General features: G+C 41.5%; 8 protein-coding genes across 13 annotated transcripts; 5 read left to right on the forward strand and 3 right to left on the reverse strand.

The window, feature by feature from the left end:
• Window positions 1–4,521: 4,521 nt before the first annotated feature.
• Window positions 4,522–12,572, reverse strand: LOC119735932 (SPRY domain-containing SOCS box protein 3-like). Of its 3 annotated transcripts, none has more exons than XM_038209886.1 (5): window positions 12,124–12,572; window positions 11,591–11,732; window positions 9,591–9,770; window positions 8,367–8,546; window positions 4,522–5,321 (listed from the first exon to the last, which is right to left on the reverse strand). In XM_038209886.1, the coding sequence occupies exons 2-5, from the start codon at window positions 11,724–11,726 to the stop codon at window positions 5,095–5,097; spliced, it is 723 nt and encodes a 240-aa protein (XP_038065814.1). In that variant the 5' UTR covers window positions 11,727–11,732; window positions 12,124–12,572; the 3' UTR covers window positions 4,522–5,094. The 3 variants fall into 3 exon arrangements, with proteins under 3 accessions (XP_038065814.1, XP_038065816.1, XP_038065815.1); XM_038209888.1 differs by lacking the exon at window positions 12,124–12,572 and adding an exon at window positions 10,089–10,691 and having other exon boundaries at window positions 11,591–11,720; XM_038209887.1 differs by lacking the exons at window positions 11,591–11,732; window positions 12,124–12,572 and adding an exon at window positions 10,089–11,138.
• Window positions 12,573–16,207: 3,635 nt separating this feature from the next.
• On the reverse strand, window positions 16,208–31,883 carry LOC119735567 (centrosomal protein of 72 kDa-like). 4 transcript variants are annotated; one of them, XM_038209324.1, is made up of 13 exons: window positions 31,702–31,883; window positions 30,698–30,863; window positions 29,119–29,273; window positions 27,755–27,816; window positions 27,407–27,512; window positions 26,936–27,061; window positions 25,951–26,175; window positions 23,956–24,108; window positions 21,539–21,748; window positions 20,270–20,409; window positions 19,419–19,584; window positions 18,221–18,338; window positions 16,208–16,884 (listed from the first exon to the last, which is right to left on the reverse strand). In XM_038209324.1, the coding sequence occupies exons 1-13, from the start codon at window positions 31,763–31,765 to the stop codon at window positions 16,695–16,697; spliced, it is 1,881 nt and encodes a 626-aa protein (XP_038065252.1). In that variant the 5' UTR covers window positions 31,766–31,883; the 3' UTR covers window positions 16,208–16,694. The 4 variants fall into 4 exon arrangements, with proteins under 4 accessions (XP_038065252.1, XP_038065250.1, XP_038065253.1 ...); XM_038209322.1 differs by having other exon boundaries at window positions 23,956–24,129; window positions 31,702–31,882; XM_038209325.1 differs by having other exon boundaries at window positions 18,221–18,335; window positions 31,702–31,881.
• A 65-nt stretch (window positions 31,884–31,948) lies between these two features.
• LOC119735569 (ribosomal RNA-processing protein 7 homolog A-like) lies at window positions 31,949–39,422 on the forward strand. Its single transcript, XM_038209327.1, has 7 exons — window positions 31,949–32,104; window positions 34,016–34,155; window positions 35,280–35,405; window positions 35,554–35,683; window positions 37,671–37,768; window positions 38,469–38,667; window positions 38,945–39,422. Exons 1-7 carry the CDS (start codon window positions 32,071–32,073, stop codon window positions 39,028–39,030), a joined length of 813 nt encoding a protein of 270 aa, XP_038065255.1. The 5' UTR covers window positions 31,949–32,070; the 3' UTR covers window positions 39,031–39,422.
• LOC119735568 (uncharacterized protein C7orf26-like) lies at window positions 39,196–51,111 on the reverse strand. The gene is made up of 7 exons (XM_038209326.1): window positions 51,028–51,111; window positions 48,568–48,797; window positions 46,570–46,809; window positions 45,629–45,791; window positions 44,164–44,718; window positions 42,559–42,598; window positions 39,196–39,654 (listed from the first exon to the last, which is right to left on the reverse strand). Exons 1-7 carry the CDS (start codon window positions 51,050–51,052, stop codon window positions 39,609–39,611), a joined length of 1,299 nt encoding a protein of 432 aa, XP_038065254.1. The 5' UTR covers window positions 51,053–51,111; the 3' UTR covers window positions 39,196–39,608.
• Window positions 51,112–51,647: 536 nt separating this feature from the next.
• On the forward strand, window positions 51,648–61,125 carry LOC119736260 (matrix metalloproteinase-14-like). The gene is made up of 10 exons (XM_038210303.1): window positions 51,648–52,070; window positions 53,461–53,789; window positions 55,507–55,621; window positions 56,197–56,398; window positions 57,313–57,471; window positions 58,207–58,334; window positions 58,749–58,893; window positions 59,230–59,375; window positions 59,584–59,704; window positions 60,075–61,125. The coding sequence occupies exons 1-10, from the start codon at window positions 51,921–51,923 to the stop codon at window positions 60,200–60,202; spliced, it is 1,623 nt and encodes a 540-aa protein (XP_038066231.1). The 5' UTR covers window positions 51,648–51,920; the 3' UTR covers window positions 60,203–61,125.
• Window positions 61,126–62,284: 1,159 nt separating this feature from the next.
• Window positions 62,285–71,274, forward strand: LOC119735826 (matrix metalloproteinase-24-like). The gene is made up of 11 exons (XM_038209763.1): window positions 62,285–62,634; window positions 63,336–63,539; window positions 63,816–63,925; window positions 64,655–64,769; window positions 65,440–65,641; window positions 66,150–66,308; window positions 66,995–67,122; window positions 68,176–68,320; window positions 69,071–69,216; window positions 69,925–70,045; window positions 70,301–71,274. Exons 1-11 carry the CDS (start codon window positions 62,497–62,499, stop codon window positions 70,417–70,419), a joined length of 1,587 nt encoding a protein of 528 aa, XP_038065691.1. The 5' UTR covers window positions 62,285–62,496; the 3' UTR covers window positions 70,420–71,274.
• A 1,728-nt stretch (window positions 71,275–73,002) lies between these two features.
• LOC119735827 lies at window positions 73,003–96,839 on the forward strand. Its single transcript, XM_038209764.1, has 12 exons — window positions 73,003–73,347; window positions 80,148–80,431; window positions 80,825–81,064; window positions 82,230–82,333; window positions 83,242–83,333; window positions 83,993–84,022; window positions 84,195–84,287; window positions 84,434–84,526; window positions 85,920–86,026; window positions 86,616–86,775; window positions 87,565–87,831; window positions 96,375–96,839. Exons 1-12 carry the CDS (start codon window positions 73,305–73,307, stop codon window positions 96,479–96,481), a joined length of 1,620 nt encoding a protein of 539 aa, XP_038065692.1. The 5' UTR covers window positions 73,003–73,304; the 3' UTR covers window positions 96,482–96,839.
• Window positions 92,069–95,853, forward strand: LOC119735934. Its single transcript, XM_038209890.1, has 2 exons — window positions 92,069–95,303; window positions 95,768–95,853. Exon 1 carries the CDS (start codon window positions 92,082–92,084, stop codon window positions 94,221–94,223), a length of 2,142 nt encoding a protein of 713 aa, XP_038065818.1. The 5' UTR covers window positions 92,069–92,081; the 3' UTR covers window positions 94,224–95,303; window positions 95,768–95,853.
• Window positions 96,840–103,045: the final 6,206 nt, after the last annotated feature.

Below are 103,045 nucleotides of genomic sequence, written 5' to 3' on the forward strand. Positions count from 1 at the left end.
TAATCATATGTTTGATTCAGTGATTATATCGGAATTAAAACTGATTCATTGTTAAGAATTTGATTGGGAAAGGAGAGGGTGTAAACTGTACTAAAATCGTGTCATACGAGAACTCGAAACCGATGTAATCCTTGGTTTCAGAACTAAGCACACGTGTTCAACGGATGCAGGGAAGCCCATTTCTTTTGTTAATTTCCTTTGTTCGATCCTGCGTTAACAATAAAATGTTTCCATTGAGGGAATCGGATTAGAGACCTCGATCTTTTTTCACGCTGGAGTGCCTCTGAATGGGGAATATTCAAGCGGAAAATCACGAAATACAGCACTTAGGCAGCGTTTTAACCCACAGAACGATACTTTTTGCAGAGGAAATTGCATACTGAATACGACTGTAGTTTCAAAATGCGAAAATTCGCCGTATTTAAGAAGTCGAGGTAAACATTTTGGGAGATGCAATGCAGAAACTTTCCACTTCCCAACGTAGGTGGCGCTATTCCGTTCACAGTGCACGCACGTACATACAGCATTATCAAAAATACTTCTAGCCTGCTATATTTGTGTGTGGCGGTGGATGGCTTATATTTTGTGCATAATAAGTTATGTGTATCGCAATATTTATTGAATATCCGCCCCTTACCCGATTAAAAAACATTCATTCTTAATTGTCAAACGAACACCCCGCCCACCCCGGCGGCCCCCACCCCCATCCCTAGGTTCTTATGTACAAGACCTTGGTATTAGAGATTTCACTCATTTTATTACTATCTAAGAACTTATACACATAAGATGTTACATTAAACTATTTTATGTAATAATTTATTTCAGAAGTTTATAATTAAGCCCCCCCCCCGAAAAACAGTTCCGCCTCCCCTTGCCTTGGGAAGGGGAGATCAGAGGTCCCGCAACATAACACCGATGTACTGTGCGTGCACGTCACATGAAATATAAATAGCGCCACCTACGTTAGAAAGTGGAAAGTTTTTGCACTGCATCGCCCAAAATTTTTACATCGACTTCTTAAATACGGCGATTTTTCGCATTTTGAAACTATAGTCGTATTCAGTATGCAATTTCCTCTGCAAAAAGTATAATTTTGTGGGTTAAAACGCTGCCTAAGTGCTGTATTTCGTGATTTTCCGCTTCAATATTCCCCATTCAGAGGCACTCCAGCGTGAAAAAAGATCGAGGTCTCTAATCCGATTCCCTCAATGGAAAACATTTTATTGTTAACGCAGGATCGAATAAAGGAAATTAACAAAAGAAATGGGCTTCCCTGCATCCGTTGAACACGTGTGCTTCGTGTTGAAACGAAGTATTGCATCGGTTTTGAGTTATCGAATTATGCGACTTGTTCACCTTACACCCTCTATCCTTTCCGAATCATATTCTTATCACCTGAAATCAATTTCATTTACTATAAAATTACAAAATCAAACGCATTATTTTGTTATGATACTGTGTTGCGTCTAAGCGTACATGTGCCTCTACGTGTTTATGCACCAGAAAACGCAATACTTCAGTCAAAATCTAGCAGAACACGCGTAGCATTTAAAAGCTGGTTTTGCCTTTGTGGTACGGCACAGAACTCCAAATCAAGCGACCAAGGTTCGAGTCTCGGCCCCGTCTAATTCCTTAAGCTTTTTTAAAAAATTTTTTTACTTTTCCCAACAGATACTTAAAATCGCGGCTAACGATATTTGAAAATTTGCATTTTTTAAATTTCAATATCAAATATATTGGAAAAAAACCACTAATAATATACATATGCTTTCAAGTTTCACCTCTCAATTCCTACATTTATGACCTATCGTCTGAAATTAGACCCAAGATTTGCAGTTTTTAATCACACTCTATTCTGTTGGTTACATCAAATGAATTGTTCAACAATTCTTTTTGAATTTTAATGATTTTGTTTAAGACCTTATGAACAATTAACAGGAAAACTTTCAATTTAAGACGACTATGGAGTTATACTCAAACTCCGCCTGATACTGCCACGAATTTGTCCCCCAAATCGCGAACAACTCTAGAAATAGGCCTTCACGTGTTCGTGAACTCAACGCCGCCAGATAGTGCATGTCATTAAGATCCATTATTTAGAATGCTCATTGTGTGGTGACTGGTGACACATCAAATCAGCTGCCAGCAGTAGTAAATGGCAAAAACAGAAGAAACTAACACAAAAATAGCAAATCTTGAGGTAATTTGCACATCACTTGTGCGATACGTTTAATTGCAATTTGGAAATAACATTGTAAGCCCGATGTTGGAAAATATATTTCTATGTACATACTTCACATACTCACACATATTTTTGTCATAAATTTCAGCTTCTAAAATTAAGTTAACAATGTCATTTCCAAACTATTGTAGAAAATAATGAACTGAACTTAATTTTTTTGGGAGTAAACTGCCTATAATGAAAGACAAGGTTACTCGACTCCATTATTTCTAATTAAATATTAACTATTTCAAGTTAATATTTGAAAAGGGCACCACACAACTGTTGCACAAAATCGATCTCAGCTGTACACATTTTTACAAAATATAAGTTAAAATCTGCATGTGTGTGTTGCCCTTTTGTCAAAGTTGCATTGCCCATGCTATTTTCGAGTTTCATCCCAAAATAAACATTCTTTTTCTATAACTTGCTATTTTTCTAGCAATACAAATGTTATTCATTTGAGACATCTACTGATGAAATCGGCCCACGTTGGTTATTGAATTAATACTTTACAACTTGTGAATTACTTGTGGCCTGAGAATAAGTCCAGTCTTGCGGGATTGGCTGGATCGACACTGATTGTATGGACCTGGAACCAGTCTGCCAACAAAATGCAGATCTGGTTGTGCCAAAAATAAAACCTCTTTTTTTTCAGAGGGTTGCAGACAGCCCAAAAGTGTTAAAAAAAGAACTGGGAGGGAGGGGTGGGGTTGGAATAAAATATACAAGTTGAACATTTATTAAGAGAAAAAAAATATCGCATTTGTTGTTAAGCGAGGGGAATGCCACTTTTGTTAATATAATACTCTTGTTGGAGTCACAGTGCAAACAACATGCTTATAACAGCATGAATTTTTAAGCATAACTTTAAGGTGCACCAAACCTTACAATGAATAAACTTTTGTCTATTGCCTGAGTACTCACTGGTGTATGTAAAAGTGAGAAATCATGAATCGAATCAGAATTTGTCAGATTAAAATTATCCCATTTTACGTGATTTACAAGTATAATATCTTCAACCCAGCGCAAGACTGCTAATTTGTTTTCTGCACGAAGTATATTTTTTTGTGCGTAATTTGTTTTCAGATTATTTTTAGACTTTTATAAATGAACACACTTCAATTTGAGGTTTTGTTGTGAAATCGTTTTATAATTCAATACCGCAACATTTTGTACACAGATGACCCTTGCAGTACCGAAAAGGACCAGATTAGTTAATTATTCTACAAAGAAGGATCATATAATTAATCATTCCAAACAAATGAATATGCATCAACATATATAAAAAAATTAGGAAAACTTTGGTGATGATTACTGTCCTTTCCAAAAGCCTGTTAAAATAAAATGGGAAAAAAAATAAAAAATAAAAAATAAAGCATACAGAAAACACATAACAATTTTCATCGGGTCTTGGAACTGGATTCCATTAGGCCAAAAAACCCCCCAAAAAACAACAACATAGTTCTGCTTCCGATTACATGGCATTTGAAATTAGGGTAGGTAGGTAGGACATTTTTTTTTTTTTGGCCAATTTTTTGTGTGTACAATCACATGGAGGCGTCCGCGTGTAGTCAAGGGTAAAAGGTAGAAATTGATGGTTTGGGGTAGGGAAACCGGAAGCAGAACTATTATTTATTTTTTTTGGCCTTACTGATGCACGTGAAAAAAAAAAAAAAAATGCGCCAGCAGTCACACTTTTCATCTTATGAAAATTCCATCTTATGAATAGCCACACTTTTCTTTAAAAAAAAAAAAAAAACCTTCAATGATTTTCTTCTTAACAATACAATTTCAGATGGAATAATTGTTACATGGTACTTGGTACCAGTCCTATCTTCAATTTGACTCGGGTGTTTGTCATTACATCGGTAAGTCCGTTTCTGGGTAATTACCAATGTTCCTGCATTCCTGTCTTTAACCCTAACTCCCTAGGTCTTTTTGCTAGGATGTAGCCTCAATCCTGCAAAATCTTCCAATTGGCCTCGTGGAAAAATAGCATATAGCCTCAATCCTGCAAATTCCTCCATTGTTTCTTGAATATGGTCCGTGGAGGGGTGACCACTGCCTGAATCCTGCAAAATCCTCCGGCTATGTCTGTCAATAGGCTGAGGCAGAGGCAGTGACATCCTGGAGCAGTGCGGAGGATGTCAAGGATAATCAAGGACTAAATTTATGCACGGCTGAGCATAAACAACACAAGGTCTGGCCCAAGGCCTTGACACAAAAAGATTTTGGAGGATTTGGGATGGTTAGGGTTAAAATAAGCTTTAAAATTGATCCTACATTCAGTGCAGATGTTGAAGACCTGAACATTTATTAATTAAAACTTCCAAACTTCTGTTCTTGCCTTTCAATAAAAAACCAGTCAGCACAACAAATGGTGCTCTGTTTTAGTGAAAAAAAAGTAACAAGACTATACATTTATTTTCAAGGAATAAAGAAACTAAACCTAAAATACTGAACTCATTTTCTTATTTTTTTGTCTTTTAAATATTTTCACAAGGTTTTTCTTCTCAAAAATACTAAATAAAAAAGAGAACATTCCAAAGCATTTAAATGCCGTTATATTGCGTATATTTCTTATAATTCTTTGTACACTTATTGAGATTCTACATATATTTCAAACATCTTTGGATATATAGCAACGGTTGGAGAGAATGTTGCATCCTGACGCCATTTTTTTCATCATATATTATCTTTGTAACAGTCAGTCATTGCAAAAATGTTGAAAAGACTTGAACCCGGGATTGAGAAACATTCCTAATTTTGTTACAAAATACTTTGAAAATGCACTCGACTCTCCATAGACTTTGTACACAACCAAAGAAGTGGCGTCTGGATACAACATTCTTTCCCACTGGTTATTATTATTAAGGACAAGCATTATGTCTATCTTCTTTGAGTGCATGCTTCATTGTAAGCGGGAGGGGTAGTATATCTATGTCGTTATCGTTGCGGCCGATGTGCTGGAGGATGGTGGAGAAGCATTTGTCCTGCAGGCGTAGTTTGCGTGAGCTGCGTACTCCGAGTTCTAGCTCGGTCTCGGCGGCTGTGGAACAGGCTAGCGGGTACAGCTCCTCGCCGACTCGGTGCAGATCTGTCAATGGAAAAATGCATTCAATTTGAAAATGAAAACGTGGTCTCGTGGTTACGGTGTTCAACTCATGCGCCGTGGCATGTTGGTTCGAACCCCTTGCCTCTATAGAGAGACCAGATTGCGCTGATCTCGAGCTGCTGCAGAAGAAATGGTCTCATGGCCTGATGAACAGGGGTAATAGTTGAGAAGCACTTTGAGACCTTTGATATTAAGTGCTATATAAGCACCACATCATTAAAATAAATAAATGTACACACATACATTAGTTTAAAAACATTCAAATGCACAGTGTAGATGGACGGGCCATCACCGCGTTTTAGGTAAGTTTTTTATTGTAGCAAATTAGGACCGAGTTATGGGGACTTTCTGCTGTCCCCACAGTGTCTTTCGTCGCCATAGTACCATGGGACAACTCGTGTGTGGTCCCCACGATTACGAAACAAGTATGTGTGGGCGTGTTCAATTCCAGAGAACAAAAGAGAACATTATCGTCCACGATTCCCAGCATACGTCCGCGATTGGGGTCGTGTACAAAACCTACAGGAGTCTTCCTAAAAAGAGTACAAACAAAAGAGGGACAATAAGACGTCCAAGACCGACGGTATGAACACGACTGCGTGTACGTGTAACTTTGTCCGTACCCCTCACCATGGGTTTTGTGCGCGTTCCTTCACAAACCTGTACGAATGCACAATCAGCTGTGACTGGGTGTGAAGAATGAATATAGGTAATGCTCAAAGCGTATTTCGAATGAAAATGCTGAATCTCTCAAATACTGTGTTGTGATTGGCCACTAAGGCCCCAATTCCGTAGATGAGCTCATTGGACGTGTACAAACACCTGTCAAATTGATGAAGTCAGGGTTTCTGACTAACATGAAAATAACATGTACATGTACCTGTACATTATTAACATGTTGGTTTGGATTTGATACACGAGGGCATTTATTGGGCAAGATACATGTACCGCACCGACCAAATCAAACACCCTAGAATTCCAATAACAACTGGGCATCATAGACCTTATTCACTAAGAAGCCATTTTTGATCGAGTTCCCTGAATTTTATTTACACATACGCAATTTTGTCGCGCAATTATGTCGCGCGTTTTTATATACCCGTACAAATCAATGAGTGCGTTTACATTTACGCGACAAAGTCGTCCGACTTATCACTCTCATTTCAAAAATCACAGTGACACACACACAATGTGTACGGTACATTGAATCGACACTGCTTGAATTTATTGAAACATGCCACAAAATGTCCGCCTTGTCCGATGTAAACAACTAGGTGTTTTCGCATTTCCTTGGGAACGGTAAGACATTAGGTTAGTTTCTTTCAGCCAGACCTTTGAAATACGAAAAGTAAACAATCCAAAACATGATTTTTTTTTCGGGAATTTGAGGCCGTAATGCCCCGTTTAACCCACTAGCAAGCACTGAGTTTACACTGGCCTTGCTTGTACCATGTCAACATCACCAATCGCATGCCCTCACATTTGACCTTTAACCCTTACTCTCTGAGGGTAGTTTACTGCATGTCAGTTGGTTATGCCAATGCCCTCCAGCTGCAGTTTATTGGAGGATACTTTGATGTAGCAGTGAAGGCTCCAATTGGCAGGAGTTGGAGGCCCTGGAGGGTGCCTGATACTGACCAGCTGGGGGCACTCACTTTGTTATCAGAGGACTCTCATTGTTCTCTGTGGCATGTATTGGAGTGCCTGTCCAGTTACCCTTGAAATGACATGGCAGATATTGGAGGGCCATGCAAAAAACATAGGAGATTTTCTTGAGGCACAATTGGCATGCGTTGGAGGGTCAAGTAGGGTAAGGGTTAAACTACAATATAATCACACCATGTAGTCTTTTAACTGCAACGTCAATTCCTTTCTTTACTTAACCTTGTTGACATGTGGAAAAGTCAATATATCTGCAAACACAGATGATGAAATCTTTTTGTACTTGAAAATGCCAATCCTACCTTTTGTCCTCCAAAATTTATAGTACCATAAAAAAAATAAAGTTGTGTCCACGAAGTGACTCCTGTGGACTACTGCCTGTTTTTTTTTTTTAAACATTCACAATTTGCATATATTCATGATTGGATCATGACTTTGATGTGTGTAATGATATTGAATCAATTATAGATTGATTCATTAAGCTCCGCCCACACTGCATGTTCCAGTCATGCACCTCATGAATATGTACATGTATGGGCGTGTCAGACTTAAGTCGATAATCACAGCTGTGATTGGTCAAAACACCCTGGGGCGGGGCTTAATGTATCTGTTCTTTGGCTCTTTCAACATGTTGGGAATGCAGCCAACAAACTGTGCAGCTCAGATTGTACACATGGTGCATGTAGATAGTACTTTGTATTGTGGTAAGATCCTAGTTCAGGACTTTGTTTTTTAAAGCCAACCAAATGATTGCAAATCTTACATGCTTCCATTGTATGCAAATATTACATGCTTCCATTGTATGCATATTCACTGAAAATATAATTACAAATTTGTATTCTGCGTGTCCAGTGGGGCTGTGCAGTTTTTTTATTTTTTTTTATTTAGTACTTGATTCTTTCAACTTGGACTTGATCAAATATTCACATATTACATTTTGAAATGTATTCAGCAAGTTAAACATGCAACCGCATTGTAGAAATTTGACGAAGAACTTGTTTCAATACAAATTAAATGGCTGATATTTGACTAATTTCAAGAAGAAATTGAGCCAGTATTCCTCACATGGAAGCTTTAAAATCAGGCACAAAAGAGTGGCTTCGACCAGCAATAAAACCACGCAAATTTTACTCATTTTTCGTTTATCTCCTGGAATATGCGAATCAAAAAAATAAAATTATATTTGGATATTTCGGTCGATGACTGAATATTCCAACATTTGGTCCATGATATTCGGCACGGCCCTAGTGTGCAGTACAACGTCCACAACATCACATTTTCATTTTGCAGTTGTAAACTATTTGAACATTAGGTTTGGAAGAAAATCAAACATATTGTAGAAAACATCATTGAAATAACACTCACCTTTAAATGCCACACCCAAGTTGACTCCGTTCTTGAAGTACGTCAGCGTACCGGCGTACAGGTTCAGCAGTACTCCTATCCTGGTGTTGTTCTCGTAGAAGGGCTTGCAGTACTGTCGGCACGTCCCTTTGTGCCACAGGGTGCCCTTGTAGGACAGCCCCCAGCTCTGGTCATCCATGCCTAAACAAAGAGAGAAAATAAGACTTGCTGTACTTTTTGCATTGGTCATTGTTAGGTCAGGTTGGCAGTGGCTGGGTTGTATCCGAGTCCATCACAAGTCCAGTCACACGAAAATCCAAGTCAATTCACAAGTCACAAGTAGCAGGAGACATTAACCCTAACCCTCCTCAATCCTCCAAAATCCTCCTGGCGGTTTTGGAGGATTTTGGAGGATTTTGGAGGAATGGTGTTAAAGCACATGAGGGTTTTGGAGGATTGAGGATGAATGGTGTTTGAAGAAGAGGATTTTGGAGAATTGAGGATGAATGCATTTTGAGAGGCAGGACTGTCTGACGATTGTGAAGGATTGAGGCGCTGGGTATCCTTCATTTGGACATGTGCAATATTTTGGAGGATTGAGGATGGTTCCTAGCAAAAGGGCACCTAGGCCTTTTCGGCTAGGATCCATCCTCAATCTTTCAAAATCCCCCAATTGCCACCATGTAAAAAGCAGCCGTGTTTGTACAGCCCCAATCCTCCAAAATCATCCGTTATTTCATGCATTTGTTCAGTGGAGGGGTGACCACTGCCTCAAAATCCTCCAATAAGCAAAATCCTCCAACAGTCATTGCAATGCAATGAGGAATTGCCAATGATATCCAGAAGCAGTGCGGATGACATCTACTTTAATCCATGCATAATTTATGCATGACCATAAAGCACAGGCAACACAAGGTGCAGCTTAAGACCATGACACAATGCATCCTCCAAAATCAACTGGCACAAAAATGGCATACAGTCTCAATCCTCCAATATCTCCCAAAACCGCCTGGTTGATTTTGGAGGAATGAGGAGGCCTTTGTCACAGTTCATTCGAATAGCTTGTGACTCGACTCGGGGAATTAGATGACTTGGGATCAACTTGTGAGGACTTATGAAGGACTCGAACTGCAACACGTCTTTCTTGGCCCAGGCTTGGATGGACTGGGTTTTCATTTGCTCAAAACTGGAGAACTAAACAACGGAACAATTTGTGGGAAAAAAACCAATTTGGTTGTTGCTTACCTAGCATGTTGATGTACTGGTAGTTGGTGGTATGCAGCAGTGCTTTCTGGGTTCCTACCCCGACCATGACTGCCGTGCCGAACGCTGGCTCCGTGAAGATCACTTCCCAGTAAAACTCTCCCTCGTGGAATCCCTGTGTTCCCCGCACACCCGCAGTGCCTGTACTATCCTCCACGGGATCTAGAGTTCAAAAACAAGAGGGGAAAAAGTTGTAGCCGTTATGGTCTAATGTCAAAAAAGTTGATTTTTGAGGCGGGTCGCCTCGCAGTGCCCCAGAAGACAATTGGTGTGGAACAAGGGCGGATTAGAAATTTTTACAGGGCTGTATGCTAATTGTGACAGCCAGAGGTTGGTTACAAAAATCAGCATGCTTTATTTGGTCTAATTTGGGGATTTATTTTGGAATTTACACTTTGCAGTTGAACTAATCCGCCCTTTTTCAAAAAAGAAGCTGAATATACACAAAATCGGCCAATGTTAGTTTTTTCTTCTACATACCACGCACCATACTGTACCAATGACAGAATGGTTTCAACTTCATCGATTACATTTTGGTGAAACAGCTCAAGGCAGAGCCCACCATGGAAACAGAGGTTACGGCATTGTCGGTTGGTCGTAATGCTTGTGTACCATGATTGCAGCAGTGTGCTGGACAGAGGACTCAAGTTTCTCTGGATGTGCAGTATGGTTGAGTCTCCTGTGTATGAAGGAGATGACATCCGGGAAATTGGTCTTTGGAACTGTTGTTCTTTTGAAGAAGTTTGATGATCAGCATGATCAGGCTAAGTGCTTCAACTAGTTGGCTTCATGAAGGGTTTCTTGCTGTTGGGATGTGAAGGCCCCGCGATACCCTTTCACCACGTTCACCTTTGACCTCAAGCTACTCGATGAAGAATCTAACTTGACCCGGCGATTCAGAAGTGGTTGATCCTCTGCCTGCCTTGCAATCGCATCTAGCCCTCAGTGGTTTGGGAGTAGTGGCTACTTCTTTCAATCAGGATAACCACATTGTGAATCTCCACGATTTTCTTTGTCGACGAAAGGAAAAAGATCAGATCAGAGCGATTCCACTTCACCTGTGTTAGACGCTAGAGGAAGCCCCTGGTAAACATGCAGTAGAGTCACAAGAAATAGACCAATTGAAAGATTTTTATATTTCTGGGATAGGTGAATGTTTATTAAATCTAATGAAGGTGGAAGGATCGATGGTTAAGCAACCACTGCGCCCAGAGCAAAGGTTGATGTAGTGAAATATTGGAGATGGTAGAAAAACTTTCATAAGAAGTTCAAGAGTTAGAGGAGTACCCAAAATCTGTTAACAAATCTTCAGCCACACAAGCATTATTTCACATTGATGAAAAAAAAACACCTTTTTTTTTCTAAATGATCTACGTACATTTAAAGTTGCATACCCTGTGCTCTTGAAAACTTGATTTTTTTCTCCCAAGGGATTTTATATTTTGTTATGTTTCGTCGAAAAACTCCTTTATTCTGATTTTGGACATCTGCAACCCTCTGAAAAATGGCTTTCACTTTGCGCACAAATGATCCCCCCCCTCCCCCCACAAGAGCCAAATTATAGTCTGGCAGCCAATAATTCTAATTTTGTTAAGAAATAATTCAATAAATGTCGGTTGATTTTTTTAGTTCGATGTCTCATTTAAAAGTGAATAAATTTACATAATTGATCAATAAGAAAATAGTAATTGACAAAAAACATCAATTTCTTGAGGGGAGTCTCGAATAGCACGGGAAATGCATCTTTAAAGTATACATATTAATATTAATGTACACTTTTATGAGTCAGCAGAAATATAGGGTTATTTTTTACTACTAATGTGAAATCTAGTCCAGAAATAACAATTTGGGTAAAATTAATAATATCCTCCTAAAATGTGTACTACTGTCTTTCAACGTCAACTCCTGTGTGTACAGAGAGTCTCATTTGGTTAAATATTTTGACATTAAAGTAATCCCAGTATTTGCTGCGTAAACATTACCTATATGGAAATATGCAGCTAGCTGATTGGTGGAGAGATGTACATCGGATGATTTGTTCTGCCGGTCCCAGCACCAGTTGTCTGGTCGATATTCCCTGAACGTCGACATCTGGCCTGACTCCACTACGGACGTCATTGTGTTCTGAGCAAACAAAATCGCAACACTGCAAATTTCAGTTGTGGTTGGATTTTAGGTAAAAACAATCAGATCCAAGTTATAATTTAAATATTTTAACTTTGAAACTTGTTCGTATACCATGCAGTCATGAAACGAAATAAAAAACCCAAAACAAAGAGAATATTAGTGATTATTACCAAAAGATAAAAACATTCATTTCAGAAATTGTCTTAAATCATCAAAGGGAATGTTGTTTTTTTTTTTAAATACCTAGTGGCTATATCATCATGTATTTTTATGGAAGCCATTTCAGTGGCTATTGCAATATAGGGATAGGCCTACTATCACAAAAAAAGTAAACTCGTGCAATCGTCCTGTTTTTTTTAAATTACCTATCACTGGCAGTTAGGCCTACCTGATGATATGGTGGTTCTCACTCAATTAAATAAAGTGTAGACTTCAACCACAGTACTGTGTCAGCTGCTGTACTCCTGAAGCACTGTGTAAAATGCGCAGTCGAACATCACCAACCGAATTTAAAGTCCGACCAAATTTAATACATGAAACGCTGGTCAACAAAATGGCGAGTCTCTGAAACGTAACTGCAGCTGTGTGCGAACGCGAGACGACTGCCGTTAAATGCAAGCTGATCCTAGAGCCAAAACGAAACTAAATCTCCAAGCACTCGAACTAGTCGAAGCGTGGAATGCAGGGTGAATCAGTAACCGTTGCTAGTGACATTGTCTCATGACCTAGTCAAAGGTAAAACTCGGATAACGACGTCAGAAAAGTGTCCTTTCTGAACCAGCCCACGTAGTTATTTGTTGTGACCGTTGTGTGTTTACGTGCTGATATGCATGCGTGGCCCTTTTCATCATGCACCACTACTTGCTAATTGTGATCTTCCCATCAGCAGCACTACTCCCTCTGCACTAAAAAAATGTAAACTATATTTCTGGCAAAATAAATGCTCTGTTAAGCATAAAATACACTTGATTTGTACAGAACATCATACATACTTTTACAAATTTTGAAAAAAGTTTATATTTCAGACTAAACTATTTTTTGGCTTATTTTTGAAGCTGTTCTAAATATTTTCGTAGAGGAGTGGCTTGGCATAAACTACCCGCTCATAACAATGCCACGTGACCCGCAGACCGCAAGTAAACCAGTTCCAGCCGGTAGAATTTATGAATGACGCAACGACTTAGCCTTGGTAATTTAAAGGGAATGTTAGCCTTGGTCAAGGCGCTAGTTGTTATTCATCCGGTTGTACAACATTTGCTTTTGCTTCAGTTTTCAGAAATAAATGGATTTGGAGGATTAGTATAAATTATGTTATACCAAATATTGTTTAACTGACTTGCTTCACGTTTTGGGTTCGGAGATGCTGGGAAATACAAGAAAACCAACCATGAACATGTTCCCTGGCTCCACTTAAGATGAAACAGAGCAATTTATAGACGCTGGTCGGCCGACCAGCGTTGGAAAAATACAATTTTTCTTTAAAATGTTAGCACACCAGGAGCCACGATTTTACAGGATACTCTTTAGACTGTCATTAACAATCGAGTAAGATATTTCGTGATAATTTAATCATTTTGTTTTTAGATGTTTGCAAATGTTGAATCCTCCCTTTAATTTCAGAGCGCCGCCCTAGTTTTTGCACATGGTTGAAGTTTAACATGGTTCAAAACCAGCATTGGCGTCGCCAGGTTTTTTTCTAAGGGAGGGGGTGGGGGGGGGGGGGGCGGAGAGCAAAAAACACCTCTTTTTCTTTCCTTTCCCCCATTTTTCCACTCCCTTTCCCCCATTTTTGTGTGTGGCTTTTCCGGGGGGGGGGGGGGGGGGAGGGCAAGCGCCCCCTTGCCCCCCGGAAAAGCTGACGACGCCCATGCAAACCACTGATGCACATAATTGTTTCTAAACGTTCATTCATGTTCCGATTTTTAAAAAAAAAAGGCACATATCTCAATACAAAAAAAATTGATCTGCTTGTATTTTAGCTTGTGCCAATAACTCCTTTGGCTATGCTTCAACTATCCTTGAAGGGACATCAGAAAGGGCAAACTAAATTGTATTTCTGAACTACGGGGTTATCCCTGATTCAATATATTGCACCCTGAAAGAGTTCCTAAAAAAGGCATTACAATACTTTTCTCAAATAGTACTTAATCAAGACAAAGAAACAATGAAACCAGGAGAATGTCATGAAAATCTTGGTGCAAATTAAATTTATTACAAAACTGTGTTAAAACAGCTCCACCTTCAACTTGGACGAAAAGTACATTACGGGTGCACCCCTGCATTAAAATAACCATAGACGCTAGTGCTAAATGCCCATACAATGCACTTCAAAATTCTTTTAAAAATACATGTACTCAGAACTCTCACAGGTATTTAAGCTGTACAGAAAAATGACCATCAACATGTCATCTTTTATTTTCTGTTCATTTTTTGTTGGGTTGACCATTGACTTTTCGAAGAATTCTCACCCAAAGAAGACGACCCCTATTTTGCGGAAAAGTGGCCATCTTGAAAAACGATCCCTTCACAACATGGCAAAATAGCGCCACTTTCGAGCCCAACTGCATCCAAAATGCTCAGAATTGGGAGCCCCAAGTCCGGGCCAGAGGTACATTACCATATCTCTTCAATTCCCCAATTTTATGGCTCTCAAAACTCTCTAATATAGAATATTTTGAGGGTATCAATTTTATTCATGAGCTCGGCGGATGGGTTTAGGCCTATTTACAGGTGTGCACCCTTACATACTCTCTTGCCAGTTTATGGCCATTCACAAACAAGTGAGTGGCACAAGAGAAGCACAAGAGGGCTCACTTCTTAAAAACAATGGAATTCTTCATAATACTGCCCTTATTTAAGCACACAATTGTTGATTAGTCACACTTTAATGATTTCACACATTTAAACAGGGATTCAATAGTATATTTATGCATTTCAGTTAATATTTTACACAGCATTTTGTCAAACCAATTGGATATATAAAAAAAAATCACACAATAGCAAAAATAGAATTGTTTAAAATTGTACACTTTTCTCAAAGCTGACATTCATAACTTATGAAAAAATTTGGGTAGTGCAAAATGCACGTCCAATTTGATCGAGGCTTTAATACTTGATCATCCGGCTCAATGCATTTTTTAATTACGTTAGAAACAGATAAACTGAAATGTAAGGTGCAACACTAATACAACAAAAACAGTGTCTCACTCAATCTAAACCCTGGTTAAATCCAATTTCATTTTAATACAATGTACATGTGCTTTTTGACATTTTAAAGGGCCCATGTAATGGACTATTTTTTTTTTCGATGTAATCCTTGAAATATGTGATGTGAACAAGCTAAACGAGTCGTTTGTCGACCCTGGACAATTTCTTTTTTACAGATTTGAAAAGAGCACAATCTCAGCATTACTGCTGTGCAAACGGCATGCTGATACCATCTTTAGTTCAAAAATTATGGAATTTGGAACATCAAGAGATGTGATGAAGTGATGTGATGAAGTGGCCCTATTTTGTCCTGAATCTCCAAACGAAAGTTCCCAACAAACGACTCATTTAGCTTGATCACATCACATATACATGTACCTTTGTGTCCTATTTAACTTTATCAGTAATCTTTATATTGCCATTTGAAGGGTGTTTTGCTGCCTTTTGGGGTTTTTATGCTAGCAAAAATGTCCATATTCGTGAGCAAACCTATGTCATTCAAGGCAGAAACTTCACTCACATCTGCTTCAGCATAAGAAGTCACCAGAATTTTAGGGGTTTGCTGTACATGTGAGTTCTGCTTTCAGTGCTTCATTGTTGTTTCAGCAAATGACAGTTGACAATGAGAAAACCTTATGCAAAAACGTTTTCAATAAAAAGATTTTCAGGTTTACAATTTGAAGAGAAAAAACTCTTAACTGAAGTAAAGTGACATCACAGCAATATCGCCCTCAGTTGTCAGGAAAAACATGAATTTTTATTTTATTTAAAACTGCATGTTCCAAATTTTACCCAAAAGGGATGTCTCATAGTTTTCAAACAATTCAGAGGAAAGTATATTTGCTACAAATTTGCCCCCCTGTAAAATTCATTTCATGGACCCTTTAACAGAAGAACTAAGTAGTTTTGTGATTGGTCAATGAGCATTGAGTCATACTCCAATAAAAAAAGTACACATACAATCTACAGCTCTATTTACAATTACCAAAAAAAATACTTACAATTTCAAAGCGGCAGTGCAAGTGGCAATAATGTGCATGTCAAATTTTTGTTTTGTTTTTAAGCTCTTTAATATATTAGAACAAATAACGGACAGAACTTCTATTTACATTTACCATTCTTAAGTTAGTACAAGAACAAAACCTGGACTTTCTGTGTAAAAGAGAAAGCTTTCGCGATTTCCCTATCTGGACTACCATGGCTATGTGACAGAAACCTACAAAAGTAATATCCTTGCGGGTACGAGTATGAGTACAAGTATGAGTACAAGTATGAGTACAAGTATGAGTACGAATATGAGTACGAGTACATTTTCATGAGTATGAGTACCAAAAAAATGTACTCCCAGTGCGCGCAACAGGGGTGTCTCCTCTATGGAGTAGTCACTAAGTGCAATCTCCTGTTTTGGGATGGCGTCCATAACCAGTGTCCATAACCAGCATCAATACCGAGTACATTAAGTGGAAAATACTCTAGTAAAGATCAATTCATATTCACACAAAGGCAAATGCTGTATGACTTTACTGCAAATTTGCACCTGAACCTTTGCCATGATGTCACAAATTCACATTTGCGACGCGCATTTGCGATGCGCATTTGCGACGCGCATTTGCGATGCGCATTTGCGATGCTCATTTGCGATGCGCATTTGCGATGCGCATTTGCGACGCGCATTTGCGATGCGCATTTGCGATGTGCAGCCAATACTTTCGTAGGGAAAAACAATTGTAGTTTTGAAAACAACAAAATTGGTTACAGTACACCATTGGCAGTGGCGTAGCCCAGACCCGCGTGCCTGCCAGCACTCTGCATGTTGGGTGCCAGCTCTACGGTGCGCTTCAGCTCACTGTACGACCAATGCAGCTGCTTGACTTCCTCTAGGTGGCGCTGTTTGGTTTCGTCTAACTCCTGCAGGAGATGATCGTTGGTAGTGACCAGAGACCTGTCAACGGGGATGAAGGAATCACATTTTAGCAGGATTTTTAAACGGTTGTTTTTGTTTCCACAGCCATTGAGTAACATTGCAAACTGCATACTGTTTGAGCGACATGAAACATATCGATAGTTAAAGGCATATAGGATCATTTGCTGTTTATGCATTTTGTTCGTTTCCAATAATAACATCACCCAAAATCAAAAGACGAATGTTCAAAACCTAACCTCTTGAAGTTTCAACTCAGTGGATGGATATTACACTTTTCAAGAAAATAGTGAAAAATCACGCACAACTTGTTAATCATGAAACAAGATTTCGTCAACAGCACTCTTTATTTCCAAAAATCAGTCAATTGACAGATCGTGGGAAATCACCTACATTCCTCCATTTCTTGTAAAGACAGAAAGCCAGACAGAATAAATTTCACAGGGTATTTAGTACCTGTACAATCTTAAATCCAAGTAAGTTTTTTTTTCACAATAATATGATAGGTTACTTTTGGAATATATGCAAATGATCCTATATGCCTTTAACTGTTCTCCAATCCTCATATCATTTGTAACTTGTAAAATAGAGCTCTATTAGATCTATTATGTCAAACTTCTTTCGCAATGACGGAACTTCAGTTCAAAATGTTTCAGATTCCCTTTAGAGTCTTAACGTCAAGTCCATCTAACTTTCGTATGTGACTATCAACCACCTATAGTAGAAATTCTCAGTCGTTGAGATTAGTGCACATTTTTTATTCATGTAACAGAACACTGTATTAGGGCATTGGTAGTATACAAATACAGCATGGTTTGAGGGGAAGAAGTGGGAATTACTGGTCCCGAGGTGTAGGTCAGCTTGACTACCTCCCGACGCGAATCCAGAAATAAACCATGCTGTATTTGATTTTACTACACCTCATAAATATTTAGTAGGCTCCCTGCCTTTTTGTAGCCTCACTGCCTTGTCGATAACGGCCTTCGTAGATTTTGCATCTTTATTCAGCACAAGATATTCAGGTTCTTTGTCAGTCATTGAAATAGTCTGGTGCCAACACTCTTTAATGTGTCTTTACTGCAGTAGTTACAAGGACTACAACAACAGACTGGTTCCGTAAAAATTAAATGCCACTGACTACATGTCTACGAGGCGGGTTCCAGAGGGAATTTTTGGTGCTACCAGAAAAAACACCACACGGCAGTGAGCTGGATACTCACTGGGATGACGTCACCTGGGCGCATATCATTTTTACTTCCTGGATGCGCAGTGGAATCGGCCAATGACGTGTTCCAATTTGATCATGAATATTTATGGGATGTAGTAATACAAACTACTACACAGCAAGTTGACTTACTTGTGGCTTTCCTGCAGCATAGTGGCAAGTTCCTGTAGCTGGTTGAAGTGTTTGACGTGAAGCCTCAAACTCTCATTCTCCATGCGCAGCTTCTCAATTTCCCTTTCCAAAACACCTGCCAATCAATTAAAAAACAAAGCAAAAAGAAAAAAAACCCCAGATTACTCAAATGGGAAAATTATTTTCCTTGCATTCTACTAATGAGAAGTGACTTAAGTTCGGAGGCAATTCAGATTTCATTGATAGTTGATAAAGTGATGTGAGCGAATAAATATAGTTTGAAAACTAGTGGAGGGAATATCAAACAAGTTACACTTGTCAAACAACACTCAACATTTTCTAGCTCGATTAAGAATATATGTGAGACGTTTTGACACAATGAGACGGAGCTGGGCATAGGTCGAAATGAGGGTTTGCATGTATTAGGAAAGAGGATAAAATAGTCCTTACAATATTGTTTGTTGCACTTCAATCGGACATTCCCTTGACAAGTTACGGCTGTTTAAAGTTTGTATTTTTCGACATGTCAAAAAGTAAAATACAGAGAAAAAGGCCTTTAAACTTTCAAATTTGTATAGAAAATGTAAGATGCCAATTGCTTTTCCTTAAAACTACTTTTATTCCACGATTTTTAAACTATTTCTTTAAAATATGTGTAGTAGAGAAATCAAAGAATACAAATATCCATACATCTGAACATCAGAAAAAAAATCATCCCATTCATTCTTTTTTGTGTGTGCATTTTTCTCCACTACGGCCTGTGCCCAGTTCTGTCTTATTTTGCCTGAACACCTCACATATAATGTTGGACAATCTATTAAAAAAAGACTTCTAAGGCCAAAAAAATAAGTCTCCGGTTTCTGGTATGGAGCTTGCCCCAAAAGTGGTGCGGCGACGCGGCCTTTTTTTTTTTTTTTGGCTTCAAATGTCGGCTGATGACTGCAAATGGTGCCCGACTACACTTAGTGCAAATATATGGGAGTCCAGAGAGGCCACATAAAGCTTATTCTCCATCATAACCCCATCTAAAAACACGTTAAAATTGTGCAGCAGCAGGATTCCAGTCAAACCAGTGAGTTTGGCAGTTTTGAGACATCATCTTGTATTGAAAAAAATTAAAAAAAATTTTTTGGCCTAAATGTATCTTTTGCCGCCTTAATTCAACAAACTTTTGTTTCAGAAGAGGTAGCCTAATTACCTGAGCGAACGCTTCTGTCCGTTTGTTGACTGCTGTCACCTGACCTAACACCTGACCTATCAGTTGACCTGTCACCTGATGGTGTTTCACGCTGCGCTGCTTCCAGGTTTGCCTGGAGGTTCCTCTTGTCAGCAAGTGCTGCGTCTAGTTCATCTTTCAGATTCCCCTACAAAATAAGAAAAATAGTCAACTTTTAATGGGAAAAAATAAAGAAAAACCCTTCTTCCTGATCTACATGTATCTTATTGACAAAAACGATGTGGTCTCTGACATTTTTGCAGGAACTTTGAGGTACAGATCGTTTGCATTGCATTTAAGGTAGCTGTTGGTAGACTGGTTCCCGGTTCCTACATTATGGATTCTGATAGGCAGGCCTGGACCAGTCTATCCTGCAAGCACTGAATCACTGTCAAATGATTTGATCTTTGTAAAGTAATTATTCCATTACTACATAGATAAGGGCAGATTTTTCGATGTTCAATGTCTCATATGAAAGTAAATAACATTTGTATTGCTAGAAATAGAGCAATTAAAAATAAGATATATATAAAAGTAACATGGCGAGAGGAGTTTTAAGCGTGGATTTCCATCTTTAATAAAATCTGACAGAGCCAGTTTGGGGGATAGGGTTGGGGGATGGGTGGGGAGGGGGGGGGGTCGGGGTAGGGGTGGAGGGGCGGAGGGGTTGAGGTTGGGGGTTGGGGATTGGGGGTGGTGGTTGGGGTTGGGGTAGTGGATGGGGGTAGTGGATGGGGATGGGGTGGGATAGAGGGTGGGGGAGGGGTTGGAGGAGTAGAGGATAGGTTAGGTGGGTGGAGTACGGGCACAAATGGGATGATCAATCCACCTACCACTCGATCCTGGCTAGCTCGTAGGGCCTGTCTCAGCTTGCTGGTCTCTGTGGAGGATTCTTTGGGGATTTCTGGTCTCGGCTGCGATACGCTGGCTATGATCCTGTTCATTAGTGTGGAGAGAAGGGTATGTGCTTGGCCTGTACAGCGTAAGCAAGGAGAAATCGGGTTGGGAGGGGAAGGGAATTAATAAAATATGCATATCAAACTGGTACATCACAAAAGTTTGAATGAATTCACAGTCCTCATAAAGTAATCTTAAGCCCATCACAGGCCTATCACAAGTAAGTCTTGAGTCAATCACAAGTCAATCACTTTTCTCAAATTTGAACAAACATTTGAACAAACTTACTATCCCACACTGTCATTGTTCATCTCCTAATAATTGAGGCCTGACTTGTAATTTCACTTGTGATTGACTCACAACACTGTCCACAAGGTGGAGGTGATTGGTAGTTAAAATATATATATTTTTTTCAGAACTTTTGTTTGTATGTTAATGCAGTTTTTAAACCATGATATGAATTCTGAACAACACTGAACCAAGGCAAGATGTTTATCAAACCATTTACCAGAGTGTTTTTATAAATACGTTGGGTGACATTTTTGCAAGCTTTTGTTGTATATTGTATGTATTTTGAAGCTTTTAAAAGTTTAGCAGATGCTGAATTAAACCACATAATTTTAGGAAAGTAAGAGAGAGAATACTCTGGGATCCCTCACGAGAGTAAAATTTGCATATTTTTTAGCTGCGGGATAGCAGCTCAACAAATCATCATGTCTCTCCTTTAATCTGTTAGTTATTAACAAACGTTGACATTGTCTATATTGCTCCTACATATTTTGACCGACTTTAACCAAACTTTGTCAAAAGTATCAGTAGTCCACCCCGAACACGTCACATGACCAAACTGGGGTCAAAGGTCATCATGGGGTCACTTGGGTGAAAAAGCTGATTTTATTCTACTCAAAACACTACTCCTTCCAGAAATTACATGGCACAATCACGTGACTCATGTATGAACACGAATTCGTTGGCCCGCAGCTTCTGAAATCCGATCAAGCTTGTTTTAATAACATGCATTTCGAAGTTCCCTTGGGTTTGAATTCTTGTCAAATTATTTTTCAGGAAGGATTTGGAGGATTGAGGCAGGTAGATCCAAGCCACTAGCCACTGAATGGTGGAGGATTTTAGAGGATTAAAGAAGTTCCTAGCAAAAAACCAAAGACAGTTAAGGTTAAAGACTGAATCAAGACCAGAAAGCTTACTTTGGAATTTGCCATGCCTGTGGAGTGACTTGGTGCCATTCCAGTATCTGTCTACCAGCGAGAGGAAGTTATCTAAGAACAGATTGAGGTCTATGTGGCTGTCTTCTGTAGGCGTTGGCTGCGTGTCTATGGCGCCCTCTAGAGGATGCGTGTTGACATGGTCGCGCTGGCTGCTTGTTCCTTCTGGTTCCCGCAGTTGGTCACTGTGATCTGCAAACACAGAAGGAAGTTTGTCAGAAAATAAACACGACTGAATTTGTGCCAATGTAAAAGGCAACGTAAATTGTGCCAGTGACGGGGACAGTGTTGTAGTCGAGTCTATCACAAGTCCTGTCACAAGTCCAGTAAATCACAAGTTCAGTCACAAGTAACAGAGGAACAACAAAAGGAATGCCTTAGTTGCGGTTGACTTAAATAGCTTGTGACTTGACTTGGAGGACTTGTGACTGACGTGTGAGAACTTAGTGAGGACTTGAGATCCGGTTTATTGGTAAAAACGTCATACACGCGCGCGCACCACTGATTACCAGCGCCCAATGGATAAACACTCAAGTTGTGTTAGCTTCCGGTTTCAATGGTTCCAAGGCTACTTAATAGCCAGTGGGCGTGGTTTAAACTGAACTGACGTCACACTAACAAAAACGGATGGACTCGACTATTGAGTACCAAAGTGTGACGTCATTCAGAACCGGTAAGTGTAGTGCAAACGAATTGAGTACGTGCGCGTGTTGGTTCTCGGGCTGAATCACGCACTAATGTCTTTTACACACATAATTGTGCGCGTGATGTATTCACTTCGGTACTCTATAGCACTGTATTTAATTGTACTATAATCCAAAAATAATGGAACTTTAAAACTCTCCTTTTGTATAATTGGTCACAGACAGTCAAAAATTCAATCCTCTTCCCCTGCCATGCCTTTCACACAGGCTAGTCACCAACAGTCAGATCATATTTCTTGTAGGCACTGTGACAGTCAAATTCCATCAACAAACAAAAGCAGGTGGCTGGTAGACACAGCTGGCTTATCAATCTCCTACAGTCAAAGCATAGCTGTATCGGGTTTCATAACAATCACAGCCAGTCAATCCTGCTTTATAAAGGCAATGAGCACTCAACTGTTAAGGCCCCCCCCCAAAAAAGTCTCCGGTTTCTGGTATGCACGTAGCCATGCGCGTCGGCAAAATGAAAAAGTTTTTTTTTCAATGAAAGATGATGTCTCAAAACCGCCAAACTCACTGGTTGGACTGGAATCCTACTGCTGCACAATTTTAACGTGTTTTTAGATTGGGTTATGATCGAGAATAAGCTTTACGTGGCCTCTCTGGTCTCCCATAATATTTGCACTAAGTTTAGTTGGGCACCATTTGCAGTCATCAGCCGACATTTGAAGCAAAAAAAACAGCACCACTTTTTGGGCAAGCACCATACCAGAAACCGGAGACTTTTTTTTTGTGGCCTAACATCAGTCACTGTATTTATTTTGACTGCTGAGCTGGCCTAACCCTTGTTGAACTTGCTAGCCAGAGAGGGATGGTTAAATTAATAAAAACATCAATTCTTTGGCACGTCTCGAATTTGATGACCACTTTCAAATTGAAGTTTTTTTGTTTTGTTCAAAACAAAAAGATTTTAAGATTTTTTTTTACGATTCACAACGTTTACAGCAGCCAAGTATAATTTACTGGTCATGTTTAAAGATATAGTCCATCATTTGTAATTTGTGCATTTTGTTCGTTTGAAGCAATAAAAGTGTTCAAAATCTAATGAAGGATACTGAATAACTAACCTGATGAAGTTTCAGCTCAGCTTCAGCTGTATATTCCGAGAAAAACAGCATTCTAGGATCTCAATTTCAAATCAAAAGTTGCTGAATCATGTTTTGAATTGTTTTAAATTGCAGCTATACGCGATGTCGCGCACTGATCCGACGAATTATAGCAACCGCGCGCGCCTGTGGGTCGTGCCAATGCTTGCGCGCGCTGCGCCGAATAACAAAACGAACTACTAATTTAAATTTTCCTACGGTGCGTCTTAAGACACACCGTTGGAAAGGCCTTCTTTTGTTGATTCAAAATGACAGCTTGCCAGAAAGAATAATTTCACAGGGAGTTTAGTCCCCTTACTATCTTTCAACCAAGTATGTTTTTCAACAATAATTACGCCAGTTACTTTTCGGATGGCTGCAAATGATGGACTATAGCTTTAAGTCTGCAAATCTAAGGCCATGTCGGAATCTCTTGGCTATGGCTGGTAGTAACACACATGTCTATGGGTAATGGCTGCAGCCGCTTCCATAGGCGCATGCATAATTGCAAGCCGCAGCCAAGTAGTTTGGATGCAGCCAAACAGAGCTGTATGCAAAGCTTATGCAACTTTGAAATTGGAAGGAAAACAAAATGATGAGCCTGAATTACCCGGATGTGGCGTGAAGTGTCCTCTTGACGTGTAAGCCGTGTAGGCCTGGCTCTCCTCAGCGTACCTCGCGTTGGAGTCCCTGTTAGAATCTTGCCCGTTCTCGCTATCGCTGAACTGTACCCTGACTCGTTCCTTGCTTTGCGGGTGGCTTCCTGCAGGGTGGGTCGGGGAACCTTTGGGTTCATCAGGTGGTGAGTTCATTATAGCACACAGATGTTGGGGTTGATGATTATTAGAGTTGAAAACTTGATTTTTTTGAGACTGTTTTAGTGCCGACTTGGGCACTGATAATGGAGTCTGGGGCTTGGCAATATTTTGCAAATCGTGAGATTGGTGAGCAGTTGGTGAAATGAGGAAGGATACAGATTTAGCATTAGCCCTACTTGGGGTGCCGTCAGTAGGCGTTTTGGAAATCTTGTGGGAAAGATGTGAGTTAGCTTTCGTGATATTTGGCTGAGTTTTTAGTGGGGCAATTTCAGCTGAGGATGCGGCATGTTGGAATATCTCATCTTTTTGGAATGCTTGACAATGGGAGCTAAAGTCTTTGTGATCAACTTTTGTTCTGGAGACATTTTGAGTTTTATTTTTAGGTATTTTTATAGGAGACGCAGCTAGAGGCCTACCATATTCCCACATGTGTGACACATTACTTGAAGCACTGGCATCATTCGAAGCATCAAATCTTCTGTTTCCAATGGTTTCAATTAAAACACGACCGTTCAGTTTTATATTTTGATCCTCCCTAGTTTTTGGTGAGGTGAACTTATTGAAAGTTTCGACATCAGGACTTGAAACTGCAGCGTGTTGCGGACTCAAAAATTTCGCCCGAGTGTCAGGTGAAATATTTTGTTTGAAACTATCGTGAAGTTTGGTTCGTGCTGAATTGGATGAGGAAATCAACTTTTCTGGACTGCAGTTTCTTGAACTAGACTTCGGCTCTGCGTGGAATGATTTCAGCCGTGATTCGACAGTGCAATGGTCGTCGAGATAGGACTGAATGACGGTGTTTTTCAGAGCAGAGATGTTATGGTACATAGTAATGACAGGCCTCATTCCAATGTCGGGGCTGGCGTTAGGAGTTAGCAAACTAGGGGTTTGTTTTGGGGGGTAAGGGGTAGGAGAAGGGATTTTGTCTTTAGGAGAAGGTTTAGGTGAGTAAAGAGCGGATAAAGAGGCTTTGTTATCTGTTTGAAAACAAGCATCATTTGTATAGAAAACAATGATGTTATTTGAAGCAAAGAAAAGAAAGAAACAATCACTTTCAGTCACATATACATCTCGCCAAAGCAAAACCTGTTATTTGTTAAAAAAAATATCGTCCATATCTTTCACATTCTCTGGTGCACTGAAAAGAGGGATACATGTATGTGTGTGGAAACCTACATGTATGTGCTTGTTTAACCAGTTCACGCCAGAATTATTTTGACAAGAACGGAACGAGGCGCGGGATCAATAATCGACCTCAAGCCAGGCGGGTTGAAGCCATCACCCTCGGGCAGCACACTCATATTTCTGGCCTCGCTCGCTGCAAGCAGGTCGCTGACAGATATTTCCGGCCTCACTCCCTGCGTGTTTATCCGTCATCCGTTCCAAATACCGCAAAACCTTTGCGCGTATACACATCATCCGGCACGAACTGGTTAAAGGTAGAGTATATTATTTGCAGCTATCCAAAAAGTAACTGACAAAATTATTGTTGAAAAGCATAATTGCGTTAATTAAAAATAGTAATGGCACTTAACTCCCTATGAAATGATTCTTTCTGGCATGCTGTCATTTTGAAGAAAACAATAAAAGAAGGTAATTTCCAAAGACGAATTTTGGGAATGCAAGGACTTGTGATGGACTTGTGATAACGAGGACTTGTGATGGACGACACTGTTTTAACATGCTTTGTGCCTTGAAACACATGGTGTATTCACATTGACGACAGACCATGTTCCAAACACAAGTGTTTTCTACACATTTATACAAATTTTGCATGGAATAATTACCTGTGATGTCAGTACCTCCAGACACCTCCAATCCCAGCATCCTCTCCTCCAGGTTGCGATTCCTGATCGCCGCTTCGTCCTCGTCCCAGGCATTGGGTCTACGAGGCCCGTCAATCTGGGCTGCTGGTGGGGCCGGGGCTTGGGAGGGGGAGGGAGGGTACTTGGTGCTGGGCAGGTCCACGACACTGGAAGGCCTCGGGTCGGCTGATTCTCTGTTGAGACGTTCTGGACAAATAACAGCAAAGAAAAATTTATTATAAAATTGAACAAAGAAATTGACCGCCGTTGTGATTGATCCTGTGAACTTCCGAATACCGCACCAGTGCTGAACCGGTACGGAATGATCCTGGGCTACATGGCATATATGGGCTATGGCTTCTGACTAGTGCCCTTGAACAAAGCCATTGACAAACTGGGGAATCCGCAACATTGGGCTGGGTAGCTCAGTTGGTGGAGCAGCGGAACGGCAATCCGCAGGTCACAGGTTCAAACCCAGCTCTGTTTTGGCTGAACACTAATCAATGTTCTCATGCATTTCTCTCCTGCAAGGATAGTTTCTTGAGCATTGTGTACATGTAGTTTAAAATTTGGCACTGTGAACCACAAGTGATTACACATACACAAACTGTTGCAGTTGAGTCCTCTTCAGAGTCTAAAAAGGAAAACAAAATATGTTCTGATATAGTAGGAATCAAACGAAAAGGTACTCAGTCAGCACAGTCTAGGTGCTGAGGCTGTTGAAATGCCTCGACTACAGCTGGTAAGTACGCCTATGGAAGCATCCGAATCCAATTTCCAGTGAAGCCTATTTCAATGCTGATTGTAGCTAAGTACGTTGGACGGTAGCTTTGCACTTGATTCCCGCTAAACTACCTTAAATGCAGTACTTTTGGGAACACAGAAAATGACTCAACGTGTCATTAAACCATTGCCTATTATGAGGACAGTCCAAACGCCCTCTAGAGGTTCTTCGCTGAGTCCATACCTGCGTGGGAGTGCGTGGCAGCCTGGGAGGCCCTGGCCTTAGAGCCTGTGATGTCCCTGGGTCGGCCCAGATCACCGCCCGATCGGGCAATCAGGTCCAAGACGTCACAGTCATCATCGTCAAGAACTGAGTGATAAAAAACAACAGTAGACACTTGTCAAACGTACACAAAGAAGCTAGGGGAGTCAGTTTGGCGAAGTGTTTTTTTTTCCTCGCCTTCCACTTCATGGCCTGGGTTCGATTCTTGCCCTGGTCCACATGTGGATTAGGTTTTCAGTCCCTACCTGATTCCGTGAGTTTTCCCTGGAACATTCATCTGGGGCTTTCCTCACATCTCCAAAATTGTAATTTTGTTCTCAATGTCTTCTCTATACAGGTTTCTTCATGGTTGCGAGCTACGGTGTCTGGGGAGTTTTTTAAGGAATCCTTGATTTCATTACCAGAAATAAATAATAACAGAGCAAAGCACACCTGTTGTTTTCCTAGGCATATTTGCCACCATCTCTACCCTGGGGTTTATCACCCTGTCTGTCTCTGTTTGTCGCTTCACTGGCAGATGCTCAGTCAGTTCATTGGCCTAAGGGATAACAGAAACCAAATTGTCAACTTCATACATGTATGGAGTAGTTTAGGTATAATTGAAGTTTTGAGCACTAGATCAGAAGAAAAGACCATGAGCGATGGCTAAGACTACTTATAGCTTTTTACTGCGTACGTGTAATGAACGAAGACCTAGACAATAGCTGTAGACAAGATATTTGGATGTGACCTAAGGCTTGCTGTCAATATAAGACATCACAATTAAGACCTTCACCATACCTGGTCAGAGTTGAAGTGCATCAGGGCAGCTTTTCTCTCGCTTTCACGCACCGAGCGATCATCTGCAAAAAATAAAAACAAAAGGTTATGTACTGATTATGAGACATTTCATGGAAGCTTTGAATTCTTGCAATTCTTCATTAAAGCCAGAGTCCATCATTTGCAGCTATCCCAAAAGTAACTGGCGTAATTATTGTTGAAAAACATACTTGGTTGAAAGATAGTAAGTGGACTAAACTCCCTGTGAAATTATTCTCTCTGGCAAGCTGTCATTTTGAAGTAATCAACAAAAGAAGGTCTTTCCAACGGTGCTTCTTAAGACGCACCGTAGGAAATTTGAATTAGTAGTTCGTTTTGTTTTGCAGCGAAGCGCGCAAGCATTGGCACGACGCACATGCGCTCGCGATTGCTATAATTCGTCGGATCAGTGCGCGACATCGCGTAACTGCAATCGGCTCATTGAGCAAGTGTCTCGGACGCTGAATTCAGGCCCAATTCAAAACATGATTCAGCAACTTTTGATTTGAAATCGAGATCCTAGAATGCTGTTTTTCTCGGAATATGCAGCTGAAGCTGAGCTGAAACTTCATCAGGTTAGTTGTTCAATACCCTTTTTTAGATTTTGAGCACGTTTGTTGCTTCAAACAAACAAAATGCACAAATTACAAATGATGGACTGTATCTTTAAAGGCATGTAGGAATGTTTATTAGAAAGTACCTATCGATTTAACAAGAAAATGTTTGCTCAAAGCGAAGATAGGACTGGTACCAAATACCCTGTGAAATTATTCTGCCTGCTATGGTATCGTTTGGAAGACAACAATCATTGAAGGTGGTTTAAGAAAGTGTGCCCGCTGGCAGAGTTTTTCATGTGCATTGGCAATGGAACTGTTAGGATACCACAAAAATTGTACAGAGAACCCTCACCGTGACCATATTTTATTTCCAATTCAGTGACACGTGGAGTGTCATGGCCTAGCGGTTAAGAACACCGGACTCACGTTCTGGTGTTTCAGAGGCAACAGTGACGTGGGTTCGAGCCCGCCGACGGACACTTGTGCTCTTAAGCAAGGCACTTAACCATTATTGCTTCGTCCTTCGGATGGGACGTTAAGCCGTAGGTCCCGTGTGTTGTATAAATGCACGTCAAAGAACCCAGTAAACACTTATCGCTAAGAGAAGGGGTTTGCCCCGGTGTTTCTGGCCTCCTGTATAAACTCCCACGTGGAGTATTTAGGAGAAGAACCAACCAAGAACCAAGAACCAGTGACAAATGAAAGTATAAAGTGTCTGCTCATACATATCACAGGGGGACAAAGTCCTGTCCACAGCGAGGGCGCTCTGCGCAACCTGTCTATCCTTACCCAGCTTGCGTAGGTTGGGCAGCATGTGGACCATGAACAGTCGATAGTCCGGCTCGTTCTTGGTGACTGGGTTCAGGCGTAGATCAACCTCCTGCAGGCAGGTGTTATGACCCAGCTGGTACAGGTCCTTCAGAGTGGAGATGTTGTTGTAGTAGCTGGGTCAAAGGTTAAGGAGGTCACTAGGTCAAGTTATTGAATTCACATCTTCAAGATGCAAGATTTCATTGTACAAATACTAATAGTGATCGGTTGCGGTACTGGCTGCTATATCAGACTCAAACCAGCCAACTGACCCCGGCAAGCTCGGAGGTCGTGGGTTTCAGACCCAACAAGTAAGCTTAACCCTAAGTAAAGGTAAAGGTAAAGGGGACGAACCTGTGTTCACAGGAACGGAGTGCCCATCTCTCTTTCATTAGCGATTGGGCCAGACTCCTATGCTGCTGTGGGGGGATCGCCACACCTCCTCCACAGCGAGTCTGTTACCTTCCCAGCACTGAATAATGCCGGTACCCATTTAACACCCGGGTTGAGAGGAGTAATTGAGGTAAAGCGCCTTACTCAAGGGCACAACACGCATTGCCACGGCGGGGCTCGAACCCACAACCTCACGATCATGAATCCTGTGTTCTACCGCTAGACCACACGTGCCCACAAAGCTTAATCCTAAGCTTAACCCTATTGTCTTTAACTAAGTACCGGACCAAGTCCGCCAAAATCAATCAGTCACACTGCTTTCAATGCACGCTTTGCTTTAGGCCTCCAGGCCCAGGTCCATCATGTTCCATCAATATTTAGTCAAACCACCTGTAGACCAAGTCCCCCAAATTCACCAAAATAGTGGATGGATTTTGATGGAGTTTGGGAGGTTAGGGTTAATGAATTTTTCTTGCATGCTTTCGTAAGAACACTGAGCATACCGGTACTGTGCTTATGAAATTACGGTGGTGAATATTCAATGCTGGGTAAACCCAAAACCCTTTATCTTCTGGAGAACAATCACATTTTTTTAAAGATTTGATTTGGAAAAATGCTATACGGACATTTGGCGGATGTTGAAATGTTTGAATATGGGGTATATTTAGAACAGTCTTACTGCAAATGCATATTTATACTCTACATGACGCTTGAATGCCTTGAATATATTTACAGAGAGTACATGTATGTCATATGATTCCTGCACACTGGGGAATTTGGAGAATCCAGGAAGGTCCCTTGCAAAAAATTAAAGTAAAGCAAAGTAAAGTCTGGCACATGCCATTATGGCCCATCAGGCCGGTGTTTATCTCCGGTTTCAGTAGCATGAAAAAACTTTTTAAATTTCCCTTGGATGGGATGCTAGTCCATCGCAGGTTACTCCTTACTCCTTAGCTAATGCCGGTACCCATTTATACTCCTGGGTGGAGAGAGGCAAGTGGGGATGAAGTGGCTAGTCCGGGGCCACAACAGACATGTATGGCCAGCAGCTGGGTTCGAACCCCTGACCCTCTGATCATGTGTCACAAACCCTAACCACTACTGGCGAACTCCCCCCCCCCAAAAAAAAAATTCAAAGCTTGGGTTTAATTATTCTTTAGGATACATGTTGAGTTTCTCCAGCATTGTCAGGTGTTGTAAGCCATCCAGACTCTGCAGTGCATTCCTGGACAGGTCCAGATGCTTGAGACGACAGAAGTTCTGCAGTGAAGTGCCGAGGTGAGTGACCTTCTCATGGTAGGTTCCCGGTAGCGCCAATGATCGTACATCATCTGAGATCAAAAATTGAAACAAAATGTTTAAAGATGCATGTTTTCAATAGGCCATTTCTTGACATACCAAAAAAAATTGTAACCAATATAAACAGTAACATGAATGATTGATAACACATTTTTTTCTGCGACATCGCATTCGCAGAAATCTTGATGTCTGATGTCCCTTCAGGGCCACCATATGATTGTGTCGTGCGCAAAATTAACCAAACATCATGGACGACAGCAGTGATACGGGACATATTTAATGGTCAAGCCAACAAAATCATCAATATTTTTCATATTTCATTTTTTTTGGGTCTGTTTCAAGTTGATCATTAGCCTCGTGAATGACTGCTGAATTATTGTAGGCCTATGTATCCTCGACCCTCCATTATCTGCGCAAGTAACGCTTGCATACGCACGCATTGTCACACTCACACACAAATTGAACTAGGTAAATGCGTAGAAAAAGGACCGCGTAGCTTTAGGGGGTTTGATGATAAATGGAATCTTGCGATTCTGCCTGGGGTGGGATTAAATAGAGGTAAAAAAGGACAAATTTGAGGAGGCCATTCTGGAAGGGTCTCTTAAGACTCTCACGCCCTGGTTATGTCTCCAGCGCTACATGTGAATGAATATGAGCAACTAGCATGTCAGCTGGAAGAAAAAGGAAAAAACAAAACAAAACAAACCAAAAATACAAAAACAAAATTGTCAAAAACTAAACAATGAAAGTTGAAACATCATGTTTACACCGCAGTTAAAACTAATAAAATAACGATCACATCAAAATATGTGGCTGACTTATTTTTCATGTTATCATCTTTCACAGCTGTATTTTTCTCCAATAACTAACCGAGATTTTCAGGGTCTAAATGAACACGTTCCCGGATCCACTTTTCACTGATGGTGAGCGCCATTTTTCAAAATGACAAATGATTGATCGAAAACCGAATACCATGACTTTTTGGGAATTTAGCCGGGATCCGAATTTAACGGGAAATGTTCCCTTGTTAAACGAACGATAGGCGTTCAGGATCCCGTCCTAAATATTTAACGAATATTACCGATTAGTGAGTATCGATACCAACAAAGGCCTGGCTGTGAAACTAAACTATAGAGGGCGCCACAACACTTTAATAGCAACACGTGAACTGAGTGAAAGCCACACATACGGCTCTTGAACTTGTGTTTTTAAACAAGTATACACCACTTTTCTTCTGTAATGACGCATCCTAGTTCCGTTGCAGGATTCACGGGTATGGTGATAAAATTTAATGTATAAGTTTGTATGTTTATTAGGGCAGTTTTCACCAGAGTAAAACAAGATACAATACGAAGCATGTTTGTGCACGTTTGCGTATTGACTAGTTACGGTATTACACGTACTATCAATGGCGGTCGTGTAGTGTAGGGCCCCTGTTTAGTTTCGATAAAATTAGTGTTTTTTATTACTGAAAAGTGACCTTTTCAAACTAGAGCAGACTTTTCTCAATATAATTTAATTATTAATATTTTATATTAATTATTTTTTTGTAATTTTTTGAACAGTTTCTTGCAATCTTGGGGAAGAAATTACGATTTTGCTGCGCGGTTTACAGTTGGTGCCATGCGATTCAGTGCGCCTTGCACGTTCATTGCACATCATGCAGTGATCGCCATCTTTGTTTTTGTGTTGCGTTTTGTGGTTGTCAACGTCATTTTACCCCCAAATTTCCCTCGAAAATTCAAAACCCTGCCCTTTATCCATATGATGCATCATTTGAGACGATGTTCACAGACCGTGCATCCTGTAGCCTACACTACACGCTACACAATACTGAGCATGCGCAGACATCAATGATATATGGACCTAGTTTCCGCCTCACACACGTACACCTAAGTTTAATGAAGAAAGTGTCCCCGAACCATTCTAGTTAAGTACCAGCGACCCAGTTCACGCTAATGAATGTTTGAATGCTATGGTACCAGTGATTTCTGCATGCCACGTTGCAAGTTCACATGTGTTCCATTCTTTATACAGCTCTGTGGTTGATGGTTCCGTTCCAAATTTTCCTGTTAATTTTCTGAAGTATTTCATTGTAATTATAAGTATTAGTTTTCCATCTTGATTAAGTTAAACGTGTGGGTCTTTCTTTAGTACGATGATGTCATGTCAAGAAAAAAGAAATTAGATTTTTTTGCTTTTGTGGAAGATTTGGACCAAGGAGAATTGGCCATCTCTACATATTTGTCGTCGAAGTGCGACGCTTTAGCGACGAACTTCATTCATTCCAAATTATCAGTGGACGATAAACTCTCCCTGCTTGTTTCAAAGTTTTCCTTTGATGAAGTTCTACGTGTGCGTAATTGTATAGCAACCAGTGGGATTGAAGACGCAGATCTGCTTGCTGAATGTTTGACAGCAGATGCTGAACTGTGTGCAGCATTACTTGCTTTAAGTTCTCAACAAGAAGAGCAGGATAAGGAAGGAGTTGAAGCTGCTGCTAGTGCTACTGCTAGTACTAGTAGGCCTACTACTACTACTACCGTATTTGCTCCACCAGTTTCTAGATGCCTGGTTTGTGAGGAGAAACTCACACGGAATCATGGGATTACGACCGTGAAATATTTATGTCACGCTGTCGGCAGGTTGTGTGTTCGTCGATCTTTATCCCTGCTGCCTATTGAGGGCGCTTTTTTGGTGTAGTGTGTAGTGTATCTACACGCATATAGTGCCAAAATTTTTGGTCTCAAATCTGGCGGGGTATACCTTTATCTATAACATACCCGGTACCTGTATGTTCTAATTGTTGCCAACTAGTTTGGTAGGTCAAATGATTTAAAAGTCGATTTTGTTCCCTGATATAGGAACCGGGTCTGTAAATACATGATCGCCCTATCAATACAAGTAGAATAATTAGTACTGCTGTACTAGAAATACATGAACATTTATTTGTCCAGTTTCAAAATTAATTTGATTTTTAGTGCATATGCTAAGGAAAGGATTTCACATTGATGTTGCCATCGATGTGGATTTATGTAAGAACGTAAATGTAGGCCTAGGTTTTAGACATTACATACATCTGTACACAATACTAACTAGGCTAACAGAACAGGAGAACTAAACATAATATATCTGAACACTGTTTGCTCTTTCAGTTCATGTCGTTGTACCTTTTTATTTTCAGTCCTTCCGATCCGCTTCAGTTCCAAAAGTAAGGCCGGCCATTTCCTGTACTACCGAGAACACAGGGTACGAGATGAAGATGCCACTAAACCAGCCAGCAGAACCCTTTTTGTCGTCAATGTTCCTCCTTACTGTAACCAGGTACAGTAAGATATTAACACAATCCCACTGAGTTTAGTAAAGTCCCAAGTGCAGTTGAAACAGTCCCAATATTATTCCAATTATTTGAGACTGCCCAAAGTAAAGCTTGGACTGTCCCAACTATAGTTGGGAGCATCCAAACTACAGGTTAGACTGCTTCAACTGCTTCAACTGCTATGGACTCCTTACACAAGTAACCCCTCCAAAGTGGTCACAAAGTCCCATCAACTGTTAAAGGGAATATACAACATTTGCTTTTGCTGTAATTTTCAGAAATGGATGGATTTTGGGTTAGTATTTTATAGCAAATACATGCATTGTTACAGTGACCTGTTTAAAGTTTTGTGTTCATAGATGCTGGAAAAACCAAGAAAAAAATGTTGTTCTTGTAGTCTGTTTCTCTGACCCTACTTCAGACGAAACGGAGCAATTGATAGACGTCGGGGGATCGTCTGGTCAGGGAACCAGTCTAGCCGGCAAACAAAATGGGGCCCAACTAAATTTGCTAGATTGGAGGCAGTACTTGAAAAAAAAAGTCCACTTTTCTTGAAATCCACTTTTCTTGAAAAAGATGGCACACCAGGTGCCATGATTTCACAGGATGCTGTAGACTATTATTCACTTAGGTCAAGTAAGGTATTTCAAAATAATTTGGTATTTTTTTTTTTTTATGTTTGCAAATGTTGTACTTTACCTTTCACCCTAACCCTAGCCCTCCATGCTATTTCGGCTAGAAACCCTGCTACATGTAAACACAGCAACATGCAACACCTGGCAAAATGAGAAGCCTGCCCAGTGCAGCAAGATCCATCAGGTCAAAAGTGTCAAGGCCACACTACCTCAGAGTCTGTGGTCCCCGAATGCAGCAGGATACATTGTTGTATGGGATTAGCTCACATTGTTTGAGAAGCGGGCGTTTAAGCACTGGTGTTGGTAGCCGAATGCATCAAAGTGCACCAGAGTACAGACATTAACAACTGGCGCACTGTGTTGTGTCTGGCAGGGTTAGGGTTAATCCATAGTTTTAGAGGCTTGCTTTGCAAAATTTTTTTACTGAAAAGCGCTGATATTTTTCTTTCCTGTCCTAACTTGCAAAATTCTGCTTCCCTTTTCACAATGTTCAGGAATGCCTTGAGAGACTGTTTGGGCACTGCGGCAAAATAGAGAGTGTTTTCCTTCAAGAAAAGCCAACATCATCAAATCCTTCAGATAAACACTCCAAGTATTTCACATCTACAGAACACACGCAGGTAAAGACTGATTTGTTCTCTTTGAATAGCGTTTCAGAGTTTTAAACCCTTGCATGCCTAGTGATATGTGCTAATTGCATCAATAGAGTGAGGGTTGAAAATTCTAATTTACAAATTCCAAATCTTCACTGTTCTTGTTCATCCACAGGGTTTCCAGTTTGCATTTGTAGTATTCCAGAAATCCTCATCTATACCCAAGGCAAAACAACTCCCGTCCAAGTTTGCAGAACCATTCGTCTTATCGACGGTAGACAAACCCATACCAACAGGCTACAAAAGTGAGTCATATACTGTAGTGAAATACACTGTAGCCAACAATTCATCAAGTTAGCTTTATTAAAGTGACTTTCTTTTCACTGACTCTAGGATAGATTTCATAGCGATACTAAGTCAGTGTTGTAGTCGAGTCCGTCACAAGTCCTCACAAGTACGTCACAAGTGCTTTCATTAGTTAGTCCAGTCACAAGTAACAGGGGATGAGCAATAACAAAGGAATGCCTTTGATACAGTTCATTTGAATAGCTTGTGACTTGAAGTTAGACTGGAGGACTTGTGATGGACTTGTGATGGACTTGTGATGGACTTGTGATGGACTTGTGATGGACTTGTGATGGACTATTGATGGACTATTGATGGACTTGTGATGGACTTGCGATTGACTTGCGATGGACTTGAATTGGACTTGTGATGGACTTGCGATGGACTTGTGATAGACTTGTGATGGACTTGTAATGGATTGTGATGGACTTGTGATGGACTTGTGATGAACTCGTGATGGACTTGTGATGGACTTGTGATGGACTTGCGATGGACTTGTGATGAACTTGTGTGACAGTGGTGGACTTGTGATGGACTTGTGGTGGACTTGTGATGGACTTGTGGTGGACTTGTGGTGGACTTGTGGTGGACTTGTGGTGGACTTGTGGTGGACTTGTGATGGACTTGTGGTGGACTTGTGGTGGACTTGTGGTGGACTTGTGGTGGACTTGTGGTGGACTTGTGGTGGACTTGTGGTGGACTTGTGGTGGACTTGTGGTGGACTTGTGGTGGACTTGTGGTGGACTTGTGATGGACTTGTGGTGGACTTGTGGTGGACTTGTGATGGACTTGTGGTGGACTTGTGGTGGACTTGTGATGGACTTGTGATGGACTTGTGGTGGACTTGTGATGGACTTGTGGTGGACTTGTGATGAACTTGTGGTGGACTTGTGGTGGACTTGTGATGGACTTGTGGTCACTGACTGATTGACTGTCCGAGTCACTGAATAAAAGTCTAAGACTCTTGGGCCTAGCTTAACTAGGAAAGCCTAGTCTTGGTAAAATCATGTCTCTTTTCCCCCTTGTTTGTTGAGTGTACTGGTGAATTTTTTGTTCAATTGGACTCCAATCCACAGTTGTAACGAGTCGCTGATTTTTGTGACTCGAGTCGAGTCAAGTCATTTGAAAGAAGTGACTCCAGTCAAGTCGAGTCATTTTAAAGAAGTGACTCCAGTCGAGTCGAGTCATTAGGTCAGAAGGTCAAGTCGAGTCGAGTCGAATATTTAGCTCAAGTCAATTCGAGTCGCGAACATTTGAACAGTATAAACCAAAATTGATAAAAGGAGGCCATAAGTTTAGCCAGCGTTCGAATAAAAAGCTTTATAAGAAATTGCCCAAAGCCAATGATGAAACAGCGAATTTGAAAATTTCTTTAAAATCCGGTTCCTGGATAGTATTTTGTGCGTTCTAGACCCATGAGGTGGGAGTCTGTGACACGTATGTTTGAACATGACAAGCGGCTGCTATTCGCAAAGTAACGTGAACATAAATTTTGCACCGTAAGTCATTGCAAATACTTTTCGCAAAGTTTTGCTTTTATTATTGGGAATCGAGTTTTATTAGCCTTCGCTCGAGTTGAGTCGAGTCTTCTGATGAGGGACTCGAGTCGAGTCATTTGCTTGCAGTAACTCGAGTCGAGTCATTTACCCTTAGGGACTCAAGTCGAGTCGAATCACCAAAAATTGCGACTCGAGTCTGACTTGAGTTGAGTCATTGACTCGATTCATTACAATTCTGTCAATCCACAATTTCGATAGTGCCATTTTCAACTTTCACATCTTTGCAGTGCTCTATCAGATCTATTAGGTCAAACTTGCATTGCAATGACAGAACTTCAGTGGAAGACAGTTGAGTTCATGTATCTTTGATGTGCATCACTGAAGTATTATGACTCCCGATCACTGCAATAATATTCTCCCCAAATCCTTCTGTTTTTTGTCTCCGCAGAATGGTGCTCTCAGTATTCCACGGCTCGTCCAGACGTCGGAGATCTCCAGAAAGAGATTGATGAGTTCATGCAGGAGCACGACACCAGTGTGCAGGAGGTAAGGCCACTATTGGTTCCCTTCATGACAAGCCCGACACCTGTTTTAGACCGGTCTCCCACAGTCAAGGGTGTCTTCCACAGAGTGTTTCCAATAAGGAAGGCCACAGAGCATCAGTTATGAAACAAATATCAGAATCTGATCACTAACCCTTCTGCTGTCTGAACAGTCACAGACAGTCAAAAAATATCAATCCTCTTCCCCTGTCATGCATTTTACACAGGCTAGATACCAAAAGTCAGATCAGAATTCAAGCAAGCACTGTGACTAGTCAAATTCAGTCAACAGACAAAAGCGGGCAAGTGGTAAGCACAGCTGGCTTATCAATCACCTACAGTCAAAGCATAGCTGTACATAAACAGTCACAACCAATCAAATCTGCTTTATGTAGGCTGGGAGCTCTTAACTGTTAAAAATCGTCACTTGATTGATTTTGACTGAAAGGACAACTGTCCACAGAATGTATGTTTGCATAGGAGGAGGTTGCCAAACATCACAATGAAACCCAGATTTTATTATGGGACGTTGTATTCACATGATAATGCCTTACTTTACCAATAATCAAGGTTGCATGTAACCTTGTTCATTCCAAAGCATTGAGAGCACATTATTACATCACATTATTTCAACATATCATCCTGGGAAGGTTCATACATTTCACAATGATCTAAACATTTTGTTGTGGTTTTTCCTTCTTTAGGAAGAAGAAAAAGCCAAGGAGCAAGAAGGTGTGCCAGATGAAGAAGGTTGGATCACAGTGACCAGAAAGAGCGCCAAGCCGGCCGTAGCGCGCACCGAGAAGAACCAACGACGACTCCGTGCTAAGGAGAGAAAGAAGCGAGAGAAGACGGAACTGCTCAACTTCTATACGTTCCAGATGAGGGAGTCCAAACGAGAACGTAAGTAACCACAAGTAATCACAAGTCATCACAGGGCATCAAACGTCAATTATCACAAGTCCATGACAGTACATTACCAATAACAAGTTAATCAAACGTCACCAGTGTTGTTGAGTACTCTCCCCCAAGCTTGGGATTAAGATGTCCTGGGTTTTTGGGGAACCATTCTCTCTTAGATAGTTCTTTTTGAAACAATATCTTGTTATTTTTTTTCTTCAGATTTTTTACTAGTTTGTTTAACTTTTAAGTATTGTTTCTTGAATTTTGACCTTTTCAGATATTGCTGAGCTCCGCAAGAAGTTTGAGGAAGACAAGCAGAAAATTGCACAGATGAAAGCTGCCAGAAAATTCAAGCCTTTTTAGGGGGGGGGGGAATCTCTACGTCAGCTTAATCACAGACTTCGCTAGAGTAGGGGTGGGGGGATTGTCGCATTGTGCAGTCAAAACATATTCAGTGAAAGCGTAATCTTTCACAGGAAAGAAATTCTGTTGCACTTGGGAACAGAAAAACCAAAAAAATCACGTCAGTTTTTTACCAAGATATTTTTATTGCTTCATAATACATATAATACACATTGTGGATTGTAGTGACCTATCTTGAATGAGATTTTTAGAACACAAATAAAATGAAATATTTACACACAATTTTTTTTTGTATTTATTCATTCTGTAGTCTTCTTCAGTTTCTGACAACAGAAAATAGTTGGATGATTCTCAGAAAAGATCAAATTTTGTTTGCATGAACTTTTCGCAAATGAAAAAGACAAATTAGTACTCAAAACTACTTTTGTGAACTCTGGTATTAAAACAAATTTGTGAAATAGCTCGGAGCAACACGGATAGTGTAAAGTAAACAAAGGGTCATGTTGACATGATGTCAAGAAGTGAACCAAGATTTACATGTATTAAATAATTCCCCTGTGTGACGGCTCCTTGTAGTGTTAACTCTGCATAGCGCCCTCGTGCTGTAGAACCAGGCAAAGCAATCTGCACACACACAAACAAAATACAGGATAAAAAAATTGTAATGTTATTTCCAAGCTTGTTTTAGCATTATGTACTTTGTAACATGTATTTTGTTGCAAGTACATCATGCAAGAAAGTGGAAGACTTTTTAAAAATTTACTGAGACGTGCACATCTGAATGACACTGCATACATGTATATATGTAAATGTACAACCAGATTGCAAGGTTTTAGCACTAGCTCAATGCAACCACAAATTTAAAGATTAGATTTCAGTCAACCGAATAAACTTGGATCATAGGTAAGCTTGTAGTTGATGTTCCTGTGGTCTTGATTATTTATGTCGATGAGCCACATTGTTTTAGCGAATGAGGGGGCAGCAGCAATGCAATTTTGGGGGTATAATCGGACATGAAACTTGAGTTATTGTCGCAAGTTTACATACTCGAAGTTCCCTATAACCTGGAAAAAAAACTGGAAAAGTCATGGAAATTTTGTGATAACAACAAAAGTCATGGAAAAGTCATGGAATTTTGTGAGGACCAAATTTTTATTTTTTTTATTTTGTGTATTCATAATTTAGCATCCGAAAACTGATTTATATACCCAACAAAATGCGACAAATGTCGCTGGTACAAGCATTTTGATTTCAAATGTTTTGCCCCGTCATATCCCCATTAAGAATGTGATAAATCACCAAACACGTTGTACAGTTTTGATCTGCATTTTCATGGATTTTCATAAATTGGCTGTGGAAAAGTCATGGAATTATATTGTCTTAAAGGTACAGGAATTCTGCATACTGCTGCAACGACTACTTTTTTATTGAAGGGGAAAAAGGGGAATGTAAACCTAAGTGCCTTGCTGTGATTCTATGAAATTAATGAATTATTCATAAGTGGCTTTACCCGTCTACAGGAAAAAAATATGCGCGCAGCTAGCACGCCATTCATAAGATGCTGGCGCACAGTACTCCATTCGTGCAACATAATGGCGAGATAAAACAATAGTGTGATGTCACAGGAGGGTGTTAATTAACAATCTTTTATTTTGTTTGTCAGACTGAAGTATGATAAGGCTGCTAACTTGGAAAGAATGTAGTATCCAGAGGCAACTTCAGCGGTTGTGTACAAAGTCTATGGAGAGAGTCAGTCTAAGCATTTCCTAACAAAATTGGAAATGTATCTCAGTCCCAGATTCATGTCTTTTCGATATTTTTGCAATGACTGACCTTTGTTGAGAAGATTTATGAAGAAAAAAGTTGCGTCAGGTTGCAACATTCTTTCCCTAAACTGCTGCAATAAACATGATAATTCTACTGTTTTACCCAGAAAAATGCACTGTTAAAGCACCTCAATAGCCTCAAAATATTATCTAAATGTATTGTAAGCCTCAAGGCTTCCACTCTGCAAATTTCAGCTCCAAAAATTGACGAGGATCAACAACACTTCACATATAAGGAGTTCAAACATCTAATTTTCAATTCTCCCCTGAACTGCCGTTTCCACCAACTGTTATCTAACAAACGACTGAGTGATCTTGACACGGCTTTGCATCCTACCAGGAAATCTGGTCAATGGGAAACAGGAGGCTGTGGTTATTGATAACCGGAAGTGGCAAAGTTCTACAAGGGTCAGGGTGAGAGCACTAGAAATTGTTTGGACTTGACCAGGAAAGGAACTTTTAAAGGGCCCATGCAATGTAATTTTTAAAATGCAATCCTTGAAAAAGGCATCTTTGTGTCCCAAATAACCTGATTTTCAATTTTCGTTTTGCCATTTTCAAGGGTATTTTGGTGCCTTTTTGTTTTTTAAGCTTATGGGAATTTCTATTCATGAGCAAAAGTGTGATGTCATTTCAGGCAGAAACCTCAAAAGTTACAGTTATTTCAGCACCACAAGTTGCCAGAATTTTGGACGCTTTGCTGTTGGAAGGTTTCTTTTTATTTCTTGGTGATTCGTTGTTGTGTCAGTACATGGCAGTAAGCCAATTAGCAAACTTTTCTCACAACTGTTTTCAATGAGCAAATTTTTGGGTTCAAAATTTGTTTTTAACCTTTAAAATGTTCCGGGCTTTTCCTGACAACTGAGGGTGCTGTTGCTGTGATATCATCTTAGGAACACACTCTTCAGTTGCAGGGTTTTCTGTTTAAGTTGTGAAACCAAAAATGTGCTCGCTGAAAAGATCTGTGCATAAGGCTTGCTCATCGACTTACTGTCACATACTGAAACAACAACGAATAACCCAAAACAGAAAATTTACCACAGGGAAACAAAACCCAAAAATTTTTGACAACTTTTGGCACTGAAGCAGCTGCAGTACCACTGACGTTTCTGCCTTGAATGACATCACAGTTTTGCTCATGAATATGGAAATGTGCATTAACATACCAAAAAAAAAGGCACCAAAAACACCACTCAAGATTGAAATATGAACACCGAGTATAGGACACAAAAGTGCATTTTCAAGGACTGAATAAAATAAATCTATTTCATGGCCCTTTAATTGGAAGCACTCTCCATACCACAAAAACACTTCGCCCTTCCAGAGTGGCAGTTTTCACAGGATACTTTTCTCAGGTCAAGGAAAAGTTCTTGTATCTCCACACTCAAAATGTGTCGCAATTTGTTTTGATGGCATGCAGCCTTGGGAATTGTAACATGGCCACCGAGGCCTTGGCACATACTTGAAATGCACAGCAGTTATTGATTTTCTTGACAAAGGTGCACTTGCATTTTGCTATACATGTAATCAAAACTGACCTTGGCCTAAACAGAATAAAGGATACAGAAAAGATCCAGGCCTATGGGGATTTACAATAGACTAAGCTAGGACGTCAAGTGTGAAAATGGAAGAAAAGTACAGGGCACTTTCAAGGCGAGTTTTGAGATTCACAGAATTAGAAAAGAGAACAACAAGCACTTACTGATTATCGGGTAGACCTTCAAGTGTTGTTTTCAGGGTACCTACATTTACAGAACAAAATATTGAAAATAAGGAACTTTGTATTAAGCTGTGGCTTGACTGTATGCTTCTATGGAAATAGCAGAATCTATTCCTATAGATGCGTATGTTATTGTCGGCCATAGCCAAGACATTTGGATGTGGGGTGGAGGGGGGCATGAGAGGGCCCACAGTTCCCAAAACTCCAAGCCTCAATCTCATAAAGATGCCATATATTTGGTTCATCACGGACATTCCTTAGAAGGACACAAGTTTTAAAGGGAATGTACAACATTTGCTTTTGCTGCAATTTTCAGAAATAAATGGATTTGGAGCATTAGTATGTTAAAGCAAATATTGTCGAAATGACTTGTTTCACGTTTTGGGCTTGTAGATGCTGGAAAAAACCATGAAAACCAAGCATGTTCTTGTAGTCTGGTTCCCTGACCCCACTTTAGATGAAACGGAGCAATCATGACTTTGGGAAATTGTAAGGTCAGAGAATCAGTCTAGCAGGCTTGTACCCCTTCACAGGTGTGTAATCAATTGCAAAGAAAATGCGGAATAACTAAGTATGAAAAATTAGGGGCAGTTTTTGAAAAAAAGCCAGTTTTCTCCAACGCTGGTCAGCCGACCAGCGTTGGAAAACTACAATTTTTCTTGAAAATGACAGCACACCAGGAGCCACAATTTTACAGGATGCTTTAGACTGTCATTCCCTAACAATCTAGTGAGGTATTTCGTGATTATTTGATCATTTCATTTTGTGATGTTTGCAAATGTTGTATCTTCCCTTTTTAAGTTTTCATAAGAACTAGTAAGATCCATGTTTCATTAAAAGTGGTTTATTATGCAAAACAAGACTAGGTTCGTCTAGTCGAGCTCGACCTGATAGCCTCCATTCAGGGTCAACGACTAAGTCACTCGGTCAGTCAGTCAGTCAGTCAGTGACTCAGTCAGTCAGATGAAAGCCAGAGTTGTAACGAGTCACTGATTTTTGTGACTCGAGTCGAATCAAGTCATTTCAAAGAATTGACTCAAGTCAAGTCAAGTCATTTTTAAGAAGTGACTTGAGTCATTAGGTCAAGAAGGTCGAGTCGAGTCAAATATTTAGCTTGAGTTAATTCGAGTCAAAAATATTTGATCACTATATTACAAATAAAGACTAGCGAGAAAGTCATTTGTATCACTAACAGTTAACAAGAAGTGAAACTTCAATCTTATAGGCTATCTTGTTTGGCTTCGCTTCTAGAATTGTTTTTGCTGATCGCTGACAACATCAAAATCAATTTGCATTATACAAAACTGTTTTTGATTATTTAACAGATTTTAATAAATCTGAGGTAATTTTCCTCATGGAAGCTCTCCAATCATGCATGATAGTGGCTTTCAACAAAAGTGTGGCACTGACAAACAATAAATCCACACAACTTATATGTTGTTCATCAACTCCTCGAGACCACTCACTTTTTTCGAATGTTTAAATCGAAAAGATAATATTCGGATATCCAGTTGATGATAGAGTACTCTTTATATTCCACACAGCCTTAGACTGTTTCTCTGTTAAAAGACACGATGCAATACTCACTCCTGGAAGAATGAAGCGCCCCCGTAGACAATGCCACCTGCACCACCTGGGCCAGCCGATCCAACGTGACGTCCAGGACATCCTCCGCCTTCTGTTTACGCCAAGCGCCGCCTACCAGCAGCCTCCTCAGGCTCGCTACGACGCCTTCAATGTCTCTCTCCGACACAAGCTCTTCGTGTTTTGACTTAGAGAGCCGGGATTTGAGTTTGTGTTGCGTGGAGAGCAGAGCTTGAAGGATGCCCAGGTGCAGTCTGGAGTACAGAAGATGCGCGGGGGAATCGTCTTTAAGGTTCGCGTTTGCGACGTCCGTTTGCGAAAGGGTTTTCCTCGGCAGGACCAGAGGGGAGAGGACACAGGCCTTGATGAGTCCAGGGAACGGGCCCGGGAGAGGGGGCGGGGAGGCCGGAGATCCCTGGGTGGGGTCGGTACCGTGGAATGATGGGATATTCGGTGGAGGATTCAGGAAGTTTTCAATGAAGATGAGGGGGTGTTTGCTGGCCCAGCTGGTCAGTACCTCCAGTAACGCTGTCGGAGGAAGTTTTACCTTCTTTGGAGCTGTAGAAATTGCCCAGATAAAAACTGCATCAAGTATCAAAGAACTGAAAACACTCTAAACAAATTAAACAAGTGAATGCAATTGTTTTTTTGTTGAGAAAAACCTTTTAACTTTTCAGCTCCATCAAAAACCAAAGTTGAAGTATGTATATTTTTCACAGGGAAGACAAGTGGAATTATTCAGTCACCAGAGGGCCTCTTTCAAATCGATGAAGTCATGGCAAACTGCCATTTCATGGCAAATGTTTTCCCCCCCCCCAAAAAGCTTTTAAAAAATTATCAAGACTTTTCTTTCAGTGTTAACATTTAACAACTGTTGACTGCTGTGAAGTGGGATATGTTGTTTTTAACACCCGAGGGACGCATATCACCCAAGGCGAAATCGAGGGTGCTATGTCCCCCAAGAGGGTTCAAATCGCCACAGCAGTCAACAATTGTTTTGTTATATCGTGCTAATATGTCAAAAAGATAAAGGTTTTTTTACTAATTATTTAAGATGTAAATTTTGTCTCTGCAGTGCAAGCTTTTGACTACTGCTAGCTTTCCTGCCAAACAGAAGATGGTTGCAGTACTCTGTTGCGAGGCGCGCGGGCCCAACACACACCCTTCACGCGCATATGCAATGCGGTGTATATGAGATAGTTTATATGCAATGCGGTGTATATGAGGTACTTCATATGCAATGCAGTGTATATGAAGTAAACAGTCATGCTTTTATACCGGATATGTGGCCATTCTAAACCAATGAAATCACAGTATCTAAGACTTGATATAACAAGAAAAGTTATTACATGACAAACAAAGTAAGTCAAATTCTTTTGTTATCCATTTTTAAAGTTGCATCAGGATACTACAAACTTTCCGTGAGGTTGAATGTGACAATATTTGGCATCTTTCTTTCTATTCATACCTCTATCTACATCGTAGAGTGCTGATATTGAGGACATCAAGTGACAGACAAACTGTGGGGAGGAATCCACTAGGTTCTTGAGTAGGTCACAGGCCGTGGGGATCAGAGTGCAGTAATCCTCCACAAGACTTCTGGTGAGGGCTAGGGTGGCTTCAGAAGCTCCCTGTGGGGTATAGAGGTACGGGAGTCAACAACACAGAGTGAGAATTTGTGACTGGGTCTGAGGCTAAAGACCCTGAAGACTTAAGATAACTTAAAGAAAAATTGATATGCTACCCAGAACTCATTGTTTAAATGGTAGTAAAGGAGTTACAGGTTCTTAGATCATATTGATGACTCTATTCACAACTGAAACAAATACACGTAAATATTGATAAGAATATTAGATATTACATATTGATTTAAAACCTCAAAACAAATTTTATGTCGGATGATCAGTCAATTGACCAACCATTTTTTTAATGAAGAGGATTGCAGCAATACCTACCAATATGTAAACATATAGGTTCATGTACTTGGAGTGAAGAGAATATGTCTAAACATTTTAACTCTTTTTCAAGGCCAAAAAGGTGGGGGAGTGTGACCTAGTGGTTAGGGTTTGTGACTCAAGATCAGAGGATAAGGGGATCAAATCCAGCTGCTGGCCATATGTTGTGTCCTTGGGCAGGCTACGTCACCCCCACTTGCCACTTTTCCACCCAGGAGTATAAATGGGTAGTTAGCATTAGCTAGGGAGTGACCTTCGATGGACTGGCATCCCATCCAGGGGGAATCTCAGTTGTTTCATGCCAAGGAAACCGGAGATAGACGCCGGCCTGATGGGCCATATTGGCTCGTGATAGACTTTACTTACTACTGCTTCATCTACAACAGTTTATGATCATTCTTTTGTTGATAACAGGCTTTTCAATTGTTTGGCACTTTGTTCAAATTTCCTTTACCTGGTTGTGCAGCAACACGGCAGCACAGTCCAGCACTGGGATACAGTTCACCGCGATGGCCATTGAGACCAGTTTACTCAGTGCTCCCGTCCGGTGTTCATCCGCCGCCGATATAGGCCCCGGCTTGCAGCCAAAGAAGGCATCAAAGACATTGTGTCTGGTGATCAGGTCTTGGTTCAGCTGGAAATGGTTGCACAGTTCCTCCAAGAGTCGCAGCTCTTGAATGGCTGTCAATTTTTGCTGAAAATATTATTAGAAAGAGGTGTTCACTGTTCAGACTCAGTTGAAAAAGCAGACTTGAAACTTCCACACAAAAAATATTTCATCAGTGTTCTCCAATATACAGTTTGTACCGTGATCGTTTTGGTTGCTACCGTATCTTAGGACGCATTACAGTAGAAATATGTCTGATCATTCTTGAGTTATAATGCCATTTTGGGAAGTATTTTTGTTGTTAACCCCTCCTGCTATTTAAACAGTCACAAACAGTCAAAATTTCCATGCACTTGCCCTGCTTTACTTTTAATATAGCAGTCAGATCGAATGTCAAGCAAGCACTGTGGCTAGTCACACTCAGTCAACAGACTATGAACAGACAAAGCATGGAAGCTGTGGGCACAGCGGGCTTATCAATTACCCCCAGTCAAAGCACAGCTGCTTCAATGTCATAAACAGTCACAGGCCAGTCAATCCTGCTTTATGTAGGCTGGGAATTCATAGCCCACCTGCCTCTGGCTGTACATGTACATACTTTTTTATCACAGGCTCTGTATTATGGCCAGACAGGTGATGCTCCCCTAAACGTTAAAAAGTGATGTAGTGATTTTACTACCGATTTGATCGAGATTATCTTCTCATCCAAGACAGAAATTTCCAAAGTTAGGGTACTTAGTCGTAGAGGAACTCATACTTGTTCAAAAACACGTTCCTTTATCTAGAAATCTTCATCCATGTGGCCAAAAACGACGATCGGTCATCAGCTCCCACGAATATCATCTAAATTATGTTCCTCCATGGCATTTCAAAATGGCAGACGCATTGTAATGTATGCATTTTGCGGGGGCGCTTGGGCAAGGCTATGAATATATGCATTATACAGTTCTTGACCTCATGTTTGTATGGCCGGCAGTGCGCGCCGCTCGCCCAACAACATTGCCAAGATTGCCAAGTTTTCAATATTGGACACAGGGAACACAAGTAGCTTCAATAGTGAAAACAGTCTAGATTTTAAATTCAGGGAACACAACTTCTCAGTGGCTCACAATACACAGAAAGTCCAGCTTAGAGACACATTTATGGGACTAACCAGACTGGGACCTTAAGTGCTCAAAACGATGCAAAAAAAGATCAGGCCAACTTTACCCACTCTTTAACCAGCAAATTTCTCCAAAACTGTTACTGGGCAAAAGAAAAGTTCCTCAGTATTTCACCAACCAAGTTTGAAGTCTCAAGTCAATTTTTAAAGGAGACTTTTCGTCAATATTTGGCAGTGGCTTGCACAAGAGAGGGAAGTCAAGTGATTTCAAAATGAGGCTAAAGACTAGACTTCTACATGTCCATCCATGGTCCAACTGTTTGACAAGACTGACTACTTCATTCAGTGTCATTACTCTGGTGCCTGACTAAGGAGAAATGTGAAGATACAGTGACCTAGTACCCTACATCCTAGATATATATCAAATTAGGTTTTGCCCTTCACCGACGTTTAAGCACTGTATACTCAGTGTGTTACCACACACTGAGTTTACAGTGGCAAAACCTAATTTGATTTATATCACCCCGACGCAAAAATTTCATCTTATCCTAGATATTTCTTTTGGCACAGTCAGCTGACAGTTGATTGATGCAGTACTGAAGAGTTGTTGGACTGGTTGTTTCATGTGCCAGTCTATTTTCTTGTATTGCATGTTTTCAGTACTAGTACCTTTATTAAAGTTTTGGGACTCTCATAGTCATACACAGTATTGAGAGTCCCACATTTTCGGACTAGGGACTAACCTGAACCCTGCTTGTGCCAGAATTCCTATAGAAGACAAACTCCTCAATGAGTTGACGAACACAATCCTGGTTGGGGAACTTGCCAGGCGGGAAGTTCTCGCACTGCACAAAGTAGCGATGGAGCCACTCCAGTAGAGTACGGGTGGCTCGGGGAAAGTCCTGCCTCTGTAAGGTCTTACGGAACTCTGGCAGCCGAAGATGGGTGTCCGAGTACCACAGGCAAACATCCTCTGTTTTGAAATTTGGAGGGAAATTTGGGGATAAATGACGACGACAATAACAAATGACAAAACACAACATGAAAATAATGATGGTGATCACCGCGATGCACCGTGAATGGCAAGTCGTGTAGTGTAGGGCCCTGTTCCCTAAAAGGGAACAAAAGTCCATTTTTCAGTAATTGAACTTACCAAACTAGTTGGTGACATTACAAACAAACAGGTATCCCATAGATTGAGTGCACTGCAGGGTTTAAATTTTAGAGGGTACTTTCGGGGTAAAGTGAAGATGAATACGACAAAACGCAACAAGAAAATAAAGATGGTGATCACCTAGCCCCATAAATGTGGCCTATTTACTGGACTGCCTCCGTAAACATAGGCCACACATCCACATGTACAAAAACGTGTCGCATTTGCCAAATTTTGATTTTCGCATTTAGGCTTAGTTTGTAGGTTTTTTTTGCTTTAGAAGCATACTCACCCTCTTTATAGGCTAATCAGAAAGTGCTGCCTTTTTCAGATGTATATTTTTCGTGAAATTTCCAGATTCATTTTTACACGTTTGCGTATCAAAATTTCAACATGAAATTTCACAAAAATTAGACATCTGAAAAAGGCAGCACTTTCTGACTAGCCTATAAAGAGGGTGAGTATGCTTCTAAAGCAAAAAAATCCTACAAACTAAGCCTAAATGTGAAAATCAAAATTTGGCAAATTGCGACACGTTTTTGTACATGTGGATGTGTGGCCTATGTTTACCGAGGCAGTCCAGTAAATAGGCCACATTTATGGGGCTAGCGATCACCATGACACACAGTGACCACGTAAAACCATGTTGAGTCGCTTGGATCCAAATGGTACGAAAATCGCATTTTCTTACGAAACATGCTGTTCAACTTCAAGATTACAACAACGACAAAAATAGAATTTAACTTAAGAGAAGTCTGCTTTGCCTTTAGGTTAAATAATGTCATTTCAGAAATGATAAAAAACACCCTTGACCCTAATTTGATCAAAACTAAAGAGAGGCCCTAGTATTACAATACACTACACAATCATCCCGTGAATGCACAATACATGATGTAGTGTAGGCCCTACCACTGCACTACAGCGTTGGACTTCCCAATCGAAATCCCATCCAACATGTCCAACTATACGGAAATTGTAGGCCTGTGTTTACTCCCTCCTAAACAAGATATTGATTGTAAACTGGAGAAAGTCTGTTAACAATGAAGTAAGTTATCACTCATCAGTGCAGAACATAAAAGCACCCCTTTGAACACCTGAAAATTCTGATTATTAAAGGGAATTTTACAACATTTGCAAACATCGAAAAATAAAACTACCAAGTTTTTGCGAAATACCTTAATAGGATGTTGGTAAATGACAGTCTAAAGCATCCTGTAAAATTATGGCACCTGGTATACTGTCATTTTCAAGAAAAGTGGTATTTTTGTATCAATTTCCAACGCTGATCGGCCGATCAGCGTTGGAAACAACTGGCTTTTTTTCAAATACTGGCCCCAATTGACCATTGCACTTGTTTGCAATCGATTACAAACCCATGAACGGGTACGAGCCAGCTAGACTGGTTCCCTGACCTTACAATTCCCCAAGATATGTTAACTGCTCTGTTTCTTCTTCGAAGTGGCTATCGTTACGGCACTCGTTGTTTAGCGCCCTCTACGATATTTTTTTGATACGCACGCAGGTATATAATTATTTGTTTCCACATGTTTTCTCGAGCAGTGCGCCAGCTCAGCCGATAGAGGGTAGGATTTTGCACCGCGAGGTTGCGGGTTCGAATCTCAGTTTTGCACTCGAATTTTTTTCCTTTTCTAACCTGAGGCTTTGGAGGATTTTTTTTAAAAGGGAAATAAAGTCCGAATTTCATAAAGTTCAAATTCACTTTTTTCCTTCTAATTTTATATTTTCTTGTCATGTTTTTTTATAAAAGTTGCCAGTTTGCAGTCTACCGTAACGATAGAAAATGGGAAATGCGTTACGGCTGCCGTAACAATAGCCACTGCGTTTCTTCTTATATGGAGTCAGGGAACCAGACTACAGGAAAATGATCGTTTTTCTTGGTTTTAGTAGCATTTTCAAACCCAAAACCTCCAAAAAGTCAGTGTAACTATATTTGCTTTATATTTCCAACCCCCCAATTCCATCCATATCTGAAAATTACAGCAAAAGCAAATGATGTATATTCCCTTTAAACGAACAAAATTACTCTCACCTGGACCGATTGTGTACGACGCCATCTTGCCTTGTAAAACATTATAGCGCCACCAACAGTTCAGTTTGAACGTTTCAGCTTGGCACACGTGATGACGCTCTGCGTCCGAAATCGTCACCATGTACCATGCAGTCGGAGACTACGAATTTACTTTTTGGCAGCATGCCCAGTACTTTCGGAACTTGGTAAAGGCGTTTGGGGAAAAAAAGTCAACCGGATATATTTCCACAACCTGAATGATTTGACTGTAATGAAGAGTTCCTGGATACGTTTGACGAGGCACTTCAGCTGATTTGTGCTAATCGTTGCCATCTCGATGGCCCTTATCCCTAATGCATCCCGCTCCCTAGTTGTAAATTCCTTGAAACCCAAGCAAAAAAAACCCAAAGAAAACCACAAAAATACCAAGACAGCATCTCCAACTAAGTCAAGTGCTACTTTAAGTTCTCACAAAAATACAAAAGAGGTTTTCTTTGCTAGATTAGGTGCGACTTTGGCCTAATTGAAGGTCAACTAATTACAAGTAGAAATACTAGAAATATATTATCATCTTCAATAAAGCTGTCAATCATATCAGGAAAAATATTTGGCTATTGACGCAAAACTTCAATTGTAGTATAGCCCTTGAGGATTAAAAAGGCACTGAAATAGAAAAATCAACTTTACATGGTGGTTATGATTACAGTCATGTTGTACGGAAATCGCCCATTATCTCAAACAGGTGCGATCGGGGTTAATCTACAGGTGGACCCTGGCAAGCGTTCTTATCGGTCACCGCTTACAGTTACAGGAATGATTAATCTTAAAACACTTGCCGATTGTTGAAAAGATAGCAGTTACTTACTGGCATTGGTACGGTGTTGTGGTCTGGTGTTCTCGCTACTCGAGGGATAATGGCGACCGGAGGATTGAGCTCCTTGCCCGCACTGCTCAAGACAGTGTTGGCAATCTTTTGCCTGGCATGTAGGCCGACTGAAGCAGCCCCTACGTTCTTAGACTTGCTGGAGGACCCTAGCGATATTTCGACTCTTGTAAAGGCTGCGGTAAGTCGCCTTGTCCTGCTCACTGAATTTGAGTAGATTTGAAGGTGAAGACTTGATTTGTGGAGATAGCAAAAAGATAAAGTTTGCACCATGTAACACATATCTTTTGTGAGTTACAGGGTGAGTAAAAAAACCGGAATCCAAACCCCCAAAATTATATTTCATATTTATAAAATTATGTAGCGCCAAACATAATATGACTGGAAAGTCAATGTCAAAAGCTACGTTTAGATGAAAAAATACCGTTCAAAGAATATCACCATTTAAACGCAATGACTCTCAAACCTCTTTCGTCCAAAATGCGATATCAATAATCGTCGTCACAATTGTCTTCAAACATCACCAGCGATAAAACCTCCGTTTAAAAGTTGAAAGTATTCAACAAAGTCCTTTTGAAGGCCCGTCTTTTAAAAAAGTGGATTTTATAAATCATATTGTTTGCCTAACCTGGGTTGTTAATAAAGATATTGTGCACTACAGTTGTTGACAATTGTTGAAACAAGTATTCTATGTCATTTCATTTGTTGTTCCAAACAAGCAAAATACAAACCGCCTTTTTTGGACGACACAGGTTTTAGGGTCATTGCGTTAAAATACTGATATCCTTTGAACGATTGAGCAATTTCAGGGTTTTTTTCATCTGAAAGTAGCTTATGCAATTGGCGTTCCAGTCATTATTATATTTAGTGCTACACATTTTTTTAAAATATAAAGTATATATTTTTCGGGGTTTCGGTTCCGTTTTTTGACTCGTGCTAAAAAGAACCAGGGAATCTCAACGTTTCGGGCAATAGGCACTGACCGTCGTCAGGAGACATAGGGATTCCAACGATGAAGGGTGGTTGTGTTGTGGAACGAGAAGTGGTGAAGAATTTGTCTGCTGTAAATTTCGGATATCAAGATGTTTCCGCGACAAGACATTTATTTGTATGTAGATTTTTGAGAGGAATTATGTGCGTGGGGGTGTTAACTCCCTTATTGTTGTATTACGCGAGTTGAATTGGCCTATCCTCGTCAAAATTAACCTCGAATAAAAAGTTTCAAATTAAGTTTAAACACATTCTGCGCCTACTATGGTACGCGAGTTTTTAAAAAAAGCAAAACATTTCAAATAGGTTCGATTCTGACGAACTCTCATTTGAAAATAAAAAAACGTACTTTTTTTGTTCAGGAACAAAAAGTATTCAAGATGTTGTATAGTACATCAAACAAGCCACCTTAAAATTTGGTATCTTGCCGTTTGCAAGAAATCCTTGTAGTAGTGTAAGGATCTAAGATCGCTGACTTCAGACAATGATGTTTAATTTCTAGGATTGAACCTGATGGTGAATTTAGCTCTTTGCTCTTCGGAAATAGGGACCTACAAGTTTACTTTTCCGACTCCATACAGGGTTTTCTGGCCAACTATGGCTACATCTCCCCGGAGAAGGGTCAGACCTCCCCAGAGCAGATGAACGTGACGGAGATGTCCTTTGCCATCCGGAAAATGCAGCGGTACGCCGCGGTGAACCAGACCGGCGTACTGGACCAGCCCACGGTCAGGATGATTAACACGGCCCGCTGCGGAGTCCACGACGAACCGGAAGAGTTGAGCGATTCGAGGATCGAGTACTACGTGTCCGACACGGTGGTGGCCGCGGACTCCTCGTTGGGACGCAAGAAGAGATACGCCGTGGCGGGACTCAACTACAAGTGGAATAAGAATGACATCAAGTACAAGTAAGAATTATCATTTTTGGTCGGTTTAGCGGTTCTGGAGAACATTAGGCCAAACTTTGCTGCTGGATATTTGTTGATGTGTGATTTGGCGAGAGGAGAATGCTTTAAAATTTAAATGGAGCCTTGTTGACAAAGTCTGACAAGGAGACTACGCAGTGCAAGCCGAGTGACGAAGTCTGGAGGCCTTTTGAGTTTCGATTTGGATGAGTTATTGAATTATTGAATTATTAATCAAGTGCGATGCCATGTCTTGCATAATAAGTTACCCGCAGAAGTCTGGGCATGTTCGCCAAAAATCGAAATTTGGAGCGGCACCGAGGTAAATAAACCGCACATTTGAAATTCGCCATTGGAAGCGTGGAAGACAGAATTTGAGTAATTATCCTAAATTGACCGACTTATGTGCACTGTTTGCACCCAGAAGCACGTATCACGTCTATTTACACCATTACAGGTACTAGGCAATTGTGACTAAAGCTGCATCGATATTTAATGCTGACAATAATTTGTCTATCCATAATTAGTGTCGAGAAATTATAAAGATTAAATTACTGATGAAGTGCAAAGGCCTTGTTGCTCGGTGTGTGTAGTCGCCGCTCAATTCGCGTCTTGGTTCTTGACCGGCGCTTAATAAAATACCGGCCTAAGTTATGTTGGCTTTGTCAAAAAGGCTAGCTTCTTAAGCCACAGACTCGCATTCGAGTCACCAACAGTCCGAGTCACTCACTCGAGTCCGAGTCCCGAGTCATGCAGGTCGAGTCCGAGTCTGAGTCACGAGTCACAAAGGTCGAGTCCGAGTCACGAGTCACAAAGGTCGAGTCCGAGTCCGAGTCACAAGTCAACTTTAAGTGGGAAAACTGAGGCACTGCTAAAACCTCCCAGTGTAAATGTTTCTATTTTTTCACAGCTTTTCCCTAATTTAATGAACTGGAAATACATGAATACCATGTCAAATAAAGCAAGGCACCAGTGTTTGGAAAGGAAAATCTGGTACCGAACACTATCCAGCTTGCATTTACACAATATCAAGTGTGGACGCTGGGGTACATGTTTCGATATACATTGATTTTTCCAAATCAATATATCGGAAACAAGTCAGCCGCACGCGCTGTGTATGTACAATACTTAGGCAAAAAAAAAAAGAGTTCTGCTTCTAGTTTCCCTACCTTTCCTATTCTGACAGCGCCTACCCTAATTGTTTTATGGGAAAAATGAGAAAAAACACCCCAAAACATAAATGTCTACCTTTTACCCTTGACTACACGCAAACGCCTCCATATGATCATACACAAACAAAATTGGCATTAAAAAAAATTCACTACCTACCTACCCTATTTTCGAATGCCATGTAATCGGAAGCAGAACTGTTTTTTTTGGGGGGGGGGGGGCCTTAGATGCGTTTCTTCTGTAACGCACATACTGTATCGCTTGCTAAGGAGAGGGTCGTCTTCAAAAAAAATTGTAATTATACTTTTGAAAAAAATAAGTGTTTTGTGGTAATTTTGGTCAAGTCCCGATTCACGCGGCCGAGCCACAGGTCGAGTCCGAGTCCAAGTCCGAGTCCTGAGGGTCGAGTCCGAGTCCGAATCCGAGTCACGGAAATGAGACTCGAGTCGGACTCGAGTCCGAGTCCGAGTCACGAGTCATACAAGTCTGTAAAGTCGATTGTAGACCGTTCATTTCTTTTTGCTCGTATGATGACTTTTCTTCGTCCCAGACTTACCAACTACCCAGACGAGTCCAGATCTAGAATCACCAAAGCCCAGGTACGAGCCGATACTGAGAGAGCCTTGAAAGTCTGGAGTGACGTCATACCCTTGACCTTCAGCAAGGTAAGGATTATTTCATTCCAATTAACATTTGTAATGGTTTACTATTGGCTTGAAAACGAAACGCAAATGTTGGGAATATTGTTTTAGTGTTGTTCTGCATGTTGCACTTTCGAAATCTAGGACATGAAAGCCCAATTCACAAGCTTTCTTTTAGTACAAGAATCATTCAAATCACTTATGTACTTTTCAAGTTACGGAATTTCAAACACGATCAACGCTTTAAAGCTCTGTCCACGGATCACAAAAAAAAGTGTGCGTTTTTTTCAGCCAAACGAAAACTTGTTTTCGTTTTGCTGAAAGAACACTTACCTTCTTGTGATCCGTGGATAGAACTTTAAAACGGTGGTTATGTTTAAAATTCCGTAACTTGAAAAGTACATGCGTGATTTGAATGATTCTTGCAGTAAGAAAAAAGCTTATGAATTATTGGGCTTTCATATCCTAGATTTTGAAAGTGATACATGTAGAACTTCACTAAAACAATGGCCCCGACATCTGGATTTCGTCTTTTTTGACTCGCCCTGTTTTGTTAGTTATTGTGAGGACTTAAGAACAACGAAGTTCTTTGCTTTCAGGTCAACGTTCGTGAAGCAGCTGACATGGAGATCTTGTTTGGTTCCTATCACCACACTGAGCTTGCCCATGACCCGACCTTTGATGGTCCGGGTGGCACCCTGGCCCACGCCTTCTTCCCAAACAGCGGCTGGGGAGAGGCTAACGGGGACGTGCACCTAGACGACTCGGAGACGTTCACACACCGCGAATTTGCCGCCGATGGTTTGTCACGGGCCCCGTGTCGGGTCTCGATTCATTTTGGTTTCAATATTAACAATTCTTGAGAACTGTGCATGACTTATGAAAAAACAAGGAAAGAATGAAGAACAAACTGAGTACGAGAACAAGACAATTTATTTCCATGAGTACGCGAGTGTTTGTCCATTAGTCCAATTTCATTTGAGTCGGTACATTATGTGCCATGATTTTTGTAGTTGTCTTACTGGGATGTCGATAGAAAACAGAAAGTTTAATGTGCTTGTGAACAAAGTGAAGGCATTCATTAAACACATGCAAAAGCCTGCCCAAAAGGCAGTAGAAAATGCGCTGTAAATAAACCTAATTTTTATGCGTGCACCTCAAACTTTCAAATTTAAACACCAACCGGAAAATAAGATTCATCAGCCTGACCAGAGTGCGAGTATGAATGCTGCCACGAGAAGGCTACGTGTATGGGTACAAAAATGTTCGTACTTCTTGACCAAGAACGACTAAAAAAGTATTTTTGTTTTAAGGGAAGGAGTACAAGTACGAAAAATATGTAATGTAGTGCGAGTAGAAATACAGGCACTAAAACACTACTGTCCAGCTTTCTACAAAAAATATCGTACGTCAATTTACCAGTCAAGATGATTAGTGATATTTGAGGCCTTGCATGGTGGAGATACTAACGAATGAAAGGTTTGCGGAAACACCATGTGCGAATAATTTCTCAAACTAAGAGAATGGCTCTGGAAAGAACCAGAGCTATAAACTCAAGAGTTTATACTTCTGGTTCTTTTCAGAACCATTCTCTTAGTTCTTTTTCAGAACCATTCTCTTAGCTTGAGAAATTATTCCCACATGGTGTTTCCGTAAACCTTTCATTCATAAGTCAAGATGATGTTGGTTTTTCTCTCGATTGTCAAACGATACAGGGACGGACTATTTATATACGGTGGCTCACGAGATCGGCCACGCCCTAAGCATGTCACACGCCACAGACCGATCCTCGCTTATGTTCCCGTATGACAAGGGGTACATACCTGACTTTGTGTTGCCTGAGGATGACACCCGTGGTATACAGCTCTTATACGGTAAATGTAAAAAACAAAATCTCGGAATATAAATTGACATACCGAGTTGCATTAAATACCAGAAGGATCGGCAGTGTACAGTGAAGGTATATGTTGCATTGCATTGTGGGACAGTTCGCGCTAACCATACAATGGAAATTTGGTATAGGGCAAACTGTCCCACAATGCAGTGCAATCTATATCTTCACTACACATTTCCGGTGTGGCGACAAAACTAATGGATGATAAACAAACTAATGATTTATTCATGAGTTTTATCCAGTTCTGTTCAGTGCCATTTTGATGTAGTTGCTTGTTTTATGATCATGTTTAAACACAGTTGTTCGACCTTATTAATGTATAAAATACTTGTCAATTAAAGTTGGAATCTAGTCGAAATATTCAAGTCCTCACAAGTCAATCACATTTCACAAGTCGTCCATCAGTCTCCAAACATTTCACAAGCAATGCAAATTATACTTGAAGTTACTCTTGCTTTGACTTATGATTGATTAATGACATGATGCTTGCGACTGACATGTGGTTTGCCACGTGATAGATCTGTGATTTGAATTGTGACTACCTTGCGATTTGGCTTGTGATGGGTTTAGGATTTGACATCTGATTGATATGTGATTCGGCTTGTAATGGACTTGACTGAAATTCTACATTTTTAACATTTACGGAGTCTGTATTATTGTCATCCCTTTCTTCTTTATTAGCGAGTTACTATATTCTCTCTGTATTATGTTGTAGGGAAGAAGACCGACGCTCCATCAAATGACGGTGAAACGACTGCACCAGTCGCGCATTCGGAGCACGAGGTCTGCCGTCGAGGCGTCGACAGTCTCACCATGGTCGACAATGTCCTACACGTGTTTTCAGTAAGTTGTCGGAAAAAGTTGGTTTTGATCTTCATCTGTGTGCACTGTATGCCCAATACGTTCTGAGGGCTCGTGAGAGAAAACTTCTAAAGCTTACTCGGCTGGGAATTGAACCCACGATGTCTCGCTTAGGCTACTCGCACTGGCGTCCAACAGTCAATTGAGCAGAGTACACCAACTTGCGCTCAGCAGATCAAACCGTCCGAGACGTTACATCGTCGATGGATCAATTAACTTGTTGATCGATCCTCGATTTATCAGACGGTTGATCAATCGGGTTACGGTTATCATGCTTGTATTCACGTTCGTTTAGCTTGAAATCACCACACTGACTGATTTTAATCGTCAATCACCCCGTTTCTCGATTGAATTAACTTTGTTTCATTGAAGACGTGAGTGTTTTTTTTTCTTCAGGGCAATAAATTCTGGAGGTTCTCTGAGACTAAGGACATACTTGGCCAGGTAGAAGGGACCGTGAGCAGGGACTACTTTGAGCGACTGAATGCGGGAACTACAGCGGTCTACACACGATGGGATGTCAAATTGGTGTTCCTGAGGGGTACGTTGCTAAAAACAATAATTCCTAAATTAGTCTTCAACTCGAATGAAAGTAGGAACCTTCACTTCAATAATAAATTTGAACTAAAAAAGGACATTAACATAACTATTCTTAAGCCAATTTCTTGCTGAATTTCTGGCTGCGTAAACTTAGATACTGAGTTGGATGACGTCATGGGTGATTCCATTAGGCAAAGAGGGGTGTCACATGATTCAGTTTTTGAGAGGGACAGATTAATGAGGGAGGTTATTTGTACCGAAATCTACAACATGGTATTAAAAGTTCTTCAATTGACTTATAGGTGTTATGTCATCCCATTTTCATTGCCCTGTAAAGGTAGGAACTACTGGGCATATGACGGCTCGAGCAAAGACCAAGCCAAGGCACGAAAGATAGCAAATCTGGGGGGCGTGCCCAAATCACCCACTGCAGTCATGCATGACCGGGACCAGCGACACACCTATTTCTTCAAGTATTCAAAGGTGAGCCGGTTAACAGCCAAAAAAAAATAAATATATTTTGGGCAAAGTAAGAATAGGTTGGTATCATTGACAATTTCAATCAAAATTCGATGTCGTTCCTTGGACACCGTAGTATTACAAAAAAAACTATACGGCGCCCGTAAAATGACAAGTTTTACACATTATATGATTGATTGAATAATATTAATAAATGGGTATTTCTTTCAAGGTTTGGAAATACGACGAACAAAGCCAGAGTCTCGTGGACGGTTTCCCGATGGGTGTACACAAGGCGTTCGATGGACTGCCTAAAAAGGGTCGAGTACAGGCAGCATTCACTGATGAACAAGGTATGGTACAAATGACCTCATGTCTGTTTACACATAGAGCGCCCTCTATTGAAATCAATTAAAATGTGGCAGGAAAATCAACAATTTTCCCCATATCTTTATATTTTTAAAGTAATTTTAGCATCCAGACTTAAGTATCAAGCGAAGAAACTTTTGGAGAAAAAAAATGACAAACTATTCCCATGTTGTATACTGTAACATTTACCCTAAGGTCAACTTCTATAGAACTCAGTGAAAAAGTTGAACTCAACATTTTTCGATTTCTTCAAAAGTATCAACCATAGACATCTTGAAGATTGCCGAAAGATTCCACATTATAACTGATGTATGTTTAAAACTATATTTTTTTCTGATGATTAATTAATTGCAGGCGATCGATATCTTCTTGTTGGGAGGCAGTACTACCGGTTCCCGAATGGGCAGAACCAGCTAGATCCCGAATTTCCCAAAGATTTTTTGGTAGATTATTTCGGCTGCCAACCAGTGTTTACACAGTGAGCTCTGACGAATTACAAGGTGGAAGCCAAGTATTGTAATTCGCATTGGCTCAAAGGAGACGTTTTGTATTTGTATGTAAATTGTTTTTCAAAAGTGCAGTGAAATGCAGCACATTTTATGGTCAACTGTACAGAAACTGGGATATGGGAATGATGGGAAATGTTTGTCGCCTTTATGTACTTTATAAAAAGAGAGGATTTTCTTAAATACATGTTGAGTATTTAAAACTACAGACTATTGCGATAAATAGGCCACGCCTCTCTTATAGAAGCAGCTTTGTATGCATTATGTTCTCACAAACCTACAGGTTGAACAGGTAAAAATGATCACAGCTTCGGTGGTATTCAAGAATACAAGGAGGATTTTTTTTTTAGGATTATCTGGTTTTATTGTATTAGAACTTTCGTCTTCATTTCACGTGGTGTTACAAAGTTTTTCACGGAAGGAGTTGGTGTCTTACAAACGGGGAGGAGATTATAGTCAATAGGAAGAATGGTCACGTAAATAATAAATACATCATTTTAGACAGTATTCAATCGACAAACGTTAGTTTGTATAAAACAGTTAACATTGAAACTTCATTCTCAGTTTGTTTCTTAATCTTATGTATAACATCAATTCCTAATTATTTTGTCGGTATTTAAAAATGTTATTGGTAATCGTTTCCTAAGTTTCGAATAGCCACGTTTGTATTCGTTAATTTCAATAAGGATAGATTTGTACATAATTTTCCGGAACACATTATATTTACACAGAAGAGGAGGTTTTTTCAACGCCTGCATGACTTGGCGGAATTATGTAAAAGTTAATCAACTAAAAATCATATTCCAAAGAAATAGTTTAAATCTTATGGAGCAGCATGGACTTCTTGAAGAGCTTCTGAAGTGAATCTTTATTAAATAGGCACGTATTTTGAGCGGTTTATGAAGACTAGTTGATATAATTTTTGGTTAATTTTATTGAAAAGTGCACTTATTTTAAATATTGAAAAACTTTCCATTTTTGGACAACTGAGGGCGCTGTTGCTGTGACGTCATTTTAGGAAGATATACTGTTCCTTTTTAGGGGGTTTCTGTTCAAATTGTGAACCCGAAATTTGCTCATTGAATTGTGACAAAGATTTGCTCATCGGTTTACTGCCATGTACTGACACAATAATGGATCACCAAAGAAAAAGACAACTAACGACAGCCAAAGATCCAAAATTCGGGCAACTTTTGGTGCTTAAATACCTGTAATATTGAGGTTTCTGCCTGAAATGACATTACACTTTTGCTCATGAATATGGAAATGTGCATTAGCACAAAAACAAAAAGAAGTCCCGGAATATCGTTGAAAATAGCAGAACGACAATTGAAAATAGGGGAAATGGGACACACAGGTGTGTTTTCAAGGATTGTATTAACCAAAATTATATTGCCTATGGGTCCTTTAATTATGATGGCTTAATTGTCATGGTATTCTGTGAATTAAATGGATGATAGATTTTTTTTATGAATAGAAAGGAAATATATATGATTTTGGAACTTGTGAAAAAAATTGTGAATTTAGCCGGTACATTATTGCTATATCTGATCCAGTAACTTTGAGTCCCATTTAAATTCCTTTATCCTAAAGAAGGTTGTCATACGTTTTGTACATCTTAAGGATGGTACGAAGAAGCGGTCGTAGTTTGATAACTGATCTTGTAGGCAAACTATGGTGGTTTGCAAACTACGGTTGACCGTCATTGCTTAAATCAAAAAACAAAATAACTTTAAAAAACACTGAGGTTATTTCCCCTTAAATTCTTTAGGCGTGAATGTATTTTTATGACGGCATAGCTATTGCCCAAATACGGTTAACATTGTTGCGAATTGACGGCACCCATTCAAAGTGTCGTTCTTTATAACTTTTTGCAACCAACCGTGTCCAAATATATAGTCAAATGTTACTTTGCTTTGCTTTGTTGAGTACAACAAAGATTTTCCGTGCCAATATTAGGTGACCGTGACCTGGTGCAAGGTCACGTTTGCCGGTTGAAGGCCGACTAAGAAAAACACATCGGTAAAACAGATCGTTCGGTCCAATGCCTGAAAATAAGAGAACCATAACAAAGCATATGCTGGTTATTATTGTTGTCATGTTTTACAGAACCACACAATTTCCAGCAGGTTTAATTCCTGATCTAAGTCAGACCGTACAGGACTAGTGTGTGTTTTTATCGGTACACATTCATCCCGTAAACAGGGGACGGTTTCTGACTTTCTGGCATTGTTTCGAAATTAGATTCGTTGCAAGTCTACTACGGAATAATGTCGTTTAGAGGAAGTGTCTTGGCCGTGGCATTGCTACAGGCGATGCTAGCAATTTCCCGTGGGCATGAGTCGGCACCAACCTTCTTGGATATGCTGGAGGACCCTAGCGATATCTCCACGCTTGTAAAGGCTGCAGTAAGTTGGCTCACTTACATTATTGTTTTTTTAGTGTGATACAGTAGCATAAACGTAACATTTGCAGGGGAACTTATATGTGAGAGAGTGTGTGTGCGTGGGGGGGGGGGAGGGGGTGGGGGGGAGGGGGGAGGGGGGGGGAGGGGGAGGGGGGGGGGGGGGGGGGGAGGGGGGAGGGGGCGAGGGGGGAGGGGGAACGTGGTGATGTGGTACATGTACTAAGTACTTACATGTACTTAGTACTTGCATGTAAGGGCATTTGATCTTTTAGTTACTTCGATCTTTTAGTTAGTGGGGGGGGGGGGGGGGGTTGGGGGGGGGGTTAGGGAGAGGTTGGGGTGAGGTATGGTGGAAAGGTTGGGGGTTGGGGAAGTGTGGTGATGTGGTACATGTACATATTCAAAGGGCTTTTGTTGACTTTTACGGTGGCATGAAAAATGACCCCTACGCTTTGGCACAGCTTCCTGAATCCTGGACCCCCTTCCATTATGCCCATCTCCAACCCCTTACTTCAGCCTTCCTTCCCGCCTTCGGCAGCGAGCCAAGGCGGCTTCGCCGTTCTAGTTAATACAAGCAACTTGAAAATGAACTTAGACACTTTGGAAAGACAGGGGTCTAAGTTAAAGGTAGATGGTTGAGTGGCTGGGATTTTCGCATCGAGTTTAGTGAAATGTCTAGTTGCCTTTACCGACCCAAAACAGCGTTTCCTTGCCACCTATGGGTACATCTCCCCGGAGAAGGGTGAGACCTCCCCGGAGCAGATGAACGTGACGGAGATGTCCACGGCCATCCGGAAAATGCAGCGGTACGCCGCGGTGAACCAGACCGGCATACTGGACCAGCCCACGGTCAGGATGATGAACACGGCCCGCTGTGGATGCCACGATGAACCGGAGGAATTAAAGGTAGTGAGGTCGACAGCTTGGACTCTTTTGAGAAAAATCTTCTACTTACAAAATTTTGGCACAGAAAATCTTGAGCAAACGATTTTTTTCTCAGTTAGTACAAATTTGAATTGTCTTTTTCACTGTCCCAGAGGGCAGCCGATAGTCATATTTGACTGACTGACTGACAGACTGACTCATCGACTGTCACTTGTGAAGCGGACAGTGCTATCATATAGGATGACTCCGTGACGCCAATGAATATACCTTATTCATGACACTTTGAATCTATTGAAGGATACGAGGATCGAGTACTACGCGTCGGCAGAGAGCGGGAATAGACGCAAGAAGAGATATGTTGTGGCGGGACTCAACTTCAAGTGGGATAAGAATGACATCACCTACAAGTACGGATATCATCTTTTTGGTTTAAAAAGATTGCAGGAATAATCCAATTTTACCCCTTTAAATCGCGATTGAAATATTTCATGTTATGCAAAGAGTGAAGAATAGAGTAATTAAAGATAGTCAACGGAAGAAAAGTTCTCGAAAAATAATCAAATCCTTACTCCCTTGGCATTTTTGCTAGGATGCTACCTCAATCCTGCAAAATCCTCCAACTGCTTCCATAAAATAAATAACATACAGCCTCAATCCTGCAAAATCGTCCGTTATTTCTTGAATGTGGTCCTCGGAGGGGTGACCACTGCCTCAATCCTTCAAGATCATCCGTTATTTCTTGAATGTGGTCCTTGGAGGGGTGAACACTGCCTCAATCCTGAAGAATCCTCCAGTAATCACTGTCAATATGTTGAGGCAGAGCCAGTGACGTCCTGGAGCAGTGCGGAGGATTTCAAGAATAATCTAGACCTACATTTATACACGCTGAGCATAAACATCACATGGTCCGGCCTAAAGACCTTGACACGGTGCATCCTCCAAAATCGGCTATACGTTTTTGCCATGTAGCCTCAATCCTGCAAAATCCTCCATTGTGCAAAGATGATTTTGGAGGATTTGGGAAGGTTAGGGTTGTGTAACTTACAAGCGTAAAGGCAAAAGTATAGACTTGATCTCAAGGCTAACGTTAGGACCATTCCTTTTTTTTCTGCATAATATGGCATTCTTTGACGCAGGATTACCAACTACCCAGATGATTCCCGATCCCTGCTCACCAAAGTTCAGGTGCGAGAGGATACTGCGAGAGCCTTGAAAGTCTGGAGTGACGTCACACCCCTGACATTTACTAAAGTAAGGCTGTTAACCTTTAACGTGTCGGTGTCATATGAAATACTGACTCCTATACACTTTGGTCTCAAATACCTTATATGGACTCTAACTCACACGTGACCTGTCACTTTCCAAATCATGTTCATTTGTGCATGCGCAGTACAAACAATGAAGCCGTATTTTAAAGAGTGCAAATTTCACACCACGCCGGCTTGTGTGTTTTCTTGTAGTTAGCAAGTCAATCCAACACATGTTCGTGTATTGTTAATTTTCCCTCCATTTTGAATAGATGTGCTTTATCTGATTTTTTTGGTAAAAGAAAAACAAACAACAGCCACCTTTTAGAAAAGTCATGAATGTTCAAACGTGGTTTACCAATGCGATTGTTTTTTGGAAATAACTGACCATTGGAAATCACCTACATTTTTTGATCTCTAAATGACAGCAAGTTAGACGGAATCCTCTAAATGACAGCAAGTTAGACGGAATAATTCTCTTGGTGTTTTGTACCAGTACGATCTTTGATCCAAGCACGGACCATTTACACAATAATTCGGTACGATAATTACCTTTGGGGTAAATGCAAATGATCCTAGATGCCTTTAACTCGAAACTGGATGATTTATCGTATAGGATATATAGAGAACTGACACTGCCCCTTTTCACTTTCACCGAATTTCTTTTCTTTCAGGTCAGCGTGGATGAGATAGCTGATATGGAGATCTTATTTGGTTCCTATCACCACACTGACCTCGCCCGTGACCCGACCTTTGATGGACCGGGTGGCACCCTGGCCCACGCCTTCTTCCCAAACAGCGGCTGGGGAGAGGCTAACGGGGACGTGCACCTAGACGACTCGGAGACGTTCACACACCGCGAGTTTACCGCCGAAGGTTGGGCATTATCCCTGAAAATTAATTCAACTCGTCGAATGACGAAAATCTGCAGCGCACCTTTCGGTTATAATACTGCTTTTAATTTGAATGACAAGAAGAAAGAGTTCAAACCAAAGGACAGTGGATCTCACCTTTTGGCAAGATCACATTCAACGGAAGTGTGAACAAATGTTTTCGGTCGTCAACAGAAACCATTGGAACGCTTGGGCAAAACGAGAAATGTTGCTTAAAATCTTTGACTAATTTGGTATCGCTAGATAGCCAACCACCAGCGGGGTTTCAGCACGGTACAGTCTCCATATGAATTCAAAGGTGGGGTTATTCCTTAATATGTTGTAGCACGGCACAAAACGGATCAGTTCAATATGGTAGTCTGTATCCAACGGTTAGAGATAGACTATACATATTGCTCTCTAATATAGTTTAACTTTCAGCTCTCTAAAAACATTTTTACTTTCTCTTACCGTTCCAAAGTTTGATTTTTATTCTTTCTTCTGCAATACAGGGACTGATTATTTCTTCACAGTGGCCCATGAGATCGGTCACGCTTTAGGCATGGCACACGCCACAGACCGATCCTCGCTGATGTTCCCGTACGACAAGGGGTACATACCTGACTTTGTGTTGCCTGAGGATGACACGTATGGTATTCAACTCTTATACGGTAAATATCCAACTCTTCTCCAGGTTGTACTGTTCATACTGATTTGGCATTTTTATGAATAGATCATTTTCAATGAGATCAGAAGTATTCAGTAAAGTTACATACAGTTTGCGCTAACAAATGGATATGTTATAAAAGGTAAATTTTTGTCATATGCAAAAACAAGACTGCGTCTTGACATCGAGATTCTGCATGACCATTCAGCGGGCGCCTTCTTTGTCTGGTCTTCGGTTAACCGTTTGGAAAGTTATGTCGGCTTTTATTAGACCCCGGAGGAAACAAATCACCCAAATGTACAATCTGCCCATCACAAAGACATGCCATCCAAATCGACCAATCAACAGCTTGGTACAGATTTCGGAATGAAATGACGCCATGTCGACTCCGATTGGCTGGCGCGGGGTCGCATAAATTTGCATTGGATTGGAGACAGAAGGGGCTCCGTTGGACAACGGGTGATACTCAGAAAACTACTGTTCATGGTCAAACCATGTATTATTTTTTTTTTCAATTCTACTCATTTTTGTCTTTTTCAATATGGTTGCTTACTCTATAATCGAAGAATAATCACGATCTCACTTATATATGTAGATCTGTTTGTTAACTTGTATTGTCCTCTCGTTGTTGGTTCTCTCTTGGTTATTTTTTTCCATTTTGTAGTGTTTTTGTTGCGGTTTTTTTTAAAGGAAAGAATCCCGACGCTCCTTCCAATGACGGTGTAACAACCGGACAAGACACGCGTTCGGAGCACGAAGTCTGCCGTCGAGGCGTCGATAGTCTCACCATGGTCGACAGTGTCCTACACGTATTCTCAGTAAGTTATCAAAGAGCACCGGAACGACAATCCAGAGGTCGCAGGTTCAATCCCCGCTGTAGTCTATTTCTTTGTTCAACTTTTAAAATAAGTTATCGAAGGTTAGATTTACAGGCTTGCCCCTCTTGTGTATGGAGTCTTAAAGTACGTTTTGAGAGTTCGTGAGACAACAGCTCCACTTACCCGAGTTGGACTCGATCCAAAGACATTATGAAAAACCGTATGCGCAATTACTTTTTTTTTATGCAACCAAGTATGGTCAATTACCATAATGCGCATGCGTCAGTTGGTAACGGCAAGTAGCTCTCGGACTTACTTTCCCTTAAAAAAAAATAATCCTCCAGAGCCATGAATCAGAAAAAGTGAACTTTATTCCATCGATCATTAGGACTGGATTTAAAACAATTTAGGAAAGAAACTTCACTTCTGGGAAAAAGAAAAGAAAAACCTAAAATTTGTGGTACTCAAACCCCCAACCTGTAGTATTTCGACCACTTATAACATAGTAGGCCGGCCGGCGCGGCCTAAGGCCAAAAAAAAAAGTCTCCGGTTTCTGGTATGCGCGCGCGTCGCCGTAGCCATGCGCGTCGGCAAAATGAAAAAGTTTTTTTTTCAATACAAGATGATGTCTCAAAACCGCCAAACTCACTGGTTCGACTGGAATTCTGCTGCTGCACAATTTTAACGTGTTTTTAGATGGGTTATGATCGAGAATAAGCTTTATGTGGCCTCTTTGGACTCCCATATATTTGCACTAAGTTTAGTCGGGCACCATTTGCAGTCATCAGCCGACATTTGAAGCCAAAAAAAAAAAAAAAACAGGTAAAAAAAAAAAAAAAGCCGCGTCGCCGCACCACTTTTGGGGCAAGCTCCATACCAGAAACCGGAGACTTTTTTTTTGGCCTAATGGATAGGTACGTTAAGTTGCTAATCAATCCTAGATCTTTCAATCGGTTTATCTTTTGCTTTTAGCATGTTGTATTCATGTTTGTGGCCTGACACCAATACACGGACTGTTTTAAATGTTGTTGTCACTCAACTGTATTTTGGCAGGGCAATAAATTCTGGAGGTTCTCTGAGACTAAGGACATAGTTGGCCCGGTAGAAGGGACCGTGAGCAGGGACTACTTTGAGCGACTGAATGCGGGAACTACAGCGGTCTACACACGATGGGATGGCAAACTGGTGTTCTTGAGAGGTATATTTGGCTGAATTTTTTTTTGAAAATCCTCAACTCAGATTTTATTATTGTCACCTGGTTAGTTCACTGGTTACAGCCCGATAGTCCGAAGGTTCTTTAGTCCGAAGGGTCATTAGTCCGAAGGTTCGTTAGTCCGAAGGTGCAATAGGAAGATTCGATAGTCCGAAGGTTCGATAGTCCGAAGGGCCCATTAGTCCGAAAATAGAAAAAGGTTAATTAATCCGAAGGTTCGATAGTCCGAATATACGGTAGGGTTCGATAGTCCGAATCGACAATATGGTCCGATAGTCCGAATGGACGATAAGGTTCGATAGTCCGAGTGGACAATAAGGTTCGATAGTCCGAATTTACAAAAGGAATTGACACTATCGGACCTCATTGCCGATTCGGACTATCGGACCTTATTTTCAATTCGGAATAATGAACCTTCGGACTAGTGAACCTTGTTTTCGTTTCGGACAACCGAACCTTCGGAGTAATGAAACTTCGGACTAATGAACCGTCGGAGTAATAAATCTTCGGACTTTGGCCTGAAATGTTCGGATTAACGAACCTTATTTCATTTTCGGACCAACGAACCCGTCTTTGCGCATTCGGACTATCGAACCTTCGGACTACAGAACTTCGGATTATCGGACCTTCGGACTATCGGGCAGCCCCCATGTCACTAAGGGCATACATTGTCCCCTTTTACTACCACATGTACTTTCACATGTTCCGAATGGTTTAATAATCTCTCCTATATAGGCAGGAACTACTGGATATATGACGCCACGAGCAAAGACCAAGCCAAAGCACACAAGATGGCAAATCTGGGGGGCGTGCCCAAATCGCCCACTGCAGTCATGCATGACCGGGACCAGCGACACACATATTTCTTCAAGTATTCAAAGGTGAGTCGGTTACCAGCCAATAACAAAATGGCTCGCCAAATAAGAAGTTCGATGGTTCCAGACCAGTAAATAAACTTCCATAGACCCCAATGGTAAATGCTCCCCCTTCAGAAATTCGGGAAAAATACTCACAACTCTCCAAGGTGTTCGAGACACACATCAAATTAAAGCTTATTTCATCATCTTTCATTCTCTTTTCAATTTTTGGGGGTCAACTGATGACTTTTAGGAGAAATTTCCATCCGAAAATGATCACCCCTGAAAATAGCCCTGAAGCCCATCGCCATTTTGAAAAACGATGCCTACACTCCATTGCAAAATAGAGCGCTTTAAGGGCCCCAATTTCATCCAAATTGAACGGATCTACAAGCTCACAGCCCTGTGCACGGCTTCCACTCATATTTCTTGCAAACCCTCAAGTTCATGGCCCACAGCATGCTCAAATACTGAAGATTTTGAGGGCATGGAAATCGTGATTTGGCTGGCGTAAGCAATTTCGGACCGATTTACTGGTCTGCAACCCGATGGTTTAGCATTGTAAACTGCAGTCAATATTTGATGTCGTACCTTGGACACCGCAGTTAAAATATAATAATAATACGGTGGCCCCGGCATAACATGTTTTGAACATTTTATCAACTTTCGATTGAATAAGTAACTAATTCAATCAAAATTTAATTAGTAAGTTTCAAATTACCAATTTTGAAGGTTTGGAAATACGACGAACAAAGCCAGAGTCTCGTGGACGGTTTCCCGATGGGTGTACACAAGGTGTTCGATGGACTGCCTAAAAAGAGTCGAGTGCAGGCAGCATTCACCGATGAACAAGGTATGGTACAAATAGCTTCATGTGTGTTTACCCAAAGAGCGCCATCTATTGAACTCAATTTGAGAGTGGCCGCAACTTTTGTCAACAACTTTCCTATTTATTTAACTTTTTTCCTCCTCCATTTCCTCATACTTTTGAATTATTACTATAGTTTCCGAATGTACAAGTACCAAATCTTGAAGAAAAAGGACAAAATGACAAAAACGTATAAACATGTAGGTTTAAAAACCGCAAATGTTTGTGTTGTTATTTCAGGTGATCGATATCTTCTTGTTGGGAGGCAGTACTACCGGTTCCCGAATGGGCAGGACCAGCTGGACCCCGACTATCCGAAAGATTTTCTTGTAGAGTATTTTGGCTGTCAGCCAGAATAAACGACAGAATAATGAACAATTCCAACATGGAAGCCAAATATCGCGATTGAAATTGTCGCAAAAGGAGGAGCTTTGAAACTTATTTTCCTACGAATTCAAACAAATGTTTGAGTGCGGCGATACAATTTTGGAATTCCCTGGTTGACTGCAAATACCTTTGTGCAGTCCATGAATAAAACTAACTTTTTGAATTTGTGTTGATAAAAACAAGGAGAAATGCAGGCGTTCTTCAAGAGACTTTAAGAGTGAATAAAACGATTGATTGTCATGCGATTTGACTTGTGATTTAATCGATTACAAAATTAAAACGCAACATCAACAGCGAAAACTATTCAAGGTGTGTAATTTCTAAAAAGGAATTCGTGACTCAATCAATGAATTCAATCATATATACATTAAGCCGCTGTCATTAAGTTGACACATAAAGGTAACACACTTTACAAAACCACAGAAAAACACCTGTCGCATACAACAGGAAGAAGACACTTGCGGATGGCTCACATATGTTAAAGTGCTTAGTTATGCCTTCTCAGGAAAGAATAAAAGTTGAACCTTTGTAAACTTTATCTAACCTCGAGCTCAGACGTTGCCCTTGTACTTTTTTGAACTTAAGTCATGCAAAAGAACAGTGCCCTTGTCCCTAAAAGTCTTTGTACTTTGAGCCACGGATCACAAGTTCACGCCTCAGACCCCTGGATCCCCGGTAATTTCCTGGTAACGCAGACCACGTCCACAACATATACTTCAAGTGAGCTGAAAATCATTACCATGGTAACACGTTTGGCGCAGCTTGACAGTTGCTTGTATAACCACCTGTGAAGACGTCTTTAGGATTTTCTCACCTTAAAAGGGCCAAGGTACGGAATGTTTACCCAACAATTGTCCAATACTATTAAATTAAGGGAGTCCATTCCAATCGACAAATTCTCGCATATGACTGTGTTCTTTACAGATTTTCGACGCGGAGTATTTTAACCGTACATCTTCTATTTATCGCGCATAGGAAACACTCAATCGCGCAAACTCACGGACGGTAACGTCAACGTGGAATATTAAAGGTCCATGTAATGTGATTTTTCTGATGAAATCCTTGCAAATGCACATTTGTGTCCCATTTAACCTTATTTTCAATGTTGACATTTTTAAGGGCATTTTGGTGCATTTTTGGTTTTTATGCTAAATGTGAATTTCCATATTCATGAGCAAGAGTGTGATGTCATTTCAGGCAGAAACCTCAATGTAACAGCTATTTCAGCACCAAAATTTGCCAAAAGTTTTGATATTTTGATGTTCTAAATGTTTTTTTCCCTTCTTTGGTGATTCGTTGTTGTTTCAGGACATGACAGTAAGCCAATGAGCAAACTTTTCTCACAATGTCTTCAATAAGAAAATGTTTGGGTTCAAAATTTGAACACAAAACCCCTAAACTGAACAGTGTCTTCCTGAAATGACATCACAGCAACAGCGCACTCAGTTGTCCGGAAAAGCATGGACAATTTTGAATGTTGAAAGAAGTGAACTTTTCAATGAAATTAACAAATAAAAGTGATGTAAAATAGTTTTCATACGATTAACAATAGGAAAAAGTTGCACAGAATAAGTTCCTAAGAAAAAAAATCATTGCATGGACCCTTAAAGGCATTATAGGATCATTTTTATTGATCCCAAAAGTATATAACCTCCCGATTTTTACTATTTTAATTTTGTTTTAATGTAAATCTGCCCACGGTGCCTTCTGGCTGCGACGGGAGATGGTGCTATTCCACCCCTGAAACTTCCGTCGGGCTTGCTGTCATTAAATGAAGAAATGTAGCTGATTTCCAACGATCAGACAATTTGACAGATTTTGTTTTGGATATAATGAACACTATTGGCGAAATCGTGTTTCGCGATCAAAGGTTGTACATGATTTTTTTTAAACTGTTTTCTCGAAAAGTGTACTATCCACAGAGCCGAAACTTCAACAGTTTAGGTTTCGAGCATTCTTCTTTGGATTTTGAGTGGTGTTATTATTGGAAACAATTGCATGAAAGCAAAATGATCCTTCATGCATTGAAGTTGCATCTGCCGAATCACATAAACTGTTTTGTACATCCGCCATCGGAAGACGCAATGCTGCTAACTTCATGATCGGGGCCTCGAGTATTTGGGTGCAAACGTGTTATTATTGTGCACGTGACCTCACTGATCTAATTCCCTGACCCTGGCATCCAACCTCGTTTCCACAATAGTGAACCCTTGTCCTGGGAGCATTTTTTTCTGCAACCGAGTATAGTCACGGGCTATACTGCGCATGCGTCGAACGGAACGGTCTTGGACGTAACGCCCCTTCAAATAAATCCTCCATAAAAAAGTGAAGTTTTTGAGATCGTTTCAGAGTAAGGCCTGCTTAAACGAGATAAAAGAAAGAAATTCTAAGTATGGGAGGAAAAAGGGAAAAAATGAGGTTGCTGAGACTCGAACCTACGCCTACGGTTTCCAATAAAGGCTTGTCAAAAACACCAGCAACTAGGCCCTGATGAGGTCCACGCGAAATCAAAACCTTATAAAAGCATCTCAATCACGTGATGTATTATTTTAAGCACCAGATGGGTTTTATGGTAAGTGACTATAGCTGGCTGCAGAAAATTTGCCTTCCTGGCAGTTGTGGATGCCGATCCGCCGCCCGATAGCGCAGTGTGTAAAATCTTACCGACGGAAATCGGGTAGGGGTCACTTGTAATTGCACGGGTGCGAGTTCACGTGGTTCCGACACAGCTTCCTTAGTCAGTGAAGTTCAAAACTCCTCCAGGTATCGCTGTGTAGTGGATCGATCAAGCCTGCTGTGTTTATCGGTGCAACTTGAGGTGACAGCAACCGCAATATTCCGGTCCAACCCTCGGTGCATGCGGTCTGAAAGCACGGTCAGTATCTTTGCAGTTCTCCGTGGTAAGTAGGCTTTATGATTTAGTAACGGTCTAATGGGCCTAAAACATACGATTTCAAGAAACGTCATCACAATGTCTTCAAACATCACCAGTGATAAAACCTTAGTTTAAAAGTTAAAAATATTCAACAAAGTCCTTTTGAAGGCCCGTCTGTTATTGTTTGCCTAACCAGGGTTGTCAATAAAAATATTGTGTACTACAGTTGTTGACAGTTGTTGGAACAAGTATTCTGTGTCATTTTCTTTGTTGTTCCAAACAGTTAAAACACACAATAATTTTGTTTGTTTTTTGGACGAGACAGGTTTTAGGGTCATTGCGTTTAAATGGTGATATTCTTTGAACGGATTAGGCAATTTCAGTATTTTTCATCTCAAAGTAGCTTTTGAAATTGGCTTTCCAATCATTATTATTTTGTGTGCTACAGGTTTTTTTTTAAAATATGAAATGTATTTTTGCGGGTTTGGGTTGCGTTTTTTTTGGACTCACCCTGTGTGTAGGCCTACCAAACTGCAAATGAAAAGTATCGCCTCATGCTGCAACTACAATGCATTCTGCAAAGCAAGTAGAACATAACACACATAATTATTTCATTCAGCTTCTCCCACAGAAAAGTTCCCCCATCCCTTAACTTTGCCTAAAGCCGCCATTTTGAATTCCTCCTTTCTTAATGAAAATAGCGAGACTGCTGAGCATGACATATTACAACAACGAGGCGAAGACACGCCCAATAGGCCAACCCCGAATCAGAGTGGTTCATTGTAAGCAAAATATCCCAGTGTGGCATAAAATTCGGACTCCTTGAAGAAGTACAGTGTAGACAACATTGCGCACGCATAACACGGGATCGCTCAAGGGAGCGGTTCCATTTGAAAAACAGACCAGAACTCATACAATTTCACCGTGCCATCACCATCTTAACTGAATGACACATAACAACAACAACAATGACTTCGCACATAAGTGTTGGGCAGGGCTCTACTTCCTGACAACAAAAGCAGGATTTGACTATATGCTTCGTAAGTTAACTAAAATACCCATCGAAAATGTCTCGTCATAGATTGAAAGGGTTTGTAGGCGTATATGGTTGCAAAATTTGGACGAGATGCCATGTCATGAAAAATGACTTATCCACAAAGAGAAAACCAATTGTATCAAATTTCATGCTTTCCACCAAATTTGAAAGGTCAAGTGAAACATTCATTAAATCTGTTGTAGAAATGCACGCCAATGACGTGTTGCTCCCGTCTAACCCATTTCCCTGCTGCCTCACCCATAATGACATTTTCCGATCAGAGATAAGCACTTTTTCCTGCACACAGGTAACTAATTGTTTCAGTATTAAAGCCTTTTTAGTATTGTTTGCTTTCTGGCTCACAGCTGTTTCTTGTAGTTAAAGGAGTTGGTTTAGTAACAACAGTTTGATAGATGCATATTTAAAACAGGCTATGTATCGGAACAAAAATGGGCAATACTCGAGTTTCAACCAGTTCACTCATATTATAGCAAATGAACCCAACCCGAAATTCAAAAGATCTAGATCTAGCAGGACAAAATCACAAGGTGAGTGGGTGGGGTTAGCCTCCTCCTACTCACTTCTAGACCTATATTTTGGTGATGCATACGGTATGAATTGGTCCAGCTTTTTATTGTGTTGGCTATCATTCGTTAACTGCTAAAATGTTTGCCATTCTTGTCAAGGACGGAAAGAGGAGCGAAAGTTCAACACAGCCTACATTTACACGTGTAGGTTGAAATAAAAACTGGGTCACTATAAAATGGTCTGCGGTTTGGCGTCCAGAACGGAACGAATAAGAACGGGGGGGGGGGGGAGCAAAAACTTGGCAGGTTGAAATCAAGGTTGGAGGTTCAGCGGCTCATTTTTATCCATATCACGAGAGGGCGCTCTGAGTTTCTGGTGTGTAACGAGTAGCGATGCAAAGGGTTGAAAACTGCAATGCGAAAACAAAAGCCGTGAACATTTTTACATGTTAGAAAATATTCTGTATATAGACTTGGCCCCCAAAGACAATCAATGCTGTAAGTTTGCTCTGGATGGTTAGTGTATCTCAGATTGGGTTAAAGGATAGAAAACCAGTCAGCTTTGGGAAGGGAGTGTCATCATTTACTAAGGCGATGAAGGACATGTATGCATAAAATCAATACGTTAGCCCACACGCTTTTCAACAGCGTTAGGAAAACACGATGCGGTTCATCTCAATTATGTCAGCCGTACATCAGCGCCAATATTATCAAAATATCCACCCAGTAAAGTCTCAAACTCAAACCGATGTTTATTGAAATGTTAGGCTTGCATCTAAACATAAAAACACTGACTGAGTTGTGGCATGCTCGCATGCTAAACACACTAGGTTTATAGATACAACAATCTCGCTGAATGCACTTAAAAGGGCCGGGGCGGAATCCGCCCCCACCCCTCAACCTTTTCCACGATAGCCGTGAATTTTTTTTTTCGCGACCCGAACTGTTATGACTTTTTTAGCCTCGAGCCTTGCACATCTTTTAATACCAAAAACATAAAAATCGGACCATGGGTTGCCGGGTAGCGAAAACGTTTCCGGCGCTACGCGCCGTGAAAACTGAATTTTCCCATATACATCTTGTAGGCCTACACAGAGCACAATTACCATTCGTACATATGAATAATTAATTAGTCATAATTCCAAAACCGTTTGACTTATAGTTATGAAATTTCTTGGGTATGTCCATGATGAGTTGTTCTATGAATGTACCGAGGTTCACAATTTTTCGTCACTCGATGACCAAGATCTAAGGGGGGGGGGCGAAATCCGCCCCCCCCCCCCGGCTGAGAGATGGTCAAAATAACCCGGCCTTTTTTAGGGTTAAGATTTGAAAAATGACTTTAACAATCACTATCAAAGGAATTGTATCAAATTTCATGCTTTCATATACATTTCAAAGGTCAAGTGAAACATTAATTAAATTTCTTGTAGAAATAGCACACCCATGACGCGTTGCTCCTGCCTATCCCATTTCCTTGTGTTCTTACTCATAATGACATTTTCCGATCAGAGATAAGCACTTTTTCCTGCACACACAGGTAGCTAATTGTTTCAGTAAGACTTTTAGTATTTCTTTGTAATAACATTTAACTAACGTCTTAATAACACCACCTTCCTCTTACAACGAAACTGCTTGCACACCCAGTTTCGACAGTGAATACGTTATCTTGAAATGCACCCAAATCTGAATGGTTGCCAACCATGTACCCTAAAAACGCTCGTCCATCAAACTGTTGTTTGTACGTGCAACTCAACACCTACACTCAACCAAAAAAGAAAGTCCCCTTCCAATACTTTTTTGTCTAACTCAAAAACTACTGAGCACCTCTCGCTCAAAAAACAACTAATCAGTACAGAAATTCCTTAGCAATCCAGTCATACTCTTTCTTGGCCCAAAACGGTGAAAATGTGTACGAATTTGTGCAATTTATGACAAATGATACTGGAAACAGTTGCACGTTTGTATACGTGCATGTTGTGGTTCACATGCACTCACCTTGCACGTTTACAAAAGTGCAACTTTTTTTTCGGTACCACTTGTCATAAATTGAATAATTTTGTACACATTATCACTGTTTTCGGCAAAACAGAGAGTATGGCTTGATTTAAAGAAATTTTTATACTGATTAGTCGTTATTTGAGCAAGATGTGCCCAGTAGTTTTGAGTTAGACAAAAAGTATTACGGGGACTTTCTTTTTGGGTTGAGTGTATTTTCTAGCTACGGAATGATGATAAATAGACAATCCAAGCAATTGTCAAACCCAACTTGTTTACACTGTTAAAGAAAATCTAATACAGAGAATTGATTGCTGCAAATCACTCAACGAAGTTAGTGACGCTGAAAAATCCAGACTTTTGGAAGGTTACCAAACAATTCCGGCAAGCATTTGCGTCAGCAGACCGGACTTCGGGTCTGTTTCCTCCGAAATATCTTCAGTAAAATTCCACCCATGTTTTGCAACAACAAGAGCCTGGTATAACAAGCAGGAAACACCCGTGAAATTCACAGAAAATGGCACTTGTGTCCCTCCTTGTGTCGAGCATCCTCATTCCAATGCTGAACAAACATTGTGGTTTCGAAAAGGCAACCTTGGCCGACCTAATTCTGTTTCAAATTTTGTTTGCCAGGAAACTTGCGGGAAAAAGGGAGGGAAACAAATATACTCTTAAAGGGAAGATACAACATTTGCAAACATCAAAACAACGAAGTGATCAAGTTATCACGAAAACCTCACTGGATTGTTAGGGATTGACAGTCTAAAGCATTCTGTAAAATCGTGGCTCCACATGTGCTGACATTTTCAAGAAAAAATGTATTTTTCTAACGCTGTTCGCCGACCAGCTTTGGCTTTTTTTTCTTCAAAAACTGCTCCAAATTTTCTTTGCAATTAATTACACACATGTGAAGGGGTACGGTCAGCTAGACTGATTCACTGACCTTAAAATCCCCTAAAATCTATAAATTAATCCGTTTCATCTTAAGTGGGGTCATGGAACCGGACTGCAAGAACATGATTGGTTTTCTTGGCTTCTCCAGCACCTGCAAGTCCAAAACGTGAAACAAGTCAGTTTAACATAATTTTGTATAACATCCTAATCCTCCAAATCCATTTATTTCTGAAAATTGCAGCAAATAGAAATGTTGTACATACTACATTCCCTTTAATCTTTTGCAAACTTTTAAACATGCAGGCGTGGATCCAGAGGTTTTTTTTTTTGGGGGGGGGGGGGTCAACCCCCCAGCTCTGACCCAATTATTTTTCATAGTAATACATTAAATATAATGTGAACCCCCCCCCCTGCTGTGACACCCCAAAATAATGAAAATTATACTAGTAATAATATCCGCCTGTACACAAAATTCCAGCTGAGCTAGTACGGGGGTATTTGTACACTATTCTGTGATAATAGTGTTGACGATCGTTGGATATGAACAGCGCCCCCATTACAGTATGGTACGAGCCCCCCCCCCCTTGATTTCACGGAGGCCAAGTGTCCGGAGAAAAAAAGAACATGTCTACATGTCAGCATTGATTTGCTGATGAACCGCCCCCCCCCTCCGCAAAGCAAAAATTCCTGGATCCGCCCCTGAGTCATGTGAGTTGATCTAAAATGATTTCACATGATACCGCTATCGGGGAGTTTCGTCGAATTATGGTGAAACTACTTTCGGCCGGTTCATTCACCCCATCCTTTCTTGAAAATTCACACTGTTATTTAGTTAAATGAATGTTACTCACTGCCCCGCCTAAACATTCTTAAGAAAGTAATAAATTTGAAACAAAACCGTCACGAATCGCAGTTCTACCCCACGCGTGATGTTTTTGTTTTTAAGTGTTTTTATTTTCAGGGAAGCAGCACTCAGTGTCACTAGTCTGTTTTGATGCTCGTGGAGAAATCTGCGCAAAGTGATAAAAAGCTCTGTCATTTGGCAAAACGCACCAGAAGTCAGCCAGACCTTGCTTGACGTCAGATCTATCGTTCCTACACACTTGTAGGGGAGAACTCTCTGTTTGGATTAGTTGGGAAGGTACTATGAAAGTATACTTTGTACATTTATAATCGCTGAAGTGAATTTGGTTTTGAAAAAAAATCCTTCCAATGGATCAGCTGTTTAAGACTGCATTAATGCACACACAAAAATTCGTCAGTAATCGAACGTGGAGGTGATAATTTCGCTGCGTAGGGAAATGCATGCATATCGACCGCTTCAGCATTTAACTATAGATTCCTGATGTCCATCCAGGATTTTCCACTCAGTGACACCAAGAGCTGATAGGCCCACTAAATACTTAGCCAAATTTAGCAAAATGCTTATAGCCACTAAATGGTTAGGCAACTTTTTAAGTCAAATTGGTTGGCCTTTTTTCCCCTGGAGCCTACGGGCCGTCCTGCTGTCATCTGACTGACTGAGGCACTGAATGACTGAACTGTGGTCCAACTCGGCCAGGACGTGTTGCAAGCTTATTACGACCGTAACAGCGTTGTAGTCGCGTGTATTACAAGTCCTCAAAAGTGCAGCATCACAAGTGATCTAGTCTAACGTCAAGTCACAAGTTATTACACAAGTACCTGGGAGTGAACAGTGGCATGCTTTTGTCACACTTCATTCGAGTAGGATGTGACTTGGCTTGAGACTAGATTATTTGTGATGCACTCGTGAGGACTTGGGTGGGAGAACTACAACACTGTTACGGGTGATTCCTCGACTACAACACATAATAAGCTTACAACACAGTCACAAGCTACTCTGTGTAATCAATGGCAAAGAAAAGGCGGAATTACTAAATATGAACAGTTAGGAGCAGTTTTTTGTAAAAGCCAGTTTTCTCCAACGTTGGTCGGCCGACCAACGTTGGAAAAATACAGGTTTTCTTGAAAAGGTTAGCAAACCAGGAGCCACGATTTTACAGGATGCTTTGGACTGTCATTCCCTAACAATCCAGTAAGATATTTCGTGATCATTTGATCATTTCGTTTTTTTGCTGTTTGCAAATGTTGTACCTTCCCTTTAAGCAGGGTAGTATATCGTTGTTATACTACTGAAGGGAATGGATTCTTTGTTTGACTTAACAGTTGTTCTGAGTTATCAGAATTTGACTTATCGAGATTTCACCGTACTTGTGGCCGGATTTGCGGTGTACTTGTGATGGACTCGACTAGTACACCATTGACCCGTAATTGATGAAAACTATGAACCAGTTTCAGTGCTAATGTCATGGCTATTGGTAATTCAAAAATGGCACTTCTCCTTTATAGATCAGGATAAAGGACTAGAGATGCAACGGACCGGGGTTCTGAGGGCCACCTTACTGGTGCTCTTGCTCGCCACTCCGGCGCTTTGCCAGAAGCCCAAGACGAAGCGACCGCCTGCCGTCCTGTCCAACCTGTCGTTCTTCAACCTGACCGGCAGGCCGCTGCTGCCGGGCGAGCTGAACACGGGAGACGGCGAGACATCTATGACTCCCCGGGACATCCAGAGAACGGTGGACAGGCACAACGAGCATAGGAAGAACAGGAAGGCTAGTGACATGCAGCATATGGTAAGGTTGCCTGTCACTTCGTATCTGTCTGTCAACCTGACTGTATGTTTGACTATCCGTCTGTATGTTGTGCAAGATGTTAAAAAGGCCTATATTATACCCAAAAGGGGGTCTACCCGATGTTCCCAATACCTATTTTCCCCAATACCGATGTTCCCCGAATTCCTTGGGATTAGGGTTAGGGTTGGGGAACATCGGGATTGGGGAACACAGTGGGGAACATAGTATGCACCTACTAAAAAGTAGCTCTCGCAACTTTGACTAAATTTTGTTGGATTTACCTACTGCCATTTTTGTTTTCTGCAATGGAAGTTCCTCGAACAGGTTCTCCGCTGGTCTTTTTTTGTCGAAGTGCCTGGAAAGTTTTTCTTCTTAATTTCCTTTTCTCTGTAGACTTGGGATGCTACCTTGGCCACCATGGCCCAGCGCTGGGCCGAACGCTGCGTCTTCGAGCACGGCTTCGGGGAGAACATCTCCCCGTACGAGTCGGTGGGCCAGAACCTGTGGCTGCGGCCAGGCGACCCCAACAAGCCCATCTCCGGCGTGATAGCCACTGATGACTGGCACGATGAGATCAAGTATTACTACTACGACAGCGGCGCATGCTCTGATGTCTGTGGCCATTACACACAGGTATAAAGAAGTTATGATCATGATGAATTCATCAAAGGTCATTGACATTCATACACTGGCAGATCAAGCTTAAGGGGGACACGGGGCCATTCCTCCGTCCCTATCCCCCATCCCTAACCGAACATATGCCGATTCTTAAATAAGGGAATGTGTGCTTGGCCGGTTTTAAATACTCTGTTTAAGACCGGTTGGAGCCTGGGTGCTGATAATTACCCGAGCCGAAAACTTTTCGGTCAAAAGTCGAAACAAATCCAAATTATAAATTTCGAACGATTTTGTTCAACAAAATTACTTCATGTTTTTCGAAACACCCCTCTAGCTATATTATGGTATGTTCCTCTCGCGAGTAGTCGTAAACAATTATCTCGCGAGTAGTCGTAAACAATTATTTATATGGCGATTGGCGCGCGCATCTCGCGTACTGCGCGATGTGGCGCAGAATGCAGCCGTGCCGGTGTATTGTGAATTTAGGACTATGAAATACTGTTTCTAGTAGTATTGCGCATGCCTACTGATGATTATGATCGTTCAACCAATAAAACGGTAAAAGGCACCGGATTTCAGAGGAGTCCAAATTTCATGTGACGCTGGAAAAGTGCTTAAGACCAGCCAGCCGGTCTTTTTCCGTCTAAGACCGGCCACGTGACGGGCTCTCGACCAATAAGAATGGGTAAACTGCCTAAAGTATTTAGGAACAAATGATTAAACCAGAGAAGTGTAGAGGACTCGTCTTAAATCGATGCAGTGGTCTACTCATTCGCGTTCCATCAACTCATTCACGAAATAGAACTGAAAATAAATAAGGGGAGAGCGCCCCTAGTGTCAAATGAGGCCCACCCCACCCCATGCCGCTGTTTCTCGAGTTTGCAACGGTTTGTCCTTAAAATTGTGCCCTCCCAATCAACCTCCCCCCCCAAAAAAAACACCCCTTAACCTAAACCAAAAACGTTGAGGATCCGTCGGTGCATGCATTGCAACATTCTCAGTAATTTCCCGGTTTCAGACAGTTATAGTAAATCGTCTCTTTGAAAATTCCTCGACACTTTGCGATGACTATGTGAACACCCACTGAAGTTACTGGTTTGAGATGCGTTTGTCTTCATGTGAAGACGTAAGAGTTACATTCTCAACTCGAATGATCGCTTTAATTTGTATTGCGTCATAGGTGGTGTGGGCGGAGACTGACAAGATAGGGTGTGGTCTGGCCTACTGTGGTTACATCAGCGGCTACCGAGATGCATGGAACTTCGTCTGCAACTACGGCCCAGCGTAAGTACATTAATTTTACACAGACGAGAAGAAAATTAGCGAGGCCATGGTTGAGTATAAGCAAAGTTTCAAACTTGCTATGCTTCATTGCTGCTGTTAGCCTATTTGAGATATATGGCGGACACAATATGAGGGCGCTATTTGGTTTGGGTAAATACAAAAGAGTTTACCTAAATCTTCGCTTGTACCCCCCGCCCTGCAAACAGGACGCTGGGATACTCTGATGAGCTTCACAGAATCTTGTGAAGGAAGTGACCTATGACCTATGTATAAAGCATCTGGCTGCAGCTAGCCGTTCAAGACTATGGTTAGACAATGTGCGCAAATGCTATCCGAAAACTTCCCATAGAATTGCGCACATTCCATACCGGATGTGATTTCTGTTTCATTGCGGACCATGTGGACAAATTTTGAGCGTCACATATGCAATCCGACCGTTCGTGATTCGGAACGGAGCCTGAGCGAGTGACGGGAATTGTAAATTTACAACACAGATAAGTTTTACAGAATTTCCTACATTATTACTCTTTTCAACGAGAGAAAAACATCTTTAAACTGGAAAAAAAGAGAGTTATGAAACAGTCTTATAACGGCCGTTTCAAACCTTGCAGAGTCATGACCTTGATGACGCGCAGGTCACTGGTCACGCAAAATCCAACCAATCAAAGGGTGAATTCATCAGAGTATCCCAGCGTCCTGTTTGCAGGGCGGGGGTACGAGCGAAACCTAAATCAAACAGCGCCCTCCTGTTGTGTCAGCCATCTCGCAAAATAGTCTAATAAGAGGACTGGAGTTCATATGTAAGTTTAACACACATTTGCGAAAGGTTTCGGTTTCAGGTGTTTTTTTTTAGAAAGAGCTTTTTTCTGGTTTTTTTTATAATCATATTTGCTCTTGGCAATCAACAGAGGTAACTTCTATGGGCAGAAACCGTACAACCTTGGTGATGTGTGTACTGACTGCCCGACTAACAGCCCCTTCTGTTTTAACGGACTATGCCGTGAGTGAACCATTGACATTCCATGGGAAATCAGTGGGTATCTTTTGCTTCGATTTGGTCTCGAATATTTTAATAGCAATTTCACTGTACTGTTAGACTTCGTTTGCATGCAGGGTCCCTTTTGTGTCCCTTCTTAAATGGGGAAAATACAAAGTTGCCAGTTTTTAAAATAAGACACATTGGTGACATTGTCTTTTATCTGTATGTAAATCATGTCGAGTTTTCAAAAGCACAATGCATAATCAAGATTATACCCAGGGGCGTAAACCCGGTGGTGGGGGATGGGGCTATAATCCCCCCACTTTTTGACCAGGGGATGGGCTTTTGAATCATCCCCCACCTTTTTTTGTGATGAGAAAACAAATGTGGATTTCGAGGTATTTTTTCAACATCCCAACGACCAAAATGTATAGCACTGAAACGAAGAGAAACAAAGTACAAAAGCTTTTAAAATGCGCCTACTTGGTGTAAGGGCGAGTATACATATTTAAAAACATCTAAATCCTGAAGAGCGCCCCTAGTTTAATGCTTTTCAAATTTCTATGGCCGGGCAATTTTTGGGTATTTGTCATCCCCCATCCCCCCACCCATGCACTCGTTGGGAAAGATTTACGCCACTGATTATACTATTTCAAATCTTTCCCATTAATTGTTTACAGGTCTTTGCAACATAGACGAACCAGGCTGCTGTAAGTACACAATTTCTGAATGAAATACTGAAACTGAAAAATTTAGAACCAGTATTTTAATTAGATTTCGTTGCTCTAGTAGCTGTAAAAGAAGACTTGGTTTCTGACCATGGGACACCCAGTGACAGACAAAGCTCAGTATATTGTCAATGACTAATCGTTTGTTTTCTAGCTTGCCTGATAACCTGCCAGAACTGTGGGAAACTTAACAGGAACAGATGTCAATGTGAATGCCCCAACGGCTTCCATGGAGCTCAGTGTGCCGGTAAGCGATCACCCTCTCTCTTTTTTGGGTGTGTGTGTGTGTGTGGGGGGGGGGGGGGGGGGGGGAGGGGAGGGGCACCCGAGTCTTTAAATTTGCATAAAACGACAAATGAACTTGCTATGTGCCTGTGTTACAGTGACCAATAGGGGAAGAGGGAGAACTTGAAACGAATGAATCGTCTGTATTTCTCGATGATATGATATTGGTTTCAGAGGCAAGAGATCCTGGCTTCACATGTGGTAAGTATACCAATAAGTTTTCAATTCAAATAATTCCGATTTGGACTTTTTGTTTGATGTTACTTTAGGTACGATCCGCTCATACGATAAAACTTACAACCCTAGCTCACCCTCAATTAAAGTCGTATCATGGAAATGTGCCAGGTTGAGAAACTAGGGTGTGAGCTTACAAGACATTTATCTTCAAAGCTGTGCGACCGGAAGGCAGTGTTGTAGTCGAGTACTTTTATTCCGAGTACCGAGTACTGCCGAGTACTTTGGTCGTCGAGTAGAGTACGAGAAAGAGTACTTGTACCTCCGAGTACGAGTACATGTACTTGTACTTTCGAGTACGAGTGCGAGTACTTGTATTTCCGAATACGGCCATATGGCAAATGGTTCATTGTGCGTAATTGGTCCTGGCCGGCCCAGTCAATCCGAAATACAGACCCACTGACGGCTAGCTGATAAATGTGTTTGTCCAGACGTGCACAGAGGAAAATCAGGAAACTTCCATTTCTCCACAAGCCAATCAACCATTTCAAACTGAAAGTATTGATAAAGTCAAGCTATACCATTCCCCCGAGTATGCTGCTATTCGAGTATGAGTACTTTGTTTTATCAAGTACTGCTATTCGAGTACGAGTCCTTTTTTATCGAGTGCTGCTATTCGAGTACGAGTACTTTGATGATCGAGTACAATTTCGACATGTCGAGTACTTTGCTGCCCGAGTACGAGTACTGTCATTTCGAGTGCGAGTACTTTGACATTCGAGTAGGAGTACGAGCACTAACAAACAATTACTCGAGTAGTACTCGAGTACGAGTACCGAGTATGAGTACTACAAAACTGCCGGAAGGGGAAGATCATGGCGTTGATTAAACAGTGGCATGTTTCGGTGTAAGTCAATAGGAGAGGCGGTGCTAAAGAAGAACTTGAATCGTCAGTTTTCCGTAGAAAAAAATAAACTCACAGATCGTTTTGACACATCGCAGGTACGTTCCAGCTGTTGTCCTTATAACGATTCAACTCGGTGATCGAACACTTTATTTCCATCAATCAGAGCATATCTGAGTCATAAAAATCAGAGTTTATCCAGTCAATCACAAATCAGTAGAAAGTCAACTCACAGGTCAGGTGAGAAGTAACAGGAGACGAACAACGGCAAAGGAACGCCCTTTTTACAGTTCATTAAGATAGTTTGTGACTTGACTAGGGACTGGTGACCTGCAATTGACCTGTGATGTCGTGTGGTGACTTGTGACTGACTCGATTACAAGTCTGATAAAAAATCTTTCATGTTTTCGCTTTTCAGGTTTCTTATTTATGTACATTATACTTTAAGCAACAATACTTGTACCTCATTCTGTTTTACAAAGTCAACTTAATCTTATCCGTTTCCCGCCAAAATAGATCCCAACCAGCCGGGACCGCCAGACGTTAACCCCACCCCAGACTTCCTCTGTAACACCGCCTTCGACTCGGTGGCCATGATCAATGGAGAACTGAATGTTGTCAAGGTAATAAGTCTCCCCAGTTCACATGTTTACGTCTTGGTACCACACACCGACTTGTCTAGTCACAGACTCCCGTGTTCGTCTTTACCTAATAGTAAAGTGCATGATTGATGAACCGGAAGCTGGGGTCAACAATTTATCATGGTCATCAATTTGCATTATTCCAAATGTTGAAAATGATGAAGCTTTGATTGTTTTTGTCCACCGAGGTTATTTATTACTTTTGACTGGATAAGCATAGTCAGGAAACGAATAAACCCGACGAACATGACGTCGCTCACGCTGTAACTCCTACACAAGTTGGCGTATTCCCGTTACGGTAAAATTACGTCGGTATTTGAAGTCAACCTGGGCTGTGTCCGAATCGCATGGCTACGGCCGGAAACTACACGCACACCTATGAAAGCCACTGGCAAGCGGCTGCAGCTACTTCCCATAGACTCGTGTGCTACTGCTGGCCGAAGCACTTGATTCTGACACTGTGTGCCTTGCATGCTATAAACCAAAATCCTATGTGTCAATGCTCTTTTGTCATTTTTCACTTTGACCTTAAACCTCTTGACCTCAATTCCACTTTGTTGCTCCCAATCAGGGTAAGAGGTACTGGCGTTTCGACCGGCAAGGCAAGCTTATCTCTGAGCCCTCCGGTGAACTGCTGAGGAACTACCACTCACTGGTCAAAAAGGGAGTCAAGGCGTTGTATCAGATCGGAACGCTGGGTTCGAACCAGGACACCATCACCTTGATTCGAGGTAAGGCTGTGTCTTGAATTCCTTGGCTACGGCTTGCATGCGCCTACGGAAACGGCTGAATTAAACCCTTTACCATAGACAGTTGTATTTCTACTAGTCGTAGCCAAGCAATTCGAACGGCTTAACGGACCATGTTTTCGCAACCCTATCCAGCAACATGTTCGTGCCGCCGAAGTGCTGACCATGCTGGAACGTGTTAACACAGGCTCGAGAAAATGCCGAACCAGGAACGTGTTCGTAACCGAGCAGCCATAGTGGTTCTTTGCAGAGTCACACAAACTCACAAGAGATTTAACTACATGACGTCGGGTGCCCGGCAGAAGGGCATATGAGCGTGCTGACGCAAAAATCATATTCAAGAAAATTGCATTGAAAGGTTCCATTGTTCCCCCGCGCGTATTATGAATCCAATGTTCTCCCACACGTAATATAAATCGTACGAATTTGAAATTTGTTACATGTATGAATCATAAGTTTTGGAGCAACTTGTATTAATTTCTGACGAAAAAATTTCATGAACTTATAGAGGCATTTTTTGCATATGTCCTTTTGCTGGGAACATTTTGGTGATTACGCGTTATCGCATAAGGGCATATGCACATAGGCCTATGCCCTTCTGCCGGGCGCATTGTTACCACAAAACTGCATATATCTATCAACATTCCACCATGCAAACCTTCAAGTCTTATATATCGCTTGTTGGATATATTTTATCAAACATTCTGAGCTCAGGTTTCTTTTGTAGTGTACGAGCATGATAAGTATTGCTTTGTTTTATCCATCACTTAGGCAAGAAGGTCTGGCGATTCAACGGCAATCGACAGCGTCTGCGCGGATGGCCCCTGAACCTGTATAACGACATCGGCATACGGGAAAAGATCTCTGCTGCCGTGCACGACGAACGCTACGGCATTACGTACCTGATAGCAGCGAAGACATCGGACGTGTACGAGTACGATGAGGAAGGAGCCCAGCTGGTACAAGACAGGCCCTCGGGTATCAATGCGGTATTCGGCGGGTTACCAACGAAGATCACCTCTGCATTCCGTCATGGTGGTGAGTATTGGTCCGCGTCCAACTTATACGGCTCGCAATTACACATGTGCCCATTAGAGGCAGAAGCCACTTTCCAGCCGCAGTCAAGTAATGCGGATGCAGTTTACAAAATGGTGAAAGTTCGAGCTGGACGGTATAGTTGACAGTGCTTGTTGCGGGTAGGAAAGTTTTCCAGTTCGTTCGTGACGTCATAGGCGTAGAATTTTCTTGGTCAACAGAGGGCGCTCTCAGCGCGCCAGTATTGTCACATATTTTTGTCAAGTTTGTAGAAATCCGTCAAAAGGTTCCTTTGATTTTGCATCATTATTCGATACGCCCAATGTTGTGAGTACTTATAATTGTTTAGAGATTTAGATAAAGGGTTAAAGATAATTGTGTATAAAGGGGGCTAATAATTATGGTCTTTAGATATAGTTATTTTGGGGTCAACTTTTGGGGATAAAATTTGGGTAGAATTAGCGATGCACGTTTTATACACGTTTACAAAATAATGCACGTGACACATGATTCTCGCATCAGTTTCATCAGTTTATATGGATTACTGTCAACCAAGGTTAATTTTGGAGACTTGGATATTAATTTTAATGTAAACATTGATGTACTAAGGCACATACATGTAGTTTTTAATGAGGAAATAATTCACGCTAGACACAATTTCATGAGTTTGGGGATCAAATCAGTCAGTTTAATTCATTTAGTTCATATTGTAATTGATTCATTTATATGCAGGTACATTTTGACATAATTTTAGAGACTTATTGTATTTTTTGGTTTTATATTAATTGCAGATTGAACCGCATTCGCATTCAACTTCTGAGTGTACAAAACCCGTCACACATTTTGCTATTGGTACAATACATGGGAAACAGTTAAATCGTCATCAAAGGAGTCCTTTTTTGTTGTCATCCGTCACATTAAGTTCAATAACAGCGTCATAAATCGACAACATGAGTACTACGTCACCAAGTCATGAAGATGATGTCAAGCCGGAAGATTCGGCCAGTCAGTGCAGCCACACGACAAGCACCTCATCCAGCAGGAGAGCCAGAATGGAGGCCATGGTGAGGAGTGCTGCACTTCAAGCAGAAGTTGAAGCTCTTAAAGAACAACAAGAGCTTGAGCTACAGGAATTGAGGCTCCACCAAAGGAGAACTGAGCTTCAAATGAAAACCAAGCTCAGCTGTGCAGAAGCGGAGGCAAAAGTTTATGCCCAGTTCGATGACGAGAAAACAACCCCAGTTTCTCCATCTCAGTCAACACCATCTCCCCCTGATGAAGACTCCCCATCGCAGCCCGATCCATCACCGCATGATGATGATACAAGCGGTGACACAGTCCCATACCCCATTGAAGATCATCAATCGTCAACGCCGCAAGAAATGCCACCCCCTACCGAAGCCATCAATGAGATGTTGCGACAATCAAAGCAACAGCAGCAGAGCCCCATTGAGACATTGCAGTTACCGAAAGCAGAGCTGATGTGCTACGAAGGAGATCCCCTCAAGTTTTGGGAATTTTGGAGAGCTTTCGAGGTGAATGTAGACAGCACGACAATAAGCACCGCTGCCAAGCTGACAAGACTTCTTCATTACTGCAAGGGGGAAGCACGCAGAGTGATTCAAGCATGCTCTGTGATGGAGTCGACACAAGGTTATGCTCGAGCCAAAACCTTGTTGAAGGAGAGATTTGGAAACAAATATAAAGTTGCTGATGCATGGATGAAGAAAGTCACCCGAGGCCAAACAGTGTCACCCCATGATGGAAAAGCCATCAGAGAAATGGCAGATGAGCTGAAAGTCTGCTACGAAACCCTCCAGGCTATGGGCTACGAAAATGAGATGGCACACCAGAGTTTTCTGAAAGACATTGTTGAGCGCTTGCCCAACTACTTGCGCTATCGATGGGTCCGAAAGGTCAGAGACCTCGAAAGGAAGGAAGATCGAATGCCGAAGGTGAAGGATCTTGTGGCCTACATAGATGATGTAGCAGAAGAGGAGAATAACCCTGTGTATGGTACATCTACTTGGGAGAGAAGCCGTGATGTTCCTCAGAAAAGACGCACACAGCCAAGACAGAGAGGGTCCTTTGCAGTGGCATCTGTACCAGAGAGAGTAGTCACCAGAGAGTGTTCTCTATGCAAGGGAGAACACACCCTATTTGGTTGCCAGCAGTTCAAGGCAAAGTCACCACAAGACAGGCTGAGTTATGCCAAGCAAGAGAGATTGTGCTTCAACTGTCTGCGCAGAGGTCACATGACATCAGCGTGCAGGCTGAACAGGACATGTACTGTTTCTGGTTGTGGAAGGAAACATACAAAATTCCTTCACATCCCGCAGACAATGCAGCAGCGTGAAGAAGCAGCGTCCCAAGCCAACACATCACTAGATGCCCCGGTACAGAATGGCTACATTGATTCAGCCGCTGAAGCAAGTTGCAGTAACGTCACAGGGGCCGGCAGGACCGTGCTGCCCATTGTCCCTGTTCGAGTGAAAGCTGCCGGCGGCAGTGTCTTCATCCGCACCCATGCATTGTTGGACACTGGTTCGACAAATACATTCTGTACAGAACACTTGGCACGACAGCTTGGAGTTGAAGGGGCCAAACAAAGGCTCAACCTGACAACACTTGACAAGATGGGCAGCTCGATAGACACCACAAGAGTGAGCTTGATTGTGGACTCGGGACCAGCCACAGACCGTATAGAGTTGCCAAATGTGTTCACCAAACACAAGATCAACATTCAGAGTACCCACATGGCCAAGATGGAAGAGATAGCTGGACTACCCTACCTGCAGGGTATTGACCTACCGTTTGCAGGCGAGAAGGAAGTTGGACTCCTGATTGGTCAAGATATTCCGAGAGCACTGATGCCTCTCGAAATAAGAAGAGGAAAGGCAAAGGACGGACCCTATGCTGTGCGAACGGCATTGGGATGGTCGCTACATGGCCCAGTGAACAAAGTCGGCACAACAGAGCAGAACACTCATGCTACCTCTACCTTCATTCAAGGAGACATCGGCCTGGAAGAACAGGTTCATAAGTTTTGGAAGCTGGAGGCATCCGATACACTACATGATGAAAGAGGCATGTCAGTGAACGACCAAAGAGCTCTGAAGATGTGGAAAGGTGGAATAAGCATTGATGGAGGACATTATCAGTTACCAGTGCCATTCAAGCGTCATCCTCCATGCCTGCCAAATAATCGGTGGTTAGCAGAACAGAGGTTGCAGAGTCTTGCAAGAAAGCTTGGCAAAGATGACAGTCTCCGTCGTAAGTACCAAGAAGGCATCGAGGACTTACTTAAGAAGGGGTATGCTGAGGAAGTAGAGAAACAAGAATGTCAGTCTGAAGATCAGGCTATCTGGTATCTTCCTCACCATCCAGTTTTCCACCCCATGAAACCCGACAAACTACGCATCGTCTTCGATTGTGCAGCTAAGAGCGGAGGTGTGTCTCTCAATGATGAAGTTCTGCAAGGGCCAGATCTGACAAATAAACTTACCGGAGTCTTGCTGAGATTCAGACAGGGACCAGTCGCCTTCATGGCAGATGTGGAGGCCATGTTTCATCAAGTTCGAGTACCAGTGGAAGAACGAGATGTGTTGAGGTTCCTATGGTGGCCATCTGGCGACATGACTCAACAACCAAAGGTGTATAGGATGTGTGTGCACCTGTTCGGCGGGACCTGGAGCCCCAGTTGCTGCAATTTTGCACTGCGCCAAACAGCCGATGATAACCAAGACGAGTTCAGTCCTGAAGCTGTAGAAATTGTGAAGCGCAATTTCTATGTTGACGACTGCCTGGTTTCCGTCGAGTCTGAAGAGAAGGCTGTGAATCTATCGGACGAGCTGAGAAATCTGCTGCAAAGAGGCGGATTCAAATTGACCAAGTGGCTGAGTAACAAACCAAGTGTCCTGAAGTCCATCCCTACTGAAGAACGATCCAAGCAGTTGAAGGGTCTTGACCTAAACCTTGATGCTCTACCTGTTGACAGAGCCTTGGGCGTCAGCTGGGATGTTGAAAGAGACTGTTTGGGATACAAGTTGTCACCTAAGGACAAGCCCCTGACGAGACGTGGGCTATTGAGCATTGTGTCATCAATCTATGACCCCCTGGGATATGCCAACCCGTTCATCCTGAGAGCGAGACTGCTACTCCAGGAGCTGACAAGAATGAAGCTGGGATGGGATGATCCAGTGCCAGAAGAGCACCGACAAATATGTCAAGGTTCGTCAGAAGAGCTAGCAGAGATGAAGGAGTTTGAAGTTAACAGATGTGTGAAGCCACATGGCTTTGGCACAGTGACAGAATACCAGTTGCATCATTTTGCAGATGCCTCAGAGAAGGCTTATGGAGCAGTGTCCTACCTTGTCATGAAGAACACCAGCAGTGAGCTACACAGCAGTCTGGTGATGGCCAAGTCTCATCTAGCGCCATTAAAAACAATGACGATACCTCGTCTTGAGCTTGCAGCAGCGACCCTTGCTGCTAAGCTTGATGTTGCAGTGAAGAGAGAGTTAGATGTACAGGAACCGATCCACTCGACATTCTGGACAGATAGCACCATTGTGCTGCAGTACATTAGAAGTACAGACGGGAGGTTTCGCACATTTGCAGCCAACAGAATAGCTACCATACATAATGCATCAGAAGCAAGTCAGTGGCATTATGTAGACACAAAGTCAAACCCTGCTGATGACATATCAAGAGGGATGTCAGCCGGTGAGCTTAAGAAGAGCACAAGGTGGCTACAAGGACCAGAGTTCCTCCTAATGCCACAAGAACACTGGCCAAAGGAACCACAAGTTATGGAACCCCTAAGACAGAGTGATCCTGAGCTTAAGAAAAGCAAGGAGCAAGTGCAGATATTTGCTGTAGATTCCGAAGAGAACAAGGCGACAGACAAACTACTCCAACACTACTCATCGTGGCACAGGCTAAAGAAGGCTGTAGCATGGATCTTGCGAGTGAGAGAGTACTTGCAGAACAAGAATGGACGTGTGCCAAGTGACATGAAGAAGCCACTAACAGTAGATGATCTTGACAAGGCAGAACAAGCAATCATCAGACACGTTCAACGACAAGCCTACACAGATGAATACCAGACACTGCACACAACCGCCAACCCTGTGAAGAAATCCAGTCCTCTCTACAGACTGGACCCAAAAATCAACAGTGAAGGAGTGATGTGCGTCGGAGGGAGATTGAAGAATTCCAAGCTGCAGACACAAGAAAAACATCCTGTCATCCTTCCAAAGAAGAATCACATTGTCGAGCTATTGGTGAGACACTTTCATGCTGTATCAGGTCACTCAGGGAGAGAGCATGTTATGTCATTGGTGAGACAGCGGTACTGGGTGATCGGAGGAAGAACCACAGTACGACAGGTGTTGCATGATTGTTTTGTGTGCAAACGCCGATCAGCTTCACCCAGCATTCAGAAGATGGCCAATCTACCTGAAGACCGAGTAACCCCTGAGAAACCACCATTCAACTACGTCGGAGTAGACTGTTTTGGGCCATTTTTGGTCAAGCAAGGCCGAAGTCAAGTGAAAAGATACGGCTGTATCTTTACCTGTTTGGCGATTAGAGCAGTTCACATCGAAGTTCTGCATTCTATGGAGACCGACTCCTTTCTCAATGCCTTGCAGCGATTCATGGCCAGACGCGGTCAACCAGAACTGATCAGATGCGACAACGGCACCAATTTTGTCGGAGCTGAGCGTGAGCTGAGGGAAGGGATCAAACGATGGAACAAGCAGCAGGTCCATGAATATCTTCTTCAAAAGGGGATCAGATGGAAATTCAACCCACCGGCAGCGTCCCACATGGGAGGACCCTGGGAGAGACAGATCAGAACAGTCAGGAAAATTCTGAACACTGTAATGAAGCAGCAAGCTCTGCATGACGAAAGCCTATCAACCATGATGTGCTTGGTTGAATCAGTGATCAACGGACGCCCACTTACAGTAGTATCTGATGACGCGAGAGATCCAGAACCCTTGACGCCAAACCATCTTCTCCTGTTGCGTCAGAACGGCGCATTGCCAGTAGATATATTCCAGAAGCAAGACCAGTTCAGCCGTAAAAGGTGGCGACATGTGCAGTATCTTGCGGATGTCTTTTGGCGCAGATGGATACGAGAATATCTACCCACACTGCAGCAGAGAGGCAAGTGGAACGAGCCAGTACGGAACATTGAGGTCGGAGACATCGTTCTCATTGTTGAGGATCAACCGAGAAACCAGTGGTCCTTGGGGAGAGTCGTCGAGATCTACGCTGGTGAAGACAAGCTGGTCCGATCAGCAAAAATAAAGACAAGGTCAACCACACTCGTCAGGCCCATCCACAAGCTATGTCTGATGGAGTCTGCAGAAGCCAAGGAGAGATGAGGTATCAACCTTTATATTGGAGAGCTTTACACCAGTTTTGGAGTACGGAGTAGGCAAGAGGAGAGTATCAGTGTGTCATTTGTGGAATTTACACATGTAAATGATGTCATGCATTGAAGTATGACAGAGGTGCGAGCCTAGCGCCGCCTCTTTTGTGAGCCTTTGAATTGGCCACACTCCACCCTACATGTATCAGGCTGAATCGCACACCTGTGGAGCACCGGAACAAGTCAAGAGAGAAACAGTCATCTCGGACAATCGAACGTTTCTGAGTTGGACTGCGCAATCTTCGAGAACATTGCAAGACATTTTGTATCCATGATTGACAATGATCAGAGTGCCACTTTAAGTTTGTCAAATCAAGTGATTTTCAGATTTTATGCAAGTTGCATTTAAATGTTGCTTAATTGTGTTATAATTGTTGTTATTACTGCATATGATTACTGCCCAAATTGGATCTCATCTTGAAATTCTACTGATTGTGGTAAAACATTTTTCAAGACACCGTAGGTATGTGATTTGTATTGCATGTGACAGTGTTGCCAATCTCTGAAAATAGTTTGGATTTGATTATGCATGGTATGTTTGAATTCCTTGTGAAATTTGCTACTGCTCAAGAGAAAGTTACAGTGGAATTCTAAGTAGATGAAGCACAATATGCGTGTATTTCTATCAGATCTGGAGTCAAGTTGTAAAACAAGCAGTTTTTCTATTTGCAGTTGATTTCCCCATGATGGATCAGTTAATGTTCAGCGTATTATAGCCACATGTTAAAATGTTCATGTTTGTTATTACTAAAGTAGCAGTTTTAGAAACTAGTTCATAGTTCGAGTTAAAGGAGCAACATAGTTCAGTGTAATTTTAGTAAATGATCATAATTTAGTATTCTCATTTAAGGGGCCGGGATGTTGCGGGTAGGAAAGTTTTCCAGTTCGTTCGTGACGTCATAGGCGTAGAATTTTCTTGGTCAACAGAGGGCGCTCTCAGCGCGCCAGTATTGTCACATATTTTTGTCAAGTTTGTAGAAATCCGTCAAAAGGTTCCTTTGATTTTGCATCATTATTCGATACGCCCAATGTTGTGAGTACTTATAATTGTTTAGAGATTTAGATAAAGGGTTAAAGATAATTGTGTATAAAGGGGGCTAATAATTATGGTCTTTAGATATAGTTATTTTGGGGTCAACTTTTGGGGATAAAATTTGGGTAGAATTAGCGATGCACGTTTTATACACGTTTACAAAATAATGCACGTGACACATGATTCTCGCATCAGTTTCATCAGTTTATATGGATTACTGTCAACCAAGGTTAATTTTGGAGACTTGGATATTAATTTTAATGTAAACATTGATGTACTAAGGCACATACATGTAGTTTTTAATGAGGAAATAATTCACGCTAGACACAATTTCATGAGTTTGGGGATCAAATCAGTCAGTTTAATTCATTTAGTTCATATTGTAATTGATTCATTTATATGCAGGTACATTTTGACATAATTTTAGAGACTTATTGTATTTTTTGGTTTTATATTAATTGCAGATTGAACCGCATTCGCATTCAACTTCTGAGTGTACAAAACCCGTCACACATTTTGCTATTGGTACAATACATGGGAAACAGTTAAATCGTCATCAAAGGAGTCCTTTTTTGTTGTCATCCGTCACAGTGCTTGATTCATGGCTTGTTATACGCCAGTGCACTAATATTGAATGTGCAAATGTCACTAACTGATGATTCGGTAAAACGTCATCACGAAACCTGTATTGGCCCTTAGACCTTGCAATAATGTAGTACATGTACTGTATACCATATCCGACAAAAACAAAACCCTTGGAAAGTATGTGTGGATTTGGAAGGGTGGAGGCCCAAACGTCATGCATGTCCATTATTTCACAACGAAATCGATGGGGTCTGACCAGCCAACAGGCTCTTAAACTAGCTGCCTAATACTGCAATGCAGTTTACCCATTAATGACCAATTAGTGTCCAGAGTATAATGATTATGCATATTCATTTATCGATAGCAAAGCAGCGCACTCTACCTTTATTCAACTGCTGCTAGAAACTCACTTGCCTGTCAGTATCTTTTTTTCGATCGTCATACGATGGTGATGGATTTAATATCATTCTTTTTTTTGTTTTAAAGGTTCGTTTTTCTTCCTGCGAGGGAAGAAGGTGTTCGAGGTGAACCAGAACTCCATGTCTGTGGTTGGGAATCCAGTCTTCTTTGCGGAGAGATTTCTTGGGTGCTAGTTGGAGAAATATTAAAGACAGTGGTGTGTAGGTTTGAGGAGAATTATAAGCTCACCCGCATGTCGGTGTAATTGTATCTACTTAATTACTCTACTCGACTTGTTGTTTGGTTATTAGGCCAAAAAAAAAATAGTCGGTCTCTGGTCAGACCGAAGTTCCGGAATCGATGCGGCGACGCGGTGTTTTTTATTTTTTATTTGGTGTTTTTTTTTTTCAAGCTTGTATTGTACAGACAAGGTGGGTACTATTTTGCTTTTTTGTGTCCTCATTATACATTGGTGTCCTCCATGATTTGCCTTGGTGCCCTTTATCATTTGCCTTGGTGCAATTTCCCAAATCCTTGGTGCTCCATGGTACATCTCGTGAGCCAAAATTTGGAAGAATTCTTTGTAAAGCGAAATTTGTTGATTTGTTCACATTCATTCCAAAATCAATTTGGCTGCACCGCTCTTGAAATCAGGTCCTCAAAAGCCAGGGAAGGGACTGCACAGACGCCCTGGACACGACATTGAATCCGATCAGATCCACTTTACTTATAGGTCTGCACACTAAAAAAATCCTCGGTCCGATTCGAACTGCATCCGGGTCGGATTTGACCCGACACATTTCCGGGTAAAGATGACACTTCCAGAGTCACATTTCCCGGCCATTTGATCTAGAAAAAGTGAACCGTTGGCAAGAAACCGTAATTTTGTCCCAGAAAAGCGTCAATTTGAGTTGAGCAATTGTCATTTAGACCCAGACGAGTAGAAAGGTCCCTTTAAAGGAAAACAACTTTATTGATTTTAAACAGTTTGTAGAGATTTCGACGAACTGATTTTGACAATCTGAATCACGTCTCACCATCTGCTACCATAGCCTTTACATTCCAACTCACTTGTATTTGGTACAACTATACAGAGGGCGCTATATAATAAATGAACCTGTAGATAAAAAAGGGAAGGCTGCGTCTGTTTTCTATGGCTGTTGTCCGTAAAATTACTTGATTAATACTGACTGTATTCAGCTTCAAACTAACTGGTTGATTTAGAACTTTTAATTTTGTGTCGATATGTCAAATTTCAAGCTACGAAGAGGAAAAACGTAGAAATGTTGGAAGCGCGAAAGATACCTGCTGTATCTCAGTAAGCTTTAATTGAACTAGAAGGCACCCAGAGAGTGCAAACCTCCGCCAAGGCTAAACAATTCCCCGCCAAATTGTGCCAATGTGGGACCCTTCGGATGGGGCGTGAGAAATACCCAGATGGGAAACAACCAAGGTGCGATGACCGCGAGTGTTGGAGGGCGCCATCTATTGACATGCTTGTCAGTATACCCAAACGAAACACTCGTTTAAATGGTGAAGATTTTGTTTGATCAAATCCTGGATCCAGACCAAGATCCGGATCACTTTCCAAATTTACTGGATGTCTACTGGTACCAAGGACCACCCCTACAAAAATTTCATGCAAATCTGTCCATACCTTGTTGAATTATCTTGTTAAGACAAACCAACCAACTAACAAATGAAAACATATCCTCGTTGACAGAGGTAATGAAGAAACAGATTTATTTTCTGCACGTTACTGGAGCAAACCTGCTGTATAAGTTGTATAAAAATAATATGTTGATTGGTCTTAGCTTAAGGTCCGTGGCAAGCCTGTTTAATTTGAAGTCGCAAGGAAAGTTAGGCTTCCAGCTTAGAGGTCTAAGGAAAATCAATACAAAGAAATTTCAGCAGCGCCAGATAGACCTGCCAACAATTTAATTCAACAAAAATAACAGCATTGTGAACTAACAGAAATATACGGAAATACCTATTTTGTTGAAATTAAATTTCACCCGTTGATTTGGAGCCAAATGTCAAATTTTAGGGTCGAAAAATAAAAAATGATGAAAGAGCGAGAAATATCTGTCGTCTTATCCCTTCTACCCCCAACCCACCAAAGAAACATTAGTCACTAATGAATTAAGATATAAGCTGTAAGTTTCTGAACAAAGCCAATGTTATTAATAACCGCCAGACAGAAACTAGAAATATTCTCACCCGAACTTAAAACGGAAGAAAATGTAATGGTACGAAGTCGGAAAGGACCTTTACTTATCTACACATCTGAGGTCACATTTTCCATGCAGTTGTGGACGGAAGAGCGAATAGAGAGAGTTGAGTCATTTTTCCCCGTCAGACTTAGAAGCAAAGTCTAACCATCATAGAACTAACTCACACCTGTTACCCCCTTGGGACAACATTTCCCTCAGCTGCTCAGAAAGTGTCAGTGCAAAGTGCATTTTCCCCAAATCCTTGTACTTTTTAAAGCATATTCTCAAGTTATCATTTTTTTCGAGGGTGGGCGGGGGGACATTTACATTCCCCATCCACATTGACACCCCTGCAGACTTTTTTTTTGCTATTCCCTAGGGGGGGGGGGGCATCCCCCCCCTGACCCATCCTGGCGACGCCCATGAGGGGAATTTGCAATTTCCAAAAAAAATATGAATAGCCAGCTAACAACTGCTACCAGTAGTAACACCTTCGCCTGCTCTTGACCATAATTGTTACAACAAAAAGCCGACTGGGCAGGGGCGGATCCAGGAATTTCTGCGAGGGGGGGGGGATTCAGGCCGTTCAGATTTTTTTGTATGTCTGCATATGACTGTTGTGGACAGGCGGACATAAAGGTAATTATGATTACTATAATTGCTTTATATCTTGTTTGTGTGTGTCAGAGTAGGTTTTTCCGACCCCCAAAGCCCCCTGTGGAACGACGCCTGCTGGGGTCCCTTTTTCAGAAAGATTACTCATTATTGGGTAGGCCTAATGGATCCATTTTCTTAAGGATTTGGTCTTAAAATGTCTCTCTTTAATAGTGCTGAAATTGAAGGGGGGAGGCATGGATACACCGGTCATAAATCTAAAGGTTATTAATTAGCTTAATCGGGGAGCGGCTGGGATCAGGGGCAAGGGTGTCAATCGCTTCTCAAAAGTTTGGGGGACATATCTTGGATCAGAACTAGTGCGAGTGCGAAGCCCTAACGGCGTGGAGTCCGGGCCCGCCTAAGGGTCCAGAAAAATATCCGATTTTAGACGCTCTGTGGTGCGATCCAAAGTAATTTCTGACCCATTTGAAACCAACTTGTTTTAGCAAAATATTGCCATTTAAACATCATTTTCGAGCTTAGAGTGATTGAATCAGCTATTCTGAGCTAAAGAAATAGGCTACAATTTGTTTTCGGGGATGAAAAAGTGTGCGTGTGTGTGTGGGGGGGGGGGGGGGGGGGAGACAAACGATATGATATATCCTCTAACTCTAAAAGTAAGGGGGGGGGGGGGACTTGTCCCCTCCGCCCCCACCGATTGACGCCCATGATCAGGGGGTTCAGCGTACGAGGGGGTTCTCCCACCCATAGAAGCCCCCTTTCCAGGGATTGAATATTTGGAGAAAGGAACTTCAAATTTCCCTAGCATGAGCTGGTAATTTGTTTTTATCTTGGCTAAGCACCAGTGTCCGTGTTGATATCGACATGGGAGTTACTTTGCCGTGGAGAGATTGACTCATAGTTCTTTACTTGCACGATTTCTGGAATTCTCGGTGCTTCGTGTAAGGCAGAGATTGTGGTCTTTCTCTGTAAAGGCGGAACCGGGGGGGGGGGGTATCGATGACCATTCTCCCAATAAGTGTCAATATTTATCTTTATTTCTTTCCAGTAGTTAAACGAGTGGAGGACTTTCCCTTTCTGATTTGTGAAATGTGAACCAAAGCATCATAATAACAAGTGGGAAAAAAAATGTCCCCTAGCGTCAAATGAGGTCCATCCTTCGCTTTTCGAATATGCAATGACCGCCCCCTGATAAAATTGGTTCTGATGATCCGCCATTGTTTCTCTGCAGCTGTTGTTGCAAATTTCAAAGAATTGTGACATTGTTCTTATCCACAGTCTAAGTGAAACACATTTCTGGGTTTTTAAGCCACTATCCATGCAGTTAAAAAAATATTTGAAACAAGATGCCCAAATATTTTGAACAGACTGCTATTTTCTACTCAGGTGCCCTTTGTTCACCAGCGTTATTTGTAGAGAATACCCTTTTTAAGCAAGTGCCCCTTTTTTTCCAGGGGCCTTGTACGAGTGCCCTTTTTTGAATTTTGTGCGACCGTCGGCAATTGTGCTGCCCTGAAAAGCGCCACTATTGTACGATAGTGTCCATGATAGTCCGGTTTGAACAGCGCCCCCATTGCAAGATGGTACCGCCCCCTCCCCCTTTTGGCTTAAAGGAAGCCAAGTGTCCGGAAAAAAAAAACCTGTCTACATTTTAGCACGGATGTGCGAGTGCCCTTTTCACGAACTTGTACCCCCCCCCGCCCCTCCCCAATAAACATCACCTTGCATCGAGTCAATATCCACGCTTCACAGTGGCGTAAATGAGGGGTAGCGGGCGCGCCCCTCGCCCTCTTGGGGGTCTGACACCCCCGGTGCTCTTCTCTGAATTTTTGGCAAACCTTGGCAAAAGTGACATTTTGACCCATAAACTTGTCATTCTACCCAGAAGCGTATTAGGCCATATTGGATCACAGTTACGCCACTGATGCCAATCGTGACAGCGGACATCCATCAGCCGAGCGACAGAGTGCTCATTGGGTGCATTCGGCGCTTGTTTTGCCTCACTCGCAGCTTCGTCGCACGCTCAAATCCTGCTTTTAGTCGACAGTGATCTTGTATTTATAAAGATCTCGTGCCAAGATCAAAAAGGGAGAGTTGGCCTTGACTTATAAGCTCACGGGGGATTCCCTGCAATTCCACACACCATCAGTTATCACAGGAACTGGAGCAACGCCTGCAGGGCCTGAGTGATACGGTTTATGACTCCCCCAAGTTCTTGGACAGACTGATTAGGCTTCTGTCATGCTCATTTTAACTCGTCCCCATCGCCGGGCATATCCGAGTACGCGCCTGCATGGAGAGTCTATGGAATATCTCCTGACACAGCGAGGGTCTATGATATGCGAGCTGATTAGACGATTCATTATGCAATACAAACTGCGTCTTGATCTCCAGATTCTGACCCTCTATCGGGTGTTCCGTAATCCGTTGTCGTATGGCAAAAAAATATTGCCAAATCGACCAATCAACAGTTTAGTCACCAGTTCGGGTCCTACTAAAGCGCGTCAACAAGCGTCAACAAGCGTCAACAAGCCTCAACGGTCGTCAACGAGCATCAACAAATTTTGTATAGGCTTTATATGGTAGATAAAGCAATAAAGAACATCTTCTGCATATCAATTAAAGTTAGAATTATTATAAAACTTGGTTTTTTGAACGCGAAATGTACGACGAATTTGTCGATAAAAGTTGGCCGCCATCTTGTTTATGTGAAGCTAGCCGTACTACGCATGCGTGAAGTGTACAGAGCCATACTACGCATACGCGAAGTCTACAGCGCCATCCAAACAAGATGGCGGCCAACTTTTATCGACAAATTCGCCGTACATTTCGCGTTCAAAAAAAACAAGTTTTAGAATAATTCTAACTTCTATAACTTCTATAATTCTATACAAAATTTGTTGACGCTCGTTGACGACCGTTGAGGCTTGTTGAGGCTTGTTGACGCTTGTTGACGCGCTTAGTAGGGCCGACCAGTTCTGATCGAAATGACGTCACCATTTCTAAAGTTGACTCTGATTGGCTGGCGCGCGGGGTCGCATAAAATGTGCATGTTAGGATATATCAGACCTTCGTCGTGTGGCTCTGCACACGTGCATGTCTGATACTGCGACTACCCTTGCAACAGCTTGTTCCTCTGACAATTTTGTCACTTTGAAAAACAGTAGTCTGGTTCTCAGACCAAAAGATTCTAACTATTCTGACAAATATTAGGTCAGGTAGGCACCATGCATGGCACGTGACCAAAAACGGACAGGATCCTTCCCGTTTCCGAAGTGTCCGAAGTGTCCGAAGTGTCCCGATTACGTTTTCGTCGACGTTCTGATATGTTCGGGTATGTGCGAGTATTTACAAATAATTTCGTTAAGGAACAAAATACGTGTCGAGCTTGTTATAAAACGTAAAACATTGAATTCAGCAAACTGAGGTTCGCATTTACGAAATGCTGTGGCACGCACATAATGTTCAGTATCTGTGCGTTAACGCGTTTGTCCTCTACGTTTCAAGAATGCTTGCGAACAAGGGTAGGGCTTTGCTGCAGTATCATTGGCTATTTCTGAATGTGGCGGTCACCTGACCTACGATCTGTAAATATGAGGCGTCAGGATCGTTTCGTCAGGGAACCAGACTATGACACACTGTTCCTTTGACAGTTCTCATGTTCGGAGAGAGCGGGAACGAGCCACTGAGGACAGATCTATTTTGTTACGAAAACTTTACTCTTAGTTCAAAAATAATTGAAAAGTGCGTCAGGACCCCCTCGGCACCCAACCTTAGATCAAGCCCTGCATATTGAGTGTCACAATCCTTGGCAATGTTCATGTGCCAGTAGAACAATAATTCCCAGACGTCTCATACAGCTTGCCGCAAGGATCAACCCATTTCCCATCCATCCAGGTACCTAACCACGTGACCAGTAGATAAACC

This window comes from Patiria miniata, unplaced genomic scaffold (genome assembly GCF_015706575.1).
Source record: "Patiria miniata isolate m_02_andy unplaced genomic scaffold, ASM1570657v1 HiC_scaffold_29, whole genome shotgun sequence".
NCBI lineage: Eukaryota > Metazoa > Echinodermata > Asteroidea > Valvatida > Asterinidae > Patiria > Patiria miniata.

Coding starts and splice junctions, on each gene's coding strand:
- LOC119735932 (XM_038209886.1), bottom strand. CDS start 11,726: ATGACGTCCGTAGTGGAGTCAGGCCAGATGTCGACGTTCAGGGAATAT. Junction 9,771..11,590: donor AGCTGCATATTTCCATATAG/GTAATGTTTACG, acceptor TTTGAACTCTAG/ATCCCGTGGAGGATAGTACA. Junction 5,322..8,366: donor CTTGGGTGTGGCATTTAAAG/GTGAGTGTTATT, acceptor TTCCATTGACAG/ATCTGCACCGAGTCGGCGAG.
- LOC119735826 (XM_038209763.1), top strand. CDS start 62,497: ATGTCGTTTAGAGGAAGTGTCTTGGCCGTGGCATTGCTACAGGCGATG. Junction 63,926..64,654: donor AAGAATGACATCACCTACAA/GTACGGATATCA, acceptor TCTTTGACGCAG/GATTACCAACTACCCAGATG. Junction 67,123..68,175: donor GTGTCCTACACGTATTCTCA/GTAAGTTATCAA, acceptor GTATTTTGGCAG/GGCAATAAATTCTGGAGGTT.
- LOC119735934 (XM_038209890.1), top strand. CDS start 92,082: ATGAAGGAGTTTGAAGTTAACAGATGTGTGAAGCCACATGGCTTTGGC.
- LOC119735827 (XM_038209764.1), top strand. CDS start 73,305: ATGCGGTCTGAAAGCACGGTCAGTATCTTTGCAGTTCTCCGTG. Junction 82,334..83,241: donor GTCTGCAACTACGGCCCAGC/GTAAGTACATTA, acceptor GGCAATCAACAG/AGGTAACTTCTATGGGCAGA. Junction 86,776..87,564: donor CACCATCACCTTGATTCGAG/GTAAGGCTGTGT, acceptor TCCATCACTTAG/GCAAGAAGGTCTGGCGATTC.
- LOC119736260 (XM_038210303.1), top strand. CDS start 51,921: ATGGCGACCGGAGGATTGAGCTCCTTGCCCGCACTGCTCAAGACAGTG. Junction 55,622..56,196: donor TACCCTTGACCTTCAGCAAG/GTAAGGATTATT, acceptor CTTTGCTTTCAG/GTCAACGTTCGTGAAGCAGC. Junction 56,399..57,312: donor CCGCGAATTTGCCGCCGATG/GTTTGTCACGGG, acceptor CAAACGATACAG/GGACGGACTATTTATATACG.
- LOC119735568 (XM_038209326.1), bottom strand. CDS start 51,052: ATGGCGTCGTACACAATCGGTCCAG. Junction 48,798..51,027: donor GTCGTACACAATCGGTCCAG/GTGAGAGTAATT, acceptor ATTTCAAAACAG/AGGATGTTTGCCTGTGGTAC. Junction 42,599..44,163: donor GGCGCTTCATTCTTCCAGGA/GTGAGTATTGCA, acceptor CTGTAAATGTAG/GTACCCTGAAAACAACACTT.
- LOC119735569 (XM_038209327.1), top strand. CDS start 32,071: ATGACGCATCCTAGTTCCGTTGCAGGATTCACGG. Junction 34,156..35,279: donor TTCCTCCTTACTGTAACCAG/GTACAGTAAGAT, acceptor CACAATGTTCAG/GAATGCCTTGAGAGACTGTT. Junction 35,684..37,670: donor CATACCAACAGGCTACAAAA/GTGAGTCATATA, acceptor TTGTCTCCGCAG/AATGGTGCTCTCAGTATTCC.
- LOC119735567 (XM_038209322.1), bottom strand. CDS start 31,765: ATGGCGCTCACCATCAGTGAAAAGTGGATCCGGGAACGTGTTCATTTA. Junction 29,274..30,697: donor ATGCTGGAGAAACTCAACAT/GTATCCTAAAGA, acceptor CCTTTGACCCAG/CTACTACAACAACATCTCCA. Junction 18,339..19,418: donor GGACAGAAGCGTTCGCTCAG/GTAATTAGGCTA, acceptor TTAATTGATTGG/CAGGTGTTTTGGAAAGGGAA.